Source organism: Phocoena phocoena, chromosome 10, assembly GCF_963924675.1.
Source record: "Phocoena phocoena chromosome 10, mPhoPho1.1, whole genome shotgun sequence".
In the NCBI taxonomy this organism is placed as follows: Eukaryota; Metazoa; Chordata; class Mammalia; order Artiodactyla; family Phocoenidae; genus Phocoena; species Phocoena phocoena.
This window is the reverse complement of record NC_089228.1, coordinates 31,986,077-32,130,255: the sequence shown is the minus strand read 5'-3', so window position 1 is coordinate 32,130,255 and position 144,179 is coordinate 31,986,077. Positions and strand designations below refer to the sequence as shown.

Sequence of the window (144,179 nt, the reverse complement as noted above, 5' to 3'; positions counted from 1 at the left end):
TGACCAGGGATGAGGTCATGAATATCTTTCGAGGGGCCAGTATTTGGCTTACCTCCAGCTCCAAACCAGAAGTGACCCAAATGCCCATCAACAGTAGAATGAATGAAATAAAAGGTGGTAATTCACAGCGTATGAGAACATATGATCCACAGCGCTACATGCAACAAGGATGACTCTCACAAGACAACAATGAACCAATGACATCAAACACAAGAGCGCTTGCTGTATGAGTTTGTCTGTAGGAAAGGCAGAACCAGGTAAAGTTTGTCTATTCAACAGTTTCCCCCAAGTCTACCAGAGTTTCCATAATCCTCTCAAAAAGAAGGTTGCCGCTTGTTTGTTTTCTATAAATCAATACAGACATGCTACATTTCCCAACTTTGCATCCCACAATTGGTGGTCAACAGTTATGAAAATTCAATAAATGCGTTTATAACTATAGAAGAAGGAGGGAGAGAGGAAAAGAAGGAGGGGGAGAAAGAGGAGAAAAAGCAGCAGCAACAGTGTCTCTGCCTCTCTCATCCATTTCCACTCCACAGGCATGTGTCATTTCACCTCTGGATGAAGCAGGTCCCAGGTGACTTCCTCACCACCCCCAATCCTGACAAGAGCTGTTCACCAGACAGACCTGGAATGTTCCCCTGACCCCCGCTGCATGGTCCTTCCTCTGCCTCTCCTTCACTCCTTTTACCCACCTGACATACCCATGGACACGCCCACCTGGCACACCACCATTGCCCCCCAGGAATCCCCCCCAAACTCCTGTAGGACTTGCAATACAAGCCACACCATTTGCACTTAATTGCTACTGTCACATATTAATTGCTAATAGTAACAAGTGCCTTAATCTAGTCTCCCCAAACAGACTGCAAACTCTCAAGAACAGAAATCAGGTCTTTCCCATTCAATTTTCCGCCTCCTAGTTCTGACTGCATGTGAACGCCTAATGCTAATTCATAATAACTACTAATGATATAACACCTAACATGCATCAGGTTCAGTATTTCTCAAGCATTACCTCATTTCCTCTTCTCCTACTCAATGAAGTGGATGCTATCATGATCTCCCTTTTGAATAGAAGGAAATTGAGGCACAGTTAATTGATGACTAATTAACTTGCCCAAGGTCCCAAAAATCATCACTAGAGGATGGGATTTGAACCCATGCAATCTAATTCCAGAGCCCACTCTGCTTCCATAATGCCCCACCTGAGTTGGGTTAGGCATATAGTTGGTGCTTAATAAATACTTGACAAAAAAAAGATATACTAAGGGAAAAAAAAACCTTCACAGCATGCAAATAACAAATTAAGACTCTTCACCAAATATTCTTTTCAGCCTCAGATCTCAGAAGGGAACACACCCCCTGGAGAGATTTGTAGAAGCCTGCCTGTTCCTGGCTCTGAATCATGCTTGGCTCTTGGGGGCTTTATAAACATTTATCAGTAAACAACAGTCAGGGTTTGTTCTCCAGGCTTTTATCAAAACAGGGAGAGAGCTGGATACATTTTTTCTTTTTCTGTCCGCCAAAGTCAGAGTTGAAGGCCGACTGGACAAGTGGGGCTGTGACCACAACGCCCCAAGCCACCCGCCCCAGATGACCTCACCTCTATAGTGGCCAAAAAATGTGGCCCAGAGGCCTTGACTAAAAACAAGGCCACTGCCCCTGAGGGCTGCCGTGGCCAGAGATAAACTGAACCGGAGACAATGACACGGGCAGCCCTGCCGCGCGGGGACATCACGCCGTGGCCCACAGTGCCGGCAGCCAGCTTGAGCCCATGCAGTGCCTTCCCTTGAGGCCGGCCCCTTGGTCAGATACCAAACAGTGCTCTGGCCACTGGCGTGGACACAGCGGTGCACCCTCATCCCCCCACAGACTGGCTCGAAGCGTCTGCGTGGGTGCGGATGAGAGTCTGGGCCTGGGCCGCAGACTACTCAGGAGACAGCGCTCTCAAACGGCTGCCTCTAAGGAGGGATGTGGGACTGGCCGGAGGTTACGGAGGGCTTCAGTTACAGCTGTACCACTAGCGGTTTTGCAAGAACAAAAAAGGGTTGACATATTTGGGGGTTACTAAAACTATCTCAAAGTTTAAAAAAAACACTGATCATTACAGCACAGTGTGGTGAAGCAGTAACGGAGAGATGTACAGTTACAAGGGGGCAGCACCTGCGGCGGCCCGAGAGAACCGGGGATGGGATCTGGCCTCAGTGGGCTCTGTGCCTCTGGGCAAAATGAGACAATCTACAATGAGTGCTTAGCCAAGGAGATGTACTCAGTTAGTGGTCGTTGTTATCTATTTTTATTTGTATTTTTACTCCATCCTTCCTGGAAGCCAGGCATTGTGAGGTCTGGGCGTGGCACTGCAGTTGGACGCAAGAAGTTAGAAATGAGGTCTCCACAGCCACCCTCAAAGAGACACTTGGTAAACTCAACCACTCTCGTCCCCACAGGCTTTCCCAGGCCCCCCAGTGACTCCCTGGCGCTCCTGCCGTGCTCCCCCCTCACCCAAATCCCACCAATATGTGCTTGTGTCTCCCCGACTGCACCAGGTGCAGTGGCACCCCAACTGGGAGCACACTGAGAGGTACAATGCTTGCAGACCAGAAGAAAACATTCAGTCAACTGTCCACTGTCATGAAAGATGACACAAACGTACTGCAGAATCAGGGCACCTCGGAGGCCACTGCATGCAGCTGAAGAAATAAAGTGGCCCTCATGGGAGTTGGCCACCCCAGGATCACAGAAAAACGAGGCTTCAAGCGGCAAAATCCCCCAGTACCAACCTGAGCCCTTAAGTCACTCTCTTAAAGGAAGATGTATGCTGGGGACACAAGGACTCGAGTGTTACATTTCTAGACACAATGTCAAGATGCCCTGATGATGAAATGGATGCAACAGGCTAATGCCATTATCACAAGCACTCCAACAAGGATTCTGGACTCCCCTCTTGCCAGGTAGCCTCCAGCTTCAGCGGTTGGCTCTCCACATGGCTCAACTGCAGGGAGAGGCCAAGGTGAGTATGCCCCAGGAGTGGGAACAGCTCCAGCTCTCACTGAATATGTAAAGGCTGCATGGCTTCCATCACATGCTCCTTTGGGGAGATGGGGACAGGAGGTTAGGTCAGTCCTCAGGTCCCCGTTGCAAGTCTCAGTCTTCCCAGTGGAAGATCAGATCCCAGATCCCAGAATGAGGGTTTGGTGGGGATACCACCAATGGTCAAGTCCTGCCCAGCTCCTACCCCCTGTCTTTAGGCCAAAGTGTGTTCCGATTTCAACCAGGGCATCTCCTGTCGTATACGATCCATATGCCGGGTTCTTGGGTAAGTTCCCATCCTATAAAATAGTTCCAATGCAACAAAAAAGTTTGAAAAACCTTGCTTTTTACAAAACCACTTCCTCCTACCTGCCTCTCTCTAACTCTCTGCAACGATGTATCTGGTGGACACTTTGTTTTTGTTGGTGGGCAGAGAGCATGTTCATCCATTCACAGAGGATCCAAAGGTAGGAGGAAGTGAGACACAGTGGTGAGAGCAGCCTGGGGTCTACTGTCTGTGCTGCCCACTATAAGACGGACACTGCCCAAGCACAGTCCATCCAAGTGAGGGCATGCAGGCTACACAGGGATCTGGGAACCATGTCATCGCTGCCACCACTGTCATCACTGCCCTCCTCACCACCACAGGCAACGGTGACGGCAGCCTTCCTATGTGCCAGGCACGCTGCAGAGGGCTTCAAATGTCTGATCCCATGTGACACTCTCAGCAATGCTGTAAGGTAGGGACTCGTACCTTCTTCTTGAAGATGAGGAAACTGAGGCAAGGAGGGGTTTAAGTGACTTTCCTAGGCCCACAGAGCTAGTGAGTGGAAGAATCAGGGCATAAGCATAAACACAGGTATGCCTGTCTCCACCCCACCCCCTCAACAGAAGTACAAAAGGAAGATGACAGTCATGTAAAATGGCCCTAGAAAAGGCCCTGTGCCAATGTTGTCAGCTGGGAATAAAACTGGATCCCTCGGGCAGGGAAAGATTTTCTGACCTGATCCTTCACCAACCAGGACATTCATTAAAGTGAACTCTGTAAAACTGACATACATCACACTCACAAACTCAGCTCAAGGACAGCAGTCCGGTTTGCCTCACCATCATTCATTACTTGCAAAGACAAATGCTTACATACAGCATGCTTCATGCCCAAAGAGTGCTTCAAAAAAGCCCAACTATAAATAATGGTTCATGAAACTGTATGTAGCTAGCCAACTGAAGACAATATAAAATTCACTGGAATCAAGACATATCAAGGACCTACTCTATACCTGCATTAAGTCACACAAGAACCCCACGGGATGCGCACTGTTATCCACAGTTTACATAGAAGGAAACAAACTCCAGCTTAAGCAGCTTGGCGAAGCTCCAGCAGCTACAAGTGGACCACGGGGACTGAACAGTGGGATCTGTCTTACTCCTAGATCCAGGCCTCCAAACTTCTCATATCCCATATACTCTGGCACCTGAGTAAATATGCAGCCCGATTCCCCTAGAAAACTCTCTAGCTAAATCTTAGCTCCATCTCTGTGCTCTGAACCCAAGTATCAGCGGAGAAAGTCCCTACCAAGGGGAGGACCAATCACGGTCCCTGACACCGGAGAGCAAATTCTAAAGTTAGCGGGAAAATCCTGCAGAGCCCAGAATTCCCCTGGAAAGCCCCTTAGGAAGGTGTGTCCTAGAGTGGGGTGCCCCATCCCTTGAGAAGCCCAGCTCTGAGTAGGTGTCTGTGTATTTAGCCACACTCCAGGTAAAGTCAGTGGTCGGGACAGAGGGAACACACAGACCTGTAACCCTCAGACTCACACACAGGGCTCCTGAAAGTAACTGGGGCATGCAGGATGTGCGGCCAGCTCTCACCACCCCCAATCTCCCCCGACCCCTACAGAATATACACTCACTTAAGTGGAAGAGCGGGATTCAACGTTTTTTTCTGTCTTCTAAGAGCTTCTAGTTCAGTTAACATAAGTCAAAATTAAGAAGGATGTGATTCCATGATACCATAATTCCCCAATAGCATGATGTACCATAAACTGCTAACAGATCTATACTGTAAATGATTAAAACATTCACAGTACAGATAACTGGTTGAGGCCTTGAGTTCTGAAGTTAAGACTATGAGGACTCTAATTTGACCTCTGCCACTTGGCAGCTGCAAGAGCTCGGAAAGGGCTGCTCTGTGCCTTTGTTTCCCCAACTATAAAACAGGGTGGCAGTGGTGTCAGTTCCATGGGGCTTTTGTGGGGATTCGATGAAACAGTGCCAGTGAAGAGCCTGGCACAGTGCTCCACGAAGGTTGATGTCCTCTCCCCTTTACAAGAAACAGAAAGACGAAAAAGCAGAGGGCCTCGGGGAGAGGTTAACAACTTGTTGGAGGTCCCACAGTGAATGAGTCCAGAGTCCACACTGTAGTTAGCACTGTGGGTCTCGAGGGGCAAGGTGTGAGAGAGGGGGTCTCTGCTGGAATGGAGCAAGCCCAGGGCAGCTGGATTAAAGGGCCTGGGAGGCAGAACCCGAAGCTTCAGGAACTGGGATGCTGAGCAAACAGGAGGATGAAAAGAAGAAGAAAAAAGCACTTCCAGAGAATATAAAAAAACCTGGTGAGGAACCATTCCAGATCCTCCCAGAAGGCAAGACTGTGCAGCCCACCTGGCCCCTCCTCTGATCCCCAGGTCAGAGGCTGAGACCTGGGTCTGCTTTGAAAGATCTCCTCCAGGATTCCAAATCCCTGCCCTCCTCTCTGACAGGCATACACCTGCAAAGCACACAAGAAATGACAATGAGGTGCGAGCAAACTTCACTGGGCCAGCCAAGTCATGTGTCCAGTGCTGGCCTGGCTCTGACAGCTGCTGAACCTTCAGCCACTGCTTGGACACAGAATTAACCAGGGAGGTGCTTCTGACACTGCAATGGGACCTCTATCACTCGGCAGGCTTGCACAGGTCAAGAGCAAGACCACACCTTCTATAAAACCCATCTGGAAGTTTGCATGTGGCAGGGAAACAGGAGTGAAGGAGGACCCTTCTGCTTGGTTATAATCATTCCTCTGTGTCCAGGGAGGCTTGGACAAGAGAAAGGGGCAGATGCTTCCGGATGCAAAGCCTGGCACTCGAGCCCTGTGCTCTGCTGGGGTGAGAGCAGCTGTTCCCCATCACCCCCTCCCAAGGGCTGGCAGGGAGAATGAGACCACAAACCAAAGCAAACTGGGGGCACAGGCCCCCAAGTCATTGGGGCATCAGCTGTGATAAAGACACTTGCCCTTGTGCAATTTGGGGTAGCTGCACTCAAGTTCAAAACAGCCAGGTGTTTTAATTCCTGCTGATTGCAGGAGGGGAGCAGCCACTGCCACTACCCAGAAACCACACCTGGTGACCTGGCACCAAGGAAAGCTACCTCGCTTAGCAGGGAGGGACATGCCAGAGCCTGTGGCTGAGGCCAAGGGCCTTGTGTTTCCCTGACAGAGTCACAGGATGTCAGAGCCAGGAGGACGCACAGTGCTCAGAGCCCACAGGTGTCCTGATGGAGCAGGACACAGAATCATCCATGCACAGAACCGTACTCGGCCCCAGCTCGAGCCTTCTGAATCAGAATCGCCAAGGCTGGGACTGGGAATCTGACTTTAAGGACACACCACCCCACCACAAGCCCCCAGGACAACTATGAGGCATGCAGCCCAGCACTGGGCTGCTCTGGAAACTGGATCAGTCCTGCCTGCTGGGTTTATCTATGGGAAACGAGACCATACAGCTGTTGATGGTTCATTCATTCCAGGAGCCACCCAGGGGACTGGCTCTGAGAAGACACAGTTCCTGCCCTATAGGGAGCAGCTGGGTTCATCCGGGGAACTTCTCAGAAATGCAGATGTCCAAGCTCCACTGCCTGTGATTCAGGTTCTGGAGGACTCAGAATCCAGCAAGATATGAAAGCAAGTTCTGACAAGAAGAGGAATCTGGAAACCGATGGCTAGGCAGGCAATTCCGACAGAGAAGCCAGGTCTGGGGAGGCTGAGGGTAGCTTCATGGCATGAGGGATGGAAAGATTTGTACCTACCCAGCACCTGCTGTGCGCCAGCCCTGTGACTACTGTTAACAACATTCATATTCACCACAACCCTACAGGAGGGCTGGCCTAATTACCATCTTACAGGTGACAACAGTGAGGCTTGGGGTGCAGTGAAATGCCCTGCCTGAGGTCCTGAGGCCAACAAGAGCCAGGGCTGGGATGTGAACTCTGGCAGCTGGAGCACTAGCTCTTTTCAGTGTCATCCCCTCCTCCTCCTGAGTACCCCCTCTATCCACCCACACTGAGAGGTGTCCTTGACTTTTCTCTCTTGTCACCCCTTACGTACAATCAATGACAAGGCTTGACCCCCTTCTCTCCAACTCAACTGCTAACACCACTGCAAAGCTTCCATTATAGCCCGTGGCACTTAAAATATGAGCCTAGTCAGCCAGGTCACTCCCTGGCTTAATGCTCTGCAAGGGTTTTTCACAGGCCTGAAGATACAAATCTTCCTCCCAAGTTTGCCTCGGGCCTTCCCACAGAGCATCCCCTCTGCTCCCTCGGGCTCTCTACCTTCTCTCAGCTCAGAGCCTTCAACAGGACCCCCAGCTCTCCCCAGAAGGCAAGGCCACAGAGAAGGACTGTCCAGCCCAGGACTGAGCCTGGGGGCGCACAGTAGGGGTGTGTGTGCTGGGGTGGGGAAGGGTGAGGTGGGGTGTGGTGGTTGACTGACTGTGGGACTCTGAAGCTGGTCCGAGGCTCAAGTGTGGTGGTGTGGTGACAGAAACGCCAGGAAGTCAAAGCCTGAGCAGACAGGCCAGAGCTAGACTGGGAAGGGAAGGCTGCGAACACCACAAAAAGAAGCTAGGATGTAAGCCTGGGGGCCATGGGCAGCTGCAGAGGCTCTTGGAAGCAGGGGGATAATAGGACCAAATTCACATTCACACTCTATTGGTGGAATGAATTGTCATTTTCTCTCATCTCTTTGAAAGGCAATCTGCTAAGAGCTATAAACATTTAAAATCTGCCTGCCCACTGACCCAGCAATTCCAAGTCTATCAAGGATACTCACTGCAGGGTCCTTTCATATTAACGAAAAAGAGAAATTGGCCAAACTGGCCAACTGGAGAATAAACCACAGCTGACAACTCTTCCCAACCCTCGGAGCTGGACATGTTTCAGAATTCATAACGTTTGCATTTTAGAAAGGTAATATGAAGTATGTACAGTATGTTATGTAAAACCCCAGGAGGGTCAGGTGCAGCACCCACAGTCAAGTACATAAACATTTCTGCAGGTGAACATATGACTATTTCTGCTACACACTATAAAGAGCCTCCTATTAACGCAAGTCAGGTTTGGTCACCAAATAAGTTTACATCAAACTTTTTAAAACATGCAGTTTCTTGATTCCATAACTGTGGATAAGGGACTGAGGGCCTGTGGTCAGATGATGGCACAATAAAAATAGAAAGTGATCGAATATTCCCTGAGCCCTGACATGGGCAGGTAAGCTCCAGGTGCTTCCCACCCACTGGCACTCCGGGTCCACCGTGGGCCCTTATGCCCTTTACTATTCCAGCATGTCTAAACGCTCTTCACTGTCACCACCAGCACCACCGCTAACATCCATGGAGCACTGACTGTGTACCAGGCACTGTCCTTAGTGCTTGACACTAATTACCTCACTAAATCCACACAACAACCCAATGGTGGTACTCTTACTCTTCTCATGTTCTCCAGATTCATCTCTAACTTATCCTCTATCATTCAACAAAGAGACTGAAGCGCGGAGGGACAGAGCGACTTGCTCAAGGGCACCAGCCAATGCACTGTCCTCGGTGGTGCGTGAGCACAGGCTGCCACGTGTCCCTGGTACCAAGTCATGCCTGGAAACCCAGGCATTCTGGCTCCAGAGCCTAGTATACTCTTAACCCCTGCACTTTCCTCATCTTCTCCTGGCAAAGTGGCTTAAAACTTTTACAGAATATGGAAGACCACAAGGACATAAATAGATAAAAGTCAAACCATGCTGGCCTTCAGATCCACAACCAGAGTGCTTTTTCTGTCTCAAGCAGAGAGGCCTGGAAATGAAGCATGTCCTTCTCCTGTGGGAAAGACACCAGCAAGGGCACTCAAGCACAGAGCCAGGGATCCTCTGGAGCACAAACCCCGGCCCAGGGAACCTCATGCCAGTCAGCTTGGATATCTGCCCAGCAGACCCACTGGGCTGCCCTGGGCAACCTACAGGGCAGGCTTTAATCTGTTGTTGAGGATCAGCACAGGGTGTGGGTGCTGAGTGATGTGCTACGAGACAGAGGCAGCTTCTACCTCCCCACTGGATCCCCCCAACCTACCCAGTAACACCAACCACCACCACCATGTAACTAACCCTCACCTTCGGGTAAAGCTAGCCAACAGGCAGGTTCCCTCCCCTTCCAGGTTGGGACATTACAGGGAGTCCGAGGAGAGCACCAGATAGATGCACCTCTCCTTTCAACAGCACCACAGTTAGCAAAGGCCACCCTCCCTCCCAAGTGCTGACCCTCTCTACAAAGTAAGGAGCATGCCAGGGACTGGTGGTAGCCATTGCTCATGTGCTGCAGGATGTGAGGTCGAGATGGGTAAGGATGAGAAGGAACACATGGGAGCACCATGGCAGTGAAAACTCCTGCTTCTCACCTCCTCTCACATCCTCGCCTCCCCTCCAGCCTGCCCTGGCCTCGGACACTGTTTCAGCTCCCCAACCTCCTTCCAACAGCTCAAGAAAAAGACTACCATATATTTTTTTCCCCAATGTACACATAACAAAATAGTTTGCAACATACATTAAACTACACAAATCTTATGTGTACCAGTCCATAATGTTTTCAGATATTTAAATCCCCATGCAATCACCAAACAAATCAAATTACAAAACATTTCTAGCTCCCTAGGTTTCCTCATGTCCCTCCCAGTTAATGTTTTATCCAAAGGCTCTTTTTCATTGCTGAGGGTACTCCATTGTGTGGATATACCACAATTTGCTTATTCACATGGCTGCTGATGGGCCCTTGGGTTGTTTCCATCTTTTGGTAATTATGAATAAAGTTGCTAGGGTCCTCCATGTACAAGTCCTTGGGCACTCATAGGCACTCATTTCTCTTGGGTATATACCTAGGAGTGGAATTGCTGCCCCATAGGTAGGCATATGCTTAGTTTAGGCAGACAGTGCCAAAACAATTTTCCAAAGTGGTTGTACCAATTCATATGCCCACTAGCAGTGTATGAGAGTTCCAGTTGCTCCATGTCTTTACAAACACTTTTGCGTCAGTCTTTTTTATTTTAGCCATTCTGGGTGGATATATAGTGGTATCTTACTGTGGTTAAAATTTTCTGGGGACATCCCTGATGGTCCAATGGTAAAGAATCCACCTTCCAATACAGGGGACGCATGTTTGATCCCTGGTCAGGGAACTAAGATCCCATGTGCCGCGGGGCAACGAATCCCACACACCACAACTACTGAGCTTGCGCGTCTCAACTAGAGAGCCCACGTGCTCTGGAGACCACGTGCCACAACTAGAGAAGAGAAAACCCACATGCCAAAACTAGAGAGAAGACCGTGCACTGCAATGAAGAGCCTGCACGCTGCAACAAAAGATCCCACATGCTTCAACAAAGATCCCACGTGCCACGCTAAGATCCAACACAGCCATAAAAATAAAATAAATAAAATATGAAAACAGTTTTTTTTCTGATGACTACTGAGGTTAAGTACCTTTCTACATATTTATTGGTCATTTGGAATCCTCTTTGGTGACATACTTGCTCAAGTCTTTTGTCTTTTTAAAATTGGGTTTATTATTGGTTTCTAGAAGTTCTTCATGTATTCTGGATATGAATCCTTTGATGGACATATGTATTTCAAGTATTTTCTCTCAGACTGTAGCTTGCTTTTTCACTCTCTTAATGGTGTCTTTTGATATAAAGAGTTCTTAATTTTACTTTTTCTAATTTACTCTTTTTTAAACTTTTTTGTACTTGAATGAACTATTCTTTAAACTCTATAGTACTTTACAATTTTCACACACATTATTTCATATAATCCCATAATAACCCTTTTTTAAATCCCCTATCCCTATCTTGCCCCTCCCCTTTCCCTCTTCCAAATGGTAACCACTAGTTTGTTCTTTATATCTGTGAGTCTGCTACTTTTTATTTTATTTACTAGTTTGTTGTAATTTTTAGATTCCACATACAAGTGATATCATACAGTATTTATCTTTCTCTGTCTGACTTATTTCACTTAGCATAATGCTCTCCACGTACATCCATGTTCACATTATTGTTGACAAGAGTTCTTAATTTTAATGAAATCCAATTTATAAACTTTTTCTTTATGGCAGTGCTTTTTGTGTCCTGTTTAAGAAATCTGTGCCTCCTCTAATTTGATACAGATATTCTTCTTTATTACCTTCCAGAAGCTCCATTGACTTGCCTTCTACATTTAGATCCTTAACACATCTCGAGTTATTTTTATATATGGTATGAAGTAGGGGTGATTGGGATGTACTTTGAAGGTAACATTCTGTCAGCTGTGACCACAAACCAGACACACAAGAAGGACCCCCCTTCTTCTGTCACTCCCAGCGGAAGATGCAACTTCCCAGACACCCCTGTCCTTTACCTGGATCCTGCAGAAGCATCTAACTCCGCCTCACCTCCTGCAGCCCAACAGAATTCAGACGTACATGTCCTTATTGTTTGAGAGAATTTCTGGACACAAACCATGTACAAAGTACTCTCACCTCACATGAAGCTTCCACAACTTCCCAAAAGTCCATTCTGACAATTGTACATAGGTCAAAATCCTTTTAAAATGCAAAATGGTTAAGTAGGAATATGCACAGGGACAATGTAAGATAGCACCTGGCTGTCAGATCAACTGAGTGCCCACTGTCTGCATCTACGGGCTGGGTGTTAGGGAGGCCTCAGAATATGACCAGACATAGCCCCTGCTGTCACCATGCTCACAGCCTGTGGAAGAGACTAAGAAAAAATGGGGGAAGAGAAAGTAAACAGGGAGAAGTGCTAAGAGAAGGCCTCCCTTGCAACATTTGAGCCAAGACCTATATATGGAAAGGAGCTGGCCCTGAAAAGAGCAGGGGTAAGACCGTTCTAGACAGGAGGAATGGCGTATACAAAGACTGAGAAACAACAGGGATGGGATGTGGCTAGAAGGCATAGCAGGGAGTGGTAGGGTATGTAGCAGAAGGTAAGAAAAAGTTTGGATTTTTTTCCCTAAGCAGAATTGGAATCCAATGGAGGTTATGCTCTGCTTCAGTTACCTTCTTGAACATGTTGAACATGCACCACAAAAGCTCTCTAAGAGGATGAAGGGCATTCAGTTAGCTGGTCTACTCTGAAATCCTGTCACCTCATGGTTCAGGCAGGCAAAGAACCATAGCCTCTCACCCTTGACTGTGCTTGCACACAAGTGCACGATTGAGTGCACGCCTGTACACACACACACACAAACACCTACCCTCTTCATTCCACCTCAAGCTGAGGTCTTAGTTCCTCCTCCAATCCTGGGTGGAATGGGGTCTACACTGTAGACTTTTGCATCTCAGCTTGTGATTTCTCAGCACTTACCACAGCTGTAATTTTACTTATATATTAAGCAAATAGTCACATGAATGTGTTTCCTGAATGAGTCTGTCTGTTGACTCCAGAAGGTCAGAATCTGAGCCTGTCTTGACCACCAAGCCCTCCCCAGCACCTAGCACATGACCTGGCCCAAGGTTTAAGTGCTCAATATTATATATATATTAAGTTTTTTTGAATGTAAAAGTTCAAACACATACAAAAGTAGACAGAGTGTGTCCACCATATGACTTCAATGGTCAACTTGTTCCTAATCTTTTTTTCTTCTATACACCTCCCAGTGAAGTAAACCCCAGCCATCACATCACTCAATATGCACTTGTTGAATGAATGCATGAAAGAATGCCTCTTACTGTAATGGACAAAAAAAACAGGCGCTTAATTTTACTCTTACTTATTTTTCTGTTGATACTAGAAAGATAGGAAAAAGTTGAGGATGGGCCACTTAAATGAGTCAGTTTGCCACCAGGTTAACTCATAAAATTTCAGGAGATGAGATTTAAACTATTGGCTAAGATGAATTTCCTTTCCCCCCGTATTGATCGGGCTTTAACTTTTTTGGTCCTGTCCTTATCATTGCCCCATTCATTAAGAACTGACCGTAAGCAGGGAAAGGTTACATATTTCCTACAATCTCTAATACAAAACTTGAAAGAGCAAGTTTCTTTCCATAAAACAAGACATGTGGCCTTTTACACACAGAAAAATAACGTCTTAGAAACGAGTATTACAGCTTGCTCCTTTCAGGGGCAAACTAAACACCTATCTTATTTATTGTAACATTTATAGTAATTTGTTCCAAATGAGTCTGGTCCTTTTGCAATGCCATCAGTTTTATAAACACTGGACAGAACTGTCATGACTGTGATATTCCCAGTGCCCTGCACAGTGAGTGGCACTCAGTACTCAGTGGGTTTGTTTAATGTCATCCACTCTTCAGGATCCCAAAGGTACCAATAAAAATGACCTGAGGGCTTCCGTGGTGGCGCAGTGGTTGAGAGTCCGCCTGCCGATGCAGGGGACACGGGTTCGTGCCCCGGTCCGGGAAGATCCCACATGCCGTGGAGCGGCTGGGCCCGTGAGCCATGGCCGCTGAGCCTGCGCGTCCAGAGCCTGTGCTCCGCAGCGGGAGAGGCCACAACAGTGAGGCCCGCGTACCACAAAAAAAAAAAAAAAAAGACCTGAAATGCTAAAATGCAACCATATTTAACGACTTTTTTGTTGTAAAATATACTTATTATCTGTATTTTCCAACTTTTTTCACAAGCACAAAGAAAAAATGTTAAAGTTGTCTTTAAACCTATGACTTAGAGATAGGTCACATTTTGGAGTCTAATCTTCCACGAGTGTGTGTGTGTGTTTATGTGTCAGCATGGTTACAAGTCCAGCCTCCTGAATCTCTGCCATTTGCAGCCTGTGTGGCCTCAGGCAAGTTGCTTCACCCCTATAAGCCCATTTTCTCTTCTATGAGACTGATAAGACTAGCTGATAGGCTGAGACTAAGGCTTGAAGGAGACTGAATGTGCAGAGCCCTGAGCACACTAAGTGCTCAATCAATGTAGCTGCTATTATTGTGTTTCCAAAAAGGAGCTGCAAAAGAACTCTGGACAACTTTTAGGCTCTGCTGGGGAGCCTTCCCAATGGCCTGCACAGAAGTGGGTATACCTGCCTCCACCCCAACAAGGGGAAGCTGATCAGGGAATCGGAGGGGGCGGGCGCCTGGAAGAAGCTCACAGGGACCGTGGCCTCTGAGTCACAGCCAAGTTCCTCCCTGCCACGTCCCTTTGTTTGCTGGGGAGTGAACTGTGACTCACATGGGCTCCAGTCCTGGGCTGGGCCCATCTGACCCAGGGACTGGACTGACCTGCCCACAGTCACTAAGAACACCCATTTGGACACTCTCCTTGTCTATCATTTTTCACCTTTAGAGGGATTCTGTGGGCTCCTGGGTAGTCTACCCCACTGCCACCACCACCACTTCTTTTTGGGTCTGTGCCTGTTCGTTTGGGTTTTTTTCTTCACTGTGTTTTGTTCCACTTCAATTTAACTTCAACCTGTAAAGAAAAAGTCCAGGAGACCCACCATAGGGTTCACACCCATTCACACCCTCTAGCTCCCCTTACACCATTTTTCTGTGTGTGGAAAAATATGCACAACATGAAACTTACCATTTTTAAGTGTACAACTCAGTGACACTAAGTACATTCACAATGCTGTAAAACTATCACCACTACCCTTCTCAAAACTTTTTCATCATCCTGAACAGAAGCTCCATACTCATTAAACAATAACTCCCCTTCCTCCCCTCCCTCTGGCCCCTGGTAACCTCTATTCTACTTTCTGTCTATATGAATTTGCCTATTCTAGGTACCTAATATAAGTGGAATCATACAATATTTGTCCTTTTGTGTCTAATGTATTTCACTTAGCATAACATTTTCAAGGTACATCCATGTTGTGGCATGTGTCAGAATGTCCTTCCTTTCTATGGCTGAGTAACATGCCATTGCAGGTATGTACCATATTTTGTCTATCCATCCATCTGCCAATGGACACTTGGGTTGTTTCCACTTTTTAGCTATTGTGAATAACACCGGTATGAATATGGGTGTGCAAGTATCTGTTTGAGTCCCTGCTTTCAATTCTTTTGGGTATACACACAGGAGTGGAATTGCTAGATCATACGGTAGTTCTACGTTTAACTCCTCTTGCCCTTATAAGAGTTGGGCATCATAACCCAGCAGCTGCCACAGCTAATGCTCAGTGAGCATTCTCTCACTCTGTTACACATCATTCTAAAGACTTTTTGTGTGTTAACTCGTTTAGTCCTTAAAACAATTTCCTGAGGTGGGGTGTGATTATTTCCATTCCCATTTTACAGACAAAGAAACTGAGGTTACCCCTACCAGATGGCAGTGCCAGCACCTGAATCCAGGCAGATGATGGTTTCACACTGTCTCTCCAGTTGTGACCCAAAAAAATCGAGCTGCTCTGCCGACATGCATTTTCTGCCCTGAACAATGCCTTACTTAGGTCTGTAACATCTTCCCTTGCTCTGGACTAAAGAACTAAAAAAAGGGAATGGGGGGGATAGGAGGAGGTAGGGGGTGCTCCACTGGGTTGGATTAGTCTAGACTCACTCCTTGCAGTGAGAGATCCAACTCCATCTAGATCAGTGAAAAGGGGAATTTGTTGGAAGGATACTGGAACAGCTCAGTCCAGTGACTGGATCCACAGATAATGTGCCCAGCCCCCTCCTCATCCTGTCACCACTCTATACTCTGAGGCCCCTTCCTTACTGCTCTGATGCCTCTGAGTACCTTCTCTGACACTTTGGAGCAAGGGTGACCTGAGGGAAGCCCATGGCCTGTCCTGGCTGGGGCTACAGGCAGCCCTGAACCAATCACCATAGCCAGGTGGCTGGGGAACCACGATGGGCCCAGCCTGGGCCCCAGTCCCCACCCAGGCTCAGGAGAAAGAGGACTCCTTCAGAGGAGAGGGAGGGAGGCAGGGCAAATGCCCAACAGACACTGTGGTGTAATCTCCAATAGCAACAGATTGGAAGCTGTCCAATAGTACTAAACAAAACAACAAGGTTAAATAAAATTGCTACATCCACACAGTGAAACATTATGTTGCTGTTTAGCAAGTAATCATGAAGATTATGTAGCAACTTAAAAAAAAAAATCTTACGGAGGAATGAATGTCTGGTGGGAAAAAATGGGACACACACACATATACTTACATTGTAACAATTCACATGTAAGAAAAAAATACGGCAAGAATTGTATCATAATGAAAGAATCATAAATGGCTTTTAATCTCTATTTTCCAAACTTTCATTTATTGCTTCCAATAATGGAACCAATTTACTGAGTGTCTGCTTGGTGCCAGGTGAAGTGCTGGAAATATGGCAGGGAATAAAATAGAAGAAAAACCCCGGCCCTCACAGAATTTACATTCTAGTGGGGGAGGCAGAAAACGGGTAAGATGAATCAGCGAAATATACCCTATACTGGATTGTGATCGGAGTAAAGAGAAAAACTAAGTCTAGAAAGGCAGAGGGGAGTGCTGGGGGTAGTAGTGACAGTTTAGATACGATGGCCAGAGAAGGTGATATCTGAGTAAAGGTGAAGGAAGTAAGGGACCAAGTTATGCCGAAGTCAGGAGAAAAATATTCCAGGAAGGGGGAAGAGTGAGGTGTCCAAGTAGAGGAGAGAATTGAGGCTGATGTGGCTGGAGTGGGTTGGACAGGGGAAGAGCAAACCAAAAGAGGAGTCAAGAGAGGAAATTTGGCCAGATCGTGGGGGTCTTGTAGGCTAAGGACTTTAGCTTTTGCTGTAACCTTTTGCGGGTTTTGAGCAAAATGGGTGGTGATCTGCCCACCACTTTAGAAGGATCCCTCCAGCTTCGAATTGAGAACAAGCTGGAAGGAGGTAAGGGCAGAAGCTGGGAGACCAGCAAAGAGATCACCACAGTCATTCAGGTGAGAGGGGAAAGGGGCTTGGGCAAGGGTGGTAGCAACAAGGGTGGTAAGCAGTGGCCACATTCTAGGTATTGACAGTACACACAGTGGGATTCTCTGATGAGTGTGGGGATGAGAGATATGAGTCAAAAACCACACCCCACGCTTTGGGTCTGAGTAATCAGAAGGATGGAGTTGCCCTTAACTGAGATGTGGGAAGAGGACCAGTGTCCTGGAAGCCCGATAAAGAAAGAACTTCAAGAAAGAGAAAATGACCAACTATCTCAAACACTGCTGGTAGCCAAGCAGGATGGGGCCGCAGATGGGCCACCGGAATAGGGAACATGGCAGTCACTGCAGACTGGGCAAGAGATATTCATAAGGAATAATGGGCTCAAAAGAGAATTGGGATAAAAGCGGCATTATTCATAAGAGCCCAAAGTGGAAGCAACCCAAGTGCCCCTGCAACAGAAGAATGCATAATAAAAATGGGATCTATACATACACTGGAATAATATTCAGCCTTACAAAAGGAAGGAAATTCTGACACATGCTACAACATGGATGTACACTGAAGACACTATACTAAATGAAGTAAGCCAGTCGCCAAAAATGACAAATACTGTCTTGCAAATACATACAATACAAATACTGATTCTATTTATATGAGGCATCTAGAGTAGTGAATTCACAGAGACGGAAAACAGAATGGTGGTTGCCACGGTCTGGGGAGAAGGAGAAATGGAGAACTGTCATTTAATGGATATAGTTTCAATTCTGCAAGATGAAGAAGTTCAGGAGATTGTTGCACGACAATGTGAATATACTTAACACTACTGAATTGGACGCTTCAAAATGGTTAGGATGGTAAGCTTTATGTTATATGTAGTTTATCACAATTTTTTTTTAAGTGAGAGAGCATAGGGGGCAAAGAATTGGAATCAGTAGGTCCAGACAATTCTTTCAAAAAGTTCTGCTCTAAACTGAAAAGAAATGGGGGTGTAACTGGAGGAAGAAGTGGGGTGGGTTTTTTTTCTTAAGTTGGGAAAAATAACAGCATGTTTGTGTGTTGATGGGACAGATCCAGTGGACAGTGTTCTTGAATGTTTAAATTACTTTCAAAATAAAAAGCTATACTTTGGGGTGATGAAAATATTGTGGAACTGGATAGCTGTAATGGCTGCAGACCCTTGTGAATATACTAAAAGCTACTACGACACTGTATACTTTAAAAGGGTTGATTTTATGCTATGTGAATAATATCTCAATTAAAAATGATAAAAAATTTTTTAAATGATAAAATTAAAACTATAATAAATTTAATGTCTGGGTACCATGTTCACACATACAGCCTGAATTCCCACCCAGACAGCCCCAAATACCAACAGTTCCTGTGGCCAGTGACCCAGAGGTCACCACAGCTGTGTGGTAGCTTGTGGCCCAGGAGAGGGGAGCAAAGTCTCTCAAGTTTAGGCTGAGACACAAATGTCACATTAGCATATACAGCAATTCAGATAAATCTACTGAACGAGCACTCAGTAGCTGCAAATAAATGGCCCTGTTTACTTAGGGCCATGAATTCTCAGGCCTCTGATCTAAAAGTGAAATGTAAGAAAAATCCATTCAACTCAAAGCAAGAAAATCTGAGCTGCCCCCACCCCCAACTCATCTGCCAACCCATGCTGTCCCTCTGTAATTGCACAGGAGCCAGGGATGGCCTTATTTTGCAATTAGTCATGCAAGAGGGAGTTCTTTCTGAAATGTTCTCCCATTTTAACAGTACCACACTCCTGCTTCCCACTGCCTTATTCATTTCTTCTGAACAACTTCAAACAGTATCTTATCCCCTGTGATAATTTTAAACGTCAACTCAGCTAGACTCTAAGGCCCAGATATTTGGTCAAACATTATGTAAGATGTTTCTGTGAAGGTACAGGAATTTTTTTTAGATGAAATTAACATTTAAATCATAGACTTTGAGTAAAACAATTTGCTCTTCATAATGTGGGTGGGCCTCATCCGATCAGTCGAAGGCCTTAACAGAACAAAGACTGACCTCCACTAGCAGGAAGGAATTCTGCCAGTAGGTGGCCCTGGGAGTCAAGCTGCAACTCTTCCCTGAGTCTCCAGCTTGCCAGCCTACTCTGCAGATTTTTAACTTGCCAAGCCTCTACAATCACATACAAGAATCACCAATTATTCAAAATTAATGTCCCTCTCTCTCCTTCTCTTGCTCTCACTCTTGCCCACGCTCCCTCTGTATGTGTGAGATATATATATGTGTATGTGTGTGTGTGTGTGTGTGTGTGTGTGTGTGTGTTTTATATGTACTATGTTTAACTCATTAGGATATTAAGTTATACCCTATTCCTTTGAACTTCTAACAGTACCCAGTTTCTGGGTTCAAGCCCAGCTCCACTACTCATTCACAGCGTGACCCTGGGCAAGCTACCTCTCTGTGCCTCAGTTTCCCCATACATAAAACGGGGATAATAATATCACCTCCATGAGTTTGCTGTGATAATTAAATGAGATAGTACATATAAAACACATAGTAGAGGGCGTAGTGGTTGAGAGTCCGCCTGCCAATGCAGGGGACATGGGTTCGTGTCCCGGTCCAGGAAGATCCCACATGCCGCGGAGCGGCTGGGCCCGTGAGCCATGGCCGCTGAGCCTGTGCGTCCGGAGCCTGTGCTCCGCAACAGGAGAGGCCACAACAGGGAGAGGCCAGCGTACCGCAAAAAAAAAAAAAAAAAAAAAAACCACACACATAGTAGGTGCTTCCCTGGTGGTGCAGTGGTTAAGAATCCGCCTGCCAATGCAGGGGACATGGGTTCGAGCCCTGGTCGGGGAAGATCCCACATGCCGCGGAGCAACGAAGCCCGTGCACCACAACTACTGAGCCCGAGACCCTAGAGCCCGTGCTCCGCAACAAGAGAAGCCACCGCAATGAGAAGCCCACACATTGCAATGAAGAGTAGCCCCCGCTCACCGCAACTAGAGGAAGCCAGAGCACAGCAACAAAGACCCAATGCAGCCAAAAATAAAATAAATTTATAATAAATAAATAAATAAGTAAAACACATAGTAAATTGTCTAGCACAGTGTTTTTCAAATAGTAGGTTTTTGACCCACTACTGAAATAAATTTAGTGGGTCTCACAACCATAATTTTTTTAAAAAGCATAAATTCATTAATGCTGAAAAGAATTATCAGAGGACACTAGACATACATAGGACACTACACATACATATATAAGTAGTGTCTCACCAAACTTCTTTTAGATATGTGTGCACGCACACACACACACAACAGGTTACTGTCTAGATTTATTTTTTACAATGGGTCACATCAAAAACAAGTGTGAAAAGCCAGACTCCACCATATAATAAGTACTCAATAAAATTTGGTAGCATCATCATTATTATCTCACTCTAAAAGGCAATACAACATCTTTACTAGTATAATAAAAGAGAGCTGCTAATATTGGTATCAATTCTACACCTTGTTTCCTGCAGTGCTGTTTAAGAGTCACTCCAGCTCCCTAAGTTAACTCTCTCTCCTCGAAGGACTCAGGCGGTCATTTAAATATTTTCTGACTCACAATGCTGGCCAAGGATTAGCAAGCCCCTGCCCAGCCCAGAACACATGAAATATGAGCAATTTGTTAAGAAAACCACTTGACTCTGCAAGACTGCACAGGGCTTTTGTAAAATTAAAGCCAAGCTGGAGAGAAACAGTTTTTCCACCCCCCTGGGAGATGTGTCATAGAGAGAGGTTACGCAAGGTCAGCTAGGCTGCACCTCCTGAGACTGGAACCTCACTCAGCTCTATAACACGCTTCCTTGTTTTGGGGTTGGGTTTTATCACTGCGTTTTTCCCCTAACTTCCCAGGTGCACATGCATGCACACACACCCCTCACTGAAGAATGGGAATGAAACCCCTATGGACTATTCTAACAGCCTAGGTAAAGGGAATCTGTTAAACCTAAGGAGTTTAGGTTTTGAAGATCTCAAAATAATTCTATTGCATATAAGTATTTCCCCCTCCAGAAATGAACTAAAAACTCAGCCCAAACTTTTTTTGAAACAACGGAGGTAATTCCATCCCCCGCAACACACACATATACACACACACATGCCTTAGCACTGTTTTATTTAAAATGGACCTCCTCATCCCAGCTGAGAGTAAGCTGAGGTGTGAGTGGATGTGCAGTTTCCAATGGAGTTCCCAGGGTGTTCCTTAAATTCAGAAAACCAGATGCCTATTGATGCACATGTAGGTGCTTTGCTTTTTATTTCTTCTTCCATGAGAATACAATCTTGGACTTGTGCCAAAGCATTACATCTAGAACACATAAGTGCATGTAGGGGTGTAAACTAATCTTTTAATGTGTGATAGTATTCCTTTCTTATTTTTATTCCATTCTTCAAACTATGATGGGGGGGGGACAAAAATTGCTTTAGCATCAAAACTCTCCCCTTAAATGAAATCCTACCTCTTTGCCCAATAGATCAAACAAATTAAAATGCAGCCTCACTCCAATGCCCTCCACCACACCCTGGTACCTCCAGGGCTGTGGGGGTCCCTAGTTCTCACTACACTTCTCAAGGCATGGAGGCAGGGGAATATGGGAGGATCTCCAGGAATCTCCATCATGCCCTCAGAGTAAAGGGAAGCCAGGTCTGCCATATGCTCAGTCAGTGCCAGATGCACTTGCATTCCACAAATTCAGGCATTAAATATTGTATCCAAGGTCTTCAGCCTTAGATTAAACACTACACTATATTGTGTCACTATCTTCAACAAGGAAAAGAGATGCTGATGTTCCTGGATTTTTGTCTGTACAGCTTGAAGGATGGGCCTCTGAGTGTCTCTTCAGCAAACGATGACTGGGGGAGCTGAGTGAGTGATGCACCCAGTAAAAGTATTTCAGGACTGGACTTAATATCATTGAGATGGCAAAACCTCCCACTGACCTACAGACTCAATACAACCCCTGTCAAATTCTTTGCTGCCTTTTTTGCAGAAATTGACAAGTTGATCCTAAAATTCATATGGGGACCCAAAATAGCCAAAACAATCATGGAAAAGGACAAAGTGGAAAGATTCGTATTTCTCGATTTCAAAACTTACTACAAGGGTACAGTAATCAAGATAGTACCAACAACGGTACTAGCACAAGGACAGACATACAGATCAATGGAATAGAAATGAGAATGCAGAAATAAACACATTTATGGCCTACTGATTTTTGACAAGGATGTCAAGACAATTCAATGGGAAGAATAGTCTTTTCAACAAACTGTGCAGGGTCAACAGGCTATCCGCATGCAAAAGAATGAAGCTGTACCCGTCTACCTCACACCACACCTAAAAATAATGTATCAAAGACCTAAATGTAAGAGCTAAAACTATAAAATTCTTAGAAGAAAACTTAGGCATACATCTTTATGATCTTGGATTAGGCAAAGGTTTCTTAGATATGATACCAAAAGCACAAGCAATACAAGAAAAATAGATAAACTGGCTTCATCAAAATTAAAACCTTGGGCTTCAAAGGATACCATCCAGAAAGTGAAAAGACAACCCACAGAATGGGAGAAAATGTTGAAAATTCATGTATCTGATATGGGACTGAATCTAGAATATATAAAGAACCCTTACAACTCAATAGTAAAAACACAACCCAATTTTTTAAATAGGCAAAAGATCTGAATAGACATTTCTCCAAAGAAGATATACAAATGGCTGATAAGCATATTAAAAGATATTCAATCAACACAATATTGAAGGAGAACAAAGTTGGAGGACTGAGGCTACCCGACATCAAGATTTACTATAAAGCTACAGTGATCAAAACAGTGCAGTACTGGCAAAAGAATAAACAAATAAATCAATGGAACAGAATAGAGAGCCCAGAAATATAGACCCTCATAAACACAGTCAACTGATCTCTGACAAAGGAGCAAAGGCAATGCAATGGAACAAAGACCATCTTTTCAACAAATGGTGTTGAAACAACAGCACATCCACATACAAAAAAAGAAAAAAAAATCTAAACATAGACCTTACATCCTTCACAAAAATTAACTCAAAATGAATCACAGACCTAAATGTAAAATGCAAAAGTCTAAAACACCCAGAAGATAACACAGCAGAAAACCTAGAATACCTTGTAATGGTGATGCCTTTTTAGATCCAACACCAAAAACACAATCCATGAAAGAAATAATCGATAACCTGGACTTCACAAAATTAAAAATTTCTGCTTTGCAATAGATAATACCAAGAGAAATAGAAGATAAGTCACAGAGTGGGAGAAAGCATTTGTGAAAGACACATGTGATAAAGGACTGTTACACAAAATATACAAAGAACTCCTAAAACTCAACAAGAAACAAACAACCTGAATCAAAAACGGCCCAGAGACCTTAACAGACACCTCACCAAAGAAGATATACACATGGCAAGTAAGCATATGAAAAGATGCTCCATATCATCATATGACAACAGGGAAACACAAATTAAAACAACAATGAGGATACCACTAAACACCTATGACAATGGCCAAAATACAAAACACTGACAACACCAAATGCTGACAAGCATGTGGAGCAACAGGCACTCTCATACACTGCTGGTAGGAATGGAAAATGGTACAGCCACTTTGGAAGACAGTTTGGTGGTTTCTTAAAAAACTAAGCACTCTCTTACCATATGATCCAACAATCACACTCCCTGGTATTTACCCAAAAGAGCTGAAAACTTATGTCCACACAAAACTTCTGCAGGGCAGAAGCTGAGACACGGATGTAGACAACAAACGTATGGACACCAAGGGGGGGTGGGGATGGTGGTGGGATGAATTGGGAGATTGAGATTGACATGTATACACTGATGTGTATAAAATTGATGACTAATAAGAACCTGCTGTATAAAAAACAAAACTAAACTAATACTAAACTTTCTTTGGGTTATTTGTACGGAAATATGTTAATATAAATGTTTCAGACATTACATGAAATTCCTAAAAATCTTATATGTTCTGGTATAATGTTATAAGTCATAATTCTAGTTATTACTTTAAAATGTATATCTCAAAAAAAAAAACCTGCACATAGATGTTTATAGCAGCTTTATTCATAATTTTCAAAACTTGGAAGCAACCAAGATGTCCTTCAGTAGGTGAATGGAAAAATAAACTGTGATATACCCAGACAATGGAATATCATTCAGTGCTAAAAAATGTTTTATCAAGCCATGAAAAGACATGGGGAACCTTAACTGCATATTACTAAGCGAAAGAAACCAAAATGAGAAGGCTACACACTGTCTGATTCTAACTACATGACATTCTGGAAAAGGCAAAACTGTGGAGACAGGAAAAAGATCAGTGGTTATGGTGGAGGGTGGAGGAAGGTATGTACAGGTAGAGCACAGAGGATTTTTAGGGTAGTGAAATACTCTGTATGATATTATAATGAAGGATATATGTCGTTGTACATTTATCCAAACCCACTGAGAGTAGAATACCAAGAGTGAGCCATTAGGTAAACTATAGAATTTAGATGATTATGATGTGCCAATGCCGGTTCATCCTCGGTGACAGATGTACCATTTTGGTGAGTGCTGTTGATAATGGTGGAGGCTATGCATGTGTGTGAGCAGGGAGTATAGGAGAAATCTCTGTACCTTCCTCTCAGTTTTATTATAAACCCAAACTGCTCTAAAAAATAAAGTTAAAAAAAGATATTTAACACCACTAACCATTAGGGAAATGAAAACCAAAACCACAATGAGATACCATTTCAAACGCACTAGAATGGCAATAAGCAAAAAGATGGACAGTGACAAGTGCTGCTGAAGATGTGGAGTAATTGGAACCCTCATATACCACTGGTGGGATTGCAGAATGGTACAGCCACTACGGAAAAAATTCCTCAAAATGTTAAACATTGAGTTACCATCCGACCTGCAATTCCACTGCTGGGTATGTACCCAAGAGAAATGAAAACCTATTTCCATACAAATTTGTACACTCTTCCCTGGGGAAGGGGAGAGCCAGGGCAGGTAAAAAGAAGACAGCATATGGACAGAGAAAGTGCTCTTGTACATATGGCTAAATGGAGAAAAAAAAAAAAAGGCTGGAGAAGAATAGATAAAAAATGAGCAATTATGTTGGTTTTTAAAGATATACACAGGTACACACATCTGTACGTAAGAATGTAAGAGAAATACACAGCCAGCTGATCATAAATGTTCTTTCTGGATGCAAGCCTGGGATGAGGGAGGTGGAATTTCATTTTTTACTCTACAACTTCTGATTTGTTTGCATTTCTGTGTATTAAGAAATAATCAGTTTCCTATGCAAAAGAGCATTTCTTTTTCTAGCCAAAAGGGAAGGAAAGAGGGAAGAGGCCACTGGAGTGGGCAGTGCAGGAATCTGTGAAAGTGGACAAAAGCGAGAGCATTCCAAGTAGTGGGAACAGCAGGAGCAAAGATATGAAAGTGGAAAAGCTTCTGGGGTATTTGGGGGATGTCAGTTCAGCTCTGTTACAGGAGGCAGAGGGTGACTTGGGATGTGGTGTGGTAAAGATGAGTAGGAACGGTGAGTTGAAGCAGCCAAGTTCCAAGGTGTCATATGCCCCTCAGCGACGGAGGGCTATGGGGACATGGGATGGCCACTGTAGGCTGGGGGCTGGGGAGACTGCTGGGAGAGGATAGGGGGCTGTGGTTGGGCAAGAGATCTCGGCAGTGGTTCAATCTGGCCTCTGTCTCACCATAAACTGACCCCCAACTCCATTATCCAGATTTGGCTCCTAATAAGATCATCTCCAAAAAGAATAACACCCACGCCAGTGAAACCTCCAAATCTGAATGAAGAACTTCCAATGTGTCTGAGCACACCTCTCCTGTTAGGAGCACAAAGCAGTGATGGAGTGACCTGGGTCAATCCTTAGTCACCAGATGACAACCCTGGACAGCCCCTCCCGCATGCAGGCTGTGACGGGGGTAAGCACTTTGCAAATATCTTCTCATTTCATCCTCAGAGCAGAACTGTGAGGCACAGGCAAGCACCACCCCCCTTTACAGATGAGCAAACGGGCTTGGAGAGGTTAGGCATCTTGTCCAAGGTCACTCCACTGAAAATGCTCGAGTGGAGACTGGAACACAGGACCCCAAATGCCATCTCTACAATTTCTATTTGCCTCAAAGCCGGTCAGTGTGCTGCTCCAGCTTCCAGGAAATATTACTGAGCTCAGAACTGGAGATGAATTCAGGGCTTGGGGTTCTATTGGCAGGAACAGCAAATCCAGATCCATAAATTTACCATATGCTGGCTGGAAGTGGAGGTGAGGTGTTGGGACAAGGAACCAAGTTGAACTGTTAAATAACTAGCTTGGTCTTTAGCTGGCTGAGCCAGGCAAGACACCAAGCTGCCTCCTTTATCCTCCAACTCTGGCCACGGGCCCCAGCCTCTCTTTCTGGAGCATTCTGGTTTTGACTTGGGCCCCATGTCTAGTTCTGCCCTGATTTTGGAAAACTTTTCCACCTTGGAAAAGTTAGGAGACACCTGGGAAATGAAGGCAATGACCTCCTCCAGCCTTGTTGTTCCACGGCCACCAGAAACCCTGGGGCATCCACCTAACATTGCAACAAACCCTCACTGAGCCAGGGACTGAGCATTTGGCCAGGAGCAGCCTTTGCCTCCCAGAGCTGACATTCCACAGGGATGTGCACAAAAGAGAGACCTATCTAAGATATATAAAACACCCATCTTGGGACTTCCCTGGTGGCACAGTACTTAAGAATCTGCCTGCCAATGCAGGGGACACAGGTTCGATCCCTGGTCCGGGAAGATCCCACATGCCGCAGAGCAACTAAGCCCGTGTGCCGCAACTACTGAGCCTGCGCTCTAGAGCCCACGAGCCACAACTACTGAGCCTGTGAGCCACAACTACTGAAGCCCATGAGCCTAGAGCCCATGCTCCACAACAAGAGAAGCCACCACAATGAGAAGCCTGTACACCGCAATGAAGAGTATCCCCCGCTCACCGCAACTAGAGAAGGCCCGCGTGCAGCAACGAAGACCCAACGTAGCCAAAAATAAATTAATTAATTAAAAATAAATAAAACACCCATCTTTCTTTAAATCACTGAATAAATCTTCAGAGAAGATCCTCCTCACCTTCATCTCTCCCAATACACCTGACAAGAGGCCCAAGAAAACAAACAGTTGACAAGTTATTCATCACTCCACACAACAATTGGGTGTGAAAAATGAGTTCCGAAAAATGGGTTCACTAAGAGGGTCCGTGACACAGGACAGTTGCAGAGATAATATGAAGATCTTGGTGCTGAGCTCAGCAGCCCAAGGCACAGCCATTCAGATCAACTGTCATTTACTGAAGGCTCTGCTATGTCAGTTCCTTTTCCACAGTATATTCCAACACACACACACACACACACACACACACACACACACACACACACACACTGCTATAACCAATGAGAATCTTGCATCAAGCCCCCTAGGCTCACGCTCAGTTGTCAAGGCAGCAATTTCAGGAACATCATCACTCCAGGTCCCGCCCTCTAGAAAGGAAGGCACGAGCATCCCGGTCAGCCAGGAGAGCACACAGTGCTGAGCTCTTACTCCAGTCACCTGCTAGGATTTGGGGAGAAGGTGGGGGAGCTTCTGCCCACACGGCTCGCTTCCCCTCTCCCTTCGCCAGGGAGACAGACCATGTCCAGGGCTCAAGAGCTGACTGGCCACACCAGGGGGCTTGACCACAACCTTGGGTTTTATATGCATAGAATGGTCTTCCCCAAGACACCCACATGGCTGCTCCCTCTTTCAACTGGGTTTCTGCTCAAATGCTGCTTCCTCAGAGAGACCTTCCCTAACCTAAACCAACCCTGCCTCCATCCCAGCCACTCTGGATCCCTTTCCCCAGCTTCATCTCCTTCATCACACTGATCACACTCCCTGACATTATATTATAGGTCTAGTTGTCTGCTGTCCATCTCCATCACTGGGATGTGAACTCCTCAAGGGAGGAACGCTGCTGGTTTCCTTGACTGCTGTGTGGCCAGGCCAGAGCCCTCCCTCCAGAAGTGGTTCTTGAGCTGAGCTAAGTGGCTAAGGCACATGAAAAAAGCAAAGCTTGCCACCAAACCTCTCCACAGTGGACCCGGCTCCACTCCCCACAATGGTGACCTCCCACGCAGAAACTGACTCAATAAGTTAGAATCATATATGAAAACATTTCGTTTTCACTCAAGTTTCAACTTGTATATGTGAGGTGATATGAATCAGGCAATATTTATACAAACCATGAAGATAATGGGTCCAAGGATGAATAATTTTTTTTTTTTTTTTGGCCGCGCCTTGTGGCATGTGGGATCCTAGTTTTGACTGCTGGGGAAGTCCACCAAGGATTTTTTAAAAAACATATCTAGGAAAAAAAAAAAAAAAAAATATATATATATATATAGGGCCACAATTAATAAACCAATTAAGGAATGAATTGAAAAAATCCAGGGAAAGAACAAAAGAGTGAAAGAAACAGAGCTCCACACCCCATTGTCACCCATCCCTGCTGCCCAATGAGTTACAGGAGCCTGAACAATACAGATCTTGGCCTCGAAAGTTTCTAAGCTACTGCAGTTTTCTTTGGTGCCTCTTTGCCTCAGGCCCCCTCAGATGACATACGACTCAGTAGCACACTGAGTTTTGGTCAGGGGCTCAGGAACCTTGGTGATGGCAGAGAAGTAAAGGCAGCTTTCTGGGATGGATGGTGATGGATGAAAGGATCAGGATGCAACACAGACCAGAAAAACTGGAGCAGTAGCATGCAGAAGCCTGGAGGCCACATCTCATCCTCATAAGAGGGGGTACAGGGACTATATCTGGTTCTCTGCACACCACATCTTTCCTCCACAAGAATGGGCTCTCTCTGGAAGCAACGAGTTCCCTCTCACTGGAGGATTCAAGCCCAGGTTAAGCAATAACTAGGAAGAGGTGTTGTGGAGGTGGTTTAAACTGCAGGTTAAACTATGTGACCTCAAAGGTCACTGTAGCCTGGCGCTGCTGACTAATGGCCAGTTCCTTTGCATTTCACTACTCTTAAACCTCTCCAGACTCGCCTTGCTTCTCTCAGCAGATACTCATTCGTTCCGTCACTCAGGGACATCTACTGAGCACCTACTGTTGCTAGGGGCCAGAGCTCAGCAGTGACCAGGGCAACACATCTACCCTCTTGGATTCTACATTCTTCTGGGTGAAGACAATAAACCCATAAACAGATACATGAGTAAGACCATTTCAGGTAAGCACCATGAGTAAAATACAATGGGGGAATGTGACAGAAACTGCGGGGCTGCTTTGGACTGAGTGGTCAGGGGAACCTTCTCTACAGAGGAGACATCTGAGCTATAGGGCAAGAAAGTGCCAGACATGAGAAGAAGTGGTGGAACAGTGTGCACAGCAGAAGGAAGAGCACGTGCAAAGGCCCTGAGAAGTCTCCTGACACACTGAGTTCAAATTCTCATGAACCGCATCCCATCCTAAAGGTCCCACCATAGGCCAACAGTTCCTAACCCCACCGCCTGCCTTCTTTCCCCAAATGACTTCTTTATCAGATTTTCTCAAGTCAAGGCAGACCTGAATTTTCCACTGGAAGGTGTGCCCTGAGCAAGGGCACAAAGGAACATGTGTGCACCTCCACCTACAGGGGCAGAGGTTAATGTTGACATCTCGACTCCATATAAACTTGGGCCTGCCCTGTATAGGGAGCAAGAACTTGCATCTTCCCACCAGTGGTTCAGGGCCCACACTTGTGGGGTGCGGACCTTTTGCAGAATATGATGAAAAGAGAACCCTCTGGAAAAATGTACACCTGTGCTCCAAGCATCTCGCGTATATTTCAGAAGAGCCGCAGGTTCAGAATGCCTGTCTGTGGTTACCACTGCCAGAAGAAAAAAATAAACTGGTGTGGCCCAGAGACACTCCACTGATGGAAGGGACAATCTGTTAGAGGTGAATAAATGGAAGGGAGGAGACAAGATCAGGCCCTCGTACCCCTAAATAAACTCCCACATTCTCAGAGATTAGAGGATGTCAGCCTATCAGGGGGACCAAGGCCTGAAGGAATTCTGGTGAAACCTTATCCACTCCACCCCAGCGAGGGAAACATCCAATAACACCCCAGAGCCTCCAGAGAAGGTCCAAGACCCCATTTTCCAGGAGTGTCCTTGACAAAGGTCATCTCTAATCTCACATTCTGAGATACATTTTGCACAAGGCTGGTTAACCATAAGAAGTGTTACTACAAAGTCCAAGTATTTCTAGGCTGAAGGGGACACGGAGGCTACTGTGTAAATAATTCAGGTCATTAGCAGGGGAAGTGCCAAAAGCCTGCCCACCTACCTCACTGGGGAGCCCCATCCTCACTGGGATGCCCCATTAGACGTCAACCAAAATAATAACAAGAAGAAGAGCTAATCAAGGTAGAATTTACCTTGTACGGGGCACTACATTAAAACTTTAATCTTACACAACCCTTTAAGGTTTGTACTATTATCATCTCCACTTTACAGGTGGGGAAATTGAGATACGGACAGGTGAAGTAACTTGCCCAAGACTACACAGCTAAGACGCAGACATAGCAAAACTCCTCTTCCACACCCCAGGATAGAAAGTGGTAACACCTGGGTAGTGTTTCTGCTCGTTCATCCACGACAGCTAACGACTACTGTTTGGCAGTTCTCGCACCCTCCCCCAGCGCTGGAAGCAAGCCTGCTTCAGGCATTAAATGGAGCAAGAGCCCTCGAGGAACAAGCCGCTCTGTTTCAGAAACGTTCAAGCCCACGATGAGGCCGCTGATAGTGCAAGCGCGGCTCTTCCCCGTGGCAAAGCCCCAGGGAACCTGACCAGGTAGGAACTACCACATTCAGAAAACTCACCTGTCTCTGACTACGAGGGACCGAAGTTCACCTTAACTCTTTGGTGTCCGCCTCCCCCGCCTCTATCTCGGGATCCTCTGGCCGCGCAGTTTTAAAGACGCAGCCGCGAGCACTACGGCTCGGGTGGGCCAGAAACCGCGGCCACCGCCCCGCGCGCCCAAAGCCGGGTTCCCAGCCGTGAAATGACCGCAGCCCTCCGAGCCCCAACCAGCAGCGCCCGAAAGGAAGCCACCCCGAGGAAAAGCGGCTGCGCCCCAAGACAGGTGGCACCTCGGGAACTTTCGCCCAAGAGTTACAAGAGGACCTAAGTCAGGGTCTCCGGCGCGAGCGGCAGCCGCTCCAGGCTGGTGGTGGCACCGCCTACCTAAGCCGCGCTCAGGGTGCCCGGAGCCAGAGAGCGCACATCGCCCGCTGCGGGCACAGGGATAGAGCGGGGACGACTTGGAGGTGGGGGTGGGGTCCCGCTCCGGCACGGTGGGTGAAGGTAGAGAGGAGCCAGCCGGGGAAAGTGTCCCGCTCCGAAGGTCTACCAGAGCAGCGGGGCTCCAGGCCAGCCGCCCACACTCACCTCGGCGCCCAGCACGGGCTCGACCGGCGAGTCCGCAGGAGCGAACCACAGCTACGATGATGGCAGCGGAGGCTACGGGGGCGGTTCCCCGGGGCGGGGCGGGGCGGGGCGAGGCCGGGGGCGGAGAGGCCGAACCGGCCACGTGGGCGGGAGGCGGGCCGGGGACCCCAGCGGGAGCCCCAGCCCGGTGGCGGGGTACCCGGACGCAGTCAGGCTAGGCCGCTGCTCAGCACTCCCTTCCCCGTGTCCTGCCGGCGTCCCGCGGAAGGCTAGGAAGGGAGGGGAGATCTGGCCCCCGGGACAGCCCCCAACGCCTAGTTCGGAGAGAATTTACCGGGTCGGGGAAAGGGTGCACAGCCCAACCTCCCGCTCCCGCTTCCCCCGGGGTGGCTCGCGGGACCGGTATCCGAGCGGGAGAGGACCGTGGCGACCCCCCAGGGGCTGCCCTGGCGGGCAAGCCGGAGCCTGCGCTAGGAGCCCCAGCCCCGCCTACCAGGCTGACCTTGGGCGTGTCGGGTCCTGCCCAAGCCTCACTTTCCTCTACTGTGGGGGTGAGATTGAGGACGAATCCTCGCGCGCCCAGCAGGTTCTCAGGAAACGCCAGCTTGTGGGCAGACGCTGAGCTTGAAAAGATAGCAGCCAGCTGTGGCCTGGGTCTTCCGTGCTGAAATAAATATGGCAGTCTAAATACTAAAAGTATTTTCTGTATTCATTCATTCTTTCATTCAACAGATAACTCCTACAGTCCTCAGAACCCCATAAAATCAAGAATAAAAAATGCCCTGCACACTAGTTACGGGCTTTTATGAAAGTATAAACCGTCATCATAAAAATAAAAAATTCATCAACTGTTTTCACGTGCCAGGTGTGCATTTTAGGTGCTTGATCTACTTTAACGTTCACAACAGCCTTGTGAGGTGTAGGGGTTGTAGGGGCCCACTTCTCAGGAACTGAAGCTTAGAAATGTGAAAGTGAAGCCAGACCCCGGATAAGAGGAGAGAGCATCAGCTCAAGGGCTAAGGCTCTCGGTAGGCGTACCCTCCAGTAAGTGAATGGACCAGGCTCTGAGTGGACCTCCTCAACTCTCTCCATGGGGTGAGCTCTAACCCCCACCCCCTCACTCCACCTCACAGGAAGAGGCGGGATGTCGAGGGCTTCCTGTGAGGGACGTGTCCTGGCAGCAGCCGCTGGCATGTAAGTCTCCCAGCCCAGGCCCCTGTGACCAGCATGAGTTGTTCAGACCTTGCTCTGGTGCAGGTGAGACTTTCTTCCTTGAAACCCCTGTCTCTCCTTGCAGGCACTCATAGTGCTGGGTGGCCTCTTCCTAGCCCACAGCCCACCTTTGGGGCCGGATCCAACAGCTGCAACTTCATTCCACTACACCTTGATCCCAAACCCAGTGCCTCATGATCCATCCCTTTCCTGTTCAAGGATCACACACCCTCCCCAGTACTCCCACTTCCAAGGGCAAAACCTATATCCAGATCTCCCAAACCCTTTTGTTATTCTCCCTTCTCCACACCACGGAAGATCCCTTACTACAGCCAGCCACGTTTATTAAATAATAATAAAGGGCTTCCACTCCCTCAGCAACCCAGAGCTCGGCAGGCACTTCCAACCCACAAGTCGACACCTGCTATTCTACCCAGGCAACCTTGTCAGAGATAAAAGTTATATTTCCATTAGACTCCATTTAATGATTTGAGCGTCTGCTACATGCCACACGATATGCCAGACTGTGGAGAACAGCAGTGACTCTGTACAAGATAGACATAGTCCCTGACCCCACGGAGCTCACAGCTGATGTGGGTACAGTCAGACCCATCACTGGGCAGCTTAGGGAGCAGCATGTGGTCAGAGACACACGAAGGAAGTGCTGGCCCTGATTCGAGCATAGAGAGGCTTCCTGTGGGATCTGGGTTGGAGAGAACAGGGGACATGGAAGCCCAGAGGTGGGAGAGCACAGGGCACCCTTCTGGAAGTCCATGGAGAGGGGCAGGTGGCGGGGAGAACAAGGCTGGAGGGGCCTTGGTGGCCAAGATGAGACACTAAACCTTTACCATTGAAAGTTTCAGGCAGAGCTGATGGGTTTGCACCAGCCGCTGAGTGAGGAATGGATGTAGTGGGTGAAAGTCTGCTGGACACAGCAAAGGCAACATGCATTTTTATTATTACTAGGGGCAAACTCCTCTATTTCCTCTGTTTTACAATTCAGGGTTTCTGGAAATTAGAACAGATCTGCAAGGATATGTGGACTAGAAACAAATCAATGTAATCCCACAAGGGTTTATATGCAGTGTACCATCCCCCCACCCCACTCATGCAAGGGGGAGGGTGGGGAGGACTTGGTTCTTGGGCTCAAGTTAGGAGACTGTTGGAGGAAGAGATGATACATCTAAAGGGAGTCCTTTGGTGGGGAATGTAGAGGAAATAGGCATGAAATGTGGGTCACTATCCATGGAGTTTGGAAACTGGTGGAGAGGCCAGAAGACACTGATGACCAGCCACCTTTTCTCCTTGAAACAGTTCATGAGTGCCCATTCTTGAATTCAGATCCATCTCCCCTAACTCTGCAAGAGAGGGTAGAATAGGACCAGAGCTGTCACCTCACTGAGTCATCAATTGGGAAAGCTGAGGTGTCTACCGGGGTCCCCACATGGATGAGGGAGTGATGAGCTATAACTGATGACAAGCAGGAAAGCCATGGTGAGGGGCTGGGACAAGGCACCAGGCAGCACAGTTGGGGAAAGCAATCTCTTGAGAAGGCACGACCAAGGGCAAGGACAACAGCAATGGGCCATCGAGTGCCCACTGGGTACCTTTAACACTCGTTGTTGTGTAAGGTCATACATTTAAACCCCTCTGATGACATAATACCACTCATATAACAATGCTGAGAGAAGTATAAAGAATAAGATAAAACCCAACCACAATCACACCACCCAGCCTTTCCCTTGTCATAAAATATTCTTCTACAGCATGATTGTTAAGAGCCGCCTGGTCTGTTGTATGAATGTGCTGTTGGTCTGTGGTATGAATGTGCCTCTTCTTATCATCAGTCCCAAATGGTACTTGGTTTGTTCCTCATTCCTCAGTATCAGAAATAATGCTTGGTGGTAAAAAATCTATGCACAATTAACTTTGATGCACATTTCTGGTTATTTCCTAAAGAAAAAAATGCTAAAAGTGGAATTACCAGAAGGGACATTAAACTCTTCTGCCCGTAGCAATGTACAGATGCCACCCCTCTCCTTTTTTTTTTTTTTTTTCTTTTGCTTTTGAAAGGTGTGGAGCATCCATTTGATGAAGCAACACTATCTATAGCCTTCTTCCCCAGGGGATGGTGACACCTGTGAAAGGATTAAGGTGTTGATCTCATTTTTCAGACCTAAGCAATGCTCTGCTAGCAGCTAATAAAAGACTTCTTTGAAAGCAAGTCCTTTCTGCTCTCATAATCTGGGTTAGAAGAAAACCTGAGAGGCAAGGCTGAGAGTATAAAGGCTCCATCTGCTTTATCCTCACAACCACCCCATAAGGCAGGTGCATTTTTACCCCCATTTGACAGATGAGGAAACTGAGGACTGGGGAGATGAGGTGACTTGCCCCAGTGACTGATCAGTGGTAGGGCTGGGGTCCCAAGCTGGTTAAAGAAGTAGAATCCAAGTCCAACCTAGGTGGAAGGCTTAGGCAAGGGGCACAGCTTGCCCTCAAGGAGCAGTCATACTAGTTGAGCAAGAGGGTCTGGCACATAATCACAGGAGCTGTTCCAGAAGGCATGTGCCAGGACCTGGACTAGGGTGGACAGTGGTCAAGGAAGATTTGACTGCAAAGGAGGGCTGGAGACCTAGAGAAGGAGAAGAAACAGGCAGAAGAAATAGCCTGGGGAAAATGACCCATGGCAGGACTACAGGAGTAAGGAATTTCAAATTCTGCTATGGCTATAGAGAAGAAAGACACACACAGAGAAAAGAGGTTGGCAAGGGGCTAGGTAATAACTTTGCGGTTTACCTCCAGGGCTATTGGCAGTTTCAAGCAGGGAGTGACAGCTGATCAAGTAGCCATCTCCTGTGAGGGTCACAGCCCATTGCCCTGCAGAACTGAGTACTCCAGGAGACAGGAGCTCCACTCCCATCACCTAGCCAATCTACTACCTAGACCAGGGCTGAGGGAGACATTTAGGGGATCACACTTTATAACTGTAAACTCTTAACCCTGCCCCAGGTGACCACATCCCCAAAGGCAGGGGTGCTCACTGTGTACTGGGCTCTGTGCCCAGAACTCTACTTGGATTCACATTCAAGCCTCACATCAACCTGATTAGGTACTGAGATTACTTACTTCCCAGATGTGGAAACCAAGTCCTAATCAGGTCAAGTGACCCACGCAAGGTCACGCAGAAAGTAGCCAACTGAGATCTAATTAATCTCAGCTAACTGAGATTAAAGCCCTGCTTTAATCACGATTTAAAAAATCTTGCCAATAATAATGCACGTTTATACACACGTGTGCAGGATTTTCAAGTACATCAAACTTCAGGTACACTAACCAAAGGCACGACCTGCTTGTATTTGCATTCTGTCACCAGGCATGCTTTGGCCTCTCTTTGCTCTGAGTTCTCCCTGGCCTGGCCTTGCCTGGCCTGGTGGGAAACGTCTATGGTTTGTCTGGAAGCTGACATCTGCCCACTCCCTGGAATGTTTCTGACCAGCAAGAGCAGGAAAGACCAGGAAGAGCCATCCTCATCCTGGAGGACCATTACTTTATCTCTGCCCCCCTCCAGCTTCTAAAACTTGGAAAATTCCCCTGAGCACGAATTGATAGTCAGTTAGAGAAACAATCCCTGCTTTTGTTCACATCCAGAGCAGGGCGTGGTCATCTGGCACAGGGACCTTGAAGCAGGAAGTTCAGAAAAATGTCTGTCTCTATAGGGGCTGAAAGATGACTAGGGAAAATAGAGCCTGGTAAATGGGACATTAGCAGATCTGAGTACACAGTCAACTGTCACAGGCTATGTACAGTCAACTGTCACAGGCTCTGTACAGTCAACTATTAAGACGCCCAGGGTTCCTGCCTTTAATTTTGCTAGGAGGCCCTCCCCCTCCCCAAGCCCCATCCCTTCCTCCCAAAACAGTCAGATGCAGACCCACCCTCTTCTCTTAGGGGAAAGAGATGATTTAACTTCGCACTTGACAAAATCCCTGGGCTGAAGCTCCCATCAACAGGGAATTGTCTCCCACCCATATCCATATGGCCCCCAAATAGTCCAAGACCTGCTCTTCCACAAAATGAATAATAGCCACTATTTACCATGTGTCTAGCACTTGCCAAGCATGGCCATGGGTGCTTTATAGACCCCCCAGCTCATTTAAGCTTCCCAATAACCCAATGAGGTGGGTATTAGTCCCATCTTACAGATGAAAAAACTGAGACTCAGAGCAATTAGGTGATTTGCCCACAGTTCCATACTTATAAAGAGGTGGAGTCAAGACGGCAAGGATCATGTATATCTTACTCATTACTGTGTCCCCAGTACACTCTTTAGGCTCTCAAATACAGTAAATATTGTCAAAGATTTTATCACCTATAAATGTGAAAGATGGTGTAAAACCCCTCCAGAAAGGAGGCCAGGGAGCCAAGCCCACTGATCTTGCATTATTTTTCCTTAATCTCAAAGACGAGATTTAAATTTTATATCATTGCAAAAGGCCTTACCCCATGTTTGTATCCCTCCCTCCCTCCATTGCATCCTCTATCTATCCTATTCTTGGACCACTTCTGATTCTGTTCCTGTCCTGTAGACAGAAAGGACAGGGTATGCTGGGGGTAGGGGTAGAAAACAAATATTTATTAAGGACTCACTATGCCTAAGACAGTGAAGATATAATTTATGTCTCCCTCCTCATCCACCTCCTTAGCTTATTGCCTGTAGTCTCTTATTCAACTAAACCAAAATTAAAAATGTTTTCTAACTAAAGCCTGCAAGGGGAAGCTGGTCTTTGCTACCCCTAGAGTTTGCATTTCTAAAACAAAGTGAATAAAACCAGTGGTGAGGTCCCAGAAATGTTGGCAATTTTAAGAACCCTAAACAGCTGTAAAAATGGACTCTGCTTTCTAATACCATGGTAAAAAGTAGGGCTTCTTGTGCTATCCATAGAGGATTATTTTTCCCCACTAACAGAAAAGAGGAATTCACTTACTGCAGTATCTAATGAGATTCTTCCAATGGAGTCCTTTTAGATCCATCTGCTTAACCTCTAAACCAGATTTACTCTCAACATTTGGATTGAGGAGGAAACCAATTCACTGTAACTTGCTACTCAAGGTTCGTTCTTCTCCTTATACATTATGTTGAGAAATGGTACAGCCCATTGATTAGGAGTAAAGCATGATTCAATCAGACGTATGAATCCCAGTGCTGCTGACTTCTTCTCTGTGCCCTCGGCAAAGCTACCCAATTTTGGGCCTCAGAATCTCAAAAACGAGACCCCAAAGTTGATGTACACCAAGAATTTAACTTACAGAGCATTGGGTGCACAGGAGATGAGAGAACTTCTGTCAGAAGAATGAACAGGCACCTTCTTCTTTCTGAATGACAGGAAATTTGTGGCTCCCAAATTTCAGTGTCCATCAACTTCTTTTCAAATTTCTGCAAAGAAAGTCCATTGTTCTAAGAGTCAAATGTCTCCTTGAGGTAAGTATCCCTGTCCCTGCTCCAGACGCCATGGAGACAACAGGCACCTGCCCAATGGAGGGGGAGGTAAAGGGTCAAGGGCAGCAGGTTCACTTTCTCTAAAGTACAAGACAGACCAGCCACCCTGGCCTCCTCACCCTGCATAATCTCTCTCCTTCTCAGAAGGAGAGCCCACAGAAAATTGTGCTAGGAATCCCAGCTATTCAGGAAATAGGAAACATGATCTAGAAAAATGAGCCACCACAATCTTAAAACATTTTATTTGATTCAGAAATTCTACAGTACAAAAACATTTTACAAATGTCAGCTGTGGTCTACTATTTACAGAGTTATGTACAAATCAAATAAGATGATAACATTTTCAATGTAAAAATATAGCATACTGCTACAGTCTGCCAGTCAGTGCTCACTACTCCACCAAACCTCACAAAATAGAAACTTAAAGATGAAACAAAGACAATGGCAATAACCACTGTTCCACAGGCTTTCCCCCCAGAACATAGTAGCAGGGAGCTTCTGCAGTGAAAAACAAAACAAAACAAACCAACAGTGAAAACAGAAGTTACCTACTCTCTAAATGAATACATTTGGTTTTTACAAAAGTTTTTGCTCTCTCCAAACTCACTACATTTTTTTCTTAAGACAGAAAAAAGACGCTTGTTAAAAATAACATACGATTACACATTAGCATCATCCAATTGTAACTTTTCGTCTAATGACTGGAGCAGCCAACTTTGTCTATGTCACATACAAACAGAAGATAGCTTCTTTGAATCTTCTCAACTGAAATTGTCTTTGATAAATCATCACATATGCAGTCATAATGGTTTGCTTTTGTCAGACTTCTGCTTGTGCAAACCACAGTGCTTAGTCAGTTCAGAGCTATGGCTCCAGCCCTTTAGAAATGGAAAAGCTCTTTGAGGAGTCTGTGGTCCTCACTGAATTTTGGAGAGGAGCTGAAGAGCAGGAGGGAAGACAACTGACCAAAATTCCCAAGAGGTCCTCACTCAACCTCTTAGCAAATTAGCCCTTAGCAACTGCTATTTCACCTGTGGCTAAACTGAAGTCTGCACCAGTTAATACTACTGTGAGTCGTGAATTAAAAGTAATGCCTAGAGATACATAAAAATAGAATCCAAAAGTGGAAGTGAGGGGTGGTTGCCACTCAGAAGGTAAGAGCTGGTCTTGAAGAGTATCTTGAAGAAGCTCAGGAATGACATCAGACACATCAGGAATAAGCACCAAGTGTTTAAACACAAGAGGGGAAAAAAACCCATATATGATAGAAGACTATTGCCAAAAAAAAAAATTGTGGTAATCAACTCACAAAATGAATTCAGGTGATATACCATTTTTTAAAAGTGCCTTTGTATTTTTAAGTAGTAAGAGAAGCAGGGTACATAAGAATGTCTCTGTTAATCCCCTTCCTGAGCTTGGCCTTCACAAGGCACCAATGTGAATAAGGCACCACCTTCTATTTGGGCAACTAAACTGAGTGTGAAGCTGAGAAACAAAAGAGCAGTGAAAATTATTAAGCCCTTGGAAAACAAGAGCTGTGAGGAATGAGTAGGGGTGGGATTATTTATCACTGAAATAAAAACACCAGAGTGATGACTTCACTGTGGTTTTCAAATACACGGAAGGTGACCAGCTGTTCTTTTCCCACTACATGCTGAACAAAGAAAGGCTGGTTTGAATTTCTATAAGGAAGATGTACAAAGAACTATCTGATCAGCAGGGTAGGTTACAGACTCTCCTTCACTGAAAATCCAGAATCCCATCCACAGCCACATGTCTGAAATAATTCATGCACAGCCTGTCTGACACCAGGGGGGTACATGCCAGATAATTCAAACTTTCTCTCACCCACAAAGCTCTGAAATCGGAATCAAAGCTATTGGCTTACAATCAGACTTCCTTTTATTTTCACCCTGACCCTGGAAAGGAGGTGATATAGTAAGGATGACCCAACACCCATAAGGACTCCTAACTGATATCTCCGTATACAGTTGCACACCTCCAAAACAGATCAATTCACAGATCATTTAAAACAGAAGACAAAGCATACCTGGCTCTAGTGGACACTCAGGATTCCTTGCCCTACCTTCACAATGCCTGCTTTCCTTATTAGGTCTTGGCTTAAGCTCAGAATTACACATCATCTATAACAGTGATTAAGCCAAGAGCTAAAACTATAAATAAGGTCCTTCAGGTTGTGGAGTTTAAGTGAAATTGCTCCAAGTGTCATATTTTTTAAATTGGGAGAACACAAATCTGATTTTGAAATAGACAACTGGCTTGTCTTTTTCTTAAGACATCATGAAGTGTGAAGAAGCAATCAAAAGATTTCAAATATATTCACAATCATATCAAATTTCTTTAGGGGAGCAATGGGTAAAAAAAGCAATCTAGCTCCCAGCTGCATTCAGTAAGAGCATTTTCTGGTGGCACCAGACATCTGTAATTACCATGGATGCCTTTCTTTTCCAATCTTATAAGTAGGGAGGGCAAACTGAGAGCTACTGGGCCAAATCAGGTCCACCCATCTGTCCCGTTGGGCCTGAATTAGATTTAAAATTTTGTTTTTAATTTAGTTGTCAATACGAAAAAAAGAATCAGAATCTTTCATGTAAACGTCCAGATTCTCAGGTTCTCTTGAAAAACGGAACAATCAGGAAACACTGCATGGTCACAACTGACTGGACTGGCTGCTCCCTGTAGGTGGGACAGAGGGTATCCATTTGCCACAGTCCCCACTATGCCCTACTGTCTCTCTGACACCGAGAGAGCATGTCACTGCCATTTATCATCACCCCTTATTTATCATTACATTTGCTATAGTGGGGCCCCCTGAAGGAACAGCATCTGTTAAATAAGCGCAGCACTCTTTACCAACAATATAAAAAGAAGAGGCTAATAATCTTCTCATTGGCATTGTCCACCTCCCTCCAATAAAGACCCAAAGAGCCAAATTAGTGTTGAGGTGGTTGGGGACTGCAGGGTTTTCTCTCTTTAGGGAGGAAAGTGTGACATTTCTTCTCCGGGAATAAAATAGCCTTTTCCTTCCTTTGTCTCTTTTAAAGGAAAAGACACTCAACTCTGAAAAAAGGAAAAGTTCTGAAAATCACATAACCCCGCAACTTTGGGGGGACAGTTTTCCTGTTTATTTGTGCTTAAATGAGGTAACCTGAGACTAGGGTTTTCTTTTTAAATGACGCTAGTAGCTATAAAGTAGCACGACTAAACTTTGACAAACGTACATGAACTTAAATTACTATATATTGATTCCAACGATGTCATCATTGCCTAGGACATTTTTTGAACTTCTGATCTGGGACTGTCCTCAGTTATTAATAATATGTCAACCAAAAACTCTGTCTGATGACTTATTGCCCCATCTCATTTTGGACTCAAAATACTATTACCTGGCTGGGTCACCCGCCTAAGTACCTGGGCCTGGACCTGAATGACTTCTCATTCTCTCCGGAGATCGATATGCCTCAAAGGCCCAGGGCTCAGCCCTCTAGAGGACTCCTGCCCCAGTATGACTGGGCTGAGCCCATCCAGGTAGTCCCTGTTGCTTGTAGCTGACCTGAGAGAAGAAGACACCTTTTCCTGGGCTTTCACCTCCCTGGTCACTCTCTTAGCAAAGCTGACTGTGTCAAATGCTAATGCGTCAGATGCGTCAGATGTGTAGGGCATTGGTGAGTTAAGATAAACAACTAGCTCCCTAACTTCAACTACCTGCACTGGTCTCCTGTACAGAGGACACCATCAGAGCCACAGAGCCTTTTACTCTCAGGATGAAGGCCTTTCGCTGAGATCATCCCTATATTCTAGTTCTTGTTCCCCCAATGTCTAAAAGCCTGTGACTTGGCAGAACCTTTATCTGAATTCTGTCCTATCATTTTCACTGTCCACTCCATTTGTGAGTCAAAAATGCAGCTCTGCTTAAAATAAATGTTTTATTCCCGGCATGAGATGGGAGGGTTAAAAAAAAAAAAGTGAAACGAATATGGCAAAACCAGGAAGTTGAACTTCTCAACTATTCAGAGTTGGGCATTCATACTGTCGTTTCAATACTTGGTAAAATAGTTTGATTCTGCTGAACATCACAATCATTCGTATTTCAAAATAAGTACCCAAACCCTAAATCCAAACTAAAGCATCACCTCATTTTTGGACTACCACAATTTTCCCTTCTATTTTCATAATAAGTGAGCTTATTTAGCAAGCTCGCTGCCCACCCTCATGGAGCCCAGTTGATGTTTCCTCTCCAGTCCTTCACACTGTCCCTGGGGCCACTTTCTCAGAGATGCCTCCTTTCATGTGCAAAGCTGAGTATCTATCCTAAGGCAGCACCTAATGGTTCCTTTGGGGCATGCACCATTTCTTGGCTTCAATAAGAAATCACTGTGAAAATGTTCCAAAGTGAATTTTCGTACATTAATAGGACTGACCAATCTCCTTCACAGAACATATGCCAACAATAGAATGGCAGGACAGTCACGTGTGGGCAGGAGCTCTGTGCTCATCTCAGATTCCACGGTGACAACATGGAACATCTCTTCTCCAACAAGATGCCTGGTTTTATGGGGGAGACAGTTCTGCAGCCCACTTGACTCTCCCTCAGAGCAGCTGCAGGAAACTTGATGCCAGAGAACAGACAAGCATGTTCTTCTCCCAAGAAGCTGCCAGCTGCCTTTACAGAGCAGGGAGTGTGGCATTTGCATCAAAGATAAACACAAACCTCTTCTTTCCATCAGGGGGGCGAACCTTCCCTTCCCCACCTGCTGGGCATGAGCCTGGAAGAAAAAGTCCTACCCTCCCTACTTCCCACCTGGCCTTGGGATGTTTCTCAGTGTCCCCGCTTAACACTGGTCCTATTTGGTGAAGCAGTGAAAACCAGGGTCCCTGGTAGGGGTGCTGAGAAAACAGGGTGCCAAAATCCAGCAGCATCTATGAAAAAGGTGGAAAAAGACACTCACTCCCGCTCAAGGTCACGAGGAGGAGGAGGGAACAAGTATTTTCCCTTTGGAAACAAAAATTCTGTACAGAAGTCATTCATAAAAACAGAACATTTACTTCTCCTTTTTAAAGCAAATTCTTTCCTCTTAAGTTCTCAGTACCTATTTTTGGCAGAATGGAGCACAAGAGATATCTTTCATTGGGTAAGTACAACAAAAACAAAGTGAAACCTGATTCACAGGCTGGGCTGGGGGGGCGGGGGGGGGCAGGGGGCGGGGGGGGGGAGTACTTTAAGATTCAAGAATTTAATGATTTCAGGTCCCATGTCTTCCAAAGATGATACTCAAAGAGCACACTCATCTTTGTAACAATCCCTTCTTTTTCACCTTCTTAAAAAGAGGTTTGGGGCTTCCCTGGTGGCACAGTGGTTGAGAGTCCGCCTGCCGATGCAGGGGACACGGGTTCGTGCCCTGGTCTGGGAAGATCCCACATGCCGCGGAGCGGCTGGGCCCGTGAGCTATGGCCGCTGAGCCTGTGCGTCCGGAGCCTGTGCTCCACAACGGGAGAGGCCACAACAGTGAGAGGTCCACGTACCACAAAAAAAAAAAAAAAAAAAAAAAGGAAAAAAAAAAAGAGGTTTGTCATTAGTCAAAACAAGTTCAGCAGATTAAGTGACTACCACCTCCACCTACTGCCGTATGTCAGTGGATTCTGATCCCTAACATTCCGGACACAGCTTTAGACCAGAGGCCAACCAAAGCAAAAATTACAACTTCCAGTAATACAGCCCAGTTGGGTATCAGTCTCTTAAAAATAAACTTCCAGGCACCAACATCTGAGATTCAGCACAGTAAATATAACCACGGGAAACCTCGCAGGGAGATCTGGCCCCTCCCTGATGCCTATTCAGATCAAGATGTGGCCCTGGTGCCTTCTGCACATTGACCAACCCATCTCAGAAAGAATGGTCTACATGGTCAGCCTGGCCCTGCGGCTCCTTCCTCAGCCAGATATGCCACCTGCTAATACATAAAAACTCATTTTTATGAAAGGTGATTGAATATTCAGTCACCTTCTTGACCTTTGACTCAGAGCTTTTTTAACACCCACGGCATTGTAAATGGTACCATAAATTCCACGTCAAAAATGGAAAAGAACATCATCTGTAACAACATGGATTCCAGAGAGACTGGCACTTGATTTCCATGGCTGTAGTGGCATCAAAAGTGCTTTTTCCACAAAGCATTTCAAATCAAAGTAGCCAGTAGTGAATAGGCAAAGTTTGCACAGATAAATTAAGTCTGAACAATCAGTATGGGTATTTTCCTGTTTCTCTTTACATGTTTCCTCCCTACCTCTCAGAACTGGCTCTAATTCAGTCTGACCCAACATGGCAAGCTGCTGTCACACATAATGGACATGCCTTTCAGAGCTCCACATGGTTTCAGAAAACTGGAGACTGCCAATATACCTGGTAGAGAAGAGAGGCAAGGACAGCAAGTACTGGCCAGGATTTCATTCTGAATATCCTTGTAAGAGACCTCAGCTCCAAGTGGGCCACACACCCAGAGAGACGAGCTGGGGAACCAGAGAGAGGCGGCAGCTAAAGTGGCAATGCTTAGACCCTTCGTTTTGTTACAAAGGAGCGACCGTGTGGAGTTCACCAGTGTAGCTGCAGCAACCAGGTTCTGCTTTGCATGCCCCAGAGGCGAGGAGCTTGGAAGGAAGGGCCGGAGGGTCCTCCTCACCTAAGAAAAGAAGAGAGGGCAGAACCACACGTCATTGCACTTCAGTGGGCTGGACACTCAGGCCAGAACGAAGCTGGATCTGGGTTTGAACCACTCACTCTGTACAAGTGAGGCAGGCATCCCTGTCAGCTCAAGACTGCGCATTCTCCTCCTGCTAACAGGTTCTAGTTCCCTTAGCTGAGGATCCAGGGTTTGCATGCATGACTCCAACTAGTCATAGGCACAGTGAGAGTAGCTCCAGACAGCATCCTGCAAGGGTTCCCTGGGGAAGCAGGCCCTCCTACCTGGAGCCTGCGCTGAGCTAGAATGGAGAGAATACTGTGCCCTGTGAACTCCAGGTTCAATACATGTGGCTTTAAAGACTTGGGAAGGTGGGCGGTGGTGAACATCACAAGTCCCAACAAAGATACAGGTCCACAGACCCTCATCTGACACCCTTGGGGACCAATGTGTTTGGTTTGGTTTGGTTTTACAGTATTTTTTTTAAGTCTTTATTGAATTTGTTACAATATTGCTTCTGTTTTATGTTTTGGTTTTCTTGGCCACGAGGCATGTGGGATCTTAGCTCCCTGACGAGAGATCTAACCAGCACCCCCTGCATTGGAAGGTGAAGTCTTAACCACTAGACCACCAGGGAAGTCCCGGGCCCAGTGTGTTTCGGCATTCAGATGTTTTCACAGTTTAGAAAGGCGACATAATGAACATACTGTATATTACATAAGATGGTACCAGGCAGCTCACCATAATTTATCAACAGTATTTCTGCAGCTCACACATGTGAACGTTCCCATTACCTGGGATTAGTAGAGACTATGCACGGAGTTTTGTTACTTCCCATCGGGCTGCCGAATAAATTTGCACCGAAATTAGAAAAAAGTTTTCCTGGATTTTGGACTCATGGGGCAAGGTCGTGGCCCGCATCAGGAACCCGACCCACCGACCCTCCGGGCTCCGCGCGCCTTACCCAGGCCTGAAGAGGACGACATGCTCTCCGTCAGCGAAGACGTCTCCGTCTGGTCCGTGGAGAGCCCTTCCATCAGGGGCAGGGACAATTCGGACGAAGGCACGGACGAGTCGTAGATGCCCGAGTCCCGTGGCATGTCCGAAGGGCCGGCAGCTTTCACCGCGTGCGGCAGGGGCCGCAGGACCGCGCTGGCGCCTGGAACGGGCCCAGCCTCCGCGTCTTCGTCCGGAGCGAACTGCGGGCCCTCAGAGTGCGGGTCGGCCGGCGCCCCGGAGCCAGCGGCCTCGGCCTTGAGACAGAAGTCGCTCTCCGGCCCTGGCTTGCACAGGACTTCGTTTAAAACCAAGCCTGAGTCAAACTTCTTCAGAACCGGTTCCCGGTAGCGGAGTGGGGGGAGATGGAAGGGAACAAACTGCTTCTCAAACCAGTCAGGCTCCTCGTCGATAAACTGGTGCATGTTGCAAATGGCGACGTATAGGGAGCGGCCCGATTTGCTCCGGAAGTAGTTCCTCCTGCTAATGCGTCCGGGGTGCAGCCCCGGCTCCTGGGGGCTGAGGTCCTGGGAATGCAGGTGGGAGCAGAGCTGGGGAAGGTGGTCCATGAGTTTGTACTTGGTGCTCAGGTCCAGGACACCGGGAACGTCTCCCTCGCAGGAATAATCGAAGTAGACGGCAATGAACTTGCTGAGCGCCGTGGATGAGCTCTGCTTGGCTTGGCGGAGCTTCTCAGCAATGGTAGACACCGCCACCAGGAAGAGCTCCCCTTTCCCCGAGCCTCGGGCACCTCCTTTGTGCTTGTAGTTCTTCTTGTCTACGAAGTATTTCATGCCTTTGGAACACACCACGATGATGAACTGGGACTCGTGGATCTTCTGGATGACCCATTCTCTCTGCCCTTCTCTGCAGAGGCTGAAGTCTTCCCACAAGTCCAGAGCGACCTGGAAAGTGAGCAGAGAACCTCACTCACCTATACAACTTAGAGAGTCGAGTGACAAGAATGGGAATGTTACAAGAAGGGCACATCATCTGCCCCAAATCATTACTAGCACTGCTATATGCAGGCTTCGGGTTGCCCAGTTCCAAGGAACAGCTAACATTCCAAGGGCGACCGTCACACACAGGCCCTCTGTATCATGCTCTCATTTTAGCATAATGTGGGATCGTTACCCCTCCCACCTTACAAGTGAAGAGACAGAAGCACAGAGTGTCTAGCAACCCACCAAAGTTACATATCACATGTGGGGCCTTCAACTGACTTAAAGTGTGATAGGCAGCATGGAATACAGAGGCAGTGGGGGTGGGTCTATCCGATGAGTGAGGCTGCCTGGATCAGGGCAGATCCTGGAGAGACAACTGGAAGGTGGTGATAGATGGGTGTGGGTGAGGGATCTCAAAGTGGGCTGGGTTCAGGTCTGGATGCCAGAGTCACCCGCCCAGGCTGACTCAATGACAGAGTGTGACTGACAAAGAGGACCTCCTTGGCCTCTCACACAGCCCTGGGGTCAGCCTGCTGTTTACCAGGTGATCAGTGCATGGAGAGGAAGATGATGAGCTGCCATAACATGGCCATTCTGGTTCACTCACTTGGAGTGACCGGCTCTACCACTTCTCAGCAGTCTACAGGGCCACATCCCTACGAGGCCCCTACGAGGCCTTTAACCCCAAGGGGAGGTCTCATAGGGAGTCTGGGGTGGGGCACTGACAAAGAAAAGAACACAAGGTATGCGTGGCCCCTCAGAGGGCTTCACCTTCTCAGACCATCTTCATCTGACTCTGCTGAAAATGTCTCGGCAATTATATCAGCCTCTTTCCTTCCGTAGTTCAGAAATTAACTCTCAGTGCCTATGCCTAAACATGGCAGCCACAGTCCCTTATGTGGAAGGGGGCTCTGAAATGACTTTGCCTTCCTCTTTTGCTCTAAAGTGTTACCAAGGGAAGAAAGCCCCCAACATCCCTCCAGTTGCTGAAAATAATACTGAATTGTCTTACATTTTCCTTAATTCTCACTAACATTACGCATTCTGAAAGCTAACTGGGAATATATACCAAGCACTTTAAAAATGTTCCTATCTGACCCAGCAATTCCATTTCCAGGTATCCACCACTGGAATGGGGCAAAATTGAAATAATGAGATGTTTAACAGTTTGAAAAAACTCAAATTTGGTGAATCATTAATATGGATCAAGAGTCTGTTTAAAACTGCTGTTTACAGAGAACTGCTAAGAGTGTAAAAAGTTACTGAGTGAAGAGACAGAAAAAAATAATTCTAATCCATCCAAAATGCAAAACTATATGTACGAGTTCATCTATGCAGAAAAAGACTGGAAGGAAATACAGCAGTTTTAACTGTGGTTCCTCTATTCTCCAGGTTAAGATTACCATCCATTTTGAAATTTGTCATCCTTTTCTAGTTTCCAAATTTTCTATTACACTCATAACTGGAAGGCTTCCCCCCGGCCCCCGAGGCTAGTCACTTACAAAGTAGAGCAGAAGGGTTGTCAGTATCTGAAGACTGTGTGCCATCTGCGGGTCCGCACCAGTTTTTCAGTACACAGGCTGATCTGCCAACGTCTAGACCTTCATATATTAGGAAACCCGGCCAGCCTTGTAAACATGCTTAACTGACACTAGGGGACAGCCTCACCATGTGGAGAGAGTCTAAGAAACCCACCAGTCCTCAGTTTCAAAGCACAAATAACTTCCAATTACACAATTATTGTACAATTCTTGCATTTGTAAGAAACAGTGTGCCTTCCATGAGAGCTTCAAACTTCACTCTAAAATGAACACTATGACATTATAGAAAAGCTACATATTAACAGCTTAACTCAAGAGAACAGGCAAGAAACCAGAGGAGACCATTTGAGTACTTAACATGTTATTGTTTTCCCTTATTAGCCAAGCTCCCCCACCAAAACTGTCTAAACTCGCCTCTTTACTTGTCATTCTCTCTTTGACCCTCCAGTGCTCTCCGGGATGTCCTGAGTGACCTCCTCCCACCGGCCCCATTGCACGCTCCCAGGGCAGCTGCCATTTCCTCCACCATCCTGTCCCCCATTCCCCTGAGGTCTTTTTAATGCTTAAAACACTTCCTGCCAGGTGGGTGCCACTCAAGGCTTTTGAGCAGGAGTATGTCAGGGTTAGAACTAAGTGTCAACAAACATTTAGTGCTGGTGATGGGTAGGCCAGGCTGAAAGAAGAGTGCAAGGCTGACCCTAGTTTGGAAGCTAGGCATTTAAAAAGACTTTAGATTCCTCACCTCACAGCCACAGAAGTCCTGGAGGAAGTAGGCAAAACACTGGACGACGTTCATGTGATTCTGGCCATCTTTACTGGAATAGCAGAGGAAGACCTTGGGCCGTGGCCGGAGCCTCTCCCTGGGAAGTGCCGTGATGTACGTGGAGGACTCAGAACTCTCTTCATCTAAATGTGAATATATATTTTCTAAAGTGGAAAAGAAGATAGGGTTGGCGCCCACGAGCAAAGCTCTGTCCTGTTCCCTACGACTCGGGACCTAATGCTGTCTTCAAGAAACAACAGTCTCCATGTCACCTAGAGCACCCCCAGCTCCCTAATTCCACCAGCCCCTTGGGTCACCTCTGGGAATAGGACAGCTAGTTTCTGCAGTGGAGCCAAAAATGGACAAAATTTGTTCTTCACCTGAAACTGACCTCGGACAAGCCCAGAGCACTGCAGCACCACCCCACCCTCTTGCAACTGAGTGCACCTACTAGATCACTAAGCATCAGCAGAGGTGACCTTCTTTAAAACAAAAAAACTTTCATTGAAGGGTTTTTTTTTGGTACAAATTACAAAAGTAAAGTCCATAAATCTTAAGAGTACATCTCAATAACTTTTATCTAAGAATACACCTGTGTAACCGCCACTCAGATTAAGATATATTTCTAAGTTCCCCAGAAGCTGCTCTCCCGACGTCAGACTTTTATTAAGTGATAAAGCCCTACCTCTTCCCTTACTCACACCTTTAGTCTTCCTTTATGCTCTTGAATTTACCATCCTGAGTTTGAGAAGAGAAGTATGCCTGTCCTTTTAGTGGCTCCTGAGGTTAAAAGTCAAATTTTTTAATTCTGGGAACTATAGCAGCCAGGGAACTCACTCCAGGAGCTGTGTGGCTTCCCAGCCACCTGCCTGGAGGGACCAAGTGCTCCCGGTCTCCCTCTGTTGGCCCTAGACCTGCCAATATGGGAAGAACACACCACACAAAGATATACCTTGCTGCTTCTTGCGGCACATCACCGTGAACAGCGTCGCAAATGCCGATATGACAACCAGCGGCACAGTGATGGCAACAGCTCTGATGGGCCCAGCCCATTGGGAATACACTGGGAAATTTCAAAGGGAAGGCTTTTAGACTTAAGCAGTATAACAGGTTCAAAGAGAAACAATTTTTTTTCATTTTTAAACATAAGCCACATAACAGGTTCTAAGACTCCTTGACCACTTTTCTCTAGTACCGATTTGGTGATTATAAAAGTATTCATTTTAAAAGACTGTAGAAGACAATTCAGTAGTTAGAGTCTGCTGAGACAATAAATACCTTTGAGTGAGAATTTGCCTAGGGAAATCTCCCCTCCCACCACTTTTCTTCTGAGGACAATTGACTATTTATTTGGTCCCAGCAACACACACAACACCCTGGCTTTGATCTTCTGGGCATCAACATTAGGGTAGAAGGAAAGTCAGATTTGATGGAACATCATTTAAGAGTGAGGAGCTCAAGGGTTTTCTTTTTGTAAACCATGAAGTACAGAAAGTATCGAATACCTTGGTCCACTCTGTAGTCCAGAGGCAGCATTTCCAACAAACAAACAAAATCTTACCTGGTTTTAAGGCATAATGCATCACTTTTCTTGTCATATTAGTGTCATCCACCAGCTGCAAAACAGAGGATGCTGTATTACTTTTTTTAAGTGATAGCATCTCAACAGATTTTTTCATGCTTCCATCTGTGGGCAGTGGGGCGAGGGAGAGGAGAGCTGCTGCAGCCTGTGATCATTTTCAAGCTGAGATTAGATATTAATAGTCAGATTCATCTCTATATAAACCAACCAATACTAATATATATAGGATGGATAAACAACAAGGTCCTACTATATAGCACAGGAAACTACATTCAATATCCTGTGATAAACCGTAATGAAAAAGAATATGAAAAAGAATATAGGGACTTCCCTGGTGGTCCAGTGGTTAAGACTCCATCTTCCAAGGCAGGGGATGACGGTTCAATCCCTGGGCGGGGAACTAAGATCCCACATGCCGCAGGGCAACTAAGCCCACAACTACTGAGCCTGCACACCTCAACTAGAGTGCCCGCGTGCCGCAACTACAGGGCCCACGCGCGTTGGAGCCTGCGCTCTGGAGCCCATGAGAGACGCTCACATGCCACAATGAAAGATCCCACGTGCCGCAACTAAGACCCAACTCAGCCAATAAGTAAGTAAGTAAATAAATAAATAAGTAAATAAGAATATATAGGGAATTCCCTGGCGGTCCAGTGTTTGGGGCTCCATGCTTCCACTGCAGGGGGCGTGGGTTCAATCCCTGGTCAGGGAACTAAGATCCCACACGCCATGCAGCATAGCCAAAAAAATATTTTTAATTAAAAAAAAAGAATATATATAACTGAGTCACTTTGCTGTACAACAAAAATTAACACAATATTGTAAATCAACTATACTTCAATAAAATTTAAAAAGAATAAAAATAATAGGGCTTTCTTGAGTTGTACGTACCTCAATTATATAATCCCCAGGAGATACATTTTGAAGGAGGCAGCTGGTTGTCTCTGTATTTTGCTCCTGCAAAGAAACAAATAACACTTTAAAACTTTCTTCTTAGATAAAGGTCATTGGGACCCCTCTCTTCTGTCCTAGAACTGAAGGAGCCTTGCCACCAGTTTCAGTCATGTTTTCAGAAGATGTCAGTTGGAACAGAAAGCAACTGTGCTTATCTGCCAGGGTATCTGAACTTCATTTTGATAAAAGGCCCAGGAGAGCCTGGGACCCCTGTCATATTCTATGCTTGGCTGGTGGTGCCCTGAGCAGCAATTTTTTATTTAAAGACAAAGAAACCAATTAGGATACATTTTACTTAATAAAAGGATGGGGAAAGAAACTACACTTCCATGTTTGTGCATATTTTATTTGCTATAATTTTAACTTGAGCTGAAGGTAAGTGACAGAGGTGAGAGCCAGCAGGAAAACAGAACTCGACACACAGGAGCACATCTACTTCTGCCACTATGACCAAAAACCTCTCTTGGTGCTCTCATGGGGTAATCTAGCAGTCTTGTGAACTTCCACGAAACATTTCACACACACATACCCCCGCGACCACCTCTAGTTTAAGAACTTGGTTTACTGAATTTCTACTTCACCTTGGCCTCTGTGTAAAATCACTAGCCACTGACATGCTAGTGCCTTGGCTCCTAGATGTGTTTTTTTTTTCACTTACTAGCTGTGAAGCCTTCAGCAGTAGTCCAGGTGACCTCCCTGGGCCACAGGTTCCCCAGCTCTAAAGTGGGGATAACAGCAGCCTTTGTTCCATTGAGCTGTAAGGATTCAATGACCACAAAGCTTGGTAACTGGCACACAGTGAGCACCTGATTCATGCTTAAAATATGGAAGAACAGGGACTTCCCTGATGGTGCAGCAGATAAGACTCCACGCTCCCAGTGCAGGGGGCCCAGGTTCGATCCCTAGTCAGGGAACTAGATCCTGCATGCTAAAACTAAGAGCTGGCACAGCCATATAAATAAATATTAAAAATTAAAATATAGAATAGACCACAACTACTTCATTGTTTCAGTTCCTTGGTAATACTTTATCTGCTACATCTCCACTGGGACAGCTACGGTAGAGATAACTAGGGGGTGAGGGATGGCTCAGGACGGCCCTGAGACGCACCCAGTGATAACATTCTGGAGTGTCCACCAACTGCTCAGAATCCACAAAGCCTAATGTTCACATTGAACCGTCCAAGTTCCAGGGCCCCAGGGGTCATTTTAAAACACAGAGTATTCCTTTATGCACACCTAGCAGCTCACCTGTTTACAGGTCTTTCGCTTGAAGGGTCCTTCATGCTTGAGCTTATAATGAAGATAGAAGAAACGGAAGCCAAAGGCATGGGGTGCGTGGTCGAAGGACACCTGCATGTCTGAACCGTGCTGGGTGATGTTGAGGTTCCGAGGCTTCCAGACTGGGAGGAGGAAGGACCAGAGTTAGCACCCCGAGGCTGCCCTGACACCACTAGAGACGTGACAGACAAGGACAGCTATACTTACAGGGTTTACAGGCCAGGTTGTCCGGCTGCAATAGCAGGTCACAGGCTGTTAAGAAAGATGCATATTTTTAGTTTTAGCACAGTTTGACATTTTCCTCATCCAACAATTCAATACAATATAAATATATGGCACTGGGTATTGCTGGAAAGAATGTAAAATGCCTCAACTGCATCAACTCAACAATGATTTTCAGTATAGCCCAGTTGTATCTTATGAAAATTTGAATTGTGCAATATAAAAGTATTAATGCAGTTCACTTTATGTCACATAAATGGAAACAATATTAAAGTCAGCCAGATTTTAAAAGCTTCTTAAAGGCCACAGCCAAAGGCAGCGAGACCTATGTTCATGCTTCTGCCCCATGGGGGCTCTCTTTTAACTGTAGACAGAAATAATGCCAGCCTCTGCCCCACTGTAGACTGTTTAGGCACAAGAGAACTTTAGAGTGATGCTGATAATTTATCTTGAGGTTATTTTAACCTTAGCTAGCACTCTAACTTTTGATGGAATCTTTTTGATGGAATCTAAAAATGACATCCAGGCATCTATTAAGTAGTAGCAACAGTACTGAAAACCAGGCAGCAAAGGCAGTAGCTTTGAAATAGGATTTAAATGCGATAAAAACACAAGAGAGGCGCTTTATGCCATGTTGCTAACCCAGGGAGAACCCTCTGGAAAATGATCTTACAATGCCAAGAAAATCAAAGGCAGCATCAAGGTCACAATGCACTGAAATGGTGATAAATGCACCACCTGCCTCACCCCAAAATAGACATTGATTCCAATGAGGAAAATTAAATCTTAAAGTAGGCGAGTTTTGATTTAAGCAAGCTTTCCATAAACACATTCTTTGAATCCTCTATCTGGTTGTTATGTGTAAGGCATTGAAAGATGCTGTAAAACGGACATGGTCTCTGCCCTATGGAATCTTATTTTAATTAAGAAAATGAAATCAACTGTTATGAAATGACTTTGCTGCATAGAAAACAACCACAGTTTAAAAAAAAAGAAAAGGAAAGAAGGAAACAACCAGAGTAAGAATTCTACAAAGGGAAGCACGGATGTAGGCTGGCGTTGAGAACAAAAACATCACAGAGGGATGAGGACGGCAAGCAGGCCACATAGGAGGGGATGTCAGATTGGACAACCATCCAAGGCCTGGAAAGACGGACCAGGAAGGCAAGAGGGAAACACTGGGGCCCAAAATGCCTGGGCACCAAATTCATCAGCAATTCAGGCTGATGAAAGACACACCACACTGTGTGCAGAACAGATGGAAAGGGAGAGCCCGACAGAGAAGGGAATCCAGCATGGTTGGCTTGAGAGTGTGTACTCCAGAGTCAGGCTCCTTGGGGTTCAAATCCCAGCTCCCAACAGGCCCTTTAACCTCTCTATGTGTGATTCCACATCTAATAAGTGGGGATGGTAAGATTAAGTTCTTTGGAGGGTTGTTATGGAGGTAAACTGCATTAATATTTGGAAAATATTTAGAACAGAGCATTAATATTTGGAAAGCATTTATTTAACATAGATGTTAAATAAATAAACTTTCTAGAACGAGGTAACCTCAGGGATACTGCTTAATTTTCTTAATCTAATCCTGAAAATGACAGGCAATCACTCACAGAGGCCACCCTCCTGATGACAGGTACACGATAGAATCATTTCATGCTCTACCCTTTACCTTGAAATCAACTTATATTTTGTATTCCGTTTTTTTTTTTAATCAAAGTATTTTAATACATGGCTGCCTTACAGCACCTTCAAAAAAATCAACCACCATGTCTACTCCAGAACAAGCCAGGAATGGGTGTCTCTGGTTAGATGCACACTGCCTGGGCCAAATCTTAATTCTAAAAGTTGCTTTTCTGAATGCTTTTTCTCTTCCCCATGCTAGTTTCATACTAGTATTTCATGTGCTCTTGAACACATCTTGTCGAAAAGTCATTAAAAGCAGAAGAAATGTCTCCCCACAGGAAACAGGCAGGGAAGACCATACTCACTGCGGGTTCTGAAGAAGAAAGGGTGATAATTGCTTTCATTTTTAACGGAAGGAAAAGGGACAATCTTTACAAAGTAATCTGTTTCAAATTTCATATTCAGGAAAGGTTGAGATTCCACTCCCTAAAAGGGAACAAAAATACATGTGATGTCACAGAGAAATCACCCACCCTTCCAACCTACATGCGAGAGCTCCGGTCTGCCCTGACGGTCACGCAGACACAGTTCTAGGGCTGGGGGACGTGTTGCGGGGGGAAGGAGGAAGTCCAGAAAGTTTCCTTTCTGGACCAAGTTTAGGTTTGGACCCCTAACTGAAAAGGAAGATGGGCACCGCTGTCTGTTCTTTGGCAATGAAGCTGTGGCACAAAGCTGGTGGGGAGGAGCCTACATCCACTCCTGAGGGCTCAAAGCCACCTTCCAGGACGGCTACTCCAGCCTGTAACCTGAGAGGTGTGTTTGTTTACCACCAAGAGGTGCTGGAGGGTTTCTGGGAGTGCAGAGCAGGATCGCCCACCTTGGCAGGTGGGGTGGACCCCACAGTCCCTTCTCCTCCAGTTTCACAGGCTTTCAATGGACCATTCAGCCCCCAGAACAATGGTGTGTCTTCAGGAGCACATTCCCCACGTGTGACTTACAGCTCGTTTGAAGCTACTGTTGAGCTGCTTCGGGTCCTTTAGAATCAGTTGTTGGCACTGTCTTCCCTCTGACTTCAGCTCCTCCAGTATTACCCGAAATCCTTTTAGGAATTCGATGCCTAAGCAAAGCAGAATGCTTTTATTAAAAGTGGACCTAATTACTTCTGAACGCACTTTCCTTCCTCCAAGATTACCGTCCTCTCCACCTACACAACAGAGTTAAAGGAATTCTAACTCTAGCCGGAATATCTGAGTTTACAGAAAGGAAAAATAAATACCCTGCATTCCTCTGGTTACAGGCCAGGTGATTTGCTCTTTCCCACCATTACTAATTAATAAATCTCTCATCCAGCCAGCCAGTGCACAAACGCCCATTGCCTCTATAGGGTTCATATATTTAGACTCAAGTCACAATTGATCATAAAAGTCTGCAGTGGAATATATAATTTCTAGGTCATTAAACAAGGTGTATTCAGCTGATGATCATTCCCAATGCTGACCAGGGACTCCCCCCAAACCATGTTTCAAATACTTTCCGTTTTAGTCCCATATTTGCTTGCATGTTTCACTGAGCAACGGAGAAAATTCCCAACAAAGTGTGTGTCTGCACACAAGGGGTTCCTAGGCTTGAGATTAAATAGCTTAGGAGAATGCCTATGTGAGTTACAAAGCGGTTCTTGCTCTAATCATGCCTGAAAGGCCGACACCCAAGAGCTGCCCAGTGTGTGCTCTTCATACAGCCCTCAGAGGCCCCGAGACGCCCACAGCGCCGCTGAAAGGCACCGGCCCAGCCTCCCGCCACCTGAGCTTCCCCTGCTGCACGTCCAACTAGCTGCTTTCAAAAGGATTAAGCTCTGATGGCCACGAGAGCCGGTACTGGGGCTTCGTATCCCATGGAGACTGGAGTGGTCCAACTGCAGCTGGAGCTCCCCGAAGCCGGCCTCAATTGGTGAGATATCGATTTCGCATTCTTTCCGAACACTAGACAAGGAGACATTTTCAACCCTTCCCCTCCCAGGGCAAGAATAATTACACAGGATGCAATTAACCAGGTGGGAAAATTATCAATGGCAAAGGCCAGGGAAATCTTTTTCTCTTTCGAATAGGTTCTCCAATCCTGTAATTATTTAATGAAGAGCACATATTTTATGGTGGGAAAGGCAAAGGAGCTACAATTAGAGCTTCACCATTTAGGGGGTCAGAGGACAGAGTGTGCAAGTATGGACCCTGCCATGTTGTATTATTTCAAGTACAAAGCTTCCTGCGGGGCTGAGTGCTGGCTGATCCATAGTCCGAGATTCACACATGCTGACAAGATCTAAGGTTTTTGACCAGCAACTATTTAGTAGCTCTCACAGGAACTTGTCTTTTGAGATCCCCCCTTTCCCCCAAAGATTTTTAAACAAATCCTTATTATTTATACTAAGATTTAATTCATTCAATGTCCCCAGAACTGTTTAACAAAAGCCAGGTGATTAATATGATTATAAGACTGTACATCTCACAATTACATAAAAACTCATCCGCTGGGGTGGGAGTGGATGATTCTAGTTCTTATCTTTAAAAGACCTGCAAGTATGGGAGTGGAAGTAGAGGCAGTAAATGTAAATCTTATATCATAGTAACCCCTGTATCACAATACTGTTAACATCTTGTAGTTATATAATGTTTAGCAATTTTATAAGGCAGTTTCCCATAAAGGAACTTACCTACTCCTCATCATTTAACTCATAAAATCCTCACAACCACAGGAGGAAGGTATTATTGTCCCCACTTCATAGATGAGGAAACCGAGGTATACAGACACTAAATGACTTGCCCAGGGTCACAGAGGGATCAAATGGCAGAGATGGGATCAAACCCAGAGTGCTCTTAACCCATATGCTTTTCTGTCTCCCAAGGAGTCTCCTTGTTAGAACCTCATAGAAACTGATAGAACCTGTCCAGCCATTCCCACCCACAAACCATCATGCAGAAAAAGCACATCTTTCTGCCTTCACTGTTCCACATCTCCGTTTTCCTCACATCTCTTACTTTCATTCTAAAGAGGGAGCCTGCAATGTGTCAGGCCAACCCCTTAACCGTTTAGCTTTATGTTGGAATGACTACTTCTCTCTTATCCACAGAGGATATTTTTCTTTTTAAATGTTAAGGTAATGTTCTTTTTGGAAAACCCATTGGGTTCAGATCCAGCAGTATTTACATGGATTAGTGAGTCAGGCCCACAGGTCTGATCCATCCTCCCTGTCTCTGTACTGAATCTGGTTCCTCTGAGATTTATCTCATTCAGATTAAGAAATTCATTTTACTTTTCCCTTCATCAGATTTTTTTTTTTTTTTTTTTTTTTTTTGCGATACGCAGGCCTCTCACTGCTGTGGGCTCTCCACTTGCGGAGCACAGGCTCCGGACGTGCAGGCTCAGCGGCCATGGCTCACGGGCCCAGCCACTCCGCAGCATGTGGGATCCTCCTGGACCGGGGCACGAACCCGTGTCCCCTGCATCGGCAGGTGGACGCCTAACCACTGCACCACCAGGGAAGCCCCAGATTTTTTTTTTTTAATTCTAAGATTCGGTGGCAATGTCCAAGGAGCAGACCTGAGGACCAGGTTCTGATGATGATAAAAACAGCCACTGTTTTTTAAGAGCTCTCTTTAGAAATGTACCATGTGTGTCTCTAATTCTTTTTCTTTTTTCTTTCTTTTTTTTTTTACTCTTAACAGGTTTATTGAGGCATAGTTGGCATACAATTAACTTCATATTAGAGAACAATTTCATACACTTTGACATATATATACACCCATGAAACTGTCATCACAATCAAGATAATGAACTTATCTATCATCTCCCAAGTCTTCCTCATGCCTCTACAGAGTCCCTCCCACCCCTGTTTCCAGGCAATCACCAACCTGCTTTTTGCCACTAAAGCTTTGTTTGTATTTTATTGAATGTGTCATCACTCAGCATGCACTTTTTTGTCTCGCTGATTTCACTCAGAAAAATTACTTTGAAATTCATCCATGTTGTTAGGTATATCACTATTCCATTCCTTTTCCTTGCTGGGTAGTGTTCCACTGTATGAATGTACCAGTTTGTGTATCGGTTCATGTGCTGATGGACATTCACGTTGTTTCCAGTTTTGGACAATTAAAAACAAAGCTGCTATGAACGTTTGTGTACAAGTCTTTGTATGGACATATGCTTTCCTTTCTCCTGGATAAATAGTAGTCAAATGGCTGGATCATGTGGTAATGCATGTTTAACTGTTTAGGAAAATACAAAAACGTTTTCCAAAGTGGTTGTGCCATTTTACATTTCCACCCTCAATATTTGTTTTTGTTTTGTTTTTTTAACTTTTATTGGATTATAGTTGATTTACAATGTTGTGTTAGTTTCTGCTGTAGAGCAAAGTGAATCAGTTATACATATATCCACTCTTTGTCTCTAAGTCTTACAACAAACCAAGAGGCAGTCATGTACACTTTACAGATGGGAAAGCTGGGGCTCAGCCAGATTTAAATGCTTCTTTTCAAAGGTAGATTCTGGGTTCAAACCCAGGCCCATTTGAACAAATGGGCCCTCCCCAGGTTCCATACTCAACCACTGCATCCTCTCCTGTGTGTCATCAATTCATTAAAGAGGACAAGCAGATGGAGCTCTAACCTGGATCTGGCCAGATAATGTGGGTTTGCTCTTTTCTGTTGATTTGTTTTAGTTTGCTTTCTTTTCAGCCCACACAATTTAAATAAAAATTCAATTCATTGCCAACATTTAAAAATTGTTGATTTCATGGTTTCTCATGAAAACTGGAGTTTTCCTGAAAACACACACAATGTGCCAATGCTGGGCCCACACATCTCCTTGTGGCCACAGAGATCACTGATGCTGGATACTGAAGCCATTATATCCTTGGATAGGTCACCTGTCCCCCCAACACCTGCTGAGACACATAGGCCAAGGCCTCAGGGCCATTTATCACTCTCACACTATTATTTTACAAACCCACATCTCTCTCAGTAACAGCCAAGGGAACAAAAGACAAGTCATAGGCACAACATGAAGCTGCATGCATGTGCAGCAAGTGTATACAACCAAGTAGCAAGTGTGTCTGTGCCGAGGCACACCTAAGCTATGCTCATGTCAAGACCCACCTGGCCCCGGAGGCCACCATGCTTGGGACCCCTGCACTGGGCACCGGTCACCATGGTGGACTCCATTTTGACCACTTACCGAGGGCTCCTGGGGACCAAAGAATGGTGACTGCCACTTGATCGTGGCAAGCATACTGACTGATGGTGATGTTCTGGGCATCGGCGATCACGTGCTTCCCCACTGGATTCAAGTAAGTGGTGCAGTCTAGAGAGTTGGGAGAATGAGAACAGTTATATATATATATATTTTAACATCTTTATTGGGGTGTAATTGCTTTACAATGGTGTGTTAGTTTCTGCTTTATAACAAAGTGAATCAGTTATACATATACATATGTTCCCATATCTCTTCCCTCTTGCGTCTCCCTCCCTCCCACCCTCCCTATCCCACCCCTCCAGGCGGTCACAAAGCACCGAGCTGATGCGGTTGCTTCCCACTAGCTATCTACCTTATGTTTGATAGTGTATGTATGTCCGTGCCTCTCTCTCGCTTTGTCACAGCTCACCCTTCCCCCTCCCCATATCCTCAAGTCCGTTCTCCAGTAGGTCTGTGTCTTTATTCCTGTCTTACCCTTAGGTTCTTCATGACATTTTTTTTCCTTAAATTCCATATATATGTGTTAGCATACGGTATGTGTCTTTCTCTTTCTGACTTACTTCACTCTGTATGACAGACTCTAGGTCTATCCACCTCATTACAAATAGCTCAATTTCGTTTCTTTTTATGGCTGAGTAATATTCCATTGTATATATGTGCCACATCTTCTTTATCCATTCATCCGATGATGGGCACTTAGGTTGTCTCCATCTCCGGGCTATCGTAAATAGAGCTGCAACGAACATTTTGGTACATGACTCTTTTTGAATTATGGTTTTCTCAGGGTATATGCCCAGTAGTGGGATTGCTGGGTCATATGGTAGGAGAACAGTTATATTTAAGCATTTATTTATTCTCTCCATGTTCATCTTCTCAAATTATGCAGGGCATGTTCGGAGTTAGCCAAATCTATTCTGTCTAAAGACGTGTGCCTAGGGACTTCCCTGGTGGCGCAGTGGTTAAGAATCCGCCTGCCAATGCGGGGGACACGCGTTCGATCTCTGGTCCAGGAAGATCCCACAGGACACGGAGCACCTAAGCCCGTGCGCCACAACTACTGAGTCCACGTGCCACAACTACTGAAGCCCGCGTGCCTAAAGCCCTTGCTCCGCAACAAGAGAAGCCACCGCAAGGAGAAGCCTGTGCACCACATCAAAGAGCAGCCCCCGTTCGCCGCAGCTAGAGAAAGCCCGCGCGCAGCAATGAAGACTCAACACAGCCAAAGATTAATTAATTAATTAATTTAAACTATATATATATGCCTGAAATTATTTTTAAAAAAGACATGTGCCTTAAAGCCCACAGATGACATCAAAGGTTGGCTGTTTGGAAAACTTTAAGATGCTGCAGTGGGGTTTATTTATAACACCACCCCCTCCCCTTGAGTTAAATTCTGGGACAGTGGTAGGAGGATTATGTAAAGTCTGGAGTTTGTGTGTGTATCAGGCATTCACTTTTTACTACTATGACATTTTACCTAAATCAATAATAATTTACATCAGTTCAATCAGTTTTTAGCATTAAAGAGTGATCTGAAGCAAAACAATGGCTAAGTAATATGGGGTTTGTTCATTTTCAGAAGAAACCTCGAGGGCGAGGGCGAGGGCAAGGTGACTGGGAAAAAGGAACTCATAGGAGGATGTGAATTCGTAGGGTAGTGATTCACAGCCAGACTGTTAAAGAATCCAATTAGGACCTGCCAAAGGGACTAACTGATTTCATGATAAGCAAAAGCACCTTCAATGTTAACTAGTGTGTCAAAGGTAAAACCTTTGTTCCCAAACACCACCTCATCAAAGACACCCACAACACCCCCCAAATCCAAACAGTCCCACGTAAAGACGAAAACCACCGATTCTTTGATTTTGTCTGAGGACATGACTCACTGCCACCTGCCAATGCAGCAGCTGTGCCACCTGGTATTGCTAAGTACACTTTCAAAGTCTAAAAAGGATCCTAAAAAGCTGCCAGAAGCTTCCAGCCAGACCCAGTGGGGGGACCTCCCAGGATGGCTGCAGGCTGTTCCAGCCACTTGTGCATGGAGAATCACAGACACTAACTTGTCATTCTTACGCTGCTTTATCTTGCTTTCTTTTCAGTAATTAAACTTGAAAACTTTCTTTAGTATATGATGCAAAAGGCCTTCCATCGGATTCCAAAACTACTCATTACCCCTCTGAAGTCAGGGTGTTTTGGGGGTGAAGCATTCAGAGGCATTTTCTAAGAAGCCTAGTGAGTCTGCTGCATGCCTGTCCCCCTGCTCGCCATAAACTATACCACACATTTCCCATTTTTATGACTAAAAATATTCACTAGATATTTGAAAATCACAACAGAATATTTAAAAAATGGAGAAGTCATCCATAACCTTCCACCACACAGAAGTAACGGCTAACATCTAACGGATATGCTTGCAAGCCTTTTGACATGCACACAATATCCCTTCTTTTTAAATTTCTTATTAGAGGACAACACACATGCGCTAAAATGCACCCGCCTCCTCTCTGAAACTCCACCCTTCACTCGGCTTTGTGTCCTGCTTTTCTGCCTAACTCCTACAGAAGGCATACTCCCTTCCCTAAACTCCATCTTCTTCAAAAACAGCCACCTCGACATTTCAGTATTTCTTCTTTTGAAAAGATGTTAATAATTAATAAAACCAAATTCTACTTCTGATGACAATTCACTCTCAAAGTGTTCAACATGTGTTCACTGGGTACAGAAGAGAACTTTAGAATAGGAAAAAAATGTTGAAACATCTGTTTTAATACCCACATTGAACAAACAAGGAAACTGCAGCTAGAGTGATCGGCTGGGTGGCTTGCAATGCCACCAGTGACCAGCCCAGAAAGCCACCTCAGATAGCTCACGCAGGGCTCTTGCTATTCTATCCCCAGCACAAAGCATATGACTAAAAAATAAGTTCTGAATCAGAACTATTCAGCCTGCAAAAATCCTAGCTGAGACCAGCTTCCCAGTATAAAAAAAGACAAGATCCCCCCATACGAGTAAAGTACAAACATTTTCATTTACTGAGGTCTATAATGAAAGAAACCTTTGACTCAAACAGCTTTAGGAAAAGATGCACGAACTAGAGTAAATCATGATTTTTTTCCCTTTGTTCATTCCTAATGCCAAAATCAGCACTCTCTGGGTTTCTGTAAATACAATTATACAAATATAAAGTCTACAAATTAAGACAACGTATTACAGCCTACTCAGGCATTACCCCACTCAGAGCATGACGAAGAAACAAGAAATGCAACGTGAAAGGAGGCAAGGGGATCTGTAAAAACTGATTTTGACGTAAAGGCAAGACATTTTCTTTCTTTGTAACGTTAAATGGCAAAGGAATAGAAAAGTAAGATATTTGTAGTTTAATACTTTTGTTGAAAACTTGGTGATTGGTTCTTAGCTATTTCAAACAAACTAGTAACCAGTCAACAGAGCAATAACAGGAACTTCCTTGTGGGAGAAAGAAATTATCTTTTTCAATGGAAAACAATGACTAAGTTTTTTGCACAGCCTGGATCCAATTATTAGCAACTCTAACGTTTTGGATTCCGAGTACAAAAAAATTATGCCCAAATGACATTTGGCCAATATGCAACCTAGCTTCAGATGTCTCAGGAGTCGAGTTGTGAATTAAATTCTAACTAAATGCTGAAGACTTACAAAGAAAATAATGACCAAGGGACAGGCATTGGCACGTGGGCCAAATATCTAGTCCCATGAAGAAAACAATAAGGTACTTTTAAGTTTTATAGGTAAGGATCCTCTTTCACAAAACCCCATATTAAATTAGAGATGCAAATACTTGTTTGCAGCTGACCGGAAAATTTTGAACTCTTGAATGTAATACAAGATCTACCAGGACCAAGAACATATATTAGAAATTAACTTTCTAACCTAAAGAAAGATCCCTTACACATGTCTTTACTTAGCTGAATTAAGTCTCATGGACTTGCAAGTCTTTCATTAGCATCATAGCATTTACCCAGAACATGTACACATCATGAACGTGAAATGTCTGAGTTTCCCATGTAAGTTCTCATCAGTTAACTTAAAGTACCCACGTCAGCAACTGCGGGCATGAACTTGACATCCATATTTGCATCTTAAAATTGTTAGATTGCATACATGACCTCAAAAACCCTGCTTTAGCAGTGATTATTCCAGAGGCCTCAGTGTGACCTATAGCCCTTACTCATAACTCTCCAAGAGATGAATCAAATGTCAAGTCACTAAATATGAATCAAGCTCCTTCTTGTCAACATTTTTACTTATAATTTATGGCTCATAAGGCTAAAATGCTCATAATTCTATATAATTACCTCCTAGGGCACAAAAGCAGATGCTAAGGCGGGCTCTACATGCTTAATCAGAAAAAGCACGCCCACCTGCCCTCAGAAAACAATTCATCCAGAAAAAGTCACACTTCCTTGAGAGAAAGGGCCAAAAACGTACTTGGATTCTAATTCCAGTTGGAATGACTTCTAATATTAATAGATATCAATTACTGAGTGCACACGGAAGGCTAGCTCCTGAGATGAGCAGTTATAAACATTACCTCATTTAAGTGTCAAAATGACGCTGAGGAAGAAGTTAATCTTTATTTCACATGACGAGAAAACTGAGGCTTGCCAAAGTGGAGTCACCTGCCATAGTTCACTACTGATAGGTGGGGAACAAGGTGAGAACCCAGGTCTAAGTCAAAGATGGCCAGCTGGAGACCCCTTTACCCTATCCACACTAACCACTACACGAGAACAACTATGACTACTCTTTCCTTCATGATCATTAGCCATAATATGATTTATTTCTACCCTAGCAGAAACTAACCGAGCCCCCTTTGACCTTACAGAAGGAGAATCAGAGCTCGTATCTGGCTTTAATGTAGAGTATGCAGCAGGCCCTTTCGCCCTATTCTTCCTAGCAGAATACGCTAATATTATCATAATAAATATGTTTACAACTATCCTATTTCTAGGAGCATTCCATGACCCTTACACACCAGAACTACACACAACAAACCTAATCGTCAAAACTCTACTATTAACAATATCCTTCCTATGAATCAGACCCCTGTGCCAATCTGAGACCGATTCACTCAGCCCACTCTGTGTTCGTGAAAATTTTTAAATAAATGCTGATATTTTTTTTAAATGTTAAATGTCCATACTGAAAAAAAATGCAAATTTCCCACTCTTCTTGGAAATCACATGCGGCTGTGCTCAGGGGACATCCCTCAAGACCACACCGATCTGGAATGGAGGAGCCAGTGCTCCTCTAAGACCAGACGCAGGTGACCCGGTTTACCACAGTCCCTACCACTCCTGCACCTGGTACCTGCGCTCCCTGTTCCCCTGCTGGGTCCTACAGGCATCTGCGTTTTTCTTAAGGATATGGCTATGTTCTGAGGAAATCAGGGGAGATCTCCACACAGCTTCTCTCAACACTTTAGAGGACAACTGACCCGTTCGAGCTCCGAAATACTTGGGGTTGCTTAACTGAGACTGAGGTGCTTTAGCTCTGTGGACAAACCTGAGCAGGTTCAGAAAGTCCCTCAACTCCAGGACCTGCAGTGTCCCTGACTAAAGCACAACTGTGGAAGCTTTAGATCACTGAAAGGGCTCCATTCTTCGGCGGTCAAGCCGTTCACTTACTGTCATATCTGAAGGTGATGTTATGCAGCCCGCTGTTTCTGCTGGCCGGCCCCACTCCCTGTGGGAAAACAGGAGAACGTGAGAAGGAGTGAAGCCAATTTGCTTTTCCATCACAAATTCCCCACGGAGTCAAAACACGCACATGATCGCAGAGACCCAGAGTCACGCCAGTCACCAAGCAACATCCACGCTCTCCGTGTCCCCCTCCGTCCCCCTACCCAGCTCCCTCTAGCCCAGGAGATTCTTAACTGCCAGGCCACAGGGCTCAGGAGTACTCACATCCCCTGAAACAATAGCAGCAGAGGCTGCTCTGCATTTGGGGGTTAAATAATAATTCATTAACAGTAAAACTGGGAGAGAGTGACCGTGAGCTGCCAGCTGGAACCCTTCCAGTTGGATCCACTTTGAGCACTGATTGGTTATAAAATTTGCCTACCAGACACTCTCGTCCAAAAGCCCTATTAAGCCATAACAGAGAGGCAATTCCTCAAGCCTAAGGAAACAGGTTTTTCATTCCAAGACCAGGAATGAGTGTGGGAATAAGCTGTTACTTTTAATGAGAAAAGTCTTCACTGCCTCCATACCTGTGCTTAGAGCATAGAAGGTGGATCATAGAAGAAGACTTTGAAAGGTCTAACTCTAACTCTTCGGGGTGTGGCTTTTAGCCATCTGTACTCTTAATAGCAGGGGTAACAACTCTGCCAGACCTCCCATTTTAATTACAGCATCCATAGAGGGAGCCCCGGAATCCTCCTGTTGGCCGCACCTTGTCCTGACCCACCACTTATCCATCATGGGAAAGACCAGCTAAAGATCTCCCGACACTGGTTTGACTGTTTCTGTGATAATCTGCAAATGTGCCATTCAGCATTAATTGCAGAATTCTCCCCCAAAATGTTAATTCTTAAATGCTAAATGATGGGAAAATATTCTAACCACACAGCTAAAGTTTCCACCCAACAAGGGGGATGTTAGGGAAAACCATATGCTGGCAGTCTGGTATTTAATGGGCAATTGTTACACTAAGACACAATGTGCAGAACACTTCTGATGGAGCCCAGGGTCTCAGGTCACAACCCCAGCACATCCATATGCTACCAGCGTGTTCACGCTGCTTATCCTGAAGCCAGGCATACCCGCTGAAACTGTATCCCTGGGCTCAGATAAACATAGACCTTGGGAAAGCACAGCTGTGCAGAAGAGGATGGACACACATCATTCTAATTAAAGTGAGGAATAAGCAGTAACAGAAAATCTAAATCAACATGGGGCACTAGCCCCATGGTCTACTGGGGTTCCGTTCCCCTTCTTCCTGATTCACCTTCCTTCTCCAGCTGTCCTCCTTCCACCCTCCCTTCCACACATACACAAGGTTCCAGAATTCCTCACCTGAACGGAAACACTTTGTAAAGTGTTATTACCTTATTAAAACCCTAAATGCCTCCATAACTGCTTAGGGACAGGGCCACAGTCTGTGTGACTGGAGGATACCCAACTTACAGATAGCCATGACCAGAGCAACACGACCAGCTGGGGACCAGGAAAGAGACGATGCAAAACCCGCACAATCCCTCAGTAATGCCCAAGGGGTGTGCCCCAAGCCACACTCTTCTCCTCCCATACAAACCCCCAGGATATAAATTCACTCACCATCTATTATGAGCCAGACATTATCCTAGGTACAGTGGTGAACACAACAGCCACTATCCCTGCCCTCAGGAGCGAAGTGGCTCATTCTTTCAAAGAACAGTAACTGGGTATGTGGATCACATGCAGGGCATACAGACAAATCTCAAATCACACCCTGAACCTCCAAGAACTCTCAGTGTAGATGGCATACAAGGTCTCTGCAGCTAGGGTGAAAGGGCCAGCCATAAATAAGCATACAGTGTATGAAATGCCACATGCAGCGCCTCAGTAAGGATGAACCCAGGGTAAGAACACCATGTACTAGAAGCTGAAGAGAGGGAAGGATAACTGGGCTAGAATGGAGAGGACAGGGGAGTCTCAGAGGAGGGAAACAAAAATGTAATCCAGGGGCCAAGGTAAGTACCTTAATCCTTCATCCTCTAGCTGGGACCAAGGGCAAACCACTTCACTCCACTGGGTGTGAATCTCCTCAACTGTTTTTATTAAAAGACAATTTGCATGACTTTCCTCTGAGAAGGGAGTTTGAGGAGGACCATGTGAAGCCATGCAGAGGAAGCACTTTTCAAAAAGGAGATGCACTCCATTTAATAGCATGCTCCAAGGCGTGTAGGACTCTGGTGACCAATCACCTCGCTTGTAGGACTTTGTCAGCTTTTCATTTTGCTCTTGTTCGCCCTGTATTTCTACTGCAACACGTTTTTAACAGATATTCATTGGGCACTTGCCATGAATGCATTGTGGAAAGGAGCCCGAGACAGCGAGATGTGCTATATCCTGTATACAAGAACCTAAATCACTCCAAATAAGGTCTCTGTGATGTCTGTGGAGCTGCTCAGAAGCGGGCCCAGTGAGCTGACCTCAAAGGACAGTGAGGCTTGCCTATGGCATCCATTCACTACTGACTGAGCATTCCACCTTCATCCAAGCCCCAAAGAGCACTCAGCCATGAACCAGACCCGGGTCCTGATCTCAAGGAGCTCTGGTCACCAAGGTGATCTCCTAATGCACAAATCTGTCCTCATTCGTCTGCTCCAAGCCCACCACTGGCTCCCTGTACCTCCTAGACCATTCCTGACGTGGCCCCTGCCTACCTTCTCAATCACTCTCCTTCCTACCTTCCACCCCCGTCTGGGCCTGCATGACTGCTCAGCACATGTTCTGGAGACCTTCATATTCCCAGAATGCCCTTCCCATCACCCGGGGCCTGCTCCTCCGAGGGCTTCTCACCTTAGCCTAGCCTCTCTCATCCTCTGCTCCTGACACATTAGTCTGCCTGCACACTCACGTGATGGGAGCACAGGGATCCACCTCCACGATTTGACTGGCATGGCACCTCTGTGAATGTGGATGCAAAATGGTAATACTAATTCCACAGAAAATCAGAGACCAAAAGACCCTGTGACCATCCAAGGCTGATCTTGGAGCTTGGAAGCAAGAGGCACCATTGCAGGCACCAGCTCCTGTGTGTACTGTAAAGACTTTTTGCTCTTGGAAGTCGTCAAGTGCACAGCTTCTCAGCACATGCCTCAGACAGATGCTCCACGAGGCTGTCCTCAGCTCACACCTAAATAATGCTTCAGCTGCTCCAGAGCCCTCAGAAACCACCTGAGAAACAGTATGTCCAGGCTGGCTCACAGAACACTGGTTTTCTTTACACTTGGTGGTAGACAGAATAACAACCACCCCCCGCAACATGTCCACATCATAATCCCCAGAACCCATGAATATGTTACTTTACATAACAAAGGGGCTATGAGATTAAGTTTCAGGATCTTGAGATGGGGAGAGTATTCTGAATTATCCAGGTGGGCCTAATACAATCACAAGGCTCCTTAGAAGAGGGAGAGAGGAAGGTCAGAGTCAGAGAAGGAGATGTGACAATGGAAACAGAAGGCAGAGAGACAGAGACAATAATTTAAAGGTGCTATGCTACGGGTTTTGAAGATGGAGGAGCAACGCGGCCGGCCTCTAGATGCGGGAAAGGGCAAGGAATGGATTCTCCCCCAGAGCCTCCAGATGGAGCCAGACCTGCCAACACCTTGATTTTAACCCCATAAGATTCATTTTGGAATTCTAATGTCAAGAACTGTAAGATAATAAATTTGTGGTGTTTTAAGCCACTAAGTTGGTGGTAATTTTTTATTACAGCAGCAATTGAAAGCAAATTACTTACATAACTTCAGTTGCCACATGGGATGAACATCTCTCACACACACACGTGTGCACGCGTGTGGTTTATACAGTCGTTCTCCCCTCCCAGACCGAGGGCAGACTGATCACTTGCCACTGTGCTCTTCCACCCCACTCCCCGCTTCAGGCATACAAGGAACACTGAACCATGACAGCTGCTGCTTGAGATTTTGCCGTCCTAGATAGAGGTTTCTGTGGGCTACTCTGGGGCTTATCTGGAGTAAAAGAGTGGTTAACAGAATGGGCTTTGGAGTTGCCAAAGGTGTGTTCAAATCGTCCACTTTCCAGCTGTGTGACCTTAGGCAAACTTCTCAACCTTTCTGAGCCTCATTCACCAGAGCTATAAAGTGTTTGAATCAAGCTTCCTGGAAAGGATTGGTGTGGGGACCATGTGAGATGATTGACATATATCAAGTGTCTGCACATTTCCTGGCACATATTGAAACGGTTATTTCATAGGCAGTAATGGTTATGCTATGATTCCTTCCCTAATAAACATGGTGAGAGTTGTGCTACAAGGGGACACGTGAGATAGGCAGGGTGACGCTCACAGGAAGTGGCATCTCCAGGTATGATCTGTCTCCAGCATCCAGACCTTGGGGGTACTGGGGGAGAAGAGGCAGCCGTGCAGGTCAGGACAAGGTGGCAGAAGGCACCAACCACCAGACTAAGGACTGTGTTCTGCTATTGGTCTTGGTGGGAACTGGGCAACCCAGGGACTCCATCTCTGCAAAGCACTCAGGTTGAACCAGATGGGGAGAAACTTAAGGCAAAGTGACCATGGCATTCCCCACAGTCCAGGGCCTAGCACATAGTCAGCCCTCGATAAATATCAGTTTTCTGTCAGAATGAATACATGCATAATTGAGCCGGGTAATATATCCAGAGAACCCAGGAGGGCCTAGCTTGATGTGACAAGGTGACTTATGGGCTTACAATCAGGTCCCACCATAAGGGAACACAGAGAAGGCAACTCACAAAGCTGGTCAACAGCTTCAGAAGCTGTTTCTTCAGGAAACAATTCCAAGCTCTTACCTACTACACCGGATTTGATATTTAATGAGCTGACAATTAACAATACTTGCAAAAAAAAAAGGAATACTTGCTTATTGCCTGTTACTTACAAAAATGCCAGTGCTGTAGCCTCAGGGTGTCACATTCTTGGTTAATTAACCACCCCCATTTGGTGCACTAAGGGCAGCTCTTAATTTGTTCCAATGCCAGCTAAGAAGCAAGCCCCAGGTGCCTGGAGCTCAGCTGTGAACTCTCTATGGTAAGCAAGGAAGGAAGCAGCAAATGGGGACAGAAGAGAGAAAACATCTTTTACTCTGGAAAGGGGAAGGGGAGGATAACCCCTAAGTGCTCTAAAGAAATAAAATTCAAAAGGCAAAAACCCACACCATGCTCCACCCATATGGCAAAAAAGCAAAGGCCTGGACACAAAGACCGCCACAGAGCGGGAATCCCACACAGAGCTGCCAACATCACCATGAGGGGCGTCAGATGGCCAATTTCCTGAGGGACCCTGGGGGATTCCGGGCCATTTGAAGATACCAACTTGCCAGAGCAACATTTTCAATCCAGCTCCAAAACAGCTTAACTGCCATTTAGGAAAAATGCATTTTAAAAAGGACTGTGCTAATTATAGTGCCCCCTTTCCATGGAAGGTAAGCCAAACAGTAAGGCCTACACAAGACTGCTTTCAAATCAATTAAGGAACTTTCAGAAAGCTAGTAAAGTTTTAGTGAATTGAGATTGGGTGAGAATTTAAATAAGACCATTTGTCAGAAAGAACTGAAAGGATGGTTTGTTTTTAAAGGCACACCGACCAAGTAACTACTTCAAACTGTGGGCAACTCAAACATCCTCTTTTCCATAACATTGCCTCCATCTTCGAGTTTCCAGTGTGTTAATGAGACTAAAAAGCAGACAGTTCTGTGAGGCTTGAAATGCACAAGGGGACTGATGTTTTTGCCTATGACCAGTGGACATTATGAGGGCTAGAGACAGGACATGGGGTCCATTTACTTCGTGCAGGTTCAGATGGTTTCAGAAATGAAGGCAGATCCCACTTACTTCAGTTCAAACCTTTAGCTAAAAAAAAAAAAAAAAAAAAATCAGCAAAGGCAGAGAAGCCCCAGGTGAGGCAAGCCGAGGAGAATGCCGGCAGACCCAAAACACAAGGAAAATAAATCACAAAGCCAGCTTGGGCCAGATCTATCTACTCAAGATATTCACTCCACATTCCCGGGAAGTGTTCTCTCTCACTCTCCATCTAGAAGCAACCAACTTCAGACATGCAGGGTGCCAGCCAGCTGTCTGCTTTGGGGAGGTGAGGTCTTGGATGTCTAGTGGGGAACACACAAGCTCTTGAGGAGTGCCAGTGGGTTCCCACCAGCAATTACCACTACGGCCCAAAAAGACCTGGAGATCTTAAGTTAATTAGAGAGATTTGCTAGAGGAGGTAGGAATTCACTACTCCAAAGCATCGCCTGTGCACCAGACCAAAGCCATAATCATGATTCATCTCTGACTTGCTGCGAATCATCACACACATGTTCCTAATTTCACGCTCTCCCAAGGAAAGCTGAAGGGACAATTGTTTCTGACCTCTAACATGGAGCTGACCTATGCCAAGTTACCATGTGTCCTGCTTATCAAACTGAAAGCTCTAGTTTTCATCTAAGCATCTTTTCACTATTCCACCCTCCTCCACAGTGCACCCCCCCCCAAGGAAATCCTTTCACTAAAGACAAAGATGTGGTAGGACATTTATATGAGTTGTTTCTCAGACAGTAATTTTTCTTTTCTTTTTTTAAAAATTGAGATACCATTGACATACAACACTGTGTAAGTTTAAAGTGTACAACGTGTTGATTTGATACATTTATGTGCTGCAATATGATAGCAACTTTTCTACCTGGCGGTGGCCTAAATGGAATTTAATACATTTTAATATATCCTTCCCTGCTGCAGATTTTATAAGTTTCTTATTGCCTTGCCACTGGAACATGCATATGCAGTTAAAGCCCAGACATCAACACACACACACACACACACACACACACACACGCACACGCCAACTTTTTTCCTGTGTTTAAAAACAAAACAAAGCTCTGTAGCCACCTTGGTTTTCACAAAGCAGAAGCCCAAGTACTTTTTCCAACGAGTCTGTTAAGGATCTGGGCTGTGTGTTCTCTCATGGCTGATACTCGCAAACAGACAGGATTTTTCCAATCCTCAAAATGTTAAAAGCAAGCTATAAAACATGCCTCTGGACGGAGAGCCAGACCTTTCCCCTCTGCTACACACACCACGCCCATCCACACAAATGAGAACCTCATGTTAAAGAACTGGCATCTTTAAGGTAACAGTCAACCCACCTGCAGTTTCAAAAGCACACACAGACACAGATCAACTGGTCTTCTGTAAATACCGGATATGAAGAGGAAGCAAACAACCAACCACCCGAGAACAGACCCAGCAAATCAGCTACCGGCTCCCTCTCACGTAGCAGTGAAAGGTAGTTACGAAGACTTTGCTCCAGAAGCCCGAGAAAGTATCTTCCTGCGAGGGCAAAATAGTGATTAGACAGCAGAGGAAAACTTAGAGCTATAAACATGGTTGTTATGCCTAAACTCAGAGGAAATGTTTGGATCAAAACAAAACTACTAATAAAAAGCCTTAGGACCACACAGACATTGTGCGCTGAATTGTGCTGACTTCAAATACTGCTTCCGAGGCCCCGGGATGGAGTCTCCAAATACTGTATCACATCTGGAATTCTGCTTTTACAGCATAAATGCCTGCAGAAATGGGGGATTGTGATGTTCCCATGGGGACCTAGCCTCCACCAGCTAGGCAGGTCCCCAGCATGCCCCACACATGTGCTTCCTTCAAGGTGGATTTCACATCTCTGGAAATTATGGAAGGCTGCCCTTTCAGGTTTTAATGCTAATCGAAACATCACAGGCTGCACTATAAAGCAAGGCGACCCCTTCTGTCAGCCTATTATTTCTGTCCACACGGTGGTCTTGGACAGAAAAACCTCCTTAAAATAACAGAGAGAAGCAGCAAGTCAACATTAGACCCCTTTTCATAAGTTACTTAAACTCTCCTGTCTCTGGCTGCAAAAATCCAAGTCAGTCAACCTGTGCTCAGGGCCACCCCCCATCGCTTGCCTCCAGGAGGGATCAAGCTCAGGCTCCCAGGCTGCTTTGCCCATTGCCGGAAATGAGCCATTAATGCCATCCCAGCAGTGCTCCTGCCAAGGCAGGATGTCTTCACTTTTAATTGTTGATGACCCCTTTGCTGTTAAGGGGAAAGGGTTTCTAGAACCCCTAGAAGAATCCTGTGAGAAACATTCCTCACCCAATTTCCCACAGAAACATTTCTTATACAATTTTGGGGCATTCCCAGAGCTCCCAGAGGCCACTGAGTGCTTTCCAGGCCCCAGGTCCAAAGCCACGTTTAGACACAAAGATTCCAGAGACGCCACATAGAAATGAGGGGCTGCATCTTGGCTTCCCCCCTTCCCTGGGATGCAACCCCTCCAACCAGCCCCTCCAGGTGTGGGTTCAGATATACACACACAGAACACAACCCGCTTTGAGTGCTGGTAGGTGCCTCCCATCACTCCTGATCCTGCCATAGTCCTACCTCCCTAGGACCCCAACTGGCTCAAAACAGTGGTAAAGACCCTCATCCCTCTTTTCCCTAGGAGCATTCTTCCATCAGTTCTGACTAGAATGTTCCAAGCCAAAACTCCACTGACCCTTCTGATACGTATCTGCCTCTTTGCAAGGTCTGGCCTTTCTCAGATTTCCTGGGGGAAAGGAGGGGAATCAGCTCACCCAGAGGTAAAGCAACAGTCACCAAGCCCCACGGGCAGATTGAGGGGACTCAGGCCTTCTGGTCCTCAGCCCTGTGACCTCCCGATCCAACACTTCCACCTAGTCTGTTAGGTAACACATCCCAAAATGTCCCCGAGATGCAGTTGCAGAGAGAGAGAGAGAGAGAGAGAGAGAGAGAGAGAGAGAGAGAGAGAGAGAGAGAGAGAGAGAGAGTGTGTGTGTGTGTGTGTGTGTGTGTGTGTGTGTGCGCGCGCGCCCAGCCACACAGGGTGAAAAAATAAAGGCACCAGGAAGGCAGCAGCGTGGCTCCAGGTGTTAACACTTAGCGCATCCTGCCCAACCCCACCAGCTTGAGGCCGGCCGCCCGGGAGCCGGACACAGCAATTAGGCCCTTCCCGGGCTGGGCGCCTTTGTCCCCTTGCTACCATCATTAGTGTCTGACTTCCTGTGCACAACGGGGGTGGGGGTGGGGGGCAATCACCGGCTGACCGGGCAGGACATTAGACTTCCTTTGTCGAAGACCCTCAAATGTTAACCAGCAAGTGAACAAGCTTCTCCTCTGCCCCACCCCCCACTCCCAGCCACTCCTCCAGCCCACCAAACACCCCGGGGCAAGTCTCAACAGTCTTGGTTCCCCCCACTTGGAGGAATGTGAGTTCCTTGGGAGCAGTATCAAGTCTCCACGTCGATTTCCCAGAGCCGTTCCCCTACAAGCATGTCACTGGCATTTGCTGAGTACCTGATGGTTACCGGGGCCGTGTTACTTGTCCTGCGTTAACGAGGGTGAAAACGAACAACGATGACGGTGCTCGGACAACGTGAGACCCAGGCTGTTCGACGCTCAGCTCAGTCCCCCCTAAGCACAGGTGCCCCATTCAAGTGTGCTCATGGGCTAAAGTGCAAGATGGTCTCAAGATGCAAGGATGTGCTGAAGGTTTGAGTAATATCACTGATCAGATCTGAAAATGGGGGAGTGTGAGTTGTTATATAGCTGCAACCCACATCCCTAAAAACCTCTCATTTACCCCTCATCCCTCCCAACAGAGGGCCCCAGCTTTTTCTGTGGGGACACAGATGTCCTTGAGGATTTGGTGAGAGCTGTGGCACACATGTACGCATGCAAATTCTTCAGGAGGTTTCAGCATTCCTGAAATCCACCCAGGCTCTCACCTGCCTGCCTTATTGATAGCATGACAGCTTAACACCAGGCCTACAGAAGAAGTGGTTTAGTGACCCAAGGGAAACTGGCAATTAAAAAACAAAATTCAAATAGGGCACGAGGTGGTTGGAAGTCAGATCTCAGTTTTAAATAAAACTCCGAATTAATGTCTCAACTGTTATCCTTTGTGGGCAGTATTTATTACAACTCATGTTGGGGCTCATGAACTTCAGAAAGTAGGAGCATAAAAGGCAACCATTTCCGCTGTTAAACACAGGAGCCCATTAAGAGCTTCTATCACTTTTCGGATCACAGGTGACAACAGTCACATCTGCAATCAAGTCAGTTTTACTGAATTTTGTTTTAAAAAAATAAACTGCAGTGTGCTTTATTCTTTTTTTCCTCCCTTTGCTGAATGGGAAGGAACATAATCGTGGTGTCCAGAAGATGGAGAAAACAGCTGAGTTTCCCACTTCTGCTCAACTGCTTCTTCCTGTCTGTCGTGTCTGTTGTCAGCACACAAAATTAGGTCACGTTTGGGATACATTCTTAAATATTTGCCCAAAAACCACTATGGAGGATAATCTGAAACTCCAGTTTTCCAGGGACTTCCCTGGTGGCACAGTGGTTAAGAATCCACCTGCCAGTGCAGTGGACACGGGTTCGATCAGGAAGATCCCACATGCCATGGAGCAGCGAAGCCCGTGCGCCACAACTACTGAAGCCCACGTGCCTAGAGACCGTGCTCCGCAACAAGAGAAGCCACTGCAATGAGAAGCCCACACACCACAAGGATGAGCAGCCCCTGCTCACCGCAATGATAGAAAGCCCACACGCAGCAGTGAAGACCCAATGCAGCCAAAAATAAATTAATTAATTTAAAAAAATTTTTTTAAGTTTTTAAAAAAATAAAACTCCAGTTTTCCAAAATGAAGAATTATCTACGACTTTGACTTCTGCTCCAGACATACCAAAACTCATTCAAGCCTCAAAAATTAGATGTTGGTAACAGCAGAGACAGGACACTATCACTTCCATGATGCCAAGTCCCCCACAAGTTTATTTACATGAACCCAACAAGTTTCAAGGAGTAAATCATTTCACCTTCGGCTGTGATTTTTACCTCTTACCAAACCAATTTTTAAATAGTAGGTAATCGGAAGGTTATATTCCAATGCTAATGGTCCTTGCAACTTTAAGTCTCCCTACTTCTTGGATGGAAGCCAGCAGTCCGCCCTTAAACTATAAGCAATAAATCCAGAAGACTCTCTTTCCTAATTGCCCAATGATACCACATGGAATTCCCATTAAAGCACTCACATGCAAACACACACACAATGACATACCAATTAAATCATTGTATGATTTTAGGCCAGGAAATAATTGTGTTTGCCAAAAACTATTCAGCTTTGTTTTTATTTCCTTGAACAGCTAAAATGTCATTCTGGGAAGGAGGGCAAAGAATAAAGTAAAAATGAAGTATCAATGTCTTGGTGGATTTCAAGATAAATATTCCCTGTGGGTGAAGGAGAGAGTGCAGAGTTCCCAGGAATGAAGAGTTCCCTGTACTACCTCCCCAGGGACTCCTGGCATAGATTGGTAGAGAGGTAAATTAGCAAATTCATATGAGGCAGGCAGGGCAAATGGAACAGCAGGTAGGTGCACACTTCCTTTCTGATGAAGTGGCCCTGGTGGCGGATTCCTACTCCCCCAAGGGGTTGAGGCAAGCAAATGGCACACATAACCTTCCTCCTTGACCTCTCAACAGGAAGAAATCAATGCACCTTGTCCCTTCATTAGCCTTCCCATGGAGAAGTGTTTACAAAATCAAAGCAATATGGTAGAAATCAGTTAGAAGCCTGTAACATTTTATCATGAAGTTAGGGTGAAACAGAGACTTACCAGAAAAAATTAAAAGCAGTGATTAGGTATTTTTAAGAAAGGGAATTCCCTGGCAGTCCAGTGGTTAGGACTCTGCACTTGCACTGCAGGGGACACGGGTTCAATCCCTGGTCAGGGAACTAAGATCCTACAAGCCACAAGGCATGGCCAAATTAATTAATTAATTAAAAAGAGAGGTCCAAAGGTTCTGGCTAAAATGATTTCAAACTGAGCAGCTGGGTGGATGTGAGGCCAAGCTGTCAGGCTTTGTGGGACATGGAGCCACGTCAGTCATAGGAGCACTGAGGAAAAGTCCCACACAGGCACAGCTGGCTCAAGTACCAAGTCCTGTCTACCACTTCCCCAACTGTCCCTGAGGAGTGCAATATTCAGTGGTTCTCAAAATCAGAGAACTCTAACGGTGGGTTTTCAAGTTTCTAGGAAAATAGTGGGCTTTTCTTTGAAAGAGGCTTTATTACTTTTGTAAATATAACAAGTTCAAGGCAAAGGAAATTTAAGTACAGAGAAGAATATGAAAATCCTCTCTAGTCAACATTATTGTACTATATACTTCAAAATTGCCAAGAGACTAGATGTTCAATATTCTCACTCCAAAAAAAGAAATGATAATTATGGATGTGACAGAGGTATCAGTTAAAGCTACTGTAAATCATACTATAATATAAATGTATCAAGTCAACAGGCCGTGTACCATAAACTTATGCAGTGTTATAAGTCAATTATCAATATATCTCAATAAAACGAAAAGCACCCCCCAAACTCCTCCCCTCCCCATCACTTTGAAGACTCTTCCAAATGATCTCTGTTGCATGTATCACATGGACTCTGACTTGACATAAGTTAGATCCTAATACACAGACCATTGTTCTGATAAATCGCTACCAGCTAATGCAGTTTCTTTTGGGAGAGCCATGTGGGACCAATGGGATAAACAGCAAAAAGATCCTAATGAGGTAAAAATTAGGGCCATTGGGCCAAATTCTTTCTAAGGGTCCAGCCAGCTCTAATTAGCCATTATTAAAAAGTAGTAAAGCAGGCCCTCTCACCTGTTCTAAAGCCAGTTGTATATGTGGAAAAGGCAACGAGGCAGATGCATCAAGAAGGTGACACACACACATGTTCATATTTTGGTAGGTTGCCTGTTGGCCTTGGTTCCCTAAATGTTGCCCTATAAGGTAACCAAATTACTATGCTTTATCCTGTATGTTTAAAAGAAAATTACACAAATTTAAGGGACTTTATGATTAGATGGCTGGTCTCATGTGAATAACAGAACTGTGTAAATTAAAAGGAAGTGCTGGTGGCGCCTTCCCTGGTAGCGCAGTGGTTAAGAATCCACCTGCCAATGCAGGGGACATGGGTTTGAGCCCTGGTCCGGGAAGATTCCACACTCCGTGGAGCAACTAAGCCCATGCGCCACAACTACTGAGCTCGTGGGCCACAACTACTGAAGCCAGGGCACCTAGAGCCTGTGCTCTGCAACAAGAGAAACCACAACAATGAGAAGCCCACGCACCACAACGAAGAGTAGCCCCCGCATGCCACAACTAGAGAAAAGCCTGTGCGCAGCAACGAAGACCCAACACAGCCATAAATAAATAAATAAATTTATTTAAAAATAAAAAAAAGGAAATGCTGGCAAATCCAGGAAGCAGTTGACAACAGCTTCATCAGGCATGGTAGTCACATTACAGCCACGCGGAAACCTTGGAGCTTCAACTGTTCAGAGTCAGGGTGGCTGGGAGAACACCAGTGTGGGCAGATTCTACAGAGCAAGATGAGGAGATAAGATCATTCGCTATGTAATCTCCATTTTGTGATTAGAATCACAACACCCGTGTAGTGTGAAGGAAAAAGAATGATCTCTGCCTCAAAAACTTAGCTCAAGCCCCAGAATTTATCAGCAGAGATATGCTTTACACTGGGAAGGCCATTTTGAGTGATGGAGAATAAGGCTCCTCCAGGAGTTTACAATTTGTTTTGGAAAACAAGCTTAAGAAAAATATGAAATTAGAGTCAATAGTGTTATACCTTATGGAATGAATATGCTAAGTTATGCAATCGAGCTCCAAATCACAGGAGCCCAGAGAAAGGGAAGTGAACAGAGGAAGACTCACCAGAGACCAGAGAAGTGTCTTCACAGAGAAGGCAGGTCTCTGGCTGGACCCTAGGGCATGTCAAGCTTTGGGGTGGGTGGGGACGGGGAGATGACCCTCTTCAAGCAGATGCAGACACAGGAGCACGTGGCCGCACGGTAAACATTCAATAAATGGCCCTTAGTTCTCAGGGATGACGTCATTCAATAAATGGCCCTTAGTCCTCAGGGATGACGTGGAGCCTCCCTCACCAGCCAGAGCAAACACTGGCAAGCTGGAGTAACTGACCCCACACCCTCATCCCTTCCATGTTAAACACCCCAAATGAATGGGCGCTGTAGGGCTGGGGTGGACAAGTGGGCTGAGTTTTGCATGTGTTGCATCTTGGAGTTTGGCAAGACCTGAACAGAGTGATCCTTACAGAGGTGAGCACAGCCTGAGGCGGCAGGCAGGAGTGCAGGGGAGGGGTCTCCGATCCAGGCCAAGGTAGCAGTGGGCTAGGCTCGGGGTAGAGAGGAGCAAAGAAACAGGCAGTGAAACAGCAGCTTCCAAAGATGAACCAAAAGGATCAGAGAGTTAATCAAAGGGAGGAGTCAGATCCCAGGGCCTGCAGACCGGAGGTGCCACCGACAAAAGCGGAAGGATTAAAGCTGGGGGTCTCATTACACAGTCCTCTTATTTTCAAAATGGGCCACATTCCCTGCCCCCAATACAGATGGAAGGCATTTAAGAAGGAGGAAAGGGAGTCCTGAGCACCACCCACTTCCAATTTCCACCTATCTTCCCTCCGTGACCAAAAATGTCACTAACTTTTGGAATTAGTGCCACGGACGCCCAAGGTGGGAGTCTACATCTCCACCTCTCTAATCTTCCCCAGTCATTCTCACCCACCTTGACTTTCCTGTCTACACTTGGGGTAAACCAGTGCCATGCTCCCAGGCGGAGCTCACTAATAGTAAAGACAGAAAGAAGACGACTCAGAAATAAAGGCCCTTTGTTAGCTTTTTCCAACTCTCCATCAAAATTCCTAAAGATCAGATTCACTACAAACAATCTTTACAAATCTGACCTTGGCACAAATGGACAGATGCTATGTGATTCCTCTTACATAAGGTACCCAGCATGGTCAACCTCATGGAGACAGAATGTGAAATAAGCGGTTTGCCAGGGGCTGGGGGAGGGCGAAATGGGTTTAGAGTTTCAGTTTAGGAAGATAAAAGTTCTAGACATGGATGGTGGTGATGGCTGTAAAACAATGTGAATGGACTTAATGCCACCAAACTAAACACTTTAAAATGGTTAAAATGGAAAATTTTATGTAATGCATATTTTACCACAATTTTTTTAAAAGGGGAAAAAAAGGAAACAAGGATTTTGAGCAGGAAAGTAACAGTAATAAAATAGTGTTGTAGCCACGTCTGCAGGAAGAAATAGGAAGGTAGACAACTGGAGGCAGGAGAGGCGGCAACTACAGGTGTGAGGTGAGAAGGATGGCGGTGGTGGGGAGATGATGAAACAACGGGTCTGAGAGGCATTTTTAAGAAACTATGGCAGGACCTTGTGACAAATGTGATACAGAGGTGATGATGGAATTCAAAGGTAACTTGAAGGCTCCTCTTTTGGGAACCCGGAAGATTAGTGATTTTACAGCAATAAAGAGAACCTTGGGGAAGGACTCTTCTATTTTAAGAAAAAAACTTAGTGAGGGTGAGGTGACAACAGGGAAACTTCTACATAATACCATATTTTTTTTGGAAATACAGGATTAGAAGGCAGGAAGTCATGCATGAGGTCAAGCTACAGAACCTTAAGGACAGATGGGCTAATTAATAGGAGGTATAAAAAAGAACAAAGGGCCAAGAATTGGTCTTTGTGGGACCACCCACATTTAGAGCCTGTGAGGAAGAAAAGAGGATAGAAAAAGTGAGGCTGGCAAAGTAGAAGAGGAACCAGGAAAGACCATTAGGCAAAGGAGAATGAAACAGAGTTTAAAAAAAGAACGTCAAATAGGTTTCATGTAAAAGAATGTCAAGATGGATATTTTCAGCATGAAAACCACCTTTTTGATTATACAAATCCCTGAGCAAATAATAATACTGATGGCTCATTTAGAATAGCTCCTCCATATAAATAAATTCCCATGTCTTTTGCTGCTATTCAGACCCATCCCCTGGTTTCCTATAAAACTAGGAAGCATATTGGGCTTCCCTGGTGGCGTAGTGGTTAAGAATCCTGCCAATGCAGGGGACACAGGTTCGAGCCCTGGTCTGGGAAGATCCCACATGCCGCAGAGCAACTAAACCCATGCGCCACAACTACTGAGCCTGTGCTTTAGAGCCCGCAAGCCACAACTACTGAGCCTGCATGCCACAACTACTGAAGCCCGCATGCCTAGAGCCAGTGCTCCGCAACGAGAGAAGCCACCACAATGAGAAGCCCACACACCACAAGGAAGAGTAGCCCCCGCTCGCCGCAACTAAAGAAAGCCTGAGTGCAGCAACGAAGACCCAATGCAGCCAAAAATAAATAAATAAAGTAGGAAGCATATTATAAGTACTATCTAAAGGAAGTCTTTTCATATGTTTGAAAACTTAAAAACACGTGACATTAGCACTGGAAAAGGTGTTGAAAAGATTCTGGTTCACTGTCAGACTTTTGTGTACAGGATCAGAGCTTTACATCCTGCCAGGACAGCCATCCTATCTCCCATGTTATCAGGGAGAAGAGCACAGGGACCCTAAGTCATGACGCTCCCCAATTTCTGCTCAGCACTTTACAGTTTGAGCCACTGTTAAATTAGTAAAACCTTTCGGCAGTTTTTGAAACAACGCTATCTGAAAAATGTAGAGGCAACCAACACTCAGGTCTTTTTTTAACCAAATACTGCTAACCAACTGACCTAATAGCTAGGATTCAGAATACCGACAACTGCCCAGAATTCAACACGAAATTAAAAAGATCAAAAGATAAGCTAGAACTCAAAGTTATCAAATTAGATTTCAGTTCAGACAAACTCTTCTTGTCCAAAATTCCTGGAAATGGTAAATTTTTGCACAAAGGCACAAATACAAATATTAATTTTCAGACCATCCTGTTTTGGACATTATTCATCACTTGTGGCCATTTGACAGGCGCACATCCATATCACTGCCAGGCTAAGTGGATCAATTTTGGCTTTGTGGCTAACAACCTTTTCCCCAAAAGTAAGGGAATAAAAGCTGAAATGTCGTTATCTCTGAACTTTGATTCGTCTCTGAGAAGAGGCCTGCAGGAATATTACACCTCTTGAGTTTATTTCCAGACACCCAGAACAGTCTGGAGGAAGGCATATTCTAGGAAACAGTAACTACCACACTGGTTAAATGCTTATCACTAATGAACATTTATTGGGTAGTAACAGAGCTATGACCCTCATAACTTAACCATACTACACTCATGTCTTCCTGAAGGTACAGCTTCAATTCACAAGCATAATTTTTAAGGGCATAAGAAAGAACTTTCAAGCTCACCAACATAGCAAATACCTCTCTACCTCGTCTCTAAAAGTTTCACACTGTTTTGAAATTCTCCCCATACTTGAAGAACCCCATACCAACATCTTGTTGACTGATATTAAAGAAAGACTAGCCTCACTCTCTTAGCAACAATAACCTTCTAGAAGATTTGCCTAAGAAGAAAACAAACACTATCTGATAAAGGAAAGACAGATTCCATTGCAGACCTCTGGGTTCTCAGATCTGGAACATTATAATCTGATTGTACCTACATGGCATTCACCAAGAGGGCACTGCATGGTAGCGAGAGCAGAACAGAAGAACCAGAGCTATGAGCACCCCTGCCGCAACACTCTTACTGCCACAGAAAGCAGAAAAGGTAATTTAAAATGGGACACGTGGAGTCCTTACTCCTCCCTGCCCCACTCCCACCAAAAATAACCAATCATAAACTTTTAGCATCTCTCAAGGACTTCAAGAGAGACAAGAGGAGAATGTGTTGGCCTGGCTAAGGACCCTCACATCAGTGCAACTTCTTTCTTTACACATTTATTAAAATATGCAAGCACAGTACTTATAAACAAAGGAGTCATTTCAGTTTTTGCTTGGAAAGATGGGAGCCAATACATTCCTTCTGGGAATTCAGGGTAACGGCTTTACAAAAACAGTGTCCAGATGTGCTTAAAAATTCAGTCTGTTTCTTCTTTTGGGGCAGACTGGAGGGAGAAACAAAGGGTGGGAGAGTCATTTTATTAAAAATTGAAAAGGTTATTGGGCTTTTTTGGCTCGCACACTAACCTGCCCTCTGCTGACAAACCACACAGGAGCACCTGAGGCAGGACCATCGGGGCATCCCTCCTGTGAAGGCTGCAGGGAGGTAGCACCGGGCTGAGCACAGTGTGAACCTGGGGACCGTCTCTAACTTCCAGAATGTCCTGAATGGCAGACGGTTCCACCAGGTGGTGATAAAATTGGGGGGAGAGACTCTGAAAGCCAAAGATTCTCAAGTGAAAATCAAGCATTTTTGTATCAAAACCACCACCCTTGGGACAAACCTTCATTAAAAAAAAAAATTCTCAGACTTTCCTGGCAGTCCAGGGGCTAAGACTCCAGCCCACCACTGCAGGGGGCGTGGGTTCGATCCCTGGTCTGGGAACTAAGATCCCTGCATGCTTAGGGGCACCGCCAAGAAAAAATGAATTCTTTTAACTGAAATGTTTTGTCAACATCAAATGCCAGTTTTAGCCTGGAATCTTTGCTGAGATTTGAAGCTTCCTCAACCCAATGGTTTCATTCCCAGAGTCCTTTTTAAACCACAGAGAGATTTAAATAGGTAGTCTGTTATAAAGTGTTTCGTCGTTTTCAGAGGGGTTGTAGCTGCCTCTGGGTTCTAAGGGTAAATGAGTGTTTCAAGCACAGAAAAATTAAGGGAGACAGAGAGTGAGGCGTATATTATGAATAAAAAGATAATCCTAATAATAGTTTACATTATCACAAGCCAAAGTTTATGCGAGCAGCTAAGCTCCCTTTCAAAGTAGAGGGCAGCTGCTGGTAGGCGGAGGAAAATGGTATGTCAGAAATGTGACCAACCTTCAAGCTTAACTCTGCTGTCAGCCACCGCTTCCTTCCGCCACCTTACAACGCCCTGGGGGTGGTGGCGGGATCCTTTTGGAAGTGTGTTGTTTGCAAAGGCACGGAACTGTCTCAGTGCTAGACAGACTTCATCTCCACTGTTCCTGGACAATCCTGACAGGGCCAAGTCACCCCGGTCAGGTGACCCCACCAGAGAGGCGGCCCTGGGCGTGGGGCCCTCCCACTGCCTCCCAGGAGTCAGGGGAACATGTCCGGGATGAACAGTCTTAGTCCCCAGAGGCTGCCAGGAATCCTATGGGAAGTAGGTTGGGGCTCAGAGGCTGTGCTTACATGCAGATGTGCCAAGTCACTAAGATCCTCCAGGCATCACACACTCCCCAGAATGCTGACCCCACATAAACCCCTTTACCCAAAGCGCTAATATGCGTAAGCTGAGTATCTGTACTCAGTAGGATAACCCAGCCCTTATGCACAGAGCTCCCAGGATGTGCAGAATGCAGGGCTAGGACACGGGGAAGGGTCTAAGGGTGACTGGGATGGGGGCCCAGTGCCCAGGAAGTGACATTCAGGTGTAAGGGACACCCCTGTGCTACCTGAAGACTAGGTGAGGGGGCACCTTTGGGCAGCGGCCATCTTCACATTTCCAAATGAGAACAGTGGTACATCTCAAGCCACTTATTTGAAGCTAAACATTTCTATACTTACAGGGGGCGGGAGGCGCATCAGAACAGGAGAAACAGTCCCTGCGATTTATCTCCTTTTCAATTTCCATAGATAGAAATCCCATTTCAAGACGTTTTCACCCAGCCAAGAGCGTTCTGCAAAGGTTGAAGCTTCATCCAGCCCAGAGCAGAACAAAGGGGAAAAGCTCCCAGTAAGGAGCAGATCCCAAGGAGACCACCCCCTGCCTCCTATCCCACCCCACCTCCCAGCCTCACTGCATCAAAGCACATAAATGCGCTCAGTGAGGAACCAGTTGGTGGCACCGGGAGACCCTCAAAGGCGCTTGCAAGCATAAAGGAATGGCCGTCCAGGCCAGTGTCCTTCCGGCAGGGTACCACAAGCTATAGGCCACAGGATGGAACCACCAATTTCATGGGGTGTTGGTCAAGGTTCAGGGAAGGTGTTCACAACCAAGCTTTACTTGGGGTGAGGGTATTTAGAGGTACAAGCTGCACGTATCACGCACACCTCAGTCCTTTCTGCAGGGGATTAAGACACTGCTTGCTCTGTTACTGCTGCAGGTGGAGGTGCTGGTTTAAAACCACCCAGTGCCTTCCCAGGGCACCTGGCTAAGCTCAGAGCTTCTGGAGGGCATGATCCCTGGAGATAAGGCTCTTCATCAAGAAAGCTTTCTCCGTGCCCTCAAGCTGCAGGCCCTCTGGTCTCTGCATGGGTGACCTCTTCCCCAGCCTCTCACCATCACTTCCCCCTCTGGCCTGTGTCACAGACCCCTCTGGAGGTGACCAGCTTCCTGACAGCCTATCAAGCATTCTTGCCTCCTTGCCTGCCAGTCAGTGTCTTTAAGCAGAGGTTCCTTGTGTTGCCCTTATAAACTGGTAACTTCAGCCTAACGCAAAAAAAAAAAAAAAAAAGAAGAGCTTACTGAGCATTAAATGCTACTTCTTCCACTCTTCCTGAAATGTTCTTATCGTATCCAAGGAACAGTCACCCAGGACCCACTAAAGCAACACCACTTCAACCTGGGCAGGTGGCAATCACTCAGGATGACAGCACCTAGACGGAAACCCAGGGGACAGCAATCCCTGGGTGAGGGATGGGTGCGTATGTGTATCGCTATTTTAACCTGTTTAGCTTTTCTAATAAGAAGACAGCTAGGTATAAAATAAATAAGATACAAGGGTGTAATGTACAGCACAGGGAATATAACCAGTATTTTACAATAACTTTAAATGGAGTGTAATCTATAAAAATATCGAACCACTAGGTTGCAGACCTGAAACTAATATAACATTGTAAATCAACTATACTTCAATTCAAAAACAAGACAGCTTGGTGCAAATGGGGGTGAAAGGGAAACAAAAGTAATCTCTCAGCCCTGCAATTACCCACATGCAGATTTTCTGCCAAACCAATTATTTCTTATCTCTGGTCAGTTTTTATCTGCAGCTGCCTTTCTCCCGCCCCTGCCACCACCGTGCACATACCTGAATCCTCTCTTCCCCCTGACAGTCACTGACAGAGTGGTCCAGGCCTCCGGGACTGTCAACACCCTGATGTAATTCAGGGCTCATGGGGAGTCTGAGGCAGTGCCGTTGTTTATGGATTCAGTGATTGATTGGACCCTAAAAGCTCCTGGCCCAGAAGACTAAATAGGTTGAAAGCAATCATTAACGGTAGTGTAATGTTGAAAAAAAACAAGAGACGCAAGGGGGCCTTTGGCCATGTGGACAAGAGCACGGGAAATGTGAAGGATGGAGGCAGATGGACATACTAGGCACCTCTGGGTAAACACCAGTACAGGCAAATCACAATGACGGTGGAGCCGATGCGGCGGGCACACTTGGTAGAAATAAAGCAATCTGTGTACGAATATTTTTTTTTTTGGCCACACCATGCAGCTTGTAGGCTCTTAGTTCCCTGACCAGGGATCGGACCCGTACCCTCGGCAATCAAAGTATCTTAACCACTGGAACGCCAGGGAATTCCCAGTGTACAAATCTTTTTTAAAAAAAACCTATGCGGAGGACAGACACTTTACTTTTATTAGAGAAAGATCTGCAAAAATGGCCACAGGCTGGGTGTTTTTTCTCGAGACAGATCAAAAACAGGACACCCAGGTGCAAGAGGCAAGAGTCCAGATGGAAACAGACGGGACCGACTTAATAAGGAAGTGGAATGGGTAGGATAGAAAAATTATCCTCTGAGTTAAAACTTCAAGTTATCTCAATATAAACAATTCTTAAATTCTTAAGAATAATTCTAGTCTGACTGTCCCATTTTATAGGTAAAGAAACTGAGAGTCAGAGGGGTCACCTGCCCTGTCCACAGTCACACTCAGCTGGCCTGGGATGCCCTCATCTCACAGGTCACACTGATGTAAATGAGACCATCTAACAGAGTGGCTTCTAGCCCAAGATCAGGATTTGCAAAAGCTGCGGTAAAACAGGATTCATATATATTCTATTCACAGGAAATGTGTGATCAATCCAAAATCAACCTTGGAAAATCTATTTCTGAAGAAAGGTTCGCTAGCCAAATTACTGGTACAAATAGGATTGCCATGATAATGCTTAGATTCAACTATTTTCATAATATGCTATTAAGTGCAAAAGAGTCACTCAATCAATATTCTGATTTTAAAACCCTCATTTACTCACTTAAACGTCTTCCCTAATACTTTTACTGAGCAGCATTTCATCCACACCTCACATTAATACCACCAGACTTAAAAGCACTAAAACTTACTCAGAAGGTAAATCACCAGGTGGAAAGATTCGGTCCCTCTCTAATAAACCCAGAATGCAACAAGTATAAGGTACAACTCAAATAACAAAGTGTAAATAAAAATTATAAATGTCAATCTTTTTTAGGATGTGGAAAAATGAGCACACTTATTAACTGACAGCCGTCTGCCACCAATCATTATAAGTAGTTACTATGTGGACAGGCACAGAGCTAAATGTTTTAAAGACAGTAACTTATTTAAGTCTCAGAACAATGCTGGGAGATAAACTATTATTGGCTCATTTTACAGGTGAAGAAATTTGCCCAAGGTCACAATAAATGATAGCAAATGGTACAGCTGGGATTTGTGGACCAAATTTACCCTCTTCTCAAAACACAATTCTTTGTAGTAAATTGGCTCAGTCATTATACAAGGCAGGTTGGTAAACGTGTTGTAAGAGCTATAAAACCTTTGCCCCAGTAATTACACTTTGGGAAACACTATATGTGCCAAGGAAACAAACCAAAATGGCGAGGTGGGACAGGAAACCAATCTGCCTGAAGATTTTCATAGCAGCATTATAACAGCAATAACTTGGAAATAGCCCAAGTGCTTCATCTGTGGGGGAGAGGGGTAGTAAAACGGGCAGGGGCACACAACATGAAAATATCATATGACCACTAAGAGCAAGAAGTCTGTAAACTATGTAAAAACATGGAAATATCTTCGGAAAACAAATATAAATAAGAAAGATAATAATAACCATTAAAAATAGTGATTACAACTCTACATCAAAATGTTTCTATATTCAAGAATGGAAGAAACAGCATTTAATGCTCATTCAGTTTTCTTTCTTTTTTTTTTTGCATTAGGTTGAAGTTACCAAATTATAAAGGCAACACAAGGATACTCCGCTTAAAGATGCTATGATTCAGAATGTCCTTCTCTTCCTGATCTAAAGATGTGAAGTTTTCATATAAAAATAAAAGAATAGCTCTTCTAATTTTAAAGCCCCTTCTTTAAAAAAAATAAGTCCCCCCTCAGGCTTTCAAGTAAGCCCTACTCTAATATTAACAAAACCTACTAATTTATAAAAACCCATAGCTCATGAATTTTTTTTTGTTAGTCATTTAGCAAATTTATTTAAGGACAAATATGTTGACAAACTGGAACATTATTTCTGTCACCATTTGGTCTGCACTAATAAAAGGCCACACTTTCAGAATCTCACTCTTTCATAAATGCATTTGGAAAAGTAACGCTATTTAAGATGGCATAAGTCCATGGGGGTGGGGACGTAGGTTTAAGAGTGTCTGAACATATGCCCAGATGGAGGCCGTGTGCTCCATGCCTAAGTGGGAGGTTTGTGCCCAGTTGCCTTTTCATAACATCTCATTCCCCAAAGGGGAGCAGAATATGCCCACACAGGTTCTTCACCACACCCCGTCTAGGTTGGCAGGGGGACCCAGCAAACCCTCAGCCCAGCCACAAGCACCCCCTAACCCTGTCCACACATCGCTCCCCTGAACCCTCCAATGGCTTCCTGTATATCATGTCACCTTAGGGGAATAGAAGAACAATTAAAGAACATACTAACTAACTACTTTTAAGATGAATGAGGTTGGGAAGTTGGGGAAGGAAGTGGCCCACAGTTGGCACCCTCTGACTTCTGCGCTAGGGGAAGAAAAGCTGACTCCTCCACTTGGCAAGACTGTTCTCTGCCTGGACGCATCTCACACCACTCTTCTTTCCAAGGTTCCTTTTTCCTCTGTCCTTACCAACCCACGCTGCTGGCCCACGTGCCCATTTTGCTCTCTACTTGGGATGACTTACTATTGTCCCTCAAGCATAAAGGGCTCTTTATGCACCTGGCACAGAGCCAAAGCCCCCCCCCCCCAGTATGGCAATGCCTGCCTCTAAGGCAAACTGTCCAACAGGGCAGCCTCTAGCCATGTGTAGCTATTTAAACTTAACTTGAGTAAATTTAAAATTCAGTCCCACAATTGTGCTGGCCACATTTCAGCCACCATGGTTAATAGCTACTGAACCGGCCAGTGCAGGGAAGAACATGTCCATCGTCACAGAAAGTTTTACTGGAGGACCTCCTTACCTGCCTCTGCAATTCCAGGTGGCGTTCTCCCACAGCTGGACGACCCTTCCCACCTGACACCTTGGGGACAGCTCAGTTTCACGCAAGCAGCATTTTTTTTTACACGTAAATATGGACGCTTTTGGTGTACAGTTCCACGAGTTTATACATATATAAATGTATAATTAGATGTGTAAATGTGTACATCGCTGTAGCTACCGTCACAGCCAGCACACAGAACAGTTCCACCATCCCCCCAAAATTCCCTTGTACTGCCCCCTTTGTAGTCAAACCCTTCATCCACCCCCAAAACCCCGGCAACCACCCATCTGGCAGCTTTTTTAAAAACTCATATTCCTGGCCTTCCCCTGGAAATCCCACTTAAGCAGGTCTGGGGTGAATCCCGGAATTTCTCACCTCCACGCCCCCTCCCAAGAATGTTCCTCCGGTGATTCTGGAGTTCAGCCAAGTTTGGTAACCTCTGGGGTAAATGCCAAATCCTAGTTTTCTGCAAAGCGCTCGCTGGTATCTAGTCTTGCTTTCTTCCCACCCCCATGAGTTGCTTTGTTGCACATGGTAGGCACGGCTGGGTGCTGGGAAGGCAGGGCAAGTTCGCTGCTGGGGGCACAGGCAAGGTAAGAACTTTGTGGCTCTCGTAGTATCTGGCAGAGAGAGGCCTCTCTGAGGCACATGGCCTCCCATCCTAATCCCTTCCTGGCTCTTTGTGCCATGGAATCCTCATCTGGAAAAAAAGGAACCACATCAGAAATAATCGTCTACCTCCGAAGCTCAGTGGAAGTGATGATTTACATAACACGTTCAAAGGCACTGGGCAGCCAGGATGAAAGGTACCTTGTCCCGGATATATCACCACCACCCAGGGCTGCCTCTGAATGAAACGTTCCTCACCCTGTTTACTTGATGGCTGTGGGGGAATCAGGACTCAAGTTACAATAAAATTGCAGCCTTTAAAAAGAAAAAAAATCACAATGTTTTTTCCTCCTAAATTCGTGATCCCAAGGGCAGGGTACCAAATTCCATCTTTAAAGAGGAATTCGGAAGAGTCAGCATCATCTCAGAAAACCTCCTCTGCTCAGAAAGTAAATAATTACAAGGAGGGTCAACACTCGAGTCTAGCCATTCTCCCGCACTTGTTCCTGCTCTGCTGACGATTCCTGGAAAACACTTTGAAAAGTTTTAAGATGATCAAAGGAAAAGAATGGCCAACCCAAGAAATGCTATCATTTAACATCACATGTTTATTTAGCCCCACCAAGCCAAAGAGAGAAGATTGTTTGAAAGGGAGAGAATGCCTGCTTAATCAACTAAAAATGCATTCATTACTATGCTATTCACCGCGGCTTTCCTGAAATCAGACACTTTTGCCCCTAGACCGTAAGATTGAAGCGATTTGAAATGAAAATATTTCCTGTCCACTGCTTGCCAGTTTCTAGCCCCAGAGTGATATAACAGATGACATCCAGTACAATAAATGCTTTTATTAACCATAAATTTGAGACTGCTTTAGGGATTTGAAGTGTTGGGTTTCATGCTGAAAAAATGTAATGTTATCCACAGACCATCAGTGAGTAACAAAAACAGAGGCACAGGTTATGCTACTTTGATCAAATTATGGCCAAAACAAAAAAATCGTCTTTTGCATTTTAAATAGTAGTTGCTTTCAGGGCATATCTTCAAGGAGCACCACAATAGTTTAATCATATGTCTTAGAGAGTTTAATGGAAATTCATCCTGAGTGCAGATTTATTGAACCAGCAGCTTCTGTTAAACAGAAAGGAAACTGAAAAGTGTTACAAGGCTAAGTGAACTGAAAAATTCAAATACTAAAATGGAAGCCCAAAATCAGGTTTTCTCAACCTCAGCACTACTGACATTTTGGGCTATTACTGGGAAAGGCTGACGTGTGCATTTGAAGATGTTTAGCAGCATCCCTGGTCCCTACCCAGGAAATGCCAGTAGCAAACCACCTCCCAGTTGTGACAACCAAAAGTGTCTCCAGAGATTCCCCAATCACCCCCAATTGAGAACTATTGCTCTAAATCAAGTTCTAAGCCTGCTTAGCAAGTGCTGCCTGATTTCTCTTTTTCTAAAGAAAATGTCAGAGCCCAGGGAGTCTCACAGCCTCAGCTCCCTGCCCCAGGACTGCCCTCTACACAGAAATGTTTATCCCTGAGTGAGCTCTGAACTCAAAAGCACTCTACACTCCCTCTCCCACCAAAACTGACAGTAGAAGAGCCATGGAAACAAGAACCCTCTCCTCGAGCAGGGTAGACTAGACTAAGCAAAGGCAGCCCGCCGCCCTCTCCCAAGGCACACCCTGGCCCATCCTTGGTGCCCTGCGTGTACCCCAGCACAGCACCCCTACCAGCATCCCGATCGCTGCTTTTCTGGCCTTCTGCTGTCAGGCCACGGAGGCGACCGTGGATTCGGTGCCAGAAAATAAAATGAAAAGCGGGGTTGAACCTCTGCAGTCCATTCTCTGGACGCTGAATGTCCCGCTATTACATCTCGGCATGACATTTCACGGCCAGCAGGGGAGGAGGCCTGGTCCTGAAAGCTGAACAAACGACTGGTGCACAGGCCCTCCAGCGCCCTCCCCGGCTCCCTGCACTTATGAATAAAAGATGCAGGGCTTGTCTCTGTCGTCTCCCTGGTACCCTGGGAGAATAACAACTTGTCACTTTTTGACGTTTTAACTTACTTTGAAAAATAATCAATATTAACTTGCTGAGTCTTTGGGCTTTAAATCTGGGGTAGGGACAAATAAAAGAAAGAAAAGGCATGCCACGAGGTAGAAGACAGTAATTCAAGTTAAACGAATGAAACTCTGTTAAGGGTCTCTAATAAAATAATTTAGGCAATACACAATCATAGAAGGAGAAGACTGGAAATTGAGGACATGTTTTGAGTGAAGTGGCCTTTTCTGGAAATAAAGTTCATTGTTTTCTTAGCACAAAGGAAAGAAGTGGCTGAGTTTGGGTGTGAGGGAGCACTCAACCGTAAACCTGCCCCAGCCAAGGGGAGGTTATAATAGGAACTCATTCCTGGTCGGTCGCTGAGGGCGACATCTACAACTGTTTGCAAAAAGCCCTGGTGAACAGCAAAAGCCTTAAGCATTCTTGGGATCCAGCACTCCCAATTTTGAGAGCACAACTGATTTCAAATCGTCTTCAAGGAAATAAGTTAAATTACAGGATAGCACAAATGACACCCTGCAGTTTCTTTGGACGCTCAGTAAAGTAAAAGGAAAGCCCTACTGTAAAGCACTGTGTTTTTAAAAAAGACAAATAACACAAGACCAAACTGGGTTAAATGTACAATTTCAAGTAGAAAAAATGTATTTTGCTCTTTGCTAAAACTGCACCTATATTTGTTACCTATTGATATCTAAAATCCAACAGTGTCACACTCTCACCTTTAGAGGGACCTTGCCAAAATATTTAACTTGACCCTAATCATGAGGAAACAATCAGAAATCCAAGTTGTGTGACTGTCTATACCACAAGTGACCTTGACTCTTCAGATGTATATGTTATAAAGGATCAAAAAGAAGTGGAGGGACTCCTTTAGATTAAAGGAGACTAAAGAGACAGGAGGTGTCTATAAGCAGCGAGTGGCCCTTGTCTGAATCCTGGAAGGTGATTCAGAAAGAAATCATGAAGGATATTTAGGAGTACAGCTGAGGTACGTGAGGCAAAGCACTGGTGACTCTAGGCTAAGGGGAAATAGGTGCTCACCCCACTGTTCTTTCAACTTTTCTATAGGTTTGAAATTTTCAGAATCTAAAATATAGGGGAGAGAGTAAAGTAAAGCCCCAGGTAGAGCTGACTGGCTGCCTGCTGGTCTGGGTGGGGGCTGGGCAGCAACAGCTTCATCTTCCTGTTTCAGAAAATGTACACCCCAAAGTATAAAGTCTCAATACAGAATAGATTCAGGATTAAAATAAATTTTTTTTTAAAATTTATTTTTGGCTGCATTTGGTCTTTGTTGCTGCGTGTGGACTTTCTCTAGTTGCAGCGAGCGGGGGCTACTCTTCGTTGCAGCGCACAGGCTTCTCGTTGCGGTGACTTCTTTTGCTGTGGAGCCCAGGCTCCAGGCACGCGGGCTTCAGTAGTTGTGGCACTCAGGCTCAGCAGTTGTGGCTCGCGGGCTCTAGAGCGCAGGCTCAATAGTTGTGGCGCACGGGCTTAGTTGCTCCGCGGCATTTGGGATCTTCCCGGACCAGGGCTCGAACCCGTGTCCCCTGCATCGGCAGGCGGATTCTTAACCACTGCACCACCAGGGAAGTCCCTAAAATAAAATTTTAAAACCCATAGTAGTGTAACTTATTATTCACTTAACTGGGTAGTGGTTGAGGGGGTATGTACACATGGCAGACATTTAAGACATTTAAGTTTCTGCTTTTTAAAAAGGCATAGGTCCTTTTTTTTCCCCAAAAAGGCAATAGTTTATTTATGGCTGCGTTGGGTCTTCGTTGCTGTGCGTGGGTTTTCTCTAGTTGCAGGGCGCGGGCTTCTCACTGTGGTGGCTTATCTTGTTGCGGAGCACGGGCTCTAGGCACTGGGCTTCAGTAGGTGTGGCATGCAGGCTCCATAGTGCAGGCTCAGTAGTTGTGGCACACGGGCTTAGTTGCTCCACGGCATGCGTGATCTTCCCAGACCAGGGCTTGAACCCGTGTCTCCTGCACTGGCAGGCAGGTTCTTAACCATTGACCACCAGGTAACCTCTCAAGGAACAGGTCCTTTTAAAACCCCTTTATGCCTTTCCCTAAAACTCTTCTGCAATTTATCATTCTCTTTCTCCTCTTATCAGAATTCCTACTAATTTAAAAACTTTTTAGAATTGCTCTTTAAAACTCTCCTGCCTTCCACCCAAACTCTCCCCCATTATCTACCCCAATCTTTTTTTAATGAGATAAAAGCAATGATTACCCTAATCTCCAACTTGAAAACTGTGCACTTAAAGGGGAAAAAAAAAAAAAGTGTGACCCTTTAAGCAAAAGGAAGAAAGCTCAGTAGATGGGAAATGTGCTCAAGTGAAAAGATGTTGGGATAGAATTTCTGTGTCTCAAGCTTCAAAACCCAGGGAGGAGAACAATGAGGCAGCCTGCGTGTCCAGAGCAGCCCTGAGAGACCTGGTTGGCAGTCACCTTGGGCGCGCCAGACACTCGGAACCCACCACTCCAGCCCCCCACTGCAGCAGTCTTCAGGCAGCACAACCAGATGTTACATTTTCTCTGCTTAATTTTGGTAAAACTCCATGACCTCTTTCTCAAATTAAAAAGGCAATGCTATTTTTTTAAACCACAGGAGCTATCTTTAGTGAACCCTTCTAAGGATTTCATTAATTCATAGCCAGCCAACCAGGACTTTTCCCACAGTCTCCCACAAAAAAGCCCGGGAAGTCACTGATTGCTTGGCTGGATCTGAATATGAGCAGAGGTAAGATCAGAAATATCTAGTTCCTCCCACAGGGAGGCAAGGCATGAAAATCAAAGCTGGGCAAAACCTCATTACCACAGCTGGCCGGCAAACCCACAGCCCTGGAAAGGCGGCAAAGAGCATCTTTGATTCTGGATGGACCCTCGAGTGACTTCAGAAAATGAAAGGCATTCACAACCAGAGGGGACCGAAAGAAAATGAGACCTGTATCTCTGTTAAAAAGACCAAGCTGTCATACCACCTAAGGGCTGCTGCCAGGGAGTAAGAGTCATTTCATTCACTTTGTGTCGTAAAGTCCAAAACCAAGATGCTTAGTTAGCGCTTAGCAGTCATGTTTTACATTTTTTTCATCCACGGTGCAGTACAACCTGGACAGTCCAAACATCCCCTCTTCAAGCAACCAACACTTTGCCAACTGTGATTCCCATCCAGTACCAGCCCTAACCACTGCCTCTCTCATTCCCTGCGAATCTGTCCTACAGCCTAGCAGTTGGCCAGTATGAGGACACAGTGCCAATAAACTGTGGTGTGAATGAAGGCGAGCAGATTTTTATGCTACTCTCAGCACCTAATGCCACATGATGCACCAATGTTAACAAAACATGAGTAAAACCAACTATACTTCAATAAAAATAAAATTTTTTTAAAAATAGAACATAGGTAACTATAGAACTTCAGAGGAAACTGTCATTACAATTGCTCGCCTTACATGTCACCTCCTCAGAGAGGCCACCGAGCTCACCCGCTCTCATCACCCCATTTTAATTTCCTTCAGAGCACTTGGTCACACGTAGGGAGAAACGACTATGCACCGCCACCCATCTCCTGGTGCAGCAGGGAACGAAGCAGATCAAGGACCGGCCGCCAGGGAGCTGACAGTGCACTGAAGGAGATGCACGGACAGACAAGAAAACACTCCTGTGTGTTTCATGGTAAAAAAATTTTGTAGAGAAAACTCAAGTGAAGAAAAGAGGTGAGCGAGACAGCAGTGGTTGCTATTTTAAATAGAGCAGGTCTGGTAGTTTGTTATCCTATTTGTCTCCCTTACTACAATCTAAGCTCCAGAGACCAGGCCTCACACATAGAAAACGCCAAATACTCACTGAATGAAGGAATGGCTGCTGAGGGTCACTCCTATCAAGCCATTCATCTGCTGGAGAAACGTTCCAAGCCTCACCATCCCTGACAAGTACATGTAGGCAAAATTCAAGGCACCCCTTTATCTAGTCCCAGCCTCTGTCTTCAGCCTTCTTGTTTCCACTGCCTCCAATGAGCCGACCTCCTCCAGCTTTACCCACATTTTTCTGTTTTTTTCCTCTCTGTTTTTTTTTTTTTTTTTTGGCTGCGCCTTGCAGCTTGCAGGATCTCAGTTCCCCAGCCAGGGATGGAAACCGGGCCCCACAGTGGAAGTGCCGAGTCCTAACCACTGGACCGCCAGGGAATTCGCACCCACATCTTTCCTTCTGCCCAAACTGTCCCCACCTCCTGGCTCCACTCGCCAGAGGGCGCACTCAAAGTCCCCCCAGTGAGGCCAGTCTTCTTCAGCCATCTGATCCCTCCCTCTAAGCCTCCTCTGAACCGTCCAAATTAAGTGTCTTCTTCATAAGCAAATCAAGATTCCCCTTCTTCGCTGCATCACTGCAAAAGACTGAATGCATCCCACTAAATCTGGAGGCATGATGGGGCGAGTCTGACTTTACTAAATGCAGGCTTCCTGGCAAAGGTGAAATTCACACAGGGAGCCTAGGGGGCTTTGTGGAGAAGGCTCCCGGGGAAAGGCGGGCCTCCTCCAAAGCAGGGGAAACTGAGGCAAAGCAAGTAGCCAGAGTTACTGGGAACCAACTGAGACGTGGGCTAAAAAGCCAGAGTTCCAAAGGTGGGCGCCCAGCAGCACCTCAGACATCTGCTCCGCATCACCCTGCTTCTCACACTGGCCAGTGCATAAGATGCAATGTTCTGGGATGAGGGGCAGCAGGAACCGTGGTTCATGCTACTCTCTGAGGAGTGGACAAGGCAGAGCGAGGACGGGGAGTTGTCTTGCAGCCCCGCCTGGATAGGAAGCCCCTACAGACGGGGGCCTGGTCCTACTCCGCTTCGTGTTTTCCCAGAAAACGTAACTACAGTTTAACCACGGCCTGACATGGGAGCTGCTCTTGCCTCCTCACACCAAATAAGTCTTTGCGAACTTCAGATATCGAGCAGTCACAACAAATCCTAACCATGCGAGGGCCTGGGCCCCACCCAGAGCAAATGTGCCCCCTCCAGAGGATGGAGGCGATAAGCTGTCACTCAACAGGGACCATGCTCAGGCTGACTGCTCCTGCATTTGGTCTGGACTGCATTGCATTTTCCTCAGATAAAAGGGGAAGAAACCCTTTTCAGGAGAAGAGAAGCCAGAAATCACCTGGACAGAATAAAATCACAGAGAACCACATGGCGCATCTCAGGAAAATGTACCTCTTCTTTACAAGGAAACCCTCCCTCTATCCCCATCAGCCCTCCCACTGGCAAGTAAAACAGTCCAGCTTAGAACAGAAGTCTGGGGCCACAGCCAGCATTTTTTAAAGGGTTACCATTCATTGGGGGGAAAATCTACAAAACTGACAAAACAGAACACTTGGAAAAACTCCTAGTTTTTAAGGGAATAAAGGACTTTCAAAATCTAAAAACGTTATAGTTAAAGCCTAATCCCTTATGATTTCAAAAGGATTCATTTGAAGTATTCATTTAATGTGTGAAAGGTAAATATCCATCTGAACATTTTAATTAATGTTACCAATTTCCATTCTCTTTTCAAAGTCACTGCTTCAATTTTATAGGCATTTCTGATAAGTTCAAGCAAGCTCCCCTACAATGTAGTAATTTTAATGAAAAGCCTCATGGTTAATGCCTATTAGATGAGGTTTGGAATGAAGAAACATACAATAAAATTATCATTTGTTAAACTTCCCACAATACCTGCCATCTGTCCTGCCATTTCAACTTTTAATGTACCAGCCTTATGCAAATAAGACATTAGGTTTACTATAAAACAAATTCTTCTTAAAAGTGCATAGTAAAGGTAGTTTGCATTTACCCTATTAAATCACACAATTTACAGGCCAACTTCCGTTTTAGAAGAGAATTACATGTGTGTTCACATCACATCTTTATTTTGTCATCCATCCAGTGATTTGTTGAGGACAGCTGGTACCTATTAAGTCCCCCCTTTAAATGTTGTAGCCTTAATTAGCTATATCCACCTTCCCCCAACATTTCTAAACAAGGAACCAAAGAAAAGGAAAGCTGTTTTTATCATGGATGGTTTGAACAATGGAGTTGCAAATGTTAAAATAATAATCTTGGTCTTCCCTGGTGGTGCAGTGGTTAAGAATCCACCTTCCAGCGCTGGGGACTCGGGTTCGAGCCCTGGTCAGGGAAGATCCCACATGCCACGGAGCAACTAAGCCCCTGCGCCACAACTACTGAGCCTGCGCTCTAGAACCCACGAGCCACAACTACTGAAGCCTGCGTGCTTAGAGCTCCTCAACAAGAGAAGCCACCGCAACGAGAAGCCCGCGCACCCCAACGAAGAACAGCCCCCGCTCGCCACAACTAGAGAAAGCCCGCATGCAGCAATAAAGACCCAACGCAGCCAAAAATAAATAAAAATATAATAAATAAATTTTAAAAATATAATAGTCTTCATTAGAGACTAGCTATTCCATTTTTAGGCCCCTTCAGAAGAAACAGGGTACAGATGCAGTTTAAATGTCATGTCAGTCTTTGTTACTTAGGTAATTTTTCAATTGTTCAATTTTTAGTTTCATGCCTCACGTTAATAATTAAACCGTTCCCAGATACTGCTCAGGAAGGCATGAGGGACAGTCTTCCCAGATATATTCTTGGTATTATTTAAGCTATAAACGTTTTACTTGGGCTTCTGAACACGTGAGAACAAGCAGACAGAATCTGCAAGCAGAGAATAAGCCAAGTATGGTTTTCTATGAATAGACATCATGCTCTTCCCAGACACTGAAGAGTTCTCAACTCACACAATGAGAAATTCAGTTGATCAAATCGCTTTAACCTGCCATATGTAGATGAAAAGCACACTAATTTGGTTACAATTTAGGCTTCCCTTCTTAAAAAAAAAAAAAAAAGCATTCAGGGCTTTAAGTGTGAATGACATCAACAGGCTAAATTCTGAGCAAGATAAGGAGCCATGTCAACGAATCCCCAGTAGATTGGGTTTCCTCTTAGAGACCTGCTCCAGCTTTAATTTGCAGTAAGACTATCTGTTTCAATAGGATGTGATCACTCCTGGGCTTGTGTCTTTTCAATCAGCCGGTGGCCCTGCCGGGTTTAGAGTGGCAGAGAGGAAGTGGCCTGTGGTTAAACAGAGGAAATACCAAGGCATTTTAATAGAGCAAATAGTCTACTTCCCACAGGGAAGAGCTTCAAAGGCCTCAGGCCCTGGAGGAGACAATGTGTTACGGGGCCATCAGTCACCTAATCGTGTGTCAGGCCCATTCAGAACATCCTGGCAGCCAAGACAAACACTGCCCAGGAGGACACTGCCTCCCACCAGCCAGGCAAGTTGGGCTGCCTGGAGATGGGGCCTGTGGCACCAACACAGACAGGTCCCTTGGGCTTGCTGAGGGCAGAAGAACCTCAAAATCTGGGGGAGATGTGAAACGGAAATGGTCTTGGCTGCCGGAGTAGGGTGGCAGGAGAGAGGTCTGCTCCAGAGATGCTGTCCCCCACTCTAGCCTGTCAAGTTCTGGGGATACCTGAGCCCCTGCCTCAGCCCATTCTCTTACAAATTGAGGATGGGGGACCCAAGCTTCCAGAAGCCTAAAAACCCATCCATCGGGGCAGACACAAGAGGCAGCAAGGAATGAAAGGAACAATTAATTGTTGACTGGGTGGCCCCAGCAGCAGCAGACATCTGCCGGGGCACGGTATGTGAAAAGTTCAGGGACTGATGAGGGAAAGACAGTTTGAAAACTTTTTTAAAAGAAAAAAAAAAAAACATTTTAGGCCAAATGAAGCATGAAAAATACTCAAATTAAAATAAAGACTTAAAAAAGCATTAGCTGTTCTTGCCTTTGTAAGGAAGCCATCTGTAAAGTTTGAATGGCTGAGGATATGATTTGGATCCTACCCTACTCTTTGCTGAGACTGTTTTCCAGACAGGCCCAGCTGTTCTGGGGAGGAACCCAGTGGAAGTGTCGGGTCCGCTTCACCCCCAGCCTCCTCTTTAACCCCAAGCCAGAGACACCCACCCAAAACGACTGGCTGCCCAGGTCCTCCTTCAGCCAGCCTCACCCCTGCCATTTTCCAGAGCTCGGACAAAGTCTCCACTTTACATTCTAAAAGTCCAGTGAAGTAATTTCAAGTAAGCTGATTTTAAACGTTTAGAATGTGGCTTCCCGCCTCCTTCTTGTGACCACAGAAGCCCTGTCTCCTAAAGCAACGATTCTCACCGTTGAGAGCATCACAGGAACTTGTTAAAATGTCAGTTCCTGGGCCCCATCTCACTCCCATTCTGGCCCCATTGGCCTTGAATCTGCATTTTAACGAGCTCCCAAGGCAATCCCGATACTGGAAGCCCCTGGACTTCACTATGAGAAATCACGTTTGGAAGGAAATGGTGCCTCCGTCGGAACTTAGTTGCTGGTCTCATTCACCCAGCTGTATCCCCGAGTTAATAACTAGCACAATGCCCCAGGCACTGCAGGGGCTCCGGGTCCATTGGATGGATGGGGGAGGGGAGAGAAGGGAGGGCTGCTCAAGAAAGATGGACCCCAGCCAAAGGATTCCCAAATTAACATAGCAAAACAGGCTGGAAGAAAGCATCACACTTCTTATAAAAATGTTTCTCTGAAAATGTGTCAACCGGGGCTGACTCGTTTTTAACCAAGAATTCTGTAAAAGACACAAGAGCATGTGTAACATGGACAACACGGCCACAGGACAGGCAGACCAGATGCAGCCTTGAGAGCCACGAGCTGCAAGTGAATGAAAACACATCCAATTCAGAATTAAATAAACATGGCTGGGCCCGCAGCCAAGGAGAGTTCTTGGATTGGACTTTTATCAGGAACCTAAATTTTAATCAGCTGGAACTTCTTCTTTTCCAAGTACCACCCTATTCCTTCCTACCTTTAGAGATGAAGTATTTGCCTTAAATGGGAAACTTGCACTTCATTGTAAAGACGATGCCAGCATTCTGGCTTCCTGAATTCCTGAAGGAACAGACTTTGGTGGGGGAAGGGGGGGGAAGTGGAAATTGTGTTTCAGGGATAATAGACCAGGGAAGGTGTACCCCATCTAGGTAAGAAGGCAAGAAATGTTCCCTCCTCCTCCACTGCAGGAAAAGCCACTAAATAAAAACCTGTGGGAATAGATTCCTAATTTCTTGTTCCATAAATAGGCTTCTCAAACAACCAGCAAGGCAAGAGGAGGGGAAAAAACCTCAGTGCAAGTGACCAACATAAAGTTACCCATCACAAACAAAACCATTCCACTTCCAAGAAGCAAGCAGTTAAGACTCAGTGTAAATGAGGATGCTGGCCCCTCTGGAAGTTTTACAACTTGTTACTTCTTTGCGAAAACTGTATTTATTACTCAAAGAGCAACTTTACCTGGCAAGAGCCCTAAGAGACTTAAAAAAAAAAAAAAAAAAACTAGTTGAGGAAGTGAGCCCACAATTCATTTCTAAAACACTGCGCTGTGTTCAAGATGATATCGGCCCCTTAATTGCCCCGCTAATAATGGGGAGGTTGTGAAATCTAACCACTTAGACCAGGCTGGCTCCTCTGAGAGCAGCCCCGAAGGGAGGGTTACAGCTGCTGAGGGTTAGCTGGCTCCAGTCACCTTGCGAGTCCTGAGAAAATACACATTCCTGCAGGGGCAAGAGTTCCTGGAACAACCTCTCCCTGGAGAGCCAGGGGGTCAATCGCTCAGCTCCTCTCCAGCACCCAGATCCTGCCCCTCCTGAGGGCTCACTTCTCTATCCTGCTGTGTCTCCAGCTTCTCAGGTTCTGTGTGACGTAGACCCACAGGAAGCCCTCTCTTGCTTGCATCACACATCACCGACCCTTATTCTTATATGTTAACATAGCCCCAACTAGACTGTAAGCAACCTCAGTCAGCACTGAGACCAAGTACTATGGGCTGAACACCCACTAACTGGTAGGGGACTCGGACATGAATCAAATAGCCAAGTAACTGTACACCAGTACTTACTGGGCAGCCCTCTGACAGCGCAACTTCCGTAAAAACTTACCTAGGGAGGTAGGGGCAGAGGAGGCTTCCTGCAGGAAGTGATGCTGGAGCTGAGAGGGGAGGTTGAGATGTAAAGAGAAGGAACACAGGCGGGAGTAGCATGTACAAAAGCTCACTGCGGAGAAGACACTGGAGCTCACTGCTCTGATCGTGGCCCTTCCCCCACCTCCCCTTCTTAAAATCGATCACTTCATACAGGATTTAGCAGGAAGGCTGCAGGGTCTAACTGGGTTCAGCCAAGATTTACAGGGCTCCAGGCTCTGAGCTCACCAACATAAGGTTAAGCGTCTGGCTAAAGAAACTACTCTGAAGACACAGATGTGAACAAATACTGATGTAGTCTGGTGAGAACCAAAGGCAAGGACCTGCAGGAGAAGGCGAAGCAAGGGGAATGGCATTCAGAGGGCATCCTTGAGGAGGCATCACTTGAGCTGAGTCTTAGGCCAAGCAGGGGGTTCTCAGGGGAGGAAAAGCTATCCCAGGAGCAGGGAAAAAGCATGCCTCGGCAGCAAGAAGGGCACAGGAGTTAGGGAGCAGGGTGGGAGGGCCAGGGGCTGGAGTTGGAAAGGTGAGTATGTAAGGCAGGTGGACAAGCTGGGTCAGGGAAAGCTGGTGGCTCCATCAGATGCATCAAAAGACCAGTCCAGGAGGGAAGGAGCCACGTATCAGGTTGGGAAGAGCCTAGAATACAGGAGATGGCCCTGAGGCTTCCATGCTCATTCAAAAAGTAGGTGAAGATGACCCCAAGGAAAGGACTGTGAGGCCAAGGTAGGAGCTGTTGAGAAGGTCACCCCCAGCATGAATGTGAAGCCACTGGGATGAGGGCCCCCATTAATCCTGTGGGTGTGCAGGTTTAGGGGCAAACACATTCCCACAGAGAGCACAAAACCGCCAGCTTGGCTCCTCTGGGGCCCGGCTATACCCACAGCATTAAAACTTCACAAGGTCTTTGCACTGACACGTGAAGCCACCTGGGCAAGTGCAGAAAAACAGCAAATTGGGCTGATCCACCTAGGCCGGCTTATGAAAATGCAGAATAAAATATCTGTGATGCTGTTATTCAAAAGCCAACACACCAGTTTAGATCCAGAAAATTTAGGATTGGTAAGTCAACATGGGAAAGCCTTAAGGAAAACTTTTTGATCTAAAAACTGAGGAAAACTTGGTATCTATTGAAAAAAAAAAAACAAAACCAAGAATAGTGGTATTTTTACTAAAATGGGACAGTAAGAAAATGTGATGTTTTACTCAAATTGGAAGGTTATATTCACTATGGGGTTGGTGAGAGGGTGGGTTATAGCTGTCTATAGCATAGCTATTGGGTTTGAAGACATTTCAGCTACTTGGTTCATACCTCGTTTTCTGCACTGTGTTTCTCTGAATGCGGGGCAAGTGAGCTGGAGGCACCAGCCTGTGCCCCTAAAGGGATGTCAGGTTCTAGGCCTCAACTGCTTGAGGTCGTTCAGAGCACCCCACAAGAGGTGGGTGGACGTTGTTCTAAGAGAACTACCCCATACCCATCCCTCAGAGCAGTAGTGCTAGGGAAACTAGGAAATCCCACTTACTCCTGTTTTCCAGGTGAAGAAATTGAGGCTCATGGCTGCCCAGGAGAAAAGCCAAGGTCATGTTCCATGGCTGCCTGAGTGCAAACCGGTGTCCCCTCCACAAGGCTGAAGGCCGTGAGTGCCCTGACACCAGGCTGGTCCTGGCTTGGGTGGGAGGAGTGCTGGGCAGATGGACACAGTCTCCAGGTCCTCTGGCCGCCCAAGCCCAGGAGCCCTGATAGAAACTCGGGACGGCAGCGTCCCCGCGCACACCCCCCTCCCCATGTCCCATCGCCCAGATGGCATCGAAGAAGCGCTGGGTTAGGGGCAGAGGGCTCCAAGCACAGGACAAAGTCGGTGCATCCCTCCAGTCTCGTCTCGGGCATCTGCCCGAGGTGACAAGCTCATTCCTCCCTTTGGCCACGAAAAATATCCTCAACTCAAGCTGGATGGCGGTGGAGGTGGGGGGTCATCCGTGAGACCGTTCCAAGGGCTGGATACGGGAGCAAAATTTACCAGCAAGTCAGGAGTCTGAGGTGGGGGTGAAAGTGGGGTAAGACGGCCTGGCCCAGAAGGAACAAAGCGGCTCCTAAAGAGGAGGGGCGCACCCCTCTCCAGCACTCAGGGTCCCCTGCCTGGCAATCCCGGGCTTTTGCAGAGTTTTGGACCGGAGGTCCGAAAGAAGACCCCCACTCCCGCTCCAAAGCGCCCCGCATGCGAACAGCTCGGAGGATCCCAGCCCGGGGCCCTGTGTCCTGAGAGGGAGGAGGTCCCGGGCCTGGAACAAAGGGTGGGGCGCCCTACTCCTGCCCCACGCCGGGCGTCCCTCTCGCCCGCCCTCCTGGAGCCGGACCCCGGCCAGTGGCCGCGCCTCATTAGCAACACAAAGCCGGGGTCGAGCGGCCTCTTTCAACCCAGCCGAGGCAGGCAGACGAGCGACCAGGGAGGGACGCAGGAGGGCGGGAGCAGCGGGATCCCAGCCCCACCGCGCACTCTGCGGAGAGCAGGCAAGTCGACGCGGGCGCCACTGCCCGCGAGCACCTGTGCCCCCGCGCTTTGGGGGACAGCAAGAAACTCGCTGTCCTCTCCTTACCCTCCAGCCACAGGTGTCGGCGCCCCGCGTTCTGCTGGAGCCGCCTGCGGCCACTGCCAGCTGGGAGCCGTTGAGGCAGGCGTTGACTGTGAAGAAGACAGAGCAGAGCTGCAGCCACGGGGCCATGGCCGTGCGCTCACCCAGCCCGGCCCTACTCTGCTCCCCGGCCGCCTGCCGCTGGCCAGCCCGGAGTGGGCGGTGGCGCTGGCGGCAGCTGCAGAGCTGGCGGCACCACCGAGCATGCGCTGCGGACCCTCGGCCCGCCCCTTCCCTCCGGGGCCTGCCCCTAGCCTCGACCCTCGGGTTTTGGCCCCGCCCCCTAGGTCTGGCTCTTCCTCTTGGCCCCGCCCCGACCTCTAAGCCACGCCCGCACAGCCCATCTCCGAGTGACTTTGAGAAGCCGACAGCTGCAGTTTTTTCCCCTCACCTGAGAGGTCTTTTTTTTTTAAATCCAAGGATTTTTCCACGTAATGCCTGCTCCCTGCAAAACTCGGGAAAACAAACAAAAAAATGATAATGGTAGTTAAAATAATAATTTACAAGTGCCTACTATTTGCCAGTCCTCTTCTTGAATCCTCTCAAACACACCTGAAAGTGTCGGTAGTATTGTTATCCCAGTTTTCAGCGCAGAAAAGCTAGGGTAATGTGGTGGTTAGAGAAATCCTGGCTGGGACCTCGGACAAATGACTTGCTCTGTCCCCATTATTGTTCCCTCCCCCTGTAAACTGGAATAACAGAGAAAGTGTCTTAGTCTGGGGAGGATTCTACTGGTTAACACATAAAAAGCATTCAACAAGTGCTACAATCTACTGTTAACTGACTTGCATAAAGTCACACAGCTGGCACCTGCCAGATCTGAGATTCAAATCCAGGTTGGCAAAAACAATACTCTTAACCATTACACTTGTCAAACTTACTCTTGTGAAGTGGGTAGTACCTCTGTTTGGGAAAGGAAGCTGAGGCTGGGAGTGAAGTAGCCAAGATCATCCAACTTCGCCACAAGACCCTTCCCCCTTTGACTTGTCTCTGTGCTCTTGAATCCCACCTCTTCACCCTTCTCCATTGCCTTATCCCTCATCTATGCCACCACCTCCTCCACAACAGCTTTCAAAGGGCTTTTCTTGCTTGTACTTTTGTCCCAAATACAATGCATTTCTGCACCTTGGATCCAGAGTGATCTCCAAAAAGGTGTCAGACCACTGCCTTCTGATTAAAAATCTCCTGCAGTGGCTTTTATTCAATGGCCTTTAGAATAAAATCTGCAATGACCTCCTCCTCTCCCATGTTATCTCTTCCTACTCTGCCTTCACTACTTGGCTCCAGCTACACTGATCTCCCCGCTCAACCTCAACTTGGTTTTCTTGTCTCAGTCAACCTTGAAGACTCTCACCTTTGCCAGTCCAACAAGGCAGCCTCCTCTACACGACTCTCTCCTTCCAGGGCCTAGAATCCCCTCCCTCTCCTGTCTGCCTGGCCTACATGTGGTGATAGACAGCTCAGCTGCTACTAACACTGAGTTCCTGTATTTTCCATTGTGGCTCTGCACACCCTACCCATACCTTGTACTTAAACTCTCTGCAGAGGCAGAAGTGGCCCAAGCTTAGCAAGCTACCCTTGTGTAGACAGTAATGCTAGCAGAAGTCCTGGTGATTGGCTTTGGAACCAGGGAGCAGAGCCAGCTTCCCTTAAACTACAGAAGCTGGAAGTGGGAGACAGTGGTTGCCCAAACCCATCCTCCCTTTCTCGCTGCCAGAGAAAGGGAGGACGGGTTCCCCAAACAACAACTGGTGGTCCAGTGGGTAAGACTCTGCACTCCCAACGCAGGGGGCCCAGGGTTCGATCCCTGGTCTGGGAACTAGATCCCGCCCGCATGCCACAACTAAGAGCCCGCATGCCGCAACTAAAAGATCCCGCACTCCACAACAAAGATCCCACGTGCCACAGCTAAGACCCGGCGCAGCCAAAATAATAAATAAATAAATAAATATATATATATATATTTTTAAAACTCCACCAGAACATCCAGGTGCTGAGATTTCCTGTTCATGTGCACCACGGGACAGGAAATGTTTTATTTTTTCATCTCATCACCAGGATATTCAGGAATTCAGCCAAACCCAGCATCACTGCTTTGGTCATCTAGAAGAACCAGGATCCACAGAAGGCCGCCTGCAGGGTAACCTTCTCCGAATAGACCTCATGAGGTACGTTGCTCATGTGGGGAAGCTGTAGACTCTCTGCTCTGGTGCCTTCCAGACCTCTGCCCATCCTCCCTGACTCCCCTCTGGGTCATTCCCAACCCCCACAGCCGGGAGCTGGGGATGTCAGGGGTTTGGCCACGAATGTCAGGAGTGCCAGGGGCTGAAATGAGGCCAGGACCACATGGGTGTTGGTGAAGCACCCGGGAAACCAGGAGACTACCTGCTCCTTAGGCTCTTTAATCTCTATGACATTCCAGCCTAGACATGTGCCATAATTTATTAACCAATTCCCTGCTGAGGGACTTCTATTATAATCAGGGATTCAAAAATATCCTCACACATTTATCTTGATACACTTATTCAGCTGTTTTCTTAAGATACATTCCTAGAATCAGAACTGCTGGATTATGCACATTTAAAATTGGCAAATTGCTCAACATCTCATTGCAGTCTTAATGGGCTTCTCTGGTTGCTAATGAGGTGGACCATGCTCTCAGGTATTTAGAGGCCATGTGCACTTCTTCCTTTCTTCTGGAGTTGGACCCCAGAAAAAGGATCAGTATTTAGAGATTATGATAGAGGGAGAGCCTTAAGGAAGGTACTGGGGAGAGGAGAACGTTTCTTCTTGAGTTTCACTCACATCACCAATCACCATATGATTGAGTGACTGGGGAAGCAGAGCAAAGTCTCCTATATCCTTTCCAGTCTCCACACCCACCGACTTTTTTTTTTTTTTTTTTTTTTACCCACCGACTTTTGAGTTCCCTCCTGCCCACAGCTCGCTGCCCACTCGGGCAATTGACAGCCCCTGAAAATATGCTACAGAATTTAGAGAGCGCTCCAACTTTTCTAAAGGAGTACAGAGGACACAAGAAAGAAAATGTCTAAAACATGGTTAGAATGACATCCCTCAAGACCAAGGACTGAGAGGCCCTTCTGTTTGCCTTCTAGGGAGGCCACAAGCATGCATGTGGTAGGGGGGGTTTGGGTGGGAGAACCACATACATCAAAGGGAAAAATTTGGTCAGGAAATAGAGGCAATAAATTGGCATTTGGCAACATCCTCTCTATTCTGGTCTTCTTCATCAATTCTTTTCCTTTCATCCCCTCTTTTTATCGTGACCCTTCAGAATATTTGTGAGGCTGCAGGAAGTGAACCTCTGTACTAGAAACTGAGATAAAATGAGGAGGCCAGGCTTCCACAAGGCCTCCACGGTCTATCCTTCCTCTAGGCCACAGCAGAGCCCAGTTTTGTAGGTGCCCAGAGGATGAAGCCCTCCTCAAATACAACATGTAGTTTCACCCACCGTGGCTAGGGCTGTCTGTGGCCCAGTCACAATTTAAGCCACCCCTCATCTTCCCTATCTGGTTCACCTCTCTGCCACCAGTGCCCTGTACTCTGCCTGACACACATCAGTGGGCAAGAAACTGTTGCTGCCTCCATCCCTGGTTGGAATGAAGCTGGGGATTAAACAGATTAAATCACCTTAAGCCGTTGATGAAATGCAAATATATTTCCCCAATTTACCTAGAACCTAAGCAGATAAGAAAAAAATCCTTAACACGAGGATTGGATTTTGTTAGGAGTCAAATTATCCCCTGAAACATAAGAAAAGATAAAGTGATCATGGAAACATTTTGTATCCTGAATCATTTTCAGCTGAGAAGAACTAAAAACAATGAACGGTGGTGGTTAGAAGCCGTGGCCCAAAATTCTAATTTATTTTTGGTATTGCTATGTACACGTATTATGCACTAATCAAGACATTAAAGGTAAAGTGTGTCCTCCACCCCATCTCCCAGCAGGCTGAGCGTGAAAGTTTCCCTGGGCTTTGGGGAGAGCAGTACAGGGAGAACTGATACACTCCTGAGAGCCCAGCCGATGTCAGTTCGGCCCCGGGCAGTCTTGGCTCGAACCGGGTAGTTGTCATCATCTCCACTTCACAGATGGGGAAGCCAAGACTCAGCCAGGAGTTCCCAGACTCATCTGATCCCCCAAACTCTGCCTGGGGCGCGGCCCGCATCCTTCCGGAGCCGGCCTTGTCGCCGCCCAGACTGCCCAGAGGCCCAGGGCGGGGGCGGGCGTCAGACCCGGGGCGGCCGACCCAACCCCGCGCCCCGAAACCCCCGTACACGCACCCCAAAGTGTCGTGGCCATTACACGGAGTTCACACGTCCACTGCCACTTCCCGTTTCTTTTGAAGCGCGGGGAGCCCAGTCTCCACTGTAGCTGCCAGAGGGCGCGCGTGGTCCAGGTTGGAGACGCCCAAACAATCGCGGACTGCGCCGCCGCGAGGACACAACACTTTAGGGCACAGCCCAGATGCAGGAGCAAATGCTCGCTGTTAACCCAGAGCTGGTGCTAAGTTTGCGTGGAAGTAGAGTTCAGGAGGCGGTAAGAAAAGAATGTTAAATATGGGCTTTCAGTAACAGTGTAGCTCTGGGCAATTCAGTTAACCTCTCTGGATGTCACTTTTCTTAATGGCCACATAGGAATGACATGGATGCAGACCTCAGTGGGTTTTTGTAAATCTGAAGTAAGCAAATGGCTATGAGTTGTAAACCAGGACCTGATGGAGGCAGGCCCAGGGGCAGCTGGAATCCAGACAGTAGCCAGGGGAGATGGCCTCCTCTTGTCTCCTTCCGGAGCTCACACCCTGGTCTGGATATGCAATAGACTGGAAGGCTATGGACCATAACCTGTTTACCATTCATTCATTCAACAAGTGCTCATAGAGTCCCTGCACCATATCAGGCATTACACCAAAAGCTGGGGACCAGTGTGAACAACACGGACACTGTCCCCAACAAGACACTGTCCCAGTTGTCATAGAACCTACAAGCAAACATTCCATGGGGGACACTGGCATTACTCAAATAACCACATGACCAGGGGATAATTACAAGTAGATGGATTGTGTCTAAAGAAGTGATGCCTGGACTTCCCTGGTGGTCCAGTGGTTAAGAATCCGTGCTTCTACTGCAGGGGGCATGGGTTCGATCCCTGGTGGGGGAAGTTCCGCATGCCACACAGTGTGGCCAAAAAAAAAGAAGACCGAAAGATAAATAAAGAAAGAAAGAAGTGAGGCCTGAGCTGAGATTCCAAGTATAAGAGTTACCTGGGCAAAGGTGAGGGGAGCAGAGAGAGGAAGAGTATTCTGAGTAGAGGGAACAGCATAGGCAAAGGCCCTGGGGCAGCAGGGAAGGTGGCATCTTCAAGGAACAAAAGAGGCCAGTGTGGTTGGAGAGAAGAGAGGTGTGGAAAAATGACTGGCAGTGGTAGGCAGATGGAACTTTATGCCCTATTTTGAACCTAAGAGTACCCAGCAGCTTCTGAAGGGTTTAAAGACAATGGCAGGGCTGTATTTTGAAAAGGTCCTGGTACCCCAAGTGCTGAGCACAGGGTACTACCTGGCATGTAGTCAGCATTTGACACATACTTGTTGAATGAATGAATAACCAGGATCATTGCTGAAATTCTGGGATTTAATGTCTTGAATGCAAAAATAATTTAAAAGCCTGGAAAAACATCCAGCCCTACTAAAGCTCCAAATCATACAAATAAAATAAAATTCATAAAATTTTCTTGTGGTCTTTTAAGGTTATTTCTACTGTAAACTCTTTTATTATTTTTAATAAGACAATTTTGTAGAAAAATTTTAGATTTACAGAAAAATTGAGAAGATAGTACAGAGAGTTCCAATATATCCTGCCCCTAGTTTCCTTTATTATTAACAAATTACATTAGTATGGTACATTTGTAACTATTAATGAACCAATATTGATAAGTTATCATAAGTGAAAGTCCATACTTTATTCAGATTTCCTTAGTTTTTACCTCATGCCCCTCTTCTCTTCCAGCATCCCATCCAGGATACCACATAACATTTAGTTGCCATGTCTCTGGGTCCTCTTGACTGTGACAGTTTCTCACACTTCCTTGTATCTGATGATCTTGACAATTCTGAAGACCATTGGTTAGGTATTCAATATTTTGTAGAATGCCCCTCTACTGGGATATGCCTGATGTTTTTCTCATGATTAGAATGAATATTATTAATTTTTACCTTAATCGAAATTATACGTGTACAAAGTTTAAAAAGGCTTATTAGTACTAACAGATGTATAATGGAAAAGCAGTCCTCTGGACTGTCCCTTATCACTCACACTCCCCAGAGCACCCTCCTTCAACAGTTTTGGCTGTTTTCTGGCATTTGCTGCCATATTTCTAAGTCCTATGCTGATCTTGCCTTTCTTGACTGACCAGTTTGGACACTGGCTCCTAATTTCCTGCTCTTTATGACACACGCGGATTGTGCTCTCTTTAAATTCCCTTCCTCTAGTCCCCCACTGAGGTTTGTGCTGGATGTCTTCCCTCAGCCCTTCCAGACCCACTCTGACCTGTACGGACCACATCAATGGGCTCTCTTACTCTAGGGCTTCTGGGTGGGTTGGGACACTGCAGGGCATAGGCAGGCAGCTGGAGTGGGGAGGGAGAGTGAGCAGAGATGCCCATGCCCTCAGTTACTTCTATTAGGTTGCTGCATCCTCGGCTCCACTCTCAGCACCCTCTCCATTTAGTTCTCTTCTTTTTTTTTTTTAGTTCTCTTCTGTTTCTGATAACGGCTCCACCACTTTTGCCTTCTCAGGTGTGGTGGGGCAGGAATAATGGCTTTCTTTTCACTGCTCAAGCAATCTCTGAAATTCTCCTCAAATTACCCCATTTAAAAGCTGTTTCTTGGGCTTCCCTAGTGGTGCAGTGGTTGAGAGCCCGCCTGCCGATGCAGGGGGCACGGGTTCGTGCCCCGGTCCGGGAAGATCCCACATGCCGCGGAGCGGCTGGGCCCGTGAGCCATGGCCCCTGAGCCTGCGCGTCCAGAGCCTGTGCTCCGTAATGGGAGAGGCCACAACAGCGAGAGGCCCGCGTACTGCAAAAAAAAAAAAAAAAAAAAAGCTGTTTCTTGTTGGGATCCTGACTGATATATTACAATTTTAGTTAAGTCAATATTCAGTGTTTATATTATTATGACCATATGAAACATTATTCACCTTTAAGGCAAACAGTGTTTGACGATGGAATTTCCTTTCTTGATACAACTATTTTGGGGTTTTGTGTGTGTGTATGTGTGTGTGTGTACTTAGTATATACCTTTTTAAAAGACTTTTGCTTTGTGTTATGCCCTCCTTGTTAAATCTTCCCATACAACTTTCCACAAGGGCAGAGGCATCAGCTTTTCTCCCAGTTCCATTTTATTCCAGGAGCATCCCCCCCTGGAGTCCCCATGTTCCTGCCCCAGTCAGGCTTGGGTTTTCTCTAGGTCTGCTGCCCAGCTGTCATACCCTTCCTTCTCTCTTGTGCTGGAATCCTAGGTTATGTTTCTTTCTGGGTTTTCTCACTCATTTTGGTGGCACATATCTTTCATTAGCTTCTTGAGAAAAGGTGTGGAGGTAAATTTTGTGAGACCTCGCATGTCTAGAAAACATCTTCATTAAACATCGCGGTTGATTAATAATTTGATTGGGTATTGAATTTTGTGTTGAAAGTAATTTTCCACTGGACTGTTGAAGGCATTGCTCCTCTTTCTTTTAGATCCTGAGGTTGAGGTTTAGAAATCCGATCGCATTTTTTATTCCTGGTCCTTTGAAAGTCAGTCAGTCTCTCTGTCTGTCTCTCTCTCTCTTAGCTTTTAAGCCTCTCTCTTTATCCCTGTTATCATGAAGATTCACAGGGATGAGTCTCTTCATTCATTGTGCCCCTTGACTTCTGGGAAATTCTTCTGAGTATTTATTTTTAATTTTAATTTAATTTAATTTTTTTGGCTGAGCCACACAGCTTGCAGTATCTTAGTTCCCCGACCAGGGATTGAACCTGGGCTATGGCAGTGAAAGCACTCAGTCCTAACCACTGGGCCACCAGGGAATTCCCTTCTGAGTATTTCTTTGATATCTTCCTCCTTTCCTTTCCCTCTGTTTACTCTCTTTTTGGAAATCCTAAGTTGGTTGATAGGTATGCTAAGTTTATCCTCCAATTTTCTTTTCTTTTCTTTTTTAATTGGCTGGGCAGTGCGGCTTTCGGGATCTTAGTTCCCCAACCAGGGATCGAACCTGGGCCTCCAGCAGTGAAAGTGCCGAGTCCTAACCACTGGACTGCCAGGGAATTCCCTATCCTCCAATTTTCTTATTATCAACTATTTCCCATCTCCTAGTCACTTTGTTCCATGCTTTTGAACATTTCTTCAACTAGATCTTCAAACTCTAATGAATTTTTATTTCAATTATTATATTTTTTAATATCTTATAGCAGCTCTTTCTTATTTAGGTCCCTTTTTCAGAATACCCTGTTCTTGCTTAAAGAAAGTAATTTCTTCTCTCGTCTCGCTGAGGAATAGTTTTTTGAAGTTTTCTTCAGTTTCCTCCAAATGCCTTTTTAAAGTTTGTTTGAACTTTTCAAACACAATCAGCTTTTCCTGGCTCCTCTAAAATCATTCTTAAGGAAATGGACGTGCTATGTCAGCAGGTTAGGATTTAAACTGGGCCATCAGCATCCAAAAACAAAGATCCCAGACAGGTCACAGACGTCAAGAGAAAAGAGGCCCCATTGAGACACTCAAATGAAACATGGTCAATACACAACTGGGAGCAATCATGCCAACTCTTAGTCATTTTGGCGGGGGGGCGGGGGCTCTCACAGGTACGTTTGTTCATGCACGAGGGCAGTGGGACTGCTGCAAGTCAACACGATGTCCCACATTCCCTCAACACAGTCAGACCAATGTCTTGTGCAAGGAAAGCTGGTTAATGATTACCATGAGCAGGTGCAGGACTGGAAGCTTTCAAGGTTTTGCTTCTTTTATCAGCACTCCTGAATTTATAAATGATGAAGCCCATCAATCCTATTCCTACCCAAATCTTCTGGTAAACTTGGGTACAGTAGGGCTTCATGGGGATCCACACATTTTCAATAAGGCTTTGAAGCATCCTGGTGCAGGACCAAGCTCAGGCAGCCCCAACACACTCCAATGACTCTGAAGGGTCACTGAGCACACAGGCACTCTTACCCATTTTATTTCTCCAGTTATAGTACCTAGAATTTTTAGCTCTCCATTCACTTTCTTCCACCAGATTTGTTGGGGTTTTTTGTTTGTTTTCTCCAGTACCATCTTGAACCTAAATGATATGGCTTGTGACATATATGAATGCATAATCACAGTAACTGGCATTTACATAATCAACTGTTTATTTAGCAAGCATTTATTGAGTGCGTGCTGTATGCCAGGCACTGTGTAAGGCACTGGAAAAAAAACATGCTCAAGGCCTTGAGGTCCCTGCTCTCCAGGAACTTACTGTCCAGGGCAGTGGCTCAAGCTTAGCAGAGCCCACTAAAGCCTGGGGGCAGCCACTGCAGTTCCTTATCAGATTAAGGATCTGAGGTTCAGGGAGGCTCCCTGGTTGTCCCAGTGACATGCAGCTATTCGGAGACAATGCTGCATCATGAACCTAAATATTCCTCTCTCACATTTTGTTTCAAAACCTGGGGGTATAAAGAGAAGCTAGAGAAAATAAAATGCAAAAGAAGGGTTCAGAAGAGACAGGAAGCTGTGCTAGAGTTCTTCAGAGAAACAAAACGAAGAGGGTACACACACACACACACACACACACACACACACACGTATATATATATGGGGAGAGAGAGAGAGAGAGAGAGAGAGAGAGAGAGAGAGAGAGAGAGAGAGAGAGATTGATTGATATACTGCAGGAATTGGCTCACAAGGTTATGGAGGCCGGGAAGTCCCACATCCTGCCCTCTGCAAGCTGGAAAACCAGGAAAGCTGGTGATGTTATTGAGTCCAAATCTGAAGGCCAGAGAATCGAGGCTGTGTAAGTCCCAATCTGAATCTGAAAGCCTGGGAACCAGGAGAGCCCTTGCCCGAGCACAGAAGCTGTGACCTCAGCTCAGGCAGAGAGAGAATTCGTCCTCCCTTACCTTCCTGTTCTATCTGGACCCTGAACAGGTTGGCTGACGCCCATAAGCCCTGAGGAAGGCTATCTGCGGGTCTCAATTCACCAGTTCCAATGCTGATCTCTTCTGGAAACACCCTCACTGACACAACCAGCAATCTGGGCCTCCCTGTTAATCTCAGTGGAGGAAAATCTTCCCAGCTGAATAACTTGCACACCTAGAAGCAGTGGCAGCCACCCTGTGTGTCAGAGTCTTATCCGGTGTGCCCTCCATGGCATGGGAGGCCCAACCAGTGCCCCCTCAGTTGTGAAAAAACACAGAGCCCTAATTCTGGTCTCTCTCCCAACCTAAGGCCCTGGAGCAAGAAATTCTACAGCAAAAGTTCACTAGAGATGGAGCAAGGAAGTGACAGATTGCAAAAACAGCAACAGAGCAAGGTGTTGAGCCAAGTTCATGAGCAAGAGAAGTCAGCTTCACACCAGCAACAAAAACAAAAATGCACAGAGCTCCGGGAGGGCCCGCATGCACCCTCCTGACCAGGCCGCTTCCCCCTCCCATGTGAGCCGTCCTGAGGATGCAGGTGAGACAGCTGCTGGCACCCCTGCCCCGGCAGGTGGAATCTGCTTCAGGTTAGGATAGGCTGGCTCTGGGGGGAAGAGGAGTGTGGGGTAGAATGGTTCACCATCCCTTCTCTGGAGAGGTCAGATGATGATTTCCACAGGCCTTCTTTAGTGTATGTGTGTATATGTATATATATGGAAACTGAACATAATTTCTTTCTTTGTTGCTGGCTGCTGTTATGTAATGTCTCACGGTGTTTCCCTGGGACTCTCCAGGCGGTCTCATTTACTGCCTTAGTTGTGCTTCCCGCTTTGTTCATGACTTCTAAACTGCTTTCCGTAAAATTGAGCCATATATATATACACTGGCTACTCTCGACATAATTTGTACCTTTAAAAGTATGCGTATATTGTCGAAGGCCTATGTTGAGAATGGTGTGCAACGCCATAGACTGGATTACTTTTTAAAAACTGGCAACATTTCAAGCGCAATTAAAAAATTTTTTTTTATTATTTATTTATTTGGCTGCGCTGGGTCTTAGTTGCAGCATGCGGGATCTTTAGTTGCGGCATGCAGGATCTAGTTCCCTGACCAGGGATGGAACTCAGGGCCCCTGCATTGGGAGTGTGGAGTCTTACCCACTGGACCACCAGGGAAGGCCTTGTCCCTTCTCTTAAAAACTAAATTTTTAAATTTTAAAAATGTTTTAGATTTACATAAAAATTGAGAAGATAGTACAGACTTCCCATATACCTCACACCCAGTTTTCCCTTTTTTAACATCATATATTAGTATGATACATTTGCCACCATAAATGAACCAATATCGGTACATTATTATTAACTAAAGCTCATACTTTATTCAGATTTCTTTTGTTTTTATCTAATGTCACTTTTCTGTTCAAGGATCCCATCTAAACATCATATTACCTTACATCTAGTTTCATGTCCTCCTTAGACTCCTCTTGGCTGTGATAGTTTCTCAGACTTTCACCTCATTTTAATTTTATATACAAGTTGCCTAAGTTAACTTTACAGTTTAGTCTTTTCTTTTCTTTTTTTTGTGGGGGGGGGGCTGGAAATGCAGAGTCAACCACTGGACTACCAGGGAATTCCCCAGTTTAGTCTTTAAGTAACAAGAATATTCAATGGGACTGTGACTGAATTTAAAGAGTAATTAACATAGCCAGCAATGGATACAGTAACTGTTGGGACTGTGTGTGTCTTCATTTTGGGGAGAGCGTGAAGCCTTCTTCATTTCTTTTCTTATTTCTTTTTCTTTTTTCTTCTTTTTTGGCTGTGTGGTGCAGCATGTGGGAACTTAGTTCCCCAACCAGGGATGGAACCCCAGTGGAAGCACAGAATCTTAAACCACTGGACTGCCAGGGAAGTCCCGCTTCTTCATTTCTAAGATAAAAAGCTATATCTTGTTAGATGGAATTATAGAGAGGTTTTGTTGTATGAGAGTTCAAGTGTGTGTAAAAAGGAGCATATGAAAGGTGAGTAGACAAAGAAGTAGACTCTGCCATATATCAATTGACTGCCTCTCAAACCTAAAATTCATTCTTCATGACCTGACATGCAGGAATGGAGCTGGTTCAGTTATCTTCTTTTGTCAGCTGGAACCATGTTAAACTTTGCCAGTAGAGGGTGACAGAGAGATGCTGCAGGAGGAGAAGGAAGGCCTGGTCTGGTGTGTTCCTTCTGGCAGGCTCCACAGTGTGGGCTGCTTTTCCCATCACTCAGCTCCTGCAGCATAGATGGCTTTTCCAGTTCCTGCTGTGTAGACAGTACCAGATTCCCCAATACCAGATTCTAGCAGCTGGGCTCCTGCAGTGCATAGCAGCCAGAAGCTCCATGGCCCAGTAGTCTCCCCTGGCACCCCTTTTGGGCAGTTTCATAGCAGAGTGCCTCCAGGGAGACACCTCCCCATGAACAGTTTTCCTGGCACCATAATGGATGGATTTCTGGAAAGTTCTGACCACACAGCACCCACCATTCACTGAGACATAGCCGTGCCCTCTCCAACAGGTCTGGATCTCGGCTCTGGGAGGGAGGCTTTTCCTTGGGTTGTCTTTCTCAGCCCTAGGCAGTGGCTGCTCCTGTTACAGGCTCTTCCTGTATTCTTTAGAGTTCTTTCTACTTTTTAGTAGTCAATTCCTCATTTCTCCAGGCTCTTGTTATAGTTAATAATACTTTAAACTTTCCTTGTTCAAATTTCTGTGTGGTTTCTGCCTCCTAACTGGACCCAGACTAGTGTGCACATAAAATAGTTTCAGAATTGCTAACTCATTCCCTTGTGAGAGCCACAGAGAGAAACAAATTTAGTAACTAAGCTATGATCTTTCTGTATAGTCCCTTTCAACTTTAGTCTTATAGTAGCCAGTCAAAATATTGTTTTCCAGAGTTAATTATGTTAGGTCTTTTCTTCCCTACATCCTCCTGTGTGGTTACATTATTTATTTGTAATACATTTAGATTCCTTACTGCTGGTGTTCTGTTTGGGGTTCTCTTCTCATCCTGGTTGATTTGAATGATTTATTTATTCTGGGAGTATATGAACAATTACCCTGGTTCCATAAAAGTGTACAGGTATACTCTAAGAAGTGTTGAGTTTCCATCTACCTGTTCCCATTCCCTCCTTCTTTCCATCCCATTCCCATCCACACACCTTCTATAAGTATCCAGTCTTTAGATTCTGGTTTAACTTTGCTGGAATTATTTTGCCATTTGATAGATGGGGGCCTATAGATGAGTCTCAAGCCTTCCTAGAGGGCAAAGACTTAGTGTCATATTCCTCCTGTCCTTGCTTTGTTTGAAGGCTAAGGTAAGCCCATCCCAAAGCTCAATAAAAAGAAATATTTGCTGAAGCTGACCACTGAAAGTCACGTTGGAGGGCAAATTGGTCATTTCTATTAAAATGTATGAATTTCTACCACATTGCCATTCTACTTCCCAATATTTAACCTTGGGGGAAAAAATCACATTTGTGCACAGGTAGATGTGTTTTGTTTCTATAACATTATTTTTCATGGTAGAAAAACACACCAGAAACAACCGTAATATCTACCAATAGAGACTTGGCTAAAAACATACAATGGGGGCTTCCCTGATGGTGCAGTGGTTAAGAATCCGCCTGCCAGTGCAGGGGACACGGGTTCGAGCCCTGGTCCGGGAAGATCCCACATGCCGCAGAGCAACTAAGCCCGGGTGCCACAACTACTGAGCCTGCGCTCTACAGCCCATGAGCCACAACTACTGAGCCTGCACTCTAGAGCCCATGAGCCACAACTACTGAGCCCGCATGCCACAACTACTGAAGCCTGCGCACCTAGAGCCCATGCTCCGCAACAAGAGAAGCCACCGCAATGAGAAGCCCACGTGCCACAACGAAGAGTAGCCCCTGCTCGCTGCAACTAGAGAAAGCCTGTGCACAGCAACGAAGACCCAAAGCAGCCAAAAATAAATAAATAAAATAAATTAAAAAAAAACAAAAAAAACCCATACAATGGGGATAGTCAACCTGGCACAGTATACAATGCAATGAGTTTGTTTGTTTTAACAAGGTAGAGTTATAAGGAACTTAGAAAAAGCTCTAAGACATATTGCTGAGGGAGGGGAGGAGCTAATTATAAAAAGATAAATATGTTAGAATACCATTTATGAAAACCAACAAATAAATAAAACAATACCACATATTATATGTGGGTACATATATATGTGTAAAAATCCATAAGAAAAAGGTTTGGAAGCATGTATATCAAACTGAAAAAGTGATTTCATTTGGCAGGGGCTGGGGTGGAAGAGACAAGATTTGGGGACAGGATTTCAAAAGAAATTTTGATCTGTATTGTGTTCACTTTTTCAATATTAATGTGTTCGTGTGTTATTTGTATAATTAAAAACAAACAAATAAACAAAACACTGACTACATTAACTAAATCTCAAAACCCTTGAAAAGGGACTACAACCTGTTGGGGAAACAGGTGACACAGTCAGTCAATATCTGCCCTCCTACAGAAAATTCTGGAAAATGACAAGGAGCCCCTACCTCTCTCTCTCCCATAAAATGTAAATACTTTTCTAAAAGTTGCCTGCCACTAAGGCTTGCTGTCTGCTAATAAAAGCAAGTAATGTAAGTAATGCAATAACTTAGAACCCAGATGCACAGTGAACACCATATACACACCACCTGTATTCTACAGTTAACATTTGACTAGTCCTGCTCTATCACATTAGATCACTGAAATGTAAAACCCCACTTTACGTCGCTGCTTTGATTCTTTTCTTTGCTGAGCTGTAGGATGGATATTTGACCCAAGGAAAGCAACTAAGAGCCAAGGACAGAGTCCAGGTATTCCCAAGGCCTTTGCTTTCTATTTCAACCATTTGATGACTGAGGTGAGAAAGGAGACAACATTCCCACATCAAGGTTGTTAAATAACTAAAGATAAAGAGTGTATAAAATACCTTCAAGTTTGTATTTATTTTCCTCTGGGGAAAAATAAAACTAGAGTCTTAGCCTCATTACATTAAAGGAAAAATGATTAAGATGATAATGAGCTAGAAAGTTGACTAAGCCACTAATCAAAGACAGAGACACAGATACAATTAGCATTTTGGGCAAGTTGCTCTGAGGATTCTTGGCTAATCCTGAGACTTCCAGAGGCTTCGCATAGGGAGTCCCATCTCAGCCGGGACACAGAAAGGCACTTCCTGCCACTGTTCTCTGTTTTTTTTTTTGTGTAGCTTGAGTTAAGACCGTGCAAAATAAACAATGGAATTTTGCCCAGGCATCACATTCCCTTCTGGGAGGAAATTACTACACTGGTGTTTCAGCTCCTCTGTTTTGGAGTATATTTTCTGGTATTTTAATTTTTAAATCCCCTAGCCCTTCTCCTGCCTTTTAGGAAAATTACTTGTGTTTTCTAACTTTATAGACTCAAATCTATACCTTTTGAAAGTCTCTCTTTGACTTAGGAAGTTTGTACAAATAGCAAAGTAATCTGGCCGAGTGAGATTCAACATCCCCCATAGAATGCACATCATCTGTGCACCTGAAATTGTGATTTTTTTATACAGAGAGGAAAGCACGTTATAAAGCAGCATGTGTGGTATGATTCTACTTGTCCAAAGTGCATGTTACTCATGTGGAGAATGTCTGGAAGGAGAGGAGTATCACGGGGTGGTGGGATTACTAGCGATTAATTTCTTCTTTTTACTTTCCCGTATTGTTTACATTTTAAATATTGAGAATATATTATTTTCATAATAAAAAGGACATTTTCATTTTGAGGCAACAAAAATGGGGGGTAAGCAATAAAATAACTGGAATAGAAGAAAATGCAAGCAGGAACAATAGGATGCAACAGAACTGAGGTTCTCAAAATCCTTGCAGCCTCAATTGCTGTCCTGTTCCATATCCATCCCCTGTCAGACCATCATCCCTTCTGGCCTGCACCCCTCCTCCAGAAGCTTCCTGTCTGGTCCTCCTGTCTACCTGCCTTTTAATAATCCATTCTCTATAGAACACCCAGAGTCATTTTCTTAAAGTGAAAATCTGATCTGTAGTTCCCCCCAACTTAAAACCTGCAGAGGCCTCCAGTTGCACTAGATAAAAACCCAACCTCATCCTAACCTCAAGGCCCTGCCTGTTCTGGCCTTTGTCCCTTTTCCTTTGGCTCACTTTGCTGATAGTTCCTGGGGCACTCTTTCCTGCCTCAGGGCCTTTGCACTTGCTTGTCCCTAGCTGAGATAACTCTTCCCTAAGCTCCTCACATGGTCGACACTGCTCCTCAGAGTCTCCAGGAGTGGGGGCCAGGAATCTGCATTTTAAATATGTATTTTACATGATTCTCATGCACACTCATGTTTGAGAATCCCCATTCTAAAGCACTGGCTTTTGATGAGCATTCAAGGGGCAGGGAGTGCAAGAACAAACTTCTGACAGATACCTTGAGTACAGCGATGGCTCTCTCAGCCCCTTGCGAGGTCACATGGATCCTCTGGACCAAGATATTCCTCAAGAGAGACCTAGGTGTGTTGGCTCCCAGAAGGATGGGAATTTAGTACCCCATAGTACCTCCACCTAAAGCTATTATGGCCAGAATTTTAGCTAGGAAAATTCTGCAGTGGTGACTATTATTTATTCATCTATTAGTAAATTAAACATGAAGTATCTACAACAAATTCATTTAAGGTGGGTTTGGAGACTGAGCCAGGAAGAGTTCTGAAGCAAATACATTCAGACACCTGCCTTAGACGTTTACTACCTGAGAACTAGCTCACTCTGGAGCCCCCATGGAGGACAAAGCCTTGGAAGGTGCTGGAAAAATGGTACAAATGCGCTCTGACCTTACACTCAGGGCAAGCTCCTGTGCCAGGCATGGGATGTAGTGGTGGCAGGGGGACACCACAGGAAGATGTACCCAGGTCTGCCCAGCCCAGCCCACCCACGAGGGCTTGCGGCCCCTTGGAGGAGCTTACCTTGGTGCAAAGTTGTTAGGGTAGTTTTGTTTTTTATTGTTTTCAAGGAATTCACCTAGTCCTACCCAGTGGGCACAAAGAGAAGCCAGAACTTTACAAGCAGGCTGTGGCAGGAAAAGCAATGGAGTTGTTACTTTTTTGTTGGCCTCTCCTCTCTGTGCTCCCTTTTGGGAACCCCCTTCCTCACTCCCTGTGGTTCCAGGGGGCTGCTAGTCAAGGTGGTCCTGTCTCCCCCTGGACCTCCTTGCCAGACTCTGAGGGGCAGGCTCTCTTCCACTGGGCTTGCTAACCTGGCCCAAGATGAGCCTTGTGCTGTCCAGTTCCATCAGGCCCACCCAGCAGAGAATGCCTGGGCAGTGAAGAGAAAGAGAGAGTCCTAATAACATCATACAAGCCTCTAGATCCAGACAGACCTGAAGCTGGATCCACCCCTAGTCTTCCCACCATAGGTGCTAATAAATTCCCTTATTGTTTCAATTAGTTTGAGCTCAGTCTCTTCTCTTGCAACAGAAAGAGGCCTGACTCACGCACAGGCCTTTGTTTCTTTCATTATTGTTCCAAGTCTCCGAATAAAAAATGTGCTCTTGGAAGAAAATTGTCTTTGTTATGTAATAGTGAAGGCCAGTCTCGGAATGTAGATGGGCCATGTTACACTCCTACAGGGTGGGCGCTTCTATGAACACCAGGCCAGGCACAACCCTCCCATTCACAGCTCTCGGAAGCTGTTCTGTGGAGGAGTGTCACAGCTCTTAACGCCCAAACGCTCTGCCCTCATACACTGTGAATCTACACTGATGCCTCCGACTCTAACCTAACACCACAGAACCCATTCCAGCCTTCCTCCTTTCCATACTTATAACTTCCTTCCCAACAGTGAGAAACCCAGCTCCCACTGTCCTCAACATACTTACTTGCTTAAACCTATGATGCATAGAAAATTGTTTCAGAATTGCTAATCCATACAACTACAAAAAGCAAGTATACTAACTAGAGTTCAATATTTGTTTATAATTAGTTATCATTAGTCTGAGGGGATATAGTCAGAACACAGTGTGCAAAAGTTACCCTTTCCCCACTTCAGTATGTTTACGTTATTCATCTGAAATAACATTGTTTGTTGTTTCTGCTTACATTCAAATTTAAGGGACTCTGATCAACAATAAAAAATTGTTGATTTTAATTTTTGAGTATGTGAAACATGAATACAGTTCTAAGAGTCAAACCACACATAATGGTACACTCGGGCAAGTCTAACTCCTGCCCCCGTCCCTTCCACCCTGTTCTTACGCTCCCATCCCCTCCAGCCACCACTACTCTGAAGGTAACCAATCTCATTTCCTGGTTTATCCTTCCTGAGTTTCTCTTTTCAAAAATAAGTAGATACATCTGTGGTTTTTTATTTCTTCTTCTTTTCACACTATAGACACTCTTTAGCATTTTTCTTTGTTCACTTAATAATATGTATCCTGGACATCACTTCTTAACAGTCCATAGAGATAGTTGATCTTTTTTTAGAGCTGCATAATATTCCACTGTGTACATGTATTATGGTTTACTCAACCACTCTCCTATGTGCGGGCATTTAGGTTGCTTCCAATATCTTGCAATTACAAATAGTGCTTTAGTGAATAATCGTATGCATAAGGATTTTTGTGTTGTTGGAAATGTTTCTTGAGAGTAAATTCCTAGGAGTTGCATTGCTGAGTCAAATGTTAAACATATATATATTTTTCTTAGATGTTGTTCAATTTCCCTTTATATGAGTTCTAGTAATTTGCGTACCTTCCAGCAAAATATGAATGTGCCTATTTCCCATAGCCTTGCCAACAGAATGCTGTGTCAAATTTTAAATTTTTTGCTAATCTGACAAGGAAGAAATGTTATCTCAGTGCAGTTTTTAAAAAATTTTCTATTTAGTAAACAAACTTTGGTGTATAATCCCATGAGCTTTAACATATGTATAGACTGTTTAACCACAGTCAAGAGATAGAACATTGCCATGACTGCCCCAAATTCCCTTATGCTGCCCCTTTTTAGTCAAACGCTCTCCCCACCCACAAATTCTAGCTATCACTAATCTGTTCTCCATCCCTATAGTTGTGACTTGTCCTCATATCATAAATATGTCTTGTCATAAATAGAGTCACAGAGCACATAACCTTTTTTTTTTTTTTTGCACATAACCTTTTGAGACCTACTTTCACTCTGCATGATCTCTTTGAGATTCATCCATGTCATTCTGTGCACCAATAGTTTGTTTCTTTTTACTGCCCAGTAGCATCCTATTGTATGGATGCACCACAGTTTGCTTATCTATTTAATCATTGAAAGATCTGGATTGTTTTTGCTGATTATGAATAAAACTTCTATAAATATCCGTGTACAGTATTTTAGGTAAATACTTAGAAGTGGGATAGCTGAGTCATATGGTATAAATATATGTTTAACTTTACAAAAAACTGAAACCATAAAACTCCTAGAAGAAACATAGGTGGTAAGCTCCTTGACACTGGTCTTGATGATGATTTTTTGGATTTGACACCAAAAGCGAAAGCAACGAAAGCAAACATAAACAAGACAGAATACAAGTAAAAAGCTACTGCACGGCAAAGGAAACCGTCAACAAAATGAAAAGGCCACCTACTGAATGGGAGAAAATATTTGTAAATCATATATCTGATAAGGGGTTAATATTCAAAATATATCAAGAACTCATACAACTCAATAGCAAAAAAACAATGTGATTAAAAAATGGGCAGAGGAACTGAATAGACATTTTTCCAAAGAAGACATACAGATAACTGCAGGTACATGAAAAGGTGCTCAACATCACTAACCATCAGGGAAATGTAAATTAAAACCACTGTGACATACCACCTCACACCTGCGAGAATGACTACTATCAAAAAGACAAGCAGTGACAAGTGTTGGTGAAGATGTGGAAAAAAGGAAACTCTGGTGCACTGCTGGTGGGAATGTAAATTTGTACAGTCACTACGGAAAACAATATGGAGATTCCTCAAAAAAATTTAAATGTTTTCTTCTAGTACTTGTATGGTCTCATATTTAATATTTCGATCTCAAACCCATTTGTGTATGGTATGAGACATAAATTTCATTTAATTTCTTTCCAAATGGTTATCCAGTTTTCCCAGTACCATTTATTTAAAAGTTCATCTTCGCCCCCATGATTTTATTTACTAAATTTCTAAATGCATTTGGGTCTATACGTGAATTTTTTATTCTATCCCATAAATTTGTCTATTCATGTGCCAGTAGAATATTTTAAAAATTACAGTTTTAATACAATGTCTTTAGGTCCAGTTGGGCTGCTGTAGATTTCTCTTTTGGTGTTTCCCTTACTGTTGTTCATTTTTATTTTTCTATAGGAAATTTAACATTAACTTTCCAGCTCCATAAAGAACCTCATTGGTATTTCTGGTAATAGAGATAGGGATATTCTTGCCTCATTCCTGATATTTGTGGAAATGTCCTTAGTGCTTCCCAGTGAAATAAAATACATTATGTTAAGAAAGTACCCAGCAATTTCTACTTTCATAAGTGATTTTTTTTTAAACAAAAATAGATGTAAACTTTTGATAAAGACTTTTTTGGGGATCAATGGATATAAAAATTATATGATTTTTCTCCTAAGATCTATTAATATGGTATATTATATTATTCGATTTCCTAATGTTGAACCAATCTTGCATTCTTGGAATAAATCCTACTTGGCCATGGTGTATTTTTTTTTTTTTTTTTTTCGGTACGCGGGCCTCTCACTGCTGTGGCCTCTCCCGTTGCGGAGCACAGGCTCCGGATGCGCAGGCTCAGCGGCCATGGCTCATGGGCGCAGCCGCTCCGCGGCATGTGGAATCCTCCCGGACTGGGGCACGAACCCGTGTCTCCTGCATCGGCAGGCGGACTCTCAACCACTGAGCCACCAGGGAAGCCCTGTATTACTTTTTAACATGGTGTTGGATACTGTTTGCTAATATTTTATTTAGTATTTTTGCATCAGTATTCACAATTGATAATAGTTTTGTGATTTTCTTTTCTTTTTTTTTTTGATTATCTTTTCAAAATCAACTTCATTTGATTTAGGTACCAATGTTGTATTCGCAGCATAAAAATAACTTGGAAATTTTCTTTCATTTGCTATATTTTACAATAATCTATGTAGCATTGGGACTACCAGGTTTTGAAGGTTCAACAGAATTCCCCTGTGAAGCCATATGGTGTCGGTGATTTTCTTAGTGAAATGATGTTCTGTTTCTTCTACAGAAATTGGTGCATTTAAGATTTCTATCTCTAAAGGAATCAAATTTGGTAAACTCTGGGTTTTTTTAAAAGGAAATTCACCATTTTGTCCATGTTTTTAAATGTAATTGCTCAAAGGTCTACCAAATAAACTCTTATGATTTAAAAATTTTCTTCTGTTGGGGCTTCCTTGGTGGCCCAGTGCTTAAGAATCCGCCTACCAATGCAGGGGACACGGGTCCGAGCCCTGGTCCAGGAAGATCCAACATGCCGCATAGCAACTAAGCCCGGGTGCCACAACTACTGAGCCTGCACTCTAGAGCCCTGAGCCACCACTACTGAGCCCACGTGCCACAACTACTGAAGCCCACGTGCCTACAGCCTGTGCTCTGCCACTAGAGAAGCCACCACACTGAAAAGCCCGTGCACGGCAACGACGAAGAGTAGGTCCCGCTCACCACAACTAGAGAAAGCCCGCACGCAGCAACGAAGACCCAAAGCAGCCAGAAATAAATTAAATAAATAAATAAATTTATATAAAAATTTTTTTTCTTCTGTTTAAATTACTATTTCCCCATATCATTTCTTATTTTGGATATTTGCATTTTCTCCCTTTTTTCTTGATTAAGCTAGCGAGTGGCTTATCTATTTTGTTAACTTTTCCCACCCCAAAAGTCAGGACATTGACTTATTTAGATACGTTATTTTCCTCTTCTCTACTCACTAATTTCTGATTTTATCTTACCTTTATTATTTCCATCCTTGACTTCATTGTTGTTGTTTATTCTGAAATTCTTTTCTGACTCGAGATTGAAAAATAATTTACTAGCATTCTTTCATTTTTATTGATATATTGATTTTATTGATAGTCATCTTTCATTTTATTGATATATGTGGTTAGTGATATGAATTTTCCTATCATCACTGCATTATATATGTTTTCCATTGATTTTCCTTTTTTTCCCATATATTTTCATAATTCCATAATTATGGAATTCCAAATTCCAAAATTTCCATAATTTTCCATATATTTTCCATTCTTTATTTATTTATATTATATATATATATTATATATATTATATATATAATATATATTTATATATTACTTATTTTAAAATTTTTATTTATTTATTTTTCGCTGCATTGGGTCTTTGCTGCTGCACATGGGCTTTCTCTGGTTGCGGTGAGCAGGGGCTACTCTTCATTGCGGTGCACAGGCTTCTCATTGTGGTGGCTTCTCTTGTTGTGGAGCACAGGCTCTAGGGGTGCGGGCTTCAGTAGTTGTGGCACACGGGCTCAGTAGTTATGGCTCGCCGGCTGTAGAGCGCAGGCTCAGTAGCTGTGGCGCAGGGGCTTAGATGCTCCGTGGCATGAGGGATCTTCCTGGACCAGGGCTCGAATCCGTGTCTCCTGCATTGCCAGGCGGAATCTCAACCACTGTGCCACCAGGGAAGCCCTCCATTGATTCATATATATAGGTTCATTATCATAGATTAACATAGATATTCTTGTTTTTCTTTTGTCTTGTAGAATCCTAAGTTTCTCCCTCCTGTTCCTTTTCCCCATACAATCTCCTCTCCCCTCCTTTTTACCCTTTTCTCCCCCAAAGCACTGCCTTTCCAAAGGCTGTTCATGAGCACTTTTTAGTCCCTTCCCTGTAATCAGTTCTTTTATTTACCAAGACTCTTTTTCCTTTTCTTTTAAAATTTGAGATAATTTAAAAAGATGGACTTTCCCTTTTCTTTTTAAAATTGAGATAATTCACATATCATAAAATTCATTCTTTAAAAGTATACAATTCAGTGGTTTTTTAAAGTATATTCACAAGGTTATGCAATCATTAGCACATCTAATTTGAAAACACTTTCATCACTCCTCAAAAAACCCCATACCCGAGACTCTGGGAGGGCTCACACCAGGGAGTGCTTCCCAGAACTTCTGCTGCCAGTGTCCTTGTCCTCACGGTGAGACACAGCCACCCCCTGCCTCTTCAGGAGACCCTCCAACACTAGCAGGTTCTTGGTGCTGCAGCCACGAGTCAGTGCTGTGCCTCTAAGGTGGGAGAACCAACTTCAGGACACTGGTCCACAAGAGACCTCCCAGCTCCACATAATATCAAACGGCGAAAATCTCCCAAAGATCTCCATCTCAACACCAGCACCCAGCTTCACTCAACGATCAGCAAGCTACAGTGTGGACACCCTATGCCAAACAACTAGCAAGACAGGAACACAACCCCACCCATTGGCAGAGAGGCTGCCTAAAATCATAGTAAGTCCACAGCCACCCCAAAACACACCACCAGACGTGGACCTGCCCATCAGAAAGACAAGATCCAGCCTCATCCACCAGAACACAGGCACTAGTCCCCTCCACCAGGAAGTCCCCTCCACCACACAAGATCCAGCTTCATCCACCAGAACACAGGCACTAGTCCCCTCCACCACTGAACCAACTTTAGCCACTGAGGATAGACACCAAAAACAACGGGAATTACGAACCTGCAGCCTGCAAAAAGGAGACCCCAAACACAGTAAGATACGCAAAATGAGAAGACAGAAAAACACACAGCAGATGAAGGAGCAAGATAAAAACCCAAGAGACCGAACAAATGAAGCAGAAATAGGCAGTCTACCTGAAAAAGAATTCAGAATAATGATAGTAAAGATGATCCAAAATCTTGGAAATAGAATAGACAAAATGCAAGAAACATTTAACAAGGACCTAGAAGAACTAAAGATGAAACAAGCAATGATGAACAACACAATAAATGAAATTAAAAATACTCTAGATGGGATCAATAGCAGAATAACTGAGGCAGAAGAATGGATAAGTGACCTGGAAGATAAAATAGTGGAAATAACTACTGCAGAGCAGAATAAAGAAAAAAGAATGAAAAGAACTGAGGACAGTCTCAGAAACCTCTGTGACAACATTAAACGCAACAACATTCGAATTATAGGGGTTCCAGAAAAAGAAGAGAAAAAGAAAGGGACTGAGAAAATATTTGAAGAGATTATAGTTGAAAACTTCCCTAATATGGGAAAGGAAATAGTTAATCAAGTCCAGGAAGCACAGAGAGTCCCATACAGGATAAATCCAAGGAGAAACATGCCAAGACACATATTAATCAAACTGTCAAAAATTAGATACAAAGAAAACATATTAAAAGCAGCAAGGGAAAAATAACACAAAAGGGAATCCCCATAAGGTTAACCGCTGATCTTTCAGCAGAAACTCTGCAAGCCAGAAGGGACTGGCAGGACATATTTAAAGTGATGAAGGAGAAAAACCTCCAACCAAGATTACTCTACCCAGCAAGGATCTCATTCAGATTTGATGGAGAAATTAAAACCTTTACCGACAAGCAAAAGCTGAGAGAGTTCAGCACCACAAAACCAGCTTTACAACAACTGCTAAAGGAACTTCTCTAGGCAAGAAACACGAGAGAAGGAAAAGACCTACAATAACGAACCCAAAACAATTAAGAAAATGGGAATACGAACATACATATCGATAATTACCTTAAATGTAAATGGACTAAATGCTCCCACCAAAAGACACAGATTGGCTGAATGGATACAAAAACAAGACCCATATATATGCTGTCTACAAGAGACATACTTCAGACCGAGAGACACATACAGACTGAAAGTAAGGGGATGGAAAAAGATATTCCATGCAAATGGAAACCAAAAGAAAGCTGGAGTAGCAATTCTCATATCAGACAAAATAGACTTTAAAATAAAGACTATTAGAAGAGACAAAGAAGGACACTACATAATGATCAAGGGATCGATCCAAGAAGAAGATATAACAATTGTAAATATTTATGCACCCAACATAGGAGCACCTCAATACATAAGGCAAATACTAACAGCCATAAAAGGAGAAATCGACAGTAACACATTCATAGTAGGGGACTTTAACACCCCACTTTCACCAATGGACAGATCATCCAAAATGAAAATAAATAAGGAAACACAAGCTTTAAATGATACATTAAACAAGATGGACTTAATTGGTATTTATAGGACACTCCATCCAAAAACAACAGAATACACATTTTTCTCAAGTGCTCATGGAACATTTTCCAGGATAGATCATATCTTGGGTCACAAATCAAGTCTTGGTAAATTTAAGAAAATTGAAATTGTATCAAGTATCTTTTCCGACCACAACGCTATGAGACTAGATATCAATTACAGGAAAAGATCTGTAAAAAATACAAACACATGGAGGCTAAAAAATACACTACAATACAGTGATAACGAAGTGATCACTGAAGAAATCAAAGAGGAAATAAAAAAATACCTATAAACAAATGACAATGGAGACACGATGACCCAAAACCTATGGGATGTAGCAAAAGCAGTTCTAAGAGGGAAGTTTATAGCAATACAATCCTACCTTAAGAAACAGGAAACATCTCGAATAAGCAACCTAACCTTGAACCTAAAGCAATTAGAGAAAGAAGGACAAAAAACCCCCAAAGTTAGCAGAAGGAAAGAAATCATAAAAATCAGATCAGAAATAAATGAAAAAGAAATGAAGGAAACTATAGTAAAGATCAATAAAACTAAAAGCTGGTTCTTTGAGAAGATAAACAAAATTGATAAACCATTAGCCAGACTCATCAAGAAAAAAAGGGAGAAGACTCAAATCAATAGAATTAGAAATGAAAAAGGAGAAGTAACAACTGACACTGCAGAAATACAAAAGATCATGAGAGATTACTACAAGCAACTCTATGCCAATAAAATGGACAACCTAGAAGAAATGGACAAATTCTTAGAAATGCACAACTTGCCAAGACTGAATCAGGAAGAAATAAAAAATATGAACAGACCAATCACAAGCACTGAAATTGAAACTGTGATTAAAAATCTTCCAACAAACAAAAGCCCAGGACCAGATGACTTCACAGGCAAATTCTATCAAACATTTAGAGAAGAGCTAACACCCATCTTTCTCAAACTCTTCCAAAATATAGCAGAGGGAGGAACACTCCCAAACTCATTCTACGAGGCCACCATAACCTTGATACCAAAAGCAGAGAAGGATGTCACAAAGAAAGAAAACTACAGGCCCATATCACTGATGAACATAGATGCAAAAATTCTCAACAAAATACTAGCAAACAGAATCCAACAGCACATTAAAAGGATTATACACCATGATCAAGTGGGGTTTATTCCAGGAATGCAAGGATTCTTCAATATACGCAAATCAATCAACCTGATACACCATATTAACAAACTGAAGGAGAAAAACCATATGATCATCTCAGTAGATGCAGAGAAAGCTTTTGACAAAATTCAACACCCATTTATCATAAAAACACTGCAGAAAGCAGGCATAGAGGGAACTTTCCTCAACATAATAAAGGCCATATATGACAAACCCACAGCCAACATCATCCTCAATGGTGAAAAACTGAAAGCATTTCCACTAAGATCAGGGACAACACAAGGTTGCCCACTCTCACCACTATTATTCAACATAGTTTTGGAAGTCCTAGCCACAGCAATCAGAGAAGAAAAGAAAATAAAAGGAATCCAAATCGGAAAAGAAGAAGTAAAGCTGTCACTATTTGCAGATGACATGATACTATACGTAGAGAATCCTAAAGATGCTACCAGAAAACTACTAGAGCTAATCAATAAATTTGGTAAAGTAGCAGGATACAAAATTAATGCACAGAAATCTCTGGCATTCCTATACACTAATGATGAAAAATCTGAAAGAGAAATTAAGGAAACACTCTCATTTACCATTGCAACAAAAAGAATAAAATATCTAGAAATAAACCTAGCTAAGGAGACAAAAGACCTGTATGCAGAAAATTATAAACCATTGATGCAAGAAATTAAAGATGATACAAATAGATGGAGAGATATACCATGTTCTTGGATTGGAAGAATCAACATTGTGAAAATGACTCTACTACCCAAAGCAATCTACAGATTCCATGCAATCCCTATCAAACTACCACTGTCATTTTTCACAGAACTAGAACAAAAAATTTCACAATTTGTATGGAAACACAAAAGACCCCGAATAGCCAAAGCAATCCTGAGAACGAAAAACAGAGCTGGAGGAATCAGGCTCCCTGACTTCAGACTATATTACAAAGCTACAGTAATCAAGACAGTATGGTACTGGCACAAAAACAGAAAGATTGGTGAGTGGAACAGGATAGAAAGCCCAGAGATAAACCCACGCACATATGGACACCTTATCTTTGATAAAGGAGGCAGGAATGTACAGTGGAGAAAGTACAGCCTCTTCAATAAGTGGTGCTGGGAAAACTGGACAGGTACATGTAAAAATATGAGATTAGATCACTCCCTAACACCATACACAAAAATAAGCTCAAAATGGATTAAAGACCTAAATGTAAGGCCAGAAACTATCGAACTCTTAGAGGAAAACATAGGCAGAACACTCTATGACATAAATCACAGCAAGATTATTTTTGACCCACCTCCTAGAGAAATGGAAATAAAAACAAAAATAAACAAACCTAATGAAACTTCAAAGCTTTTGCACAGCAAAGGAAACCATAAACAAGACCAAAAGACAACCCTCAGAATGGGAGAAAATATTTGCAAGTGAAGCAATTGACAAAGGATTTATCTCCAAAATTTATAAGCAGCTCAGTAACAAAAAAAACAAACAACCCAATCCAAAAATGGGCAGAAGGGCTTCCCTGGTGGCACAGTGGTTCAGAATCTGCCTGCCGATGCAGGGGACACGGGTTAGTGCCCCGGTCTGGGAAGATCCCACATGCCGTGGAGCTACTAGGCCCATGAGCCATGGCCGCTGAGCCTGTGCGTCTGGAGCCTGTGCTCCGCAACGGGAGAGGCCACAACAGTGAGAGGCCCGCGTACCGCAAAAAATAAATAAATAAAAATAAAAACAAAAAATGGGCAGAAGACCTAAATAGACATTTCTCTAAAGAAGACATACAGACTGCCAACAAACACATGAAAGAATGCTCAACATCCTTAATCATTAGAGAAATGCAAATCAAAACTACAATGAGATATCATCTCACACCAGTCAGAATGGCCATCATCAAAAAATCTAGAAACAGGGCTTCCCTGGTGGCGCAGTGGTTGAGAGTCCGCCTGCCGATGCAGGGGACACAGGTTTGTGCCCTGGTCTGGGAAAATCCCACATGCCACGGAGCAGCTGGGCCCGTGAGTCATGGCCACTGAGCCTGTGTGTCTGGAGCCTGTGCTCCGCAACGGGAGAGGCCACAACAGTGAGAGGTCCGCGTACCACAAAAAAAAAAAAAAAAATCTAGAAACAATAAATGCTGGAGAGGGTGTGGAGAAAAGGGAACACTCTTGCACTGCTGGTGGGAATGTGAATTGGTACAGCCACTATGGAGAACAGTATGGAGGTTCCTTAAAAAACTACAAATAGAACTACCATATGACCCAGGAATCCCAGTACTGGGCATATACCCTGAGAAAACCATAATTTAAATAGAGTCATGTACCAAAATGTTCATTGCAGCTCTATTTACAATAGCCTGGAGATGGAAACAACCTAAGTGTCCATTATCGGATGAATGGATAAATGGCACATATATACAATGGAATATTACTCAGCCATAAAAAGAAATGAAATTGAGCTATTTGTAATGAGGTGGATGGAGTTAGAGTCTGTCATACAGAGTGAAATAAGTCAGAAAGAGAAAGACAAATATCATATGCTAACAGATATATATGGAATTTAAGAAAAAAAATGTCATGAAGAACCTAGGGCTAAGACAGGAATAAAGACACAGACCTACTAGAGAATGGACTTGAGAATATGGGGAGGGGGAAGGGTAAGCTGGGACAAAGCAAGAGAGTGGCATGGACATATATACACTACCAAACGTAAAATAGATAGCTAGTGGGAAGCAGCCGCATAGCACAGGGAGATCAGCTCGGTGCTTTGTGACCACCTGGAGGGGTGGGATAGGGAGGGTGCGAGGGAGGGAGAGGCAAGAGAGAAGAGATATGGGAACATATGTATATGTATAACTGATTCACTTTGTTATAAAGCAGAAACTAACACACCATTGTAAAGCAATTATACTCCAATAAAGATGTAAAAAAAAAAAAAAATCCATACCCATTAGCAGTCATTTCCCATCCCTGTTTCCAGCCCCTAGCAACTATTAACCTACTTTCTGTCTCCATGGTTTTGCTTATTCTGGACATTTCATATAAATGGAATCATACAATATGTGGCCTTTTGTATTTTACTTCTTTTATTTAGGATAATGTTTTCAAAGTTGTATAATGTATGAATACTTCATTCCTTTTTATGGCTGAATAATAGTCCATTGTATGACTATACCCCATTTTGTTTATCCATTTATCTGTTGATTGTCATTTGTGTGGACATGTGTTTTCAGTTTTCTTGAGTATATACCAGGGAGTAAAACTGATGAGTCATATGGTAATTCTACATTTAACTTTTTGAGGAACAGACAAATGATAACTAAAGTTGCTGCTCCATTTTACATTTCCACCAGCAATGTCTTAGGCTCTCATTTCTCTATATCCTTGCTACTACTTGTTATTATCTACCTTTTTAAAAAATTATATCTATCCTCATGGGTATGAAGTGGTATTTCATTGTGGTTTTGATTTGCATTTTCTAGACTTTCTCTTTCTGGTGGTGCTTTTAACCGAATCCCTTTCAGAGCCCCTACTCCTAATCCTTATCCTACAACACACAGACACATAAAGGAGTAAAAAGTAACCCCCGTGCCTGACCTTCCCCTTAATGCCCCCCATAGTAACCACTTGTTATAGTTTCAACAACTTATTATATATCTTTTCAGATCTTGTCCCTGCATTTAAACACACTCAGATTTATTTTAGGTTACTTTCATTTTTTTTACAGAAATAATGTTATAATATACATATTCGGTAACTTGCTTCTTTTTTTTCGATATTCTATTTTTTAAAAGTCTATTAGCATGGTTTTTGTAAGTGGAATACTGGCATCTTCTATATGAATGAGTAGATCTGGATTCCTTCTACGAATTTCTTATTGCTATTTTAGGGGAAAAGGACTTTAACCTAGTGATTTTGTTAAATCTAAATTGTAAGGTTTAATATTTATACACACAAGGATGTACCTATTCTCTAGCCAAAATACCACTTATATTTGGAGAATGTATTATTTCTAAGGGATTCTTGGAACTTAAGAGATGTTGATTACCTTAGCTATCAAACACTCATATTTCATACTGCCACCCCCCAAAAAAAAGAATGGAAGAAAATAAAATTTCAGTGTATTTTTCTAGGTATTGACATCTGACTGTGACTATGTCTGCTGGAAGGCTTAGTGTGGGGAGGCAACTCTGGAGTTGGACAGAACTTGCCCTGCCTGAATCCTGGCTAAGCCACTTGCTACCTGTGTGGCCCTGAAAGTTATTTAGTCTTTCGGTATCCCTCAGTTTGCTCGTCTGTAAAATGGGGATAATAAACCACAATAAAAATATCTGGGTTAGGTTTCCTTATTTTTGAAGTGGGTTGACTATATCTACCTTGCAGAGCTGTTATGAAAATTAAATGAGATAATTCATGTGAAATACCATACTGCTTAGTTTGTAGCGGGCACCTAATAAATGGTGGTATTAATTATTGTTTATATTATTAGTATCATCATCTTTCACCTTTATGACTTTGATGAGGAGGCTTGTTCTATTCATTCTATTCATTATGCAAATAGATATGATGGACTAAAAAAAAAGTAACAGAGATCTAAAAACCATAGAAATAATTTAATAAATGAGAAGAACACTAGGTGATCACAGGGATGGGAAGGTGTCAGATAAAGCAGTGGGAAAAATCATAAAGGAAAAGACTGATATTTGTCTAAAAAATTTAAATTTCTATCTGCAAAAAGGGCAAATGTTAAGAAGTTATGAGTTAAAACATGGTAATCAAATGTTTACTATATAACTAGCTGCTAAAAATCAACAAGAAAAGCTATCAGACTCTGTACTAGTACAGTAATGCTGTTTTTATAAGCCCTCAAACTTGGTGGTTGAAAACTCTCTCTCACAGGTCTGGGACTGGGGAGAATGTAGGCGGGTTGGCTGGGCTTGGTTGCAGACTGCAGGTTGGGTTCAGGTCTGCTTCACGACTCTCAATTTGGAGCCCAGCCTAAAGCCCAGCTGCTACTTTGGGTATGTTCCTCTCTTAGCAATAGCAAAAGGCAAGTAGGCGAGGGGAAAGATATACTGTCTCCTGAAGCCTCATCCTAGAACTGCGACAGTATCACTTCTCTCTACATTCCAATGGCTAAAGAAAATCACATGACCAAACCCAACATCAATGGGATGGGAAAATATACTGTGCTCTCAATAATGAGTGGTACTGGGAGGCCACGTGGCAAAGAATATGGATGAATAATTTTAAAATATGGAGGGCATGAAGAATTGTGAACAATGATTCAACATACCACAGACTGCTAGGAAAGATATAGGTGAAGTAGGATTGACCAAGTGAGAAAATACAAGATATCAGTTTACATACACAAAGTTAAACCTCAAAAAATCAAGTTAAAATAACGAGAAACCAATTTTAATCTATGAAATTAGCAAAAGTTAAAAAAAGTTATTCTACTCAATATTAGGATGAGGTAAAACAAGGAATAATTAAAAGATTTTCATTTTTGTAGTAATAGTGCAAAGAAGCAATGTCATCTTTAAAGGTACTTAAAAGCTTTGTTATTAATTTTCTGAATACAGTTTGAATTTTTGAGATAACTCATCAAAAAAGTAAAATTTTCCCTAAATTTCAATTTCCATGCTTATTATATCTAACACACACACACACACACACACACACACACACACAACCATTTTGGATCTCATTTAATTTTGCAGGAATTTTTTGCCTTGTTAAAATACTTCTAACATTTTTCTCTATTGTTCATCTCCTAGTAAGAATGATTTTCAAATGTTTTAAAGCTTTGGTACCCTCTTGGAAAGCTAGAGCACAGTGGGAAAACCACGCAGAAATCAAAGAATTGTAGATCATGAGAAAAATTTGTCAGCAGAGTTACTGTTATTACTCGTAGGATGATAATTACTTGCAAAATTATTTGCCGGGATTACTTTGCAAATTGCTAAGAAAAATTTTTCTCATGACAACATCGGAAGTAAAAGTGGGTAAGTAAAGTTCGCTGCCTGAGTGTGTAAGTTGTGGGCTAAATATGATCCAGTTCTTGCATATTTAGCAATCTTCAAACGTCCCAAAGCTTGCAGCACTTTTAATTCACTCTTCCTTCCTTTTCCCACATACTTAGTTTTCAAAACCTGCCAAAGTTCCCTTCTCTCTATAATCTCCCCTTTTCTTTCCATCTTCACCACCCCACCCTCATCCAGGCCCTCAACAACTTCAAAAGCACATACTGCAACTGCAGATAGGTTGATCCCCTCAATCCAGCCTTTTTCTTCTCCCTGCGTCCTGCTTCTATCTTCCTAAGCCATGCTGCAACACTAGTTCAATAGGCAAATGTGGCTATTTACCACCATATCAAATTTTACTTCCTTGGCCTTTTTCTGTATCTAACTCCAACAGGGAGGACTGGCTACAGAATTTTAGGGGTTCAGTGCAAAATGCAAATGTGGCACCTCTTGGTCAAAAACTTAAGAATTTCAAAATGGCAACAGCAGAGCATGAAACTAAATGCAGGGCCCTTCTGAGCACAGGGCCCTGTGTAACTGCGTGGGTTCCACGGCCATGAATTTGGCCCTGCCAATAGGCACCTGCCACCCTAAGGAAGCCACTGTTCATGCTGTCCAGGTTTTGAGTCTTCTCACATATTGTTCCCTCACCCTTCCACCAACACCCAGCTCCTTCCCACATTAAGCCTTAGCCTTTTCCCAGATGCATTCAAGTAGGGGCAACAAGTTGAGGAATGATCTTTACACATCTCTCTGATCCTTCCCCTCCTATAGTCTACAGTAGTCCTAACCATCTACACACGTTAATTTAGTCCCTAACTATATACTTCCCTGTGTTTTTTCTGTGTCATTCATTCATTCACTCATTCACCATCTATCGTGGGCCAACTACTTGCCTTGACTGTGCTGGGCACTGGGTATGCTAAGTTCTAAAACAGCAGAGACCTTGTTTGACTTGTTCACCACTCCTTCCCTAAAGCCTCACACAGTGACTGGCTCACAGCAGACACTGAATAAATATTTGTTAAATAACTGTTGAATAGGTTTTCTCTCCACCATATGGTGAGTTCCTGGAGACCAAAAACTGTTTTCATTTGCTCTATGACTATTGATTTGGAACCTAATATGTGCCATACATTGTTCCAGACATGAAAACACTGTTCTAGACCACTGCCTTTACTTCTATATTCCCTAGAACATTATCTCTAGCACATTATTATAACAAGAGCTAACATTTACTGAGTGTTTTATATGTGCCAGGCATTAGTCTAAGTCTTATCTATTAACTCACTTAATTCCCCCAAAGATTCTATGAAATAGGTCCCATTATTATCCCCATTTTATAGATGAGGAAACTGAGGCTTAAAGAGATTGAGTAACTGGCCCAAAGTCAAATAGCTGCTGGGGTTTGAACCCAGGTGACCAGACAATAGCCCGATTTTTGACTACAGGGCTAGGCTGCCTCCAATGAGTATGTTTTGATTGACTGACTTGACTGAACTAGAGAGATCAAGTGGTGGCGCAACACAAATCCATAAATAACAATCAAAGTGGTTGGGCCTCATAAAAACGACCAATTGTTATGCAATTTCCTGACCAACACTAGATACAATAGGTGCATAGTTTTTCAAGCTTACAATGTGGTAAATAGGACATAAACTATGGTATCATTTATTTCACTGAAATCACCCAGCCATAAAATGCTAAATAAAGGAGATAGCCCACTAGGCCACCCATGGAAGTCTGGAGGAAGAGAACAAACTCTAAGTTCCTACATGTTGGTGACTCTTTACTAGACTGAAGGTAAGCAATAAAGTTTTTAGGCTGAAAGTTCATTTGCTGGAGGCAGTAAAGCCTGTTGACACCAACAAGCTTACCAAGGCATTAGCAGGCAAAAAAGGAAAAGGGTGGAAACAAGAGAATAGGAGGGAGGAAAATGGAAAAGGTGAGTTTAATGGAATGTAGAGTGTGGGAGCCACCAAGAGCTGCCTTGGCTGCTCTGCTGCTGTGGTTGGTGCCCCAGCAGGAGACAGAACAGTCAAGATGAACATTAAATTTAGCCAAAGGCACATGGAGGGCCTTTTAGTCCTATGGGGCTCGGTGAAATGGAGATAGCAAGTCACTATTTGTCGTACTTTGATTTGGGTTCCACATCAAGTATCAATAAATGGACTAGCGTACAGCAAACGGACTAGAAGTAAGCACAAGGCCCAGGTTGATGGTGTGTGTTGGGTTTGGTAATGGGGGATTTATGCCACTCACATAAATGTGTGACAAGATGCAGGGGGTGAAAGCGGCTATTAACACTGATTAACTCAAAAGTTGACCACCAGCACACACAGGCATTGTTTCCACCAGCACTCGTTAGTGACGGGCTTTGTCTGGCTGGCTTCACAAGAGACAAATGCCATTACGGGAGACCAAATAACCTTATTTAGGCAGTCGACAGATAATAGAGACGCTCCAGGTATTAGCCTGACTGCATTAGTTTGATTTGTTACTACTGTTCACCTTGTCCTAGGCATTAATGGAGACAAAGGCTTGGAATTACTTGCAGCAGAGTTAAGCTGTGGATTAGAGAGAGCCTTCGTGTTTTGAGGGAAAGATAATTTTATCTGGGGTTTTCATTTCCATTTTCATCTTGCTTGATTTTTCCTCAAAGCTGAAGTCCAGTTTTTCCCTTGAATATCATCATATTCTCTCCAATTTACTAGCAATTTTAATTGTTAAAGAGAGTTACTGACCCATTATTTCCTTTAACAAGATCAGCCTTTTATCTTTTAGGTTTTTGGAAATGATTTTAGGGTAAATACACTAGTGATCTTGTATATTATCTTACTTCTTGAATATTCTTACATATTATGAACTCACTTCACAATATTTAATAATATTGTTATTAGTATCTGAAAATATAAAAGGATGTGCATATTACATTCATAGTTACTTCTTTAATATTACAAATTTTATATTTAATTTTTTCTGACTTCTAAATGTTACTTGTTCTAGTTATAGATGCATAATTTCTATTATTAATGATTTCAGTTATAAATACATAACTGGTTATAAACACTATTTCAATTATACACAAAATTGAATTTTAGAATCACATAAATCAGTTATATTAAGCTGTCACTGGAAAATAATGAGATAATGATATTCTAGAGTTACTACATTTCTTTCCTCACCAGGCTTTTTATAGATATGGTAAGTTTGTATAATTAAAAAATAGTTTAGGGGGCTTCCCTGGTGGCGCAGTGGTTGAGAGTCCGCCTGCCGATGCAGGGGACACGGGTTCGTGCCCCGGTCCAGGAAGATCCCACATGCCACGGAGCAGCTAGGCCTGTGAGCCATGGCCGCTGAGCCTGTGTGTCTGGAGCCTGTGCTCCGCAACGGGAGAGGCCACAACAGTGAGAGGCCCGTGTACCGCAAAAAAAAAAAAAAAAAAAAAAAAGTTTAGGGACTTCCTGGCAGTCCAGTGGTTAAGACTCCACACTTCTACTGCAAGGGGTACATGTTCGATCCCTGGTGGGGGAACTGAGATTCCGCATGCCGTGCAGTGTGGCCAAAAAAAAAAAAAAAGTTTAATTGCACTTCTAGTCGTTGATCAATGTTTGTGATGCTGTTTCATTTTTTTCTAAAGTCTATAATTTTATACAGAATCCTCATACTTCTCAGATTTGGGTTAGGTTTAATTTTAGATAAATTCTAGATAACCTATGATTACTCTTTGAAAAATCTCAATTTGTGAAAAGTACTAGTTCAAAAATACTTAAATATTAACATTGTGAAATAGTTAGTTATACACAGGACTTGCTAAGACAAGCAAACATTAAGATGGAGACAGAGCTATATCTCCGAAACTGCAAGATGTTAGAAAGATGCACAGAATGTCAAGTGTGATGACATTATAAAAAATAACAACAGCAAAAACAACAAACATATACACATGTGTGTATATACATGTATAGATATATATGTGCTTTTATACACAGAAAGATCTACAAAAATGTTTAATGATGGTTATCTGTGAAGGATGAGATTTGAGGGAGGTTTTACTCTACTTCTATAATGCTTGAATTGTTTACAGTATGTAAACATGACCTTTGGGATTAAAATAAATGGCTATTTGAAAAAGCTTACCCATCACATGATCCTTTCCCCTCAAACCCACTCCTGGTGACTTCTAGTCCTCCACCTTAATATGATTTCATAGGAACCTACGAAGAGCAAAGAAAGCTCTTGGTGGATAAATTGTGACTAATATATTTTATAAATAGTGCTTTGAATTTTATAATATTACTGAAAGCAGCTCTTTATGTTAGCAAAAGTGGCCCCACAGGGTGACAGCACAGACTTCTTGGAAAACATTTAATGCTTCTGCTCTTCCAGTTACTTCCCTGCTGCCCTTCTCTTCCTCCTCTCTCTCCATCTCAGCAATAGTGAAACAGGATAAGCACAGCTTACTGCTGACCAGCTGTTGGGACACAGAGCTCTCTACCCCAAATTGTTCTCAGTAAATGATTTTTTAAAAGCTCTAAAATCTGAGTCATGGTACTTTTCCTCAGCAATAAGATACAAACTCCTCTAGTCTTTTCCATGCAATTAAAAAATGAAAGAAAAAATATATAATGGGCAGAGACTCAATAATTCAACAAGAATTATTCTACTCTGGTCATTACCGGAAGAGAAAAGAAGGGCAGAGGAATAGGAAGGAAAAAAACGCAAGCAAGGGAGAATTCAATCCAAATGGGCAAACTTGAAATACAGCTTCCAGGAAACAAAGTCAGCGTTCTTCAGCTCATATCAAAAAGAACACCCACTTTGGCCTTCCGTTAATTAACTGGAAAATAAATACCCAGAATCTCCAGTGGCAGGACTCCCTTGTGACGCATCTTATCTTATTCCTGTCTTTAACTGGCAGGTACAGTGGCAAATGCAAAGAAAATACAGTTTTGGCCCAGAAAGTGCCCTGATTATTACCAGTGACAATGTCAGAACATATACAAAAGGCAGGAGATTTATCTTACCTCCTCAGTCAACATATTACTTGTAACAAAATATACAGGTGATTGGAAATCACTAAACTGGAAATAGATACAAGCCAGATGATCATTCTTACTTTGATGAATGCAAGTAAAGCACAACATTAAGTGGACTAGAAAAATATTTTAAAATTTGCATTTATTTGTAGCTCAGTTCTTTTGTGCAAATGCAATACTAATGGCATGAATAAGACAACTCATGATTTTACATCTCTACTTTGGCATAATAACTTTGCTTTAAAAAAAAACAACTTGAAACTGGAATGCTATACGGATTTGTTGTGTTGATATATAGTGAGAAATTCTCACTGCTTTCTGCCAGAAATCAAGAGGAACAAAAAGATTCACGAATAAATCACACTAATATGTTTAAGTATAATGTTTCAAAATGCAGTTGAAGGAAACTTATTGAAACAAATCACACCTTTGTGCCATTCTTCAGATATATTTGACTTGAATTATTTTGTAAATGGAATCCATTTGTGGAGTCAATTAGTCATGAGTTTACTGATTTTAGCAAACGAATTTATTAGATTAAAATTTGCTCACAAAAAATAGCTGGCTTTTTCTGAAAAAGTTTATTAAAATATATAGGAAAGGCCTTTATTGTAACTAAAAGTGCCCAAGTATAATAGACCATGTTATAATAGTAATTATTTACAATATATTTTCAGAAAAAAAAGACAATACTCAGATTAAACACAGAAAAGAAAACATCACATTTTTAACACT

General features: G+C 44.5%; 1 protein-coding gene, 1 non-coding gene and 1 pseudogene across 2 annotated transcripts; 1 reads left to right on the top strand and 2 right to left on the bottom strand.

Moving 5' to 3' along the window:
- Positions 1 to 44,410: 44,410 nt before the first annotated feature.
- On the bottom strand, positions 44,411 to 105,882 carry IL17RD (interleukin 17 receptor D). Its single transcript, XM_065885429.1, has 13 exons — positions 105,727 to 105,882; positions 65,921 to 65,978; positions 60,237 to 60,362; positions 56,009 to 56,127; positions 55,376 to 55,496; positions 53,373 to 53,417; positions 53,136 to 53,287; positions 51,823 to 51,888; positions 50,911 to 50,965; positions 50,302 to 50,412; positions 49,329 to 49,513; positions 46,070 to 47,006; positions 44,411 to 45,105 (listed from the first exon to the last, which is right to left on the bottom strand). Exons 1-13 carry the CDS (start codon positions 105,850 to 105,852, stop codon positions 44,993 to 44,995), a joined length of 2,214 nt encoding a protein of 737 aa, XP_065741501.1. The 5' UTR covers positions 105,853 to 105,882; the 3' UTR covers positions 44,411 to 44,992.
- Positions 77,721 to 77,793, top strand: TRNAA-UGC (transfer RNA alanine (anticodon UGC)). The gene has a single exon. It is a non-coding gene; the product is annotated as a tRNA-Ala (tRNA).
- An 8,840-nt stretch (positions 105,883 to 114,722) lies between the features above and the next one.
- LOC136129966 (ATP synthase subunit ATP5MJ, mitochondrial pseudogene) lies at positions 114,723 to 114,905 on the bottom strand (annotated as a pseudogene).
- Between the last annotated feature and the right edge of the window lie 29,274 nt (positions 114,906 to 144,179).

Bases quoted from the DNA above. Each gene is read 5' to 3' on its own strand.
- IL17RD (XM_065885429.1), bottom strand. From the start codon at position 105,852: ATGGCCCCGTGGCTGCAGCTCTGCTCTGTCTTCTTCACAGTCAACGCC. The intron at 65,979-105,726 runs GTAAGGAGAGGA...GTTTTCCCACAG, and splicing joins CCGACACCTGTGGCTGGAGG to GGAGTGGGGCCGGCCAGCAG. The intron at 50,966-51,822 runs GTACGTACAACT...TCTGTTTTGCAG, and splicing joins CTGGGGATTATATAATTGAG to CTGGTGGATGACACTAATAT.